This window comes from Anoplopoma fimbria, chromosome 19, assembly GCF_027596085.1.
Source record: "Anoplopoma fimbria isolate UVic2021 breed Golden Eagle Sablefish chromosome 19, Afim_UVic_2022, whole genome shotgun sequence".
In the NCBI taxonomy this organism is placed as follows: domain Eukaryota; kingdom Metazoa; phylum Chordata; class Actinopteri; order Perciformes; family Anoplopomatidae; genus Anoplopoma; species Anoplopoma fimbria.
In genome coordinates, this window is record NC_072467.1 from 1,084,553 (window position 1) to 1,219,760 (window position 135,208).

Here is a 135,208-nt window from a genome sequence, read left to right on the forward strand (position 1 = left end):
GCATGGAATGCAAGCTTGACAATATATGATACCTGAAATGTGGTGCAAATTAGGAAAAAAAAAAATGGTAGAAAATTCATGAGGGGGGAAACTCCTCCAGGATGGACAGACTTGAATATGTGCCATTTGTACAAACATTACGACCTGTTTCCCGGTAACAACTGCATCAATATTGCTCAATAATAGATTCTTTGCAAAACGTTTTCTCCAGAAGTGTAAAAACATACTGTGTCAAGAAAAAAGAAAAACAATTGCTATATATTAAGAGTGGATGTTTCAAAGCAACTTCCAGATAACACAGGAGCTGATAGGACTTTAAGCTCACAACTTATGTTTGCCGCGGTGACCTGGAGAGAAGACAAATTCCCAAACTCAAAAGATACCATTCAGACAAGAGCAGGAAAGAAAGAGATGTTAAGATCTTGCATTTAATCACAGATAACACAATGAAAATAAACTGAACAGTGTCAACAGCAAGTCTTGACATACAGGATGACACAAATGATCACTACTTTGCAAACAATATAACCAAATCAAACTATTTAAATACAACTCTCAAGTTAGCAGGAGAAAGTCCCCAGAAATCCTTTTATAATGATGAAATAGGTAAAAAGAATGTTCAACTGCTGTTCACATGGAACCCTTCTCCACTTAGGCCTACTACCACCAAGCTCTGATCAGCAACAGTACATTGCCTGTGATCACACTTTTATGAAACAGTCAAAGGGTGTCTAGCTCCCCATAGAGACTAAAAGTGTGACATCATCATATGATTCATTATTTTAAAAATGTTGCTGTACTTTTACTATTTGGCTCTGGTTTTACTATTCATTCAGATAACCATAAGCTAACACAAAAAACAAGGCAATGTATAACAGTATGAAACAATAACTTTTACAAATGTAAAACATTTCAAATTAGAAACAATGTAATCATGTCAATGTTAATTTACATTAACATTTTTGTGTTTGTTTTGAATGTTCTGTTTTCTCTATGCCAAAGAGTAATTGCTTTTAGGACAAACCAAATAGGCTGTTCAGTTCTTTTGTCAACAGTAACAAGGATTTTCTCTCACTGATGTTTGTTTTGCCGGTTGAATTGAGCTGACATGATTTTGATAGGGACTTAGAGAACTAATTTTCTCGTTGTGTGGATTACAGTAGTAGATGGTAGCAGATGGCATGGCAATCCCTGGTTGCCATAGTGCTGACAGCTCAATCCTTCCACTTCATCTGATTTGGGGTGACCACAGGAATTGCTGAAGTGAACCTTCAAAGCTTAACCATGCAATCGTGTCCAGTCTCTGCAGCTCCTTGAAATCAGGTAGACATGCTGAGTGCAGGGTAACAGGAGCTTATGATGTTATAACAGAGCATGCATGAGATTATCCTGCCAGTTCATACTGCCTTCATTAATTAAACATGAGTAATTTAGTAACTTATAAAGTTGATTTTGTCCTTTGATGCCAAAAGCTGTCTATTGTTTTATCATAGTCCTAAAAGTAGATTAATTTAATTTAATAATTAGGTAACAAAATAAAAAAAACACACAAAAAAACCCTTCTCAATTATCACATACATATACTTTTGCAACTTGAGGCACCTGTTCTATGTGCATAAAGAGGAAGCCCACAACTTTAAAAGTTAATCTCACTCTTTGACAATAGCTGTCATTCATGGAGATTATATAAAAAAAGCTGCTTAGACTGATACAAAGATTTGTGAACAGCGTGCAAGGGCATCGTCTGAAGGACACAACAATCATGTCTTACATGTCTGTGCCTGCTGCAGTGCATGTGCCTTTCAATATTTGATGCACTGCAACTAACGACAGCGAATAGTACTTTAACTTGTAATATGAATAAAGATAATGACACTGTTAAGCTAATAAACATCTGATCAGTCTGATCTGCCAAGCAACTAAGCTAGGGTTTTTCTAGTGACGTGTGTTCAATCAGCTGTAGGGCTCTGTCATCAGAAATGTTCCCACTAAATACATAATCATCCGGGGGCTCATGTCAGTTGGCTGGTAAAGATTGACTGCATCTGCGCAACAATCACAGGGCTGAGGAGTGAAGAAACATGACAGTTATCCCTGCCGAGCAAAACCTCAAAGCAGCACTGTGCTGATGGCAGCATTATCTTACCTGTGCAGTCAACTGGGGAATTAAGAAAAGACAGAAAGGACAATTATTATGCGTTTCACTATGACGTAAATCTTTAAAGTTACACTTTGCTTATGTGTAAGTAATTTAGGTGACATACACTTTACCAGGTTAAAGGTATTACCAGTAATCAAAAAGAAATTTCACAAAGTTTCAAATTTGGAAGGGGCCTGAACATCCACATTTTACTCAAAAATTACTTTTTAGCATGCTATATGTAAATTTCCTGTCTAGTGGTATGAAGATAATCAGCTCACCCCGGACATGTGATCAACTACTGTGTTACATAATCTGATATGGGACTGCAGATAACAATGCTCAGTACTGCTTAGGTAAGTATAAATATGTATTTTAGGCATATTTACAATGTCAGAGTAGGTTTAGATGGTGTTTTGTATATACTACAACCAAGTGTAGTTTGAATGCAAATGCAATGTGGACCGCAGTAAAAAACTGTCATGTGTGCATTAACTTCACAAACCCTGTTTATCATGTCAGAGTGGCGAAGTGAAATCATATCACAAGTACTTATAAAAGGGGCTTTTGAGGCATTTTGATGCCACATTTGAACTATTTTAACTCTATTTAACAGTTTTAACTACTTTTACATCCAGTGGATACAAGGTACTGTAAGCCAAGCTGCCAGGCCTGTTGGCCAAGAGTGTGTTTATCTGTATAAACTGTGGCAGGTTAATTTGCTTTGTGCATGTGTGTTATAGTCAAATTGTTGTGAGGCAAGTTTGTGTAGCACCTTTAAAACTCAAACACTGCTTTACATAATAATAAATGTAAAGCAATTTAAAGTGCATTACATAAAGCAAAGACATGCACTCTGAACTAAATGTACAATCCATGGACCTGCAGTCCATTATAACCAGCCGCAATAGCACCGTTGGAAATATTTTTACCTCGTCGGTCTGTGTGCCATTGTGGCAAAATGCCCTGGAACCGTGAAAGATGCAGTCTCAAAACTTTATAGGTGTGTAGACAAGATCAAAACGAGAGCAAAATTCAAAGATGGTTATGGGCCAAGTAAAGGTTTTGGAAATAGGTGGCCATTAGTCCCCGCAACTTTACAACTCTTGCCAGATTTGGCCTCGCAGCTGGTGTGATCCTATCACAAGATGGTCTCTAGTTCCACTTGTGAGGGCATACTGTATTACTGAGGTGCATAATGCAAAACCAATTAACTGCATACTATTAACATACAAATATACATACAACATATCTGTACCAACACCATTGATTCAAACAACAGGGATTGAGTTCAGACGTCTCTGTGTCCATAGCCCTCGCAGAATGTCCCTAGTTTGTAATCTAATCCCTTTATACGCCAGTTTAGGCCAACAGAAGGAGCTCTGTTTTCCATACTACATTGTTTTCCTAAAATCAAAAGTGGCTTAAAAGGATTACACAAGTCATTCTGTGTACACGGCAGGCAGTCACATTAGTACATTTCGTGTCTTTGCTACATTTGATCTGATTAACGAGCCGAACTCGATGTCATTAGCTATATGCAATAATGACTTCATCAGTGTAGCTTGATAGACCTGAACAAAAAATAACAAACACAGGTGTTGATGTTTCTTGTATTTCTTTGTGGCCATCCACTGTGTAATATCTTAAAGTGTAGAGAAATGAGAACATTTGAAGTTGTGCTCATGCATTAACAGTTAATTGCACTTGGGTTAGTAATTAGACAGACGGAGGCTCTTGAGAGTGGCCAACATATGGCCGAAGAATGGAATTAAGGGTCAACTTGTTGCTGCTCTTTCAATCTCTGCACTAATTGTTTTCCTTCTCATCACCCTTTTCGTTATCCCCCTGCAAGGAGACAACATTTCATGGAAGGTTAAGCTACTTTGCTGATTTGGGATGGCTGTATTCTCCTGAATCCATTAGTGTCATTGACAGGGCCAATATGGCACAGAAGGAATGTCTTAAGTGAGATGTAAGACTACACTGTTAACCCCACTACCCTGTTAACCGGATGGTGAGAAACACACATACATGTGTACTGTGAGTGGAACATATATTTCTATGTTTTGTGTCTTGTTGATTTGTGCTAGTTTATTAGTTCACTTGTAGTAATTCACTTCTAAAACCTCAAGGTAATACTGTGGGCATAGACTACTCATGGTGATTTTGGCCAGCAGACTTGCAATAGGCTAGACAATAATTCATCTTTGCTTATAGACTTTCTTTAGCTTTTTCTTATAATAACTCTGTGCGATGAATGATATAGCTGATTTGTAAAAGGCATTATAAGTAAAGACTTAACAGGGTAGAATTTGAACAGAATGTTCTCTGGAGACGCTGACCTTTATCATGCAGCAGCTCAATTTATGAAGCCATTAAAAAGAAGTGTGGGTGAGAAGTAAAATATATTGTTCTCTTTTTCTTTCTCAGTGGTCTACTTTGTTGAATTCAGTTGTTCCTGTGAGTGGAGTGACTGACTGATTTACCATTATAGACAGTAAAGATTAAGAGGATGACAAATCAGCATTTGCTTACACAGCGGCTGGTGCTAATCTCCTTGTCTTCCTTCAGAAAGCCCCCAGAGAGCTCGCACTCATTCTGGCAGAGAGAAAGAAAGAAGAAGACAAGAAGTAACTCTGTTGACCCCCCAGTACATCAGAAACAACCAGAGAAAGGACAACAGCACTGGATCAATATCATCAAGCATTCCTGGAGTAACCCTCTGAAGTCGTCTGAAGAAATTAGGCGTTTAATTACAAACTTTAGTGCAGAGAACTAAAGAATGTTTTCGTTTTAGGGGCATTGCCATGTGTCAACACTTCACATGAAAAATGCTTTGATCCAGCCAATCAACTATTCAAAAAATAATTTATACAGAAGAGGAAATACTTCTGGGAGTGATCTTCTATTTGTCTAAACACTGTTTATTAAGCAAAGTTGAGACCATAGAAGAAATCTCAAAATGGAGGACCATGTGACCAAAATGAACATGTTTTCTTCTGACACGTCTAATGACTTCACAGATGGATTTCAAGCAGGTGAGCCAATGCTGGTTGTGATATGGAAATATTTTAATATAAAATATCTGAAACAGGGTGCTAAACAATGACAACAAAATTAGAAAAACAAAACTTGCAAAATAAATTCTGTACAGTGGATAAAAGAGATTATGATATCAATAATAGTTGTGTGTATTGTGTGTACAATTAAAAGAGTTACACTAAAAAGAGAGAACAAATAAATAAGTTATTTCTGAAAAAGTTATCTATACAAATCAGATGTCTGTTGAGCCTTACAAAGGATGAGAACAATGTTGAGTATGTATTTCTGCTCTCTGTCCTCCACAGAAATAAGTTCAGTCCCAGGTAAAGCTCAAGACCAAGGTCTGCTATGTAAAGTGTGTTCTGACTCAAGCAGTGGTAAACACTATGGGATCTACGCCTGCAACGGCTGCAGTGGCTTCTTCAAGCGCAGTGTGAGACGAAGACTCATCTACAGGTGAGCAACATGTTTACTTAAAAGGGCTGTCACAATTACCATCTGTTTAATGGAGAAATACCACTAGGATAACCCAAAAAATAAGTGCTTAAGTTTTAAGAATTGTATTTTTTTTTAATCAATATCACAGGTGTCAGGCTGGAAATGGAAGGTGCCCCGTTGACAAGGCACATCGGAACCAATGCCAAGCTTGTCGACTTAAAAAGTGTCTCCAAGCTGGCATGAACAAAGATGGTGAGGAAAAACATGAATACGTTTTACAGTGTAGAGTGTATTATCTGTGCACATATAATATCAGTCATTGTACAAAACATTTAAAAAACCTTGTCTGTTTTCACACAATATATTATTCACTTGTCTTTTTGGCAGCTGTGCAGAATGAGCGACAGCCTCGAAGCACAGCACATGTCAGTCTAGACTCTGTAAATGTGGACACTAAAACGGAGCACCTGGCCACCACACGGGAGCTTATCTCCTCCACCCCCTACTCATCAGTCATCTGCAAACCTCTGGTCACTTCCTCCGTCACCAGCTCTGCCGCTGTACAGCCCTGCAGCAACACCAATAACTACCACCGCTTTATGGTCAGCCTGCTGACTGCAGAAACCTGTGCAAAACTGGAGCCTGAGGATGGTGAGATCATATGACGGAAATGAACTTACAACATGTACCCACTTTGAGATAAAAATACACTTTATGATTTGGTTTTGCTATTTATGTCAGTAATAAGTGGGGTTCACCTTTAGGATTATATATACAATCACAGAAATGTAGAATTTTCTTTTCTGAACTGTAATGATGCATTTGAACTTAACAATATAAGATAAGATAGATATATAAGATAATCCGTTAAAAGTCACCTAGCGGGGAAATTTGCAGGCTTAAAGCAGCAAAGTGGATAGTGCAACAAAGACATTCGTAGAAAACAGATTAAAAAAACTTAAACAAAACAGGGACAATAAATAACAATAAAGGTATAATAAATAAGTAAACTGTACAAAAAAAGTAAATCTAAAAATACAATATAATATAATAGTGTACTCCCATTAGCCTTAACAGTTGTGTGACTCTCTTTTTGTCATGCACAGTGGATGAGAATATTGATGTGACAACGAATGATTCAGAGAGAGATCGGACTCCCTCTGACTGTCGTCTGTCCCCGTACACCTCCAGCTGTCCAGAGAGTATATATGAGACATCGGCACGACTCCTTTTCGTGTCTGTCAAGTGGGCAAAAAACTTGCCTGTTTTTGCACACTTGCCATTTCGAGACCAGGTGAGACTGACTGACAAGTTTTTGTATATTCACCGAACACATACTTGAATTGTGTGTGAGACCGATAACATGCATTTCTGTGACATCCTCAGGTGATTCTTCTTGAGGAAGCTTGGAGTGAGATGTTCCTCTTGTGTGCCATCCAGTGGTCCCTGCACATGGACAGCTGTCCTCTTCTGTCTCTGCCAGATCTCTCTCCCACACAGCAGGCCAAGATCAGCCTCCCCATAGCTGACCTGCGCATCCTGGAAGAGGTCTTTAATCGCTTTAAGGCCCTCGCTGTTGACCCTACTGAGTTTGCCTGCCTCAAAGCCATTGTTCTGTTCAAGCCAGGTGAGGAGTTAATCCTTCAGCAATATGCATTTTTTTACTGAATGGACATTGTAACTTATGTCATGCTGTTTGACTTGCAGAGACACGCAGCCTCAAAGACCCAGAGCAGGTGGAGAATCTGCAGGACCAGTCACAGGTGTTGTTAGGTCAGCACATTCATTCACTATACCCCAGCCAAAGTTCCAGGTAAGCCTCTCTCTCTGACTGACTACAAAGATCTTCAAACATAAAAAAACATCACACAAGTTTGTCGTATAAAAGCCAAAACAGAAACATGAAGTTCACTCTCCTTTGTTCTTGTCCATCAAGGTTTGGAAGACTGTTACTTCTGCTGCCATCCCTCCACTTTGTGAGCTCTGAGAAAATAGAGCAGCTGTTCTTTCACAGAACCATTGGCAGTACGCCCATCGAGAAGCTGCTGTGTGACATGTTCAAAAGCTAAAATACTAAAAACTAAAACAAGAACACAGAGAAGCCAAAATGACACCCGTTGGGAAAACGCCATGAACCAACCCTCAAGCAACATGTTTTCTGGTTTTGTTTCACATATTCTGGTTATGATTTCTTTCAATGTCAACAAATAGCCCTTTTTCACAGGAATTGTTTTCCCACTATAAGTCAATAAGTCAATTGAAAAAAATACCCATTACAGTTTATGACATTCTTACTAAAGGAGGAGAAACGAGGCAAAGCTCTGCTCCTGGACTGAGGAGGAGATGCTGCAGCAAGGCGCTGAGCTCTCCTTCTCCTGCCAAAGCTTCCAACTGCAGGTAGATTTCATCAGCAAAGCCTGATCTGGATCTGTCCGAGTCGGCTGGTTGCAACTGGAGGCCCTGCTGGAGACTAAGCTGAAGGAGTTTCTAGTGACCCTGCATGATTTCAACAGAATCCGATCCAATGGCTCAGATGACAAGCTTTAAGAATAACTATATACAAATAGCCAATGGTCTTGTTTACTTATGAAGATCATGTAGAGGCATCAGTATTACATCGAGACTGTTTCATTACCAGTTAAGCATAGGCTACAAGTTTGATCTGTGATTATTACATTATTATTCTTGTAAATATTACAATTTAGTTTGACAGAAACAACATACATAACAAATTATTTTGTGTAGGTAGGGTACTGAGTTGGAAGCAAAATCATTTTTATTGTGGTTTATTAAAATGTAGTTATGTATTTTGAATGTAATAAATAAGGAAATTTTGTATTTGACAAGTTTGCTCATTTTTGGTCAGAATATATTATAATTGTATTAATATTATTTAGAGCCTGACCATTACATCATAATGGCTAGTATTGGCCAATTTTAGCTGTTTGAGGTCACTGTTAACGGCCTTACTCTGTACATATCTTGGTAACAATTTTGTGTTCCTTACTAAATGTTTGTTATGTGTTTGTCAGAAAAAGAGTAGGCACTAGGTATGTACATTTTTTAAACTCTCAAACATTAATATTGGCCTCAAAAACCCAATACTGGTCGGGATGTATTATGATTTGTTTACTGGACAATATTTATTAAGCCCACAGATTGTACTTAATGACAGGATCACTAGTTTTCTTCCATCCTTGGGGACCTTTCCATGGAGTCAGACAAAAATATCTGAAACAGGAGACCATGAAAGATACAGATTGATCAATGTGGGACTAAAGTATGTCCTTGAATTTAAACTACAGTTGGTCTACAGCGACGCTAGGTGGCGGTAATGAGCACATGTACTGAAGAGTAAACACAGAATAAACACAGAGAAGAAGAGCAGGAGCAAAACACGGAAGCTAGCCAGCATACTGAGCTCGCATTCTATTAACGGTATCTTTGTTTACTTCAGCATGTAATTTCTTTTCAATAATACATATCAGTTGTTTTACATAATGTTTAATAAGTCGTACCAGCTGCTCCCTCACAAGGACACCGGCTGTCAGAGGACTCCTGGCTTGTTTGTGGACACTGACCACCAAGGCTTCTCTTTTGACAACATCCCCAATGTGTCTGAACACGACTTCACTGGTAGGTGGATCATATTAACTATCATATGCTATGTCTGACAGGTGGAGAGTGTGGGGTCCAGAGTGCTACTGCATTTAAATATATGACTTTAAAGGGGGACAACTGGCTAAAATTAACACTAATAAATAAACACTCTAATAAGAGCAATAAGAGCATTGCCCTTTAACTATTTCACTGTCTAAATATAAGATTCACTGTAAATATTTATACGATTAGTAGCTTTTATCTGTGTTGTCCACATGGGAAATCTGTCTTGCAGGTAAAATACAATAAACACTCACAGACTTTGATCAAAAATTAAATAAATTAAATATATAATACATGTATATACAACATATATCACACTACATGGCATTGCAAATTTAAAATATTATAGGTTGGTGGACTTACATGAGACAAATGAAAAGAACAAACATGTCCCATATCCTGTAATTTTAGTTTCTAGGATGCTCAAGCTCCTAAACACTAGATCCTACACTCCCCATAATGCACTATCATGTTTCCAAAAGTCATTTCTGCCTGGTAAAATCCAATCATTAAAACTCCACACACCCAGTTTATAGTGCAGGCTTTCTGGTCAAATTTTGTTGCCTCCAATCCCACGTTGAAAGCTTGCTAAAATCCAAAAATGAGATGACATCATAAACTGTATTACAGGCTGGCTGGTTTGCTGTAAATACCTTAAAGACGAAGACGTTTTTGTGTCTTTTCTTTAAGATGCCTCCCAAGGATGGCTGTCCTGGATCTGCAACCTCATCGTCATCTTCCTTGTTTACATCTTCACATTCATAACATTTCCTATATCAGGATGGTTTGTACTCAAAGTGAGGTGACATTTTTCATCAGTTATTCCTACAGCATATTTACTAACTTGTCATAAAAATAAAAACAACCAACCATGACTCATCTTGTTCGTAGACTGTGCCTAACTACCAGAGGATAGTCGTGTTTCGTCTGGGTCGAGTTGGTCCTCCCAAGGGTCCTGGTATTGTCCTTGTGCTGCCCCTCATTGACCAGTGGCAGAGAGTAGACCTGCGCACCCGGGCTTTCAACATCCCTCCCTGCCAGGTAAACCACTACACTGAGTTCATCATAAGTTACTGAAGCAGTTGAGATGGACAACGTTCTCAAGTCCTTACATTCTAGAACGCTGAAAAATGCATAACAAATGTGATCAGGAGTGGTTCTCTCACATTGTCCTACAGTTTTTTGGGGTTTTTTTTACATGAAGTTTTAATTTAACAAACCTTTAAAATTAAATGAAAGTATAGGTTTACAGTTTTTCATGTGCTTCTTAAAACAATAGTCAGTCATGTTAGCTTCCGATAAACTTCTTAGTGCATTTTTGCACGGAAGGAGGGCTGTGGAGTTCGTTCCCCATTATACGTCCATTGAAAGTGTATTAGACGTTAATCTCTTAATTTACTGTATGAACAGGTGGAAAAATTACAGCAAGAAAAATCATTTTTGGTTTATTTTGTCCTACAGGTGGCACTGTTGGTGAACTGTGTGGTGGAAGTTTTTTCCTAAACTTCAATACAATTTACTATACTAATACCCAATGTACTAGTACTATCTATGTCCCGAGATGAGTCCCAATGAGCGTTGAAATAATGATCAAATGACAAATGAAATGTCCTTGCGGTATTTTATTTCTTTGCATGAAAGAGCCAGAAGTTTACAGGGTCACCGGGAGCCTGCAAAGTACTGAACTCCCGAGTCAGGCCGCTCACCCCTGTATATATGGGAGCCGGGGTGGCCAGACTCAGTTCTGAGTTAGCATCTCCTGACAATGAATGGGTGAAGGAGGGGAGGTATGAAGAACAAAAGGGGTGCATGAATATCAAAGAAGAGGTAGAAAGACAAAGGAGAGGAAGAAGACCAAAAGGTGGGTATGAGTCTCAGGTCTGGAGGAAGGACCAAGGTGTGAGAGGGCCAAAAGGTGGGGGCATGAATGACAAGACATAAGGAGCGTCTCCACACAGTGTAACTTAACATACAGAGAGACGAGGTTCTCGACCTTTAGAATACACATCATAGTACATTTCATTCAAAACCTTTAGAGTAAAATCTTCACATCATAGTACATTTCATTCAAAACCTTTACACTATATACTTCCAACATACACTAATATAATTTTCCATTACAACTGTTTGTATGCTGAATGTTTTGTATATAGTCTCAAAACTTTGCCCTCATGAACTTCAGAATGAAATGCAGATGGCAATGTTTTGTTTTTTTAAGCATTTATCACAGTTAGGAGCTGTTTTTTTCTTTAAATTAACCCTTCCTTATGCATTTTTGGGAAAGTTACCACAGACCAATTGCTGAAGTTCCTAACTGCATTTCAATACAGTTAATGTGTTAAGCTGATGTCACTTTTGTCTTAATTGTGCAAAAACTCTCCTTCTGTGGCCAGTATTTGTCAACTGTAGTCACCCTTACACATTAAATACTGCTTAGTCAATACCAGCTTTATGAATGAAGAGCTGATGTCTCTATACGTGTGTCAAATGACCAATAGTGGGTGTCCAGCCCATATAAAACGTTATTCTGCTACTGAAGGTGAACACTCTGGATGGCGGCATTCTGTCAGTGGGAGCAGACATCCAGTTCAGGATCTGGAGCCCCGTCATGTCAGTGCTATCAGTCCAGGACCTGAATGCCTCAACCAGGATGACCGCACAGAAGGCTATGACCTACAGTCTGGCTAAGAAGACTGTCAGAGAGATCCAGACTGAGAGGGTTAAACTTGGAGAATATCTCGGGGTGAGACTACACTGAACCTATTCTCTGCTGGCTTTTTACTGTATCACGTCAAACTTACATCCTTTATTGCTCTGTGCAGATGGACATAAATGAGATGACTCGACCCTGGGGGCTGGAGGTGGACAGGGTAGAGCTTACCCTGGGCTCTCTACTAAAAGCACCTGACGGAGGCCACTCTGGAACCCTCATCATGCCACCTTCTGTGCCTGGACTTGAAGGCCTCACTGGCTCCATTCAGCAGTTGGCCATGCACTTTCTGGGCCAGAGTGGCATTTTGCAGCCTCAAAAAGGTATAACCCCACACCGACATAACAGTTCCTGTACAACACGAACCCATTCTGTTAATGTTGTATAATACATCTGTTGCTTTTCTCTTTAGACGACAGCATAACTTTTGCAGATGAGCTCAGCATTGCCCCTCAGGACGTTGTCGTCACACCAGGTTCTGTTGAAGAGCTGCTTGGCCGGGTCAAGCTCGTGCTCTCGGAAACTTTGGTCCACCAGGTTGGGGCCTGCTTTCAGTTTAACATATGCTTGGAAGATGGACAACACCACAGTTACTATGTGGATCTGAGCCAAGGTGATGGTTAATTTAATACTATAAATATGCAACAATTATAAGAGCATTGTTATTGTGATAAATAAAGCAGCTGAATGCAAGTTGTGCTAAATCTGTCCAATAAAGCTCAACTGTTTAAGTTAAATAGAAAACAAAAGTACAGTGACATAAATATTAAGTATCCATCGCTCTGTGTTTGTTCTGTAGGAAGCGGTGCAGCTGGAACAGGGTCCTTGTGCAGAGAGCCAGATGTGACACTGAGCTTAAGTGACAGCGACCTTCTGGCCATGTTCCAGGGCGAGCTACAACCATTTGCAGCTTACACCAGTGGCAGACTCAAAATCCAAGGAGACATTAAGACTGCCATGAAGCTGGAAGAACTCATAAAGTTACTTAAAACTAGGGTTGAAAATCCTGAGAAATTAGAAAGAGTACTCTAGATTAAAAAAAGTATCCAGCAAAAAAAAAACAGGCCATTGTTGCAAACTCTTTTACCATGAAGGTAGCTAGCAGCACTTGCTCCAAAAGTCAATAAATCTAGAAAGTCAGCAACACTGACAGCCTTTCCCTTTATAGTCACTACCCCAAAATTATCATAATGAACATAAACAACCAACATGCCTATGAGTCGTTCATTTGGCCCGTAAAAAAATATTGGATATGCTTATTATAGTGCTGGCAGGATGTGAAGAGAATTTCAACAAATATAACAATAGATGTTTTTTGTGCATTATCAGATTATTCATAATCAAACAAAAGGGAAGTTAACATGGTCATCAGAGGAATTTCCTTTACAATTACCAACCATAGCCTTAAGAAATTAAGTTTATTGCATTTGTATGTGTATTTATTCAATCTTTAATAAATAATTTACAGTACTGTATATGTTGATTGTATTTGTTATAAACTGAGTTTCTGTCATGGCCTTGTCTTTCTTCACAAATCAAACCAAATGCTTGTTTACAAAGACAACACTCTTTCTGAAGGTCTTTAGGCCTAATGTTGGCATAGTCTCACCTTCTACATACAGATGATTGCAGGGTGCTATGATTAAATATTCAGTAAGTAATGCTGAATCCACTGTGTAAACACTAATGTGCTGTGTAGTTCAACCGGAGAGCCTTGGATCAGCAAAGGGGGCGGCAGGCAGACTATTTAGTCCGGCCTCCTGCTGTGCACCAGATGTCCCTGGGAGAGCCAGTGGCTGTTGAAGGTGGAGCAGAGTGAGACTGTCTGCTGTCGGGATGGCCAGGTGGAGTGTGTGGCGCATCCCAGTGACGGTGCCCCCGTCATGGATTGGAGAGCTGACAACAGGTGTGCGCTGCAGCAGCAGTATGCCGGTGATCCGACAAGTGTACCCAGACAGCAGCAGCATTGTCAGGCCTTTTAGTGAGATTCCTGGACTGTGGAAAAATGGAGTTGCCAACTTGTATAATTTTTGGAAACTGGATGGCTTCAAAAACCTTCACCGCATCATGTTACAGAACTTCAACACCTTTGGACCCATTTACAGGTACGGAAGGCAAAGCAGTTTGCATAATGTTTTTTATAAAATGATAAAATAATTCTACATGACATTAATCCTCAAGATCTATCTTAAGTAAACAGTTACATAAGTAGACAAAACAAATTACTTTAAATGATGTCACCTATTTGAAATTTAGGTTCTGGTCCAAATATAAAAAAATGTTGTTCATGAAAAGTATTAATGACAGAAAATCCACAAGGTCGTGATTTCTGAAAACAAACATCTGATATGGCTATTTCAACCCCTTTTTTCTCTTTCTGCATTACAGAGAAAAAGTAGGTTACTATGATAGTGTGAATATCATCAACCCTGAAGATGCTGCTATCCTGTTCAAAGCGGAGGGCCATTATCCTCAGAGGCTGAAAATTGAAGCCTGGACTTCATACAGAGACTACAGGAATCGCAAATATGGAGTTCTATTAAAGTATGTGCTCAAATGATCCCGTTCTACCTGTATAAACTCTGTTTTACCAATATTTTGACACTCTAGTGAAACCAAGGGTTTATCAAGCATCACTGTGCCTATTAGTTTCCTTGCTAGTTAAAGTTAACATACAATCTTCTCACAGGAATGGAGAAGACTGGAGATCAAACCGTGTGGTTCTCAACAAGGAGGTGATTTCCCCAAAGGTGCTAGGAAACTTTGTGCCTTTGCTGGACGAAGTGGGGCAGGATTTTGTGGCCAGAGTTCACAAAAAGATAAAACGAAGTGGCCAGAACAAATGGACCACTGACCTTTCTCAAGAGCTCTTTAAATATGCACTGGAGTGTAAGTCTGTCTTTAACCTCTTTTATATCCATGTAAAATGTATTTCACTCACTGAGTAGGTCAGTCCCCTTTTTTTCCTCACATATTACAGCTCATCTTTGTCTCATGTTTGCTCTGTTCTTCACAGCGGTGAGCTCAGTGCTGTATGGGGAGCGTCTAGGTTTGATGCTGGACTACATCGATCCTGAAGCTCAACACTTCATTGACTGCATCACCCTCATGTTCAAGACTACCTCACCCATGCTGTTCATACCTCCTGCTCTGTTGAGGAGGATTGGAGCGAAGGTGTGGCGGGACCACGTGCAGGCTTGGGATGGGATCTTCAACCATGGTAGGACTCAAAAAACAAACAGGATGAACATTTTAAGCACTGCTTTGACTGGCACCAGCTGCTTCTCACTTCTGTTACTTGAAAAACATTTTTTTTTTTATTTCCTAAGTTTGCACTTTATTTGGAGCAGTTTCTTGCTTTGTTGATTATCGTTTGGTTCATCAGCGGACCGCTGCATTCACAACACCTACCGGCAGTTACGAGAGGAAGATGGCACTACAAAGAAATACCCAGGAGTCCTGGCTAGCCTGCTCATGCTGGACAAGCTGTCCATTGAAGACATTAAGGCCAGTATCACTGAGCTAATGGCTGGAGGAGTGGATACTGTAAGAAGAAAAAAGACAAACAAATTATTTTCCAAAAGTTACTCCTTTAAGCTTTCTACATAATTCTGTTTGTGTTTTTCTAAGACTTCCATAACGATGCTGTGGACGTTGTATGAACTAGCTCGGAACCCCAACCTCCAGGAGGAGCTGAGAGCGGAGGTGGCTGCAGCCCGGGCTGAAAGCCAGGGAGACATGCTGGAGATGCTAAAGAGGATTCCATTGGTCAAAGGAGCTCTGAAGGAAACACTGAGGTGTTAAAAAATGGCAGAGCCAGATGTGTTATGTTACCCTAAAAATGCTAGATGTCAGTTGTTAAATTAATAGTTTCCACTCACACATAGTTGCTCTTAAAATTATCTTTTGTCGTTTACCAATTTCTGCCATCTACTTGCAAGTGTCCTTTGATATAGATTTTCCACTTTGTTCCCACAGGTTACACCCGGTTGCAGTGAGCGTGCAAAGATACATAACCCAAGATATCATTATTCAAAACTACCACATCCCAGCTGGGGTGAGAGGAGCTTAATAATTTAAAATGTTTTTGTATTAAAGCATTGTTATGAAAACTAACCAAGTGTTAAGCATAGTGTTGGGGCCCTGTTCACCTTTTTTTGTGTGTTTGTATGTGTTTGTGTTTAGACTCTGGTCCAGTTAGGACTGTATGCAATGGGCAGGGATCCCAAAGTGTTTCTTCGTCCGGAGCAGTATCAGCCCTCCCGCTGGCTGAGGACAGAGACGCACTACTTCAGGAGCCTGAGCTTCGGCTTTGGCCCCCGTCAGTGTTTAGGACGCAGAATAGCTGAAGCAGAGATGCAACTCTTCCTTATCCATGTGAGATATATAGAGAATAAAGTACTCACTGTATTCTGCGGCTCATTTACACTGCATATTAACTGTGTGCATTATCTTCTGTCTTTGCAGATGCTGGAAAACTTCCGTGTGGAAAAACAGCGCCATGTGGAAGTTCGGAGTACCTTTGAGCTCATTCTCTTACCCGAGAAACCAATAATATTGACTTTGAAGCCTCTACAGACTAGTCGGTAACGCCAAATTTGAGAGACAAACTGTGGTGCATGATAAGCCAGGCTCATTTCTAGAAAAGGCTTCACAAAGCAACACAATATAAAGACTAATTAAAAGATGTTGATAAAGAAACTTTGGGAAAGAAGATGCCCAAAACATGCATTAACAGATTACCTCAGTAAATCAATAACCAGTGAATAGTAAATATATGTACTGTTTCTTATTTGGAGAGTCATTTGAACAATGATGTAAATGCATAGCGTGTATGTACAATATAGTAAAAAACCTGAAATGTACAGATGCTTTATTACATGTGTTTAATGGCAAAATATTTTAAACTATATAACAGTGATGAATAAAATAATACAACTGATTCAAAATGTCTCCTATAATATATCATTTTATTACATATTTTAATATCAACATATATAAATTAGATGAAACATTTTTTTTGGAACATTAAATCAAAGAAGACTGTTTGTGTGTGTGTATGTGTGATAATCTGGGTCAGTAGTTTAGTTGTTAATTTATAAGTCATTTTAGAGGCTTCTGCTTCTTCAGTCTGCTTTGCTGATGCAATGATTCTGATACAAACCTCTGTAAGAAGCAGATCAAATAAAATATTAGCACTAAGCAAAGTATGTGTTTGGTAAAAAGAAAGCTAAATGCACTCAACTGACCGAAGGAACATTATGTTGGATTGTGGTGGATGTCCGGACGAAGCCATGCTTCTGCTCACTCAGTTTGGTCAACATGTCTTGTTTTTCTCTTCCCCATATTTGAGAGTTCTCCTTGAGCTGTAATACATGCAAAGCCATAACTTCCACTTAACCACGAATGAAAAACTGATCAATAATTCAATAACTCTTAGCAAATACATTATCTATTTTCTTTGTATTTTCACCTGAGCCTCCAGAGTTTGGGCTCTTGCCTCGGCCATCTCCAGTTTATTTAGTAAACTCAGTCTCTCCTTGACTGGCAGTGCTTCTTTTGTCTGAGGGGAACAAGACACAAGTCAATTTGAGATTTAAGTAACTGCAAGACAATATTTCGGTGGTACTATAATATTTTAAAATATATTCCTCAAGACATATTTGAGTTGTAGTCGATCATCTTTATCTGATGAGACTTTCACACCATTTTCACATCACACTGTGTGAATACTGGCTTGAATGTGTAGGAGTACCTGTGCTGTCTGCTGTATGACTGAAACAGGCTGCCGCCGAATCCTCTCCAGCTCTCCTCTGAGACGAGTGTTTTCTGCTGCCAGGGCCGACTCCATCTCTTCCTTTATGTGGCCTGGTGTCTCCCCTACACAGCATGAGGAGATGTTCTGGCTTCTTCAAATGCTTTTTTTGAAAAAATACTGTATTGTTCCTTCAACACTGAATCCACTTACCTCTTTGCTTTTTCACTACCAGCTTTTTAGCAACATGCTGTTTATTCTTCTCTCTGAGGTTGTTTTCTAATACTTTCTCCATCTTCTCAATGGCCTGAATAAAAATGGGACGGCACAAGTATACAGGATATAATCTAAATTTACATCTCAAGCTGTTATTCATAGAAAGAAGCATTGTTGTTATTGTGATAGATATGGGTATACCAATAAGTGTAGAGTGGACATTGTGGTTAACTGTTCACCTTTTCCTGCTGTTTTACTGTGACCTTCAAAGTTGCCATCTCTGCCAAGTGACTCTGGTGGTGATGCAGATTCTCATCATGCTGCTGGTGAACTCTCTGAAGTTTCAGTAGCTCCTTCTCACTGTCATTCTTCTGCACAACACACTCAACATGTTAATACATTAGAAAACTTTATAAATACTCAGGACACACTGACATGAATTAATTAAATTGCATTTGTGTGATGTGTGCATGTGTATCTTCTAACCTTGATCAAGTCATTCTGCAGCTGCTGGATCCTGTCCCTTTGAGAGGCAGCTTTACTTGTTGCACTGGCCAGTTTGAATTTAAGAGAGGCTTAAAAGAAAACGGGAATACAAACCATACACAGGAACATAAATCGGGGAAAGGATACATGTGCTTGTTATTTGTGCAGATCTTTATAGGTGTAGGAATGTGCTGGTTTTCTGGCTACATCCATATGTTGAAATCAGAAAGGGACATTTAAGTATAATTAAGCTGAGACTTAGCATTTGATCTGTAAAGTTTGAAATTTAACTGTCAATTGTTTCTTCAAATTAAGAATGATTATAATGTCAGTTATGAGGCTTAGTCATTTGAACAATAATGATCAAAATCAATAAAGCTTTTCAAATGGAATGGATTTTCTGTTGGATGGGACTAAAATCTGGTCCCTTTGCTTTGATGCCAGCAGCGAGACCTTCAGGAACATCCTTTCCCTGAGGGTCACAGACTGTCCTTCAGGAGATAAGGGATGTACTACCCACAGAGCTTATCAGGGTCCGTGGCCTAAATGAGCTGTCTTATCACAAAACGGCACAGTGTGCTTGGGAATAGACACTCGCAAGGATTAGCAAACACACAGTGAGCCGCCTCCCACCATCACTACTTCATCTGCCAAAGAAATGCCCTTAAATCCATAACAACAATGACTGCTGGCTGGACAGTTAACTTTCTGATGTTAATGAGTCTGCAGGATTTTTGGTGAAAGAATATATAATATTACTTTCCACTTTGTATTTTGGTTCAGGCACATTTTAGATGCAGATAAATGGATAATATTTAGTTTAGTAGTTAAACCATAGTGGTATGCTGTAGCTTACCTATACGGTCAGCAATCTCAGCCTTGGTCATGACGTCAATGTCGGTGTCATCCAGCAGATCTCGGCCTAGGTCCTGCTGCAGAGACAGATCGGTGCGTAGCTGACTGTTCTCTGCCTCCAACGTCACCACCTGTGTCCTCAGTGCTATGATTTCTTCAGCCATCCTACTCATGGCTGAACGATAGTTTTCCATCTCCTAATGGAGAGAACGACAGTTGCTTGAAGTTGGGTATTTGATAATGCAATTCATAATAATAAAATACTTATTGAAACCCTTTAATAACTCTTTAAAGCTAATCCCCTGAAGAGCTCATAGTTATAGTGTGAAGGGAGAAGATGACAAAAAAAACCACTCAATTGAATACTGCAAGGTCATTTATAATCAAATATCCAGAAACACCATAACTAGAGGATGAACTTCCTGCACCAGCTCAGGAAGTTCAACCCACCACAGGAGCTGCTGATCAATTTCCACACTGCAATTATCCAGTCTGTCCTCTGCACGTCCGTAACCAAACACGACAGGGACAGACGAAGGACCATCATGACTGCACACATTTTTTTTGTGCCAGCCTGCCCTCCATTCTGGACATACACAGCTCCAGATTCAGGCAACAGGCAGGAAACATCACTGCAGACCCTCAACATCATGGACACAACAAGTTTACATTTTTCTCCCCTCTGGTAGGTGCTAGAGGGCACTTTACGCCAAAACAACCAGACAAAAGAGCAGTTTCTTACCGCAGAATGTCACTCTGATGGACAGCTAAGATCAGTTAAATAAATCTGTATCTTGCATTTTATTGTTCAAATATATACAGTTTTTTATAACATGTACATATCACTACCAAATATAATTCTAAGTTGCTATATTCACTGAATATACTGTAAACTGACACGATGCATATACAGTACATATCCAACTACGTCATGTATATAAGCAACCTGTTACATTAGTAATTCAAAATCAATTCCATTATATTGACACTCTGCACTACTTTCCTAATATGTTATATTATATCTATATTATATCTGATGGCATAAATTCATATGCCGAGTGGTTCTATGTGATCGCCACCACTAGATGTCTCTTCAGCCCCATCTTTTTAAAATGCTCCTCCAGGATGAAGTCAACAACATTCCTGTACACCAAGATCATTTGAAAACATCCTGGCAGCAAATACATATTGCATAAACAGTTTATCACAAAGTGTCAGTGTCTGAGTGGTAAATTGATTTGTCTTGGTTTCGGATAAGCACATTACATGAGGAATGGGACAACTGGATGCCAAAAGAGAACATTGCGCTATAAAGTGTGATGTTTTTGTAACGGATTGTCTAAGGTTTGGTTACAATGAATCCTTGACTCCGGCTCCTCAAATCCAAAGGGACAACAACACCCAATCCTGTGAAGCTCCTTTGTCATGGGAGCTTTAAGCAGGGTTTTGGGATGAATCCTAGTTGTGCATTGACGGAGCGTCCTCCTGTCACAGCCCATCTGCTGAAATGTAAAGGCCGAACTCATGCCATATTCATGGAAGTATTTCAGCAAGACAGACAAAAAAAACCAATTGAATTATACTAATATATTTATTTTACATTTTCTCCTTTCTGTTTACATTCGTATTGCCCTTCTTCACTGACTTTAGCTTCAGAGTCATATTGCTGCAAAGTTATCAAGACATGTCTCTGTGTAACTCATGTGCATGTTATCTAGCAGCTTCTACATGTTCATTGTCCTCTGCTCTGTCACAAACGCCTCTACCACATTGAATAGACATAATTGAATGGAGACTGAGAGCAGGGTCCAGCTGCATGTATGAGGAGGGGGCGACGATTAGGGGATTCCAATCTCGGATGGTGTGGTGTGACTCCCGTGGGACACAAGGGTGAAATTGAGCATCTAATTGAAAGGGCAGGAACGAGGTGACGATCATGACTGTAGATGAGATGGTGTCTCTGCTGGGGGGCCCACAGGCACGATGAGACGGCCGGCTCCCTGTGATGAGTCCGGAAAGTCCCATCATGTGTCAAAAATAAAAGCAAAGCTTCTGTCTCTGCCTGTGAATACTGGGTGTTTCCTCCCCTCGCTGTGATTTGAAGACATTAGAGTGGCCTTGCTGTCATACATAGGCTACTGTCACTTTAAGACATTACAGACCATATGCAGCTGGATTTAATTGTGAGGATGTGATATTTAATTAGGTTTTTCCATACCAGTATCATTATCATTGTGTAGGTACAATTTTAGTACTATTACACAATAAACTGACTGAATACCCAGATTTTGGCTTTTCTCTCATAAAATCTACCAAAATCTACATAAATCAACCTAAAATCTACATGAATGAACATGGAAAGTTTCAGCCAATCCAAAATCCAAGCAGCAAATTCAAATAAAAAAATTACATTATAAAGAAAAACTCACATCCACTAGAGAAAAATGTCAAGATTTGCATAAATATAACCTCACACAAGTGTGAGGTTATATTTCGTTGTAAATTCTTTAAAAGAATCAGTCTGAGAAATGTTAATTAATTTGACTCTATGCCATTCTGTCTCCCAACTTGTCTGTTTTCCCATAATATTCCATCTAACCGGCCTTCCCATGTCAGTGCTTACCAACTAAACGTGACAATGGGGGTTGCTTTACTCATTGATTTAAGAGTTTATTGCTTGTATTGATTATGTCTAATCACCTTAGTTTGTAGGTCGGTGATCTCTGCCATGTTGGGATCATCCTCAAAGTCATGAAGAGGGGGTCTAAAATATGAACAAATTTAATAAAAGTAACCAATTAGTGAAATTAAACCAAGAAAATCTTTGTTTTACACATTGCTAAAATATTATTCATACAATGGTCATTACGAAAAATCCATGCTTCTTGCATGTAGTTGACTTTCTTACCGTCTATGTGGATGATGTACTTGATAGGTGTTGTTTTTGTTGGGTTTGTTGGCCTGTGTTGCAACGGGCCTCTCCTGCTCTCCGGCTCTGTGCAGCTCAGTCTTCGCTCCCTTGAGAAGGTCGACACCACAGCGGCCATTTGGTAAGATCTTTGCCAGGGCATCATGGGATGGGAGGTCGTATCCAACCTTCAGAAGATGAGTAAATATTGTCTTCATTGATTGACACTAGGCTAGAAATTGTCTCATAGCGTCACCCTGATGTTCAGTTTGACCCTCTTTAATCTCTAAAACACATACTTAACATTGCTTTATCAGATTGATACTTTTCCAGCTCATAAACATGATATTCAACTGACATATTTCAGAAGTGTGCTACAGAAAATGAAACATTGATTTTGTTCTGCTCCCGGAAACCCAAGCTGTAAAACATTTCCACTTGCTCTATATCTGTGATCATGTTGACAGAACATTTTACACAGTTATATCCCTCCAACATTTGTCTGTCAAGACAATTTGTTAAGGAGTATTTTAAGAAGGTAACACCACCTTTTTCAAATCTGCCACTCCAGTTTGTAGCCAAGGGTGGGCTTATCAACATCTTAAGCATTACATTTTCCATATTGTGATTCAACTTGATTGATCTGTTGGACTCCAGACCTTAAGGAAGAAAAGCCAATTTCGAAAAGCATGCGAGAATCAAATACGCAACAGAAACCACAAACAAATGTTGGCTGTTAGTTGTCAAAGCAAAATGCTAAACAGTCCTTCATAACAATGTGGGAGGACTACCGTACATCTGTAATGGCAACATTAAATCCACCAGTTTTGTTTCCGCAGTAAAGCTTTTATCCAACAAACATTGTAGCTACTGTATGACCTCTCAATACTCACTGTGCTTATGTGTGGCCTGTTCTACCTCTTCATCTCTTGAATATAAAGGCTGTTACATCACTATGCAAACAGTACCCACTCTATAACAAGAGAGCTCTCAGTCAGTAGCCCTAAAGTCCTTCAGGTATGAGCCTTGCATACACAATGTAGACTTAATGATCGTGGTTGCTAGGTAGCACAGATTGAAAGAATTGTCATGAAATAGAGTCATTATCTATTATTTTCATACAGGCATTCCTCCGCACTATCAGAGACTACCTTTGTAGCTGAAGGGTTGCCAGGGGATGTTGTCTTTTTCGAGGCCTTCATCCAACAGAAATCCAACAGAGTCCTTATCAGAAGAGCGAACAAGCAACTGAGGGTGGATGTAAAAGTTGAAGCTCTGTAATTAAGTCAGAACAATTAACCTGTAACTACAACACAAGCCTTAGCAACTCTCAAGCCAAGAAGAGGGATTGCTGTTCCACTGTAGTACCATGTTTAATATTCAACAGAGCTCAAAGCAAAACAATGGTACACAATCTATTTACATTTGGCATTTCTAAATACCTCTTTTACAGTGGTGGAAAGTAACTCACTACTGTACTTTTACTCAATTAGTGTACTAGTGTACAATCTGCATAATGAATACTTTTCCTTTTGGTACTTACTTATATTTAGATAATCAAACTTTTTACTTAAATCAAATTCTGAATAAAGGACTTCTACTTGTAACAGAGTATTTCTGCACTATTGTATTGTTACTTTCACTTAAGTAAAACATCTGAAATCTGCCACCATAGCTTTTATATTTCTTGATTTGAAAACTAAATCAAATTTTATCTTTATACCTGTAGGCATTGTGTAACAATCAACAGAATCAAAGGGGGTTTCTGCTCAGTAAATACCAGCCCCCCCATGAATTCTGTCTTTGCCTGGAAAAGCAGATTGATGAGGACTGAATAATGATTTCTAAGGGACTTGCTGTGCAGCACCTGTAGCTGCCTCTAAGCATTTATTCCCAGCTTCACTAAACTCAGTGAGAGTCTGATGTCAAATCACCAATACTGAGCAAAATAAATATTTCAACTGCAAAAATGATTAAAAACATTCAATGATATTAGGGTGGATGTTTGGAAAAACAAAACAAAATATAAATTAACAAACTGTGTAAAATGTTGAACTTTCCAGAAAAAAAGTGAAGGAAGTGTGTATGTAAACTTGCTTATATGCAAATGTGGAACGTTCAATAGCATGGATCAATAACTCTCCTGCTTGGGAGCTCATTAGGCTGAGCTAGACATTGATGGCACCAGATCTGATTGAGACTAAATGATAAAAGAGGCGGCAGGAAGGAAGATTCATCAATTATATAAAAGACTGTGCCTGGCACTCACTTTACAATCTCCTTGTATACTTGGAAACAATGTAAAAAATGTTCTGCTGAATACATAAGAATACGGTGAACTTACCCCCATCACACAAACATTTTTAAGGACTAGCGACTTGGGAAAAACAGTGGCCGTGTGTATCAGCCAAACCCAAAATAAGCAGGTAATTCCATTCAGTTGAATTAAATACTTACAACAATGTGCATGAATATCTCAGTTACAGCTTCGTATATAGAGAACCCGATATGTTCAGCTTTTAGATAAATATTTTCATAACTGACTGCTTTAATTCATAATAAATAATTCAGTGGATGCTCGCAGCTATGTGCTCTGCTAGAAGACATAATCTCCTCTAATCCAACAGGGGAAAACCTGTACTGTACAAGTGAAAACACTTCCCGCAGAGTCTAATATCACATTAACATGTATGAGATTGCCCGACAATTTTATAAAATAATTCATATCAATGTGTTCAGAATGCCTCTGACCTTGTTACATATCATCTGTTGGGAGCTTGGGGGGTGTGCTGTGTGTCCCCATGCAGGGTGGGGAGGTGGGGGTCTCAGTGAGACAGTGTCGGTCTGTGGTCTGGGTCTGGGTCTTTGGTAACATCATCAGAATTCAGCACACGGCCTGAAAAATGCAGCAAATGGGCTCTTCATTGGAGTGACAGCTCAGAGTTGGCTGCCACACAGGGCTTCAATTAGTCTGCCAGAGCAAAGCGGCTCCCAGGAGCTTTCTCTACCTCAACATATTCCACCTTTTCTGTCCATCACCTTTCATTTTTTTTCCTTTCAATCCTTCGTCTGACCCAAACTTCACCCTTTTCCAGCATTTGACCTCAGCATCCTCTCTGTCCTTCCTTCCTATAAAAGCACCATCCCTTTCAACCATCCCATGATGCCATCCACACATGACAAATGGAGTGGAAACACTTATAGTGTGCTAAAACACACTGAGGTAAAAGTGGTGTTGGAGAACTGAAGCAGAAAGGAGGAAAAAAACAGAAAGGAAGCTGTAGCTGTTTACACAGCTGGTCTCTCGTCTCCACAGGAGTTCAGCACAGCAATGAGGCAGTTCCTCTTTTAAGTGTGTGCTGCAGCAGTTGAGATCTTAATCAAGGAATATAGGGATTAAAAGAGACAAGCAAGAGTTGTATAGTTTAACTTATGTTTAACGAGAAGTAATTTCTCTCTTCTCACAATTATTCTAGTTTTGATCGATCATAATGATACACTCTGTGTGTTGTTGGAGAGGATGTAGCTACGAATGGACACAGGATGTGCTGGGGAAATGTCTAAAAGCATCATTAATATTGATATCCAGTAGAGACATTGGTAATATAACATAATATAATAACCATAACTTGAACATATTTCATAAAAATATGCAAATATGAAAAAATAGCACAATTATGTTATACAATTTAGACACCGCCCTGCGACAGACTGGCGACCTGTCCAGGGTGAACCCTGCCTTCGCCCATTGACAGCTGAGATCGGCTCCAGCACCCTGCGACCCTTAACTGGATAAGCAGGTTACGGAAAATGGATGGATGGATGGAATTTAGACACCAAACAATAAAAGTCCTCGTTCATTTTAGCAACGAATTATATCAGAGATATATTCCCATTAAAACTCAAATTGGTAATAATTGATCAGCATTAAGGCTCTACATGCAATAATATTTAATTATGCTAAATTGAATTTCAACCAGCAGTGACACAAATGTGTCACCAAAAATTCTATTACTGGACTCCCCTGAGAAAAAGACATTTTGCTATGCATGTAATCATATCTGTGCCCTGTCGGCAAAATAAAATTACATCGGCAGTGAGACATTATGTGGGTATAAAGGTTTGTAAAATATTGCACTGGAGAGAGAGCGACAGAGTAAAAGGAGGGATGGAGAGAGGGGGGGTGTATGTCAAGGGCAACACGCCGCTTTGACTCAAGGACGTGTGAGGATGGCAGCCAAGCCATCTCCTTATGAGGTCCACAGTGAGACCAAAGCCAAGGATTATCAGTAAATCAACATCTGTCAATTACGGTTATGCTGTCGTGAAGCCACAGTGCTCCATAAACAAACAGGGCAGGCACGTTAAAGCAGGGTCGGCCCTGAGCGTAATGAATAGTGTGGGTGAATGAGTGCAAACAGCTCAGTAATATCAGTAAGGTGATGAAAATAAAGATTAAAATATCACCTCCAGATTTTAACAAACCACACTTTGATAATGCAAATTGTTGGATCTAGGATTACTGAATTGTTTAAACTTCTTTACTAGATCACACCAACTGCTATTATCTGCTGATACACTGAATTTTGACATTGTTATTAGTCAGATATTTAGATCCTTTACTTTACTAAAAATACCAATACTAAAATGTAAAAGTAATACATTATAAGTTAAAGTCTTGCATTTTAAATCCTACTTAAGTTGAAGTACAGAAGTATTATCATCTAAATTCACTCCAAATAAACGTACTAGTATACAATAAATTGCATTGTTAATTTTGATGTATCAATGTGTAAGTGACCTTTTATTGCCATGATAGAGCTATTTCATATACAGTTAGGTAGTTGAAGTCTCCTTCAAAAGGACAGAAAAAAATATAAAATATTTTACCTCTTATAGACATTTAAAACATGACTAGGGACCTTCACATTGCTTGTTTTGTAAGGGTAAAAAGTTTGGGAACAACTTTTTTAATCTTAAATCATTTGTTGATGTAAAATTTTAATCTTGAAAGTAGCTGCAGATTAGGAGGCCATTTAATTTATAATAGGTACTGTAGTGTTAATTCTGTGCGTTTCCTGTAAATTCCCTGATCCTAATCAAACATGTATAAGCAGTATGACTTAGCCTCTGGGGACAATGAACCAATCTCAACCAGCCCAAAAGCCTTGCCAACAGCAGGCTGGCGTCCGTGTCACAGTCAGCCACAGCACAGCAAGCATCAGGGACTGCTTTTCCCTGCTGGCTCAACATGACCTTTTCAAAATGCTATACAACCGAAGCTTAATGACTAACACACCAGTTGACATTTACCGAAGCCAGCTTGCTGTTGAAAAGTTCAGAGAAACATCAAAATGCTAATGTTGCTTGTATCCAAAAGGGACCCCCCAAGAGGGAAAGATACAGATGTATGAATGAAACTTATCATAAAAGCAGTAAACACAAACTATAACAACAAACATTTCAGTAGTTCTTTTGTAAAAATTATTCAACGGCAAAGTAGGGCTCCTAGTTTAAAGTCTTGCTATAGCTATTGCAACGACTGTCCGGTAAAAACAAACGACTCCAAATAAATGAAATACCTAAGATTAAAATTAAAAGCACGGCAGATCTTGTCTGAGGCTGTGAAAAGGGCATGAAGATTGATGAGAGAGCTGAAGGCGTGCCTGTTGTTTAATACATCATTGCTATTTTGGCAGGACTGTCAGTTGGATTGAATTTACATCAGAGGGCGGACAAGTGATGCAATGGTGTCAACACCCAGCCACACACTGCTTCCCTAAAAAAAAGGGGTCTGAGGTCAGACAACTCGACTGATGTGATTACGAAGCTTAGAGAGAAACACCAACTTCCATCCAAGATCCTGTCAGGAGATGGAGATTGTGAAAACACTTTGAGTCTGACAGCAAATGGCCTGCATCTCGATTATCCCAGTATGGGAGAACAGGTCAGGAGAGCAACTGCCATTAAAAAAAATGGCCAATGGACCCAAATGATGACCACATAAATTGCTGCCATTCCATTGTGTACATTACTGTGGAGAAGATGGCTATTTAGAGTGCTAGTTGGTTTGCATTCATCAGTCATAGCTTCTATACTACCTTGGAAAAAAGACCATTTGTCATGTGCTGAGATGAATTAATGGCATTAGCCAGGGGTCCATGAGAGGGTTAAAGACTTACATTAGCTTCACATCGACCGAGACGAGCAAAGGCACGTGCGGCTGATGGGACATTGTGCACTCTATGTACATCATTTACATTTCTAAAATAAGATAAGAACGCGCGATAGAGAAGTTAACCCTCAAACCCCTGTTTTGTGCAGGACAATGCTCTGATCTTTAATGACCAGGCTGGGTTATTCAGCAGGGTTTCATAATCTCCGGTCCTGTTTAGATGAACAGATGATAGGCCATTAGCGGGAGCTGAGCTGATACAAGACGAGCCAGACAATAGCTGACACTGCTGGAACAGCTTCATTGGGAAGCAACCGCAGCAGCACATCTGTATTCAGATCAGAGGCGATTGCGAGGTTACACATTCTAGCTGAGGAGGGAATAGCAGAATAGCTTTAAATCTGTTGCGGTCTGCTCCAGCTGGCGGGTACTGATACCGGTCCCTGCATGGCACTTCAAACAGAGCAGCCCAGACAAACCTGCACACCAGACAGGAGCCAAGGAGCTCCATGCACCCCAGCTCAGCCCTTATCAGAGAACAACAGGAGAAATAGGTAAACAACTGAGGAATTAGCAGTAAATAACCCCGGTAAGAGCTGTTTTAATGACTCTCCTGTCTGTTAAATGTAGAATCATGGAGGGCTTTATGCAGAAATTGGTTCCCAGGAAAAAAGCCTGTGAGGAATTCAAAGTGGAAATTTACATAAATGTCTCTTTCTGGTATTTTGGTGCCAAGTTATACATTAGCGACACTGCTTAAAATGTCGGTAATAATAAGCACGTGCTTGGCTTTCTTTCATATAACAGCCACCAGATCCTTGGCTTTTGATGACCCTCAGTTTTCAAGGTCTCTAAAGCTCTCAGCTCTTGTATTTAGACTCAGACTGAAACGCCACATTAATGATCCCCCCTCCCACACATGCCGGGTTTACGCAATTGCCTTTCCTCTTGCTTTTGTCCATCAAGGCCAGCTTGTGTAACTTAGTTTTTCTTACATTTCAGTTGAAGACTTGCGTATACTAAACATCTTCAAATGCCTGTGGCCTTGTTTCACAACACACGGAGAGGAAATTGCAACAGCATGGCAGAAAGGCATTTACGAGAAAAGGAGAAGCCACATAGTCATGGTTGGAGTCATAATCAGAAGAAAGCTTTTTAGGAGTTGAGTTAAAGCAGCTTAAAAAGCCAGCTTCCACCCAAATTATATTACTTATTGATGTTCCGATACAGTTTTCTAAAACTTAGGTAGATTCTCACTGGACAATGTATTTGTAATGGCCAAAGCAGTGGAAAAAAACCCCCAGCTGATCAAACCACACCTCACAGTGCCCAAACAAAGCCACCAGATGTCACTGTGGCCCCATTTCATCTCCCGTCAGCTGATCGACCGACACTAACCTCTGTGTGTGAGAAGTGCTGAGAAAAGCTGCTCACTCTGCTGTGTCTAAACTGCACAGCTGCAATGTGTGGAAGGTGTCTGTAAAGCTATTACTATTCAGGGCACAGTTCTACACTTCCCGTCCCTCTGTCTGCAATACTCTCAAACCACAACAGTACCCGGCGGCAGGAGGCTCGGAAATGACTGTACACTGCAGCTCCACTGGAGTAGGACTGCATACATAATGCTGCATCTGAACCCGGGGTCCTGCCTGTAGGGAGTACCAGAGCCCTGCCAATAAAAAATACATAACAGGATTTCACACTTGACTACTGTTATTATTGAAATTATTTCAGTGGAGATAATGCTTGGAGACCAGTTTGACAATCAAATGCCTGGCAATTCTGAATGATATCATGTGCAGGGTTGTTTTTTAATGTCAGCCAGCAGTAGATGGGGCAAAAGATGATTAAAACAGAGATACTCCAAGATTGACAAAAAAAACCCCCACATATAACAAATATTTTAAAAATGCCTCTCATCCTGTTCCTTCTCTTTCCTTCCTTTCTTTATATTCATACACAACTTCATCTACACCTTTCAGTCACACGTCACAAAGAGGCAAAGAGGAAGAATAAATGCACAGATGATCTACCTGACTGCTGCTACCACGCTTCTGTTTGTTCTGACGGGAGAAAAAGTAATCAGATTCTTTTCAGGGCAGCCACTGCACAAAATCAATACTATATAAGGAGGCCTGATGAATCTGAAATTTGTACTCAGAGTGGATATTGATCAGTCTCAGTCAGAAGACTTTTTAAAGCTCATGTAGATTGACAATCAATATGTAGTACAAAAAACATAACTCTACAATTATAAAGCTAACATACATATAATGCATGTGAGTTAAATCAGCAAAACCATCCATCTATTTGTTTTAATATAACTTAACCTGATCATACTGTTATGTTGCATGCAATAAGCAGAGGTGCTGTAGCTTTCTTGTTCATCAGATACAGTTGAGACAACATATAGTATTGATACTCTAGCAGGACTAACAGAGAGCTGGACTGGGCGTGGCACTCTTGCCTGGGAGGGACAATATGAGTGAAAGACCCCTCCTCTTGATGTGCCTCAAGCAGGGAAGATGAATTCATTTGTGAGAATGCATGGAGCAATAGAAATGATGGATGTTTAATACCCCCACGTAATCAATTCTGGGGTCAGAGTTATCAATGCTGATATCAAAGAAATTCAAATGTGATTAGGAATTAAAAATATGAGTTGCAATGGTTCTGTAACCTTGGTACGCCTGAAATGAAAGACACCTGCATTAAAAAGGCTAGCAGACAGAGACCGTATCATGTGCGACTTAAACTATCTTGTTCCTGTGGCTCATCAAAATGAGAGCGTGTGCTGGAAGGTATTCTCCAGACTCCTATCTAATATCATTAAGAGCGGATACACATTGAGTGGACTAATCCAGCTGTTCCCCACAATCACATTTTAGCCTCTTAGACATATCTGACCCAAGTTCATTGCAATAGTGCTTTCCGGATACGACTCTATGATTGAGTTACAGGCTGGAGAGGGAGTCTTGTGAAAATACTTAGGAGCCTTACTCATAGCCAATTCAGCTTTACAAATTGGCTTATTTTGACTAAAGAAAGACCTTAGTTTTGAAGGATGGTCCAAATTTAGGATAACAGCCCGTGTCTGGCAGAATAATACAAAGGGAATTACAGTTACAGCTTCATCATTTTCCCTGTGTTTAGCTCGTACAACACTTGTTCCTAGAGTGGCCTCAGCATGACACAAAAATTCAAACCAACATAGAAAATCCAATTATCATGCATTGTATTAGAAACATTTTAAATGGTGCCAGATCAAGGTTTGTAAACTTGATCACAAAAGACATGTTTCTGGGAAAAAAACATACAACATGACATTTAGAAAAATCAGCTCGGGCCAGCAGGATGAGGCTGCATACGTTTCAGAGACAGACTCTCGCCAGACTCTCTGTTCTGCATCTTGCAATTTGAATGTTGGCTCACAAATAGATCCTTCATTAACCTGGCATCTGGAGGCCATCTAATAAGCAGACTTTTCCTTGAAGCACAACTCCAATCCGCCTCTCTGAAATGAGGGTGCTGAACTGAGATGAGCACCAAGGACATGTAGTCTGCGTCTGGGTGTTTTTTTTAGGGAAAAAGAGAGACGGTCACTGAGGAAATACAAGGCACTAAGCTATGCGTAGTCACAGTCTTTGTCTTTGTCTTCTTTACTTTTGTTTGCTCTGCTCCGCTGGGCCAACTGAGACATGAATTATATTGCTGAGGCTATTATTCTGTGTTCTATCAAATACAATTTAACGGGTTATTAAACCTTTCGATCTTTCCCACTACCCAATGCTTGACTAGTACTTTATGGTGTTGCAGAGTCTAACACACCAATCATGTGCCTCAGCAGAGGAGTGTAGTGACAACATCTGCAGAGATAGCAACTGTCAAAGTGCAGCAGTGATAATGTGCCTCTCCATCCAGCAGCGGGCAACTAGTTGCAGGAAGCCCCATGGCGCTGTCCATGAGGCTGAGGAGAACAAAAGCATCAAAGCCAGAGCTCTCCTCCTCGCTCCTCTCGTAGGAGGAGGGGCCGAGCCGTGAAGGGGGAGGCACTATGTGTACTTGATTCAATTAGGCAGTCTGTGAGGCCTCCCCTGGGAGCAAGGCTGCAAAGAAAGAGGCTGCAGGCCTGTCTAACAAAGACATTGAACCCACCCCTTTGCCCCTTCTGAATCCACCTCATTAGTCAGCCGTGTTGATCGTCTCAAAAAAGTGTCTTCACCACACAACAGAATGAGGAGGAACAGATCTTCTTCTGATTCTCTGTCAGGCTGATGTGAGTCAACATGAAAAACTTTTTTTTTTTTTTTTCATAGCACTGGTGAGTATTTTCACTGCAGAGACCAGCTAAAAAAAGGACAACATTTTGTGTGTATTGTACAGTACATTTTGTGTGTATTTGTTTATCGTGTGTGTAAATATTATGCCTGCTAGTTATTATAACATTTCTAACAAAAGTTGTTGTATGCTTCTGTCTCTCCATAGTAGTTGAGCCACTGCAGCTCAAAAAGAAATTGGCACAGGGATTCAAAATGTAAAAATTAAACCAGCAGAGAAAATGTCTCAGTCCAAGCTGTGTGTGAGCATCAAGAGAAATCGTATCTCTTGGCAAACATCTGTCACGTCCACTATCTGACTCACACCACTGAAAGTCCGGTATGTTTCAAAGATTCCTCTGTATCTCAGAGAATAAGCAGAGTGTTTAGCTCTTTTGAATGTCTGGCAGATAAATACAGTCCGGCGACATTAGTATTCATTTTCCGGTCTGCTGGTCCTTTGAAACGCAGCAGATGTCTGTGTTTCTGCATTTGCACGTTGTCAGAGTTGCTCAATAGCAATGGTGCAAAAGGGGGGGGGGAAGGAAACATCTGCTTGGTCTGCTTTAATCAGTGCCACGCCATATCTGTCAACACCAATCTGTTTCTTATATTTTCAACATCATTATACAGAGTTGTGAAACACGTAAATCTGTAAAAAAAAACTGTTAATGCTTTCCTTGATGGTAGAGGAGTAGGTTACACAGGCAAGATCTGAAGCTGGAAGTGTTCAGATAGTGTTTGATCCCCTGGAAGACTTTTGGTTTTAAAGGCTATATTAGCATGTAATAAATCATATCAAGCTATTTTTACAAGTTTGCTATAGTGCTATTGTCAATACAGATTAACTTAAAACAAATCTAGGCACCGGTCTAATCAGTCACAACCAACCCAACTGCTCATGTGCTCTCACGTCCGCCAACAGGCTCACCAAACCTGCAGCCTGACAGTCACACCTGCTCTGCTCAGGGACCACTTGGCTGTTTTAGCAATCATTGCCATCATAGGAACCAGAGATAATTACACAGCTTCCACCCACCAGGCTGGCTAGCTTCGCTAAAACCGTATTGCTCCAGTGCAGCAATAACACTTGTCTAAATGAATGCACGGCACTTTACAGCACGACTGACAGCGCCCATTTATTCTGCCATCCAACTGGAAAGAAAAAACAAATTAATTTGGCACTTAAGGCCCCCACCTCTGTGAATAATGTATCACCCTTCCCTCAAACCGCAACCCCCACCCCCAAATCACCACTATTATTCAACCCTCTTTTTATGATTCCCAGTTTAAGGTAACACAAATATTAAAAGGAGTCTTTCATCAAAGCGTTTTACATTCAAGCAGAAAGAATCGCTGGTGTTTGATTTCGATCTGCTCTCATCGGCATTGCCATCAATCTTGAATAATGATTGCATTTGTCTTAAAAGAAGCGTTTATTTAAAAAAAGAGCTAATTGCACTGGTCCCCAGGGCACAAACTAATTGATCTACATTTTTTTCCAAATCTAGCCGAGTAGGAGCTTAATCTTTCCATTGCCATCGGTTTCAGGGGTTATGGTGTATTTGTTTGCTAGCCAGTCTCTTTGTTCACTTCACACCGTCTAGTTTATGGTCTGGGCGTCAGAATAACAGATCTCTAACAATTATCACTTGTGCACCCAGATTCTAGTAACACCTCTCCTCCTCCCCTAGGGGAGGACAGACGTTGGGTTTTACACTCTCTTGTGCCCCATTATATTTATGCAAATTAGACTAAAATCAGGGGAAATCTGGGGGCATCCTTTCCTGTTAGTGCTAATTAGCAATGAATGCTATATTGCATACATTATGCATGAAGTCCCCCTCTATGCAGCTATACATTGTGACCTTGAACACAAGGCCAAGTTTGGGTTGCAACATCAAGAACTCTTGATTTTCTACAGTCTAAGAGAGTATAAAGGAACTCAGCCTAAAAGTAAAGATCTGCAGTCAGTTGCAATATAAAATTAAAGTGTCTGGGGAATGCCTTTCATGAGAATCATTGTCCAAAGCATTATACTTACAAACATAACACCCAAGAGCCATCCCGCTGAAAAGAGATCTATTAATATCATATGGCCACATTCTGCCAATGAATCAGGCCTCATAAAGGAGCCAAACAGCAGGAGAGAGACAGACCGGGACACGTAGGTGGCAAAACACATCACATCTGAGATTGTCACTCTGCTCCTGAGAGCTAGTAAATGGTATTTTCTTAGATCCCATAAAAGGGGCTGCATTAAGATAATAATGTTGAAAAGCAATTATTAAAGACCAATAAAGTATGTTTAGTACCCTCTCCAGGCAAGTGGCGCACATATTCTTTTTAGTAGCTGAGCTGAGAATTGAGACCTGTGGCCCCACGGCAACCTGGAGGGCTCTATTTGAAAAAATTTAAAGGAAAAGTCATTTTTGACAAAGTAGACTTGAATATGAGCTGAATCTGTCTGTTTATTTTGAAAAGACTGCATGCATTTAAAGAGGAGAAAATTACAATTGTTATTGTTAATGGTGCAGAAAATGAGGAATAACTTTTCATTTGAATTGTTGTATGAGGATTCGTTGGGTTTCTAACATAAAAGCATCAACTGAAAACAAGGATAAAATGAGCCTCTAAGACGTAGACTGTAAAATCAAAAGTATCATTACAGAAAAATAGTAGGGATTATAGCCAATGTGGCTCAGTAACTCATCTTTTTAAGATGATATAAATCTTTATCATAGGAGTAAGAAGTATGTGACAAACTAATATTTATCAAAATGATTAACCTTGTGTAATGCAGGGAAAATTGCTGACTGTTTTTTGCCACAAAGAGAAAGTGTTGAGTTATTATTATTCACTTTAATATGGATATTTCTGACAGAACAGAAATGTTATCATGGTAAAAAGATACCAGTGTTTTGACCGGTTGTGTGACATGCCGACTGTTGAACACACTTCTACTGTATATACTGTATATCAACTGCAACAATTAAAAAACAGCCAAAGAGAACTTACTCCTAACCAGGAATGGTTGTTGTCATGACAATACTGAGCAACACATTTTTTACCACTTGGCTAATGAAATAAAGCTGTACAGAAGTAAGTATTACAAAGTGAAGCAGAAGCAATTAAGCCCTTCACTCACCTTAGGGGGGAGCTTCTCCCCCTTCATCCCTTCTGCCGTGTTTTTGACATCAGCTTCCTGTATAGCTCCTGGTGGAGGAGTCATCAATGAGTAATCTACATTCATCAGAAACACACAGTAAACACTGTAAAAACAGTGACACTGCTGAAAGGAGTTAGGGCACATTCAAATCTGTGTAAATACCCCTGATTTAGCAACAGTTTAGTTTCTCAATTTTTTCCATGTACGGTTTTGACTTTAGTCCCCATGTTACCAGTGGTTATGGAGTATTACTCCAACATCAGAGCAGCAGCTCCAGTAAACATGGTAGCACTGCGTCATTCCACAAAGTAAAAGCTGTGGTTCAACACAAGCTGCATCTCGAGGGAAACAACCCGGGAGACCTGCAGCAAACACAGGGGAGGAGCAAAGCAACACAAAACAAAGGCTCAATGTGGCTTCAGGAAATTATCTGCAGTCATCAAAAATTCAAACATACTTTGAATCCATCTTTAGGCTGCTGTAACACAGCGTGTCATTGGGTTAATAATGAGTCTCTGGGCGTGAATGAGAGGACAGGAAGATCAACAGTTGGCTCAGGGAGGCTGATCGCAGCAGGCAGAGCTGTTGTGGCATAGCTGGTGAGAGCGTGCCCAGCACCTGGCTGGTGCCCCAAGGGGAGCTGGCAGATGGTATTGACGCTGGGGTGTGCATCCTCGTATACTGAGCACGACTTAGCCTTACTTCCTGGGAGAGAACCCAAAGAAGGAGGGCGCCTGCAGGTGAGGAAAGGAAGCGGTGCCAAACAGAGGACTCCAATGGACTTGGCTTGAGAGGGGCTACAACGGTCACAATAAGCCCCGGGCACACAGATGTTTCTGCTCATTAGGGCTTAAAAAGCAGATATGCATGCTTTACCAAACAACTTAATTATTTATGTCTGCATCTTTCTGTAAACTGTCTCCAACCCGTTTGCATTTTTATCTGGCTACATGCTACTATGTACAGACACTGCTAATGCTAAACATACACTGCAGACTGCTTGGATGCATCTATATGTTCTGCCAGGCTGAGTACTGTTTAGAAACACAGGGATTGCCAAGAGTGTCATTTACACAAAGCCTGATGAGTGCTTACCCATGGGGACCTTTGAGCTTAAAATGTCATCGGTTTGGGCTCCTCGGAGCGCACACAAAGGTCACCAGTGTCTCGAGGTCCTTATTGATTCCCAATCTACCACCATTATTCCTGACAATTACAGGAGGAACTGAAATTCTAATCATGGAAATGCATTCAGTGCAATGATGTATCTGGAATCATAATGTAGTGCAAATACATGTATAATTCAATCTAAGGTCATGATATTCCCCTGTGTGTTGCTGGACATTTATCCACTGGTGTATCAACATGTGCTGGGATTTAATGATAATAATTATATTTTTAATATTAATATTAAACCTTTACTGTCAATTAAATACATTTTTTAAATGTGAAAAAATGATGATACATAAATATCACCTCAGAAAATGTGACAGGCTGACAGATAAAGTGTTCATCCGACCATCTGTGTAACTGTGCTATTGATATTAAAGTGATCAGCATGAAGCCTTAATCATAAGGGCTACACTTTATTTTGTTTCTGTTATAGAAGAACAAAACTCCCCCACACTGTGTTCCTCACTTGCATTCAAAGATATTTAGGTATCAAATAAGTAACCTGGTGAAGGTCTATGTACTGAAACATTGTCACTAAATATCTCTGAATGTACGTGAAGATGAATGTATGGTAGTTTTTTGTTCTATATTGTCGACCATAGGTATTTTCCAAATTACCTGTCGAACTACTGGTATGCAAAAGTTTGCTTATTTTTTTTGTCTGTTCCAAATGTTTTTTTTATGTGAATGGCCACCTTCTAGCAGTCACCTGATGAAAAAAGGTTGAGCACACAGTAGCTGTCATCAGTTTTAGTATACATTTCAATTTTTTTAATAGCACAATGTCATTAAATGCATTTTGGCATAGGACTAGCACATATTTGTTATTTAGAGTTGAAGACATCTTCATATTTTAAAGAAACAAAGAATAAACAAACAAAAACAGAGCTATGTGGCTGTATGGAGAGGGTGAGAATGTATTAAGTGGCCTGTTGCCTATCTGAGCACAGATGGCGGCAGAGCAGGATGTACCGACCTGTACTTTTGCCCACAGGCGCGTGCACACATACTCACTCCTGCACACACATACATACAGGATGATCACATATGCATGGATGCATATGTAAATACTGCCCTCGTACATACACACCCACACATAGGTGCTGATCAGCCAAGTTAAGAGCTCATTGTATGGCACAGGAAGTGACTGCAGATAGACATATTGGTCATTAAAGAAGGTGTCACACGTGTTTTTACAAAGATCAGGAGTCAAAACCTCAACATACTCTTAATTCTGTCATCTAAACAGCTTCTTTCCTTTTTTTTTACAGGAACGCAAGACATCCAGACATGTCGATCAAAGACCGACTGCGGTTCACAGAAATATCCAAGGCCAAACAGGATAATTAGTGCTCTGGAACGATCAATACTCCTCGCGTGGGGGTTGAATGCAGAGGGGGAAAAGCAATCTAAGGAACATTTTGAGGAGAACTGCTAGGGAAAGCAAAATCCAAACAGGCGGCATACATTACAGAGTGAGAGATTTGCATCAGTGGGAGGGCTTCCACTCACTGCATGTAGTGAGTACCTATGTGGTGCAGGATGTCCTGCTTTTTAGAGCCATATTAAAACCACTAATATTCATTATTTATATGCTAAGCAGAGAGGGACAAAACATATTGATTACCAACAAACGCTATTGAGAGATCCTCAGTGAGCATACAGGCAAGTGGTAAAGACGGAAGACAAATGCCATGGCGTAAAGACAGGAAGACGGATAGATAGGTAGATGAATGAAGGCGATGGTTCAGTTGATCGATCGATGGAGGAAGAGTAGAGCTCCCTCGAGGGGGGGGGCTTTTTAGCACTGTGTGAGAAGAGAAGGATGACATGTTTCCCTTTGAGGTGCTGAGTATGTAAGGGATCGTTATGCCATCATGGCCAGGAAGGAAAGAATGCATGTTTAGGGAAGAGTGTGTGGCCACGGCGCTCTGTGGCGTGACAGACGGTGATAGCAAGTGACAAACAGAGCTCTCTGAGAGAAGAGAGGAAGACATACTGGTTCTCCAGGCTCCAGCTCCCTGCCATGACTCTGGGATGTCAGCCATGCCCTGCCCATGCTCGCTCAGTAACAGCCGTCAAGAGAAACACAGAGCTTTTGATTTGATCTGGAGGCTTTTTGATACATCGTCCCGTCGTCTTTCTGGAAGCACTTCCAGGGGGAAACCCAATTTAAATGGGCCAAAAAGAGCACGACAAGCATACCTGAAGTCAGCCCTGTGCAGTGAGGTGTGGAAGGTGGGAGCAGGAGGCTGGAAAATATTTCGTTGTCAAAGCCAATCGTGTCGCTTGTGGGAGCGGAAAGTATCCTGACATCCTTTAAATCCTAAATGACACCTTAAAAACTGTTAAATTACAATATTATTATTAATAACACTAATTAATTATTTAGAACTCTACTATCAAGAAATATTTTTAATTCAACAAAATTTTAAAAAGTACAACATTCAGCAGTTACTACAGGTTTATGTATAAATACATATGCCATCTACATTAAATTTAGTGATGGAAACATGGCTTCCGTGTACATAAAATACTGCTCTCAGATTTCCAGAATAATAAGAATTTGTATTGGCTACCCCCACTCACAAAAGGCATAAATGAAAACATGATGTGGGCGTCGACCGCCATCCCTGCTGCTGATTAAGGTGCAGACAGTCAGCTGTGAAATCCATTTGAGTGAACAAAATAAATAAAACATTGAGTTTCACCATTTGCACCTTGGCAACAGCTTTACTATTATTAGAAGACCGGTAGGTGCAGGAGAGACAGAGACAGAAAAGCTCCAACTGTGTCCAGACCGGCGAGACTCACATGCATAACCCAGTCTGAAATGATATTGTGACGCCAGAGGCTCCATACAGAACGCTACACTCACACTTCATCCACTATTATTATCAGAGATCAGAAAAAATGAGATAAATGTGAAATGTTATGTGGAATAATAATAAACACCTAGTACAATATATTGTAAAATAAATCAACTGAAATGAATCTTCTTTTCCTTTTGAGATGATAATGGTTGACAGACCCCCTAAAGAAATAGTAAGACATACAAGAAAATGCTTATTTTTAATTTTCTAAGCAAGAATTCGACGTGAAGAAATATTCTTCTGTCATATCTGTACACTTATGAAGCTGCTGGTTAGTTTATCTTAACATAAGCGCTGGAAACATCTAGCCTTGCTCTGTCCAAATGTAACAAAATCTAACTGCAAGTACCTCTGAAGCTTGCTTATAAATACGCGATAACTCCCTTGTTTATTCCATGCAATAAAACTGTAAAAAAGAGTAAAAATGACATGTTGAGGTTTTTACACAGTGTTATGGGCCAGACTATTTCTTGGCCGGGAGCAGGGACTTCCTGGAGTCTTGTCGTTACCGTGAGGTTACCAGGAAACCTCCAGTAAGTCACAGCACACTTCCAAGAAAAAAAGTGACCCACATACCGTTTCCAGTGTTTATGCTACGCTAAACAGTTGCTAGCTGTAGCTCCTTATTTAGTGTAAACACACGAGTGTATAATTCCTCTCATCCACCTCCAAATATTGATGTCAAATAACTCCTTGAAAAGGATGATGAAAAAATTACCCAGAACTAAAAAGGGACCTCAGTGACAATATGTCACTTCAACAGACGTCAAAATCGGAATTGGCTGTTCCTTTCACAACGCCCACATTTCCTTCACACGTTCAAGCCTTTTAGCCTGCGTTGCACAGGACAGTTGTCCATTGTCTCTCTTAATTGATGTCAGAGCCCTGAGGTGCATTAGTGCGTTACGGGAGGTGCGGATGCTGGTGTGCATTTGCCCTCTCTGTAAGAAGCACCCGGCCTCGCCCACCAGCTGCTCAACACAGCCAGAGCATATTGATTATACTGCTCACAGAGGCAGAATAAAAGCTGGGAGGATATTTTTCTGACTGACCTGTTTGAGTGATAGTAAGGGACAATATTGGCCACAGTGGAGAAAAGACCTACTGTAGAGCACTCTTCATATGGCTAAAAGCCATATGTGCCTAAAAGCAAGACTGATTTATTGAGCAGGAGCGAAACAGGACATAAACCACAAATCCCTAACGGTGTCTGATCTGCAAACATGGCACATCTCTACTGGTCAGTTTAAGTTATGCAGCATCACATGCAGGCATTTTGACCCACGATATTCAATACCACCTGGTGAGCAGAAGATCAATGGAAAGATTCAGTTAATATCAAATTCTCAATTTACTTGATAAAGTTAGCATCTTTTTCATCCCGCTGGCACAGTGCTGCAGAAAAAAAAAATTGAGATTGGATATCTTATCAGATATTCTAAGATCTAATTAAAGCAAAATGATTTGCCTACATTATAATTGCTCGAATTCAGAGCTCGTCTCACTGGATATTCATCATTGCCAGAGGATTTTATCCATTTATCAGCCAAATAGAGGGAAATGTGGGGATGATGATAGTGAATATACAAACTACCTTGAGTTGGACGGGGTTGAAGTGAGCTCACCTCAAACCTAGTGAAGGTTATAAATGTGAGTAGTAAAGGAAAGACATGGCACTTGAGCACAGCAATGTTACTGCCACAGTGGGGCAGTAGTCCATTAAGCTATGATCCAGAACTATAGTATGAAATCTCCTCAGCAGCAGCATTCACTGCATAATTCACCTGGCAAGAAATAGCGCTGAAGGTTAGTAAGGATAGCATCCATCGTTGGGGAATTTAAATAAAAACACTAACACCACAGGACTTCACAAACAGTGATTACGGCTCAGAGCTCTCAAGAGGGTCCTCCATTAAAAATGCTGCACAAATCAATGTTTATGACCATCATAAAAAAACTGCAAACTAGAAAGCCCCCAAAGCCCGAATCATCCATAAAATCTGTTCTTTACACACCGTATTTAACCAGCTCCAAGCTGATTTAACCTGAAACCAGTCCACTGGCCCTTCATCTCCCGGCTGCATCTGACCCTTCAATTTAGTCCCAACAAACACAAATTAAGAACAATGAGGCGCTGGTATTATTGCTCACAGTTATACTGATCTTGTTTCCATAATTCTGTATAAAATCAGCATCATAAATATATATTCAAGCAAATTTGTATCAAGCGAATTTGCAGGACATGGAATTACCGTTAATAAATTAAATGTTTTGTGCTACTATGAAATGCCATATTTGGAGAGTTTGATTAGTTAAAATGAATTATAACAAATAAAATACAAGTACCAGTAAATTGAGTCCTGCCCACATAAAACAGTCATGAAGATGATCTCATAATACAGATTTAAGGAACTACACCCAGGTTCACCTGGACTTTCTATTTAATAGTAGCAAAGTAAGAATAATATTTGAAATCCTATTGAAATATATTTGCCATGAGTCAAGAAAAGAAATGACTGATGTAAAATAAGCCAAAACATGCGTGGCAAGGAAAATCTCAAAATAAATAAGAAATGTTTTTAATAATACCATATCCCAGAAGCTTTTTTAAGATAATCTCAACGAGATCTTGATCACAGTTATCCTAAATTAAGGATAACTAACATATCAGACAATAAACACAACATATCAGCTTCTCTCAATTATATAAAGACATTATAAAATCATTACTGAGCAATATAAATAATTTCACACAAACACAGCGGTCGGATATTTGAAGGAGAGGCAACAGAGAATGTAATGGGATACGCATAGTTACACAGGAAAGGGTAAAGAAAGCATGGATTATTCATGTCTATTCCCACAGTGCAAACGGCTCCTTCTTGATGGATTGTGCTCGGGGCGCTCCTCCCTGCTCAATACCAACAGTCCCAGGCAGCCCAGCCTCACGCTGCTCTGTGCAGCCGTGATGATGAGCTCCCCGAAAATCACAGACAGGGCCAGCGGCTCTCATCTCCCCTCTATACGCAGAGATAATGATGGTGTGTGGTCTGAGGTGAACCTAAATTTAAACTAGAGTATCAGGAGGAGGGTGGTAGAGCAGAGTTGTAGCAGGAGACAAGTGCTGACGGCGTTTGACCGAGCTTATTTTAGTTTAACTGAAGGTGAGGAAGTAACAGAAATGGGGCATAAGGGCCTGTCATTCCAATCTAATGACAGGTGGAGGTGCAAGGAGGTAGTGAAAGCAACACAGAAACATTGTCACCTTCAGTGTAGTGCAGTAACATGTGCGGAACATATTCTCTGCACTAGTTTGTTATCCAGAAAGAGACTTTGGCGTGCGTGTCTTTGTGTGGATGGGTGAGCTCACATGGACTGGCGCCAAATGGAAGCTGTGGAAAGGCTGCAGGGGTGTTAACGCAAGAAGGAGGTGATGCTCCGACTGACAGCCAGTAGTACCATCACGGCAGATAGAAAGACGGCTATATTCCAAATTCTATTTAGGAGTTATTCTGATTTGTGGCATATTTTGTGTTACCTGTTTTATGTGGTTTGTCTGTAACACTTAACTGCAAGTCTATATTGGAAGGACAAGTTAAATGAGACTTTCTTGGTGAAATAAAGTTGAATAAAAAAAGGAAATAGAGATTATGGCTACAACACAAATTAATCTGCATTAGAACCTCAATTACATTAGACATTATTCCTTTAATTGAATGGCCATACAAATAAGGGAACAAATGTAAGAAGAAACCATCCCGTTAATTCACAGAAATACAGAAACTCAAGAGATTAAACTAAATAATGAAACATAAGTGAATAGATGGAGAGATAGCTGGGTTTAAAAGAAGCTCCTCTGACTCCTGCCTTCAATGATGTGCTCAGTCTGCAGCGCTGAAATAGCTTTACCTCTACATGAGCTCTGAACTGAGGGTGAACCTGAGCTCTTTTCTGTACTTCTTCTTTAAAAGAGACCTATCTGCAGACAGCAGGAGTCGTTGCCAAATTTCTCTTGGCAGAGGATTTGAAAGACGCTCAATATAAAGAAATCCAACACGATGCGGGTCAAATCTCAATAGCAAATATTGCCTGAAGCCATCAATACGCCAGACAGCAAGTGATAGTGCAGACTGTCTGGCCTGCTGATGAGAAACTGAGTAATCCTGAGATTTCACACTTTCAACACATTCCATGCAATCTCCTAGCATTCAGCAGGTGAAGATGGAAAGCAAATTAACTCCTCTAACGGTCAACTAACCATTCAAAATACCTTAGCAACAGTTATAATCCTTCACTCTGCGGACCTGAACGCCAACCCGTGACTTGTCCTCCAATGAGCTTGCTTCACCGCAATGGGGAGGAGGCAGCTGTGGGCAAATAAAGCAGAGAATCGAACAAAGGGAGGCGGCTTCAGAAACACTGTTGGACCATTAGCATTCCCTCCACATCCACTGCTATCACTCCCCACACTAATTTGAGAGCCCTATTTAGCGTTGTGTGTAATTATTCTGTCACTTAACAGGCAGACACACCGCTCCATGAATGAGCAGACCCGTGCTCGACAATTATCATCAGCACTGAAGTCTTTTCCTGGGCTGGTGAGCACATCAAGGTAAAGCAATTCTTACACAGATCTGTACAATTTACTGCCAGAATTCCCTACAAACCACAGAGGGAATATGTTGCTCTAACATTCAGAAAGATGCCAGTCAAGTGCAACAGTTTCTCTGAAGCATAAGCTTTAATTTTTTCATCTCCACATTAATGTTCTTCCTCGGTAGAAGAGAGACTTCAGAGACACATGAATATCAATATGTTTTTTCTTCTCTTGATGTTGGGAGTTCAGACAGCACTTGAAAGGTTAGCTGTACTGGTGAATGTAGCAATGAACTTTAAGAAGTCACCCACATTTTCCAAATAGAGGTGCATCATTGAACCTTAACTAATACATCCAAAGCACTAGAAGCATTAAATCCATACCCGAGCATGGGCTAGCATAATGTGCATTAGCTGGCCAAGGCTCTACAAACAGCTTCATCATTTTACTATTTGATGCCCGCACACCAGTCATGATCTCAATCAACTATGATATCTAATATCAGTTAATAAGTCTGTCTCTTTTTTAACGCATCGATGCACAATAAACTCTTACGGGGTAATATACCTAAGGACCATTTACATACTGTGGCCTCTTTACCTGCACTGTTCAATTCCCTTTTTTAATTTCACTTTTCACTTTTTGTCTATTTTCAATTTATCAATTTTTTAACTGGTGCTTTGTTTCTTTAGCCATTTATTATTTCTTGTACTCGTTTTGTGCACTGCCGGGTTCACTGTACGTACTTGCATGTATACGTAGCTACTCTCTTGAATCTTGTTAAGTCTGTTCTGAGTACAGCATTAACTACATGCAGGGATGCAAACAATGCTACACTCCAGAGCTCTTAGAACAGTTTCATGCATCTTTGATCATAAATACTATAAGACCACCCCGACCAACATTCAATTACAGGATTAATAAAATAACTCATATTAGAGCAACAAATCGAGTAGGATTGCTTGAAACCATTCATGGCTTTTAGCAAGTCACATACAATTCAAATTCAGAAGGGATTTGCCAAAAAATCATTGCAATGAAATGAGCCACAGCAAGTTGGCTAACCTTGACCCAGACGGATCAGGTTACATGTTCTGAGCTCTTTGTACTATAATGTTCAATCTGAAGCAGAGCCCAGACAACATTAACCGATAACTCTGTCCTATTTGCTGGTGTTGTTCTCTTTGGCTACTCACCCTCCCCGTAGGCCTGCAGCTCCTGGAGCTCAATGGAGAGTCTCTCCTCCCGGGTGGGGCTGTGTGTGGGCTGATGGGTGCAACGGGTCACCTCCTGACTCATCCTCCCACAGGACTCATCAACTCCACTCTGCCTGTGAATACACAGATGCAAACATATGTAATATTCTTAGGAGATAACACTCGTAGGATTTCTTTTGTTCTAATAAAGCTAGTTAGTTTATTCTTTTCCTTAACTGTATGATACACTGCTGAGATTCATGTTGTCATGGTGTTTTCTGAAATGTTGTTTGTCAGTACAAGTTAGCACACATTATAACATTAGTCTTGGTTGATCTATTAAACATCTCCTCAGTAAAGTAATACCAATTCATTTTTCTCATGTGTGCACACATGCAGCTGAGTCTTACTTGAGCTGCTCTGATCTGAGCTTTTCTTCAAATTCCAGAGGAGGCAGCGAGGCAAGAGGTCCTTTGCACTGAAATACCACTGTTGTCTTTCGCAAGATGTTATAAAACACACTTCCACATAAATCAGTCCAGCTCAAAATGCCTGGCTAATCACATGAACAGCCCACCATCCTCCCAAACCTTTGAACGGGCTAATCAAATATGCTTGCTCTCCCTCCAGAGGCCTAATCCCTCTTAGCGAGGAGGTAAGAAACGTGCCACCTGCTTCCAGTCATTCAGCTCGAGGCCTGACTGCCCTTGTGACACCACGCTGCCCTTAATCTCTTGAACAAATGCATAGCTTCATCCCGATGCTGCAGCTGGATCTGGACTCTCCACAGCATACATATATGCATATTTCCAGCATCGCTCGCCAAACTCACAATCCTTTGAACTGGCTTGCAGGCTGGGATTACTAGACTTTGACCCAGAATATCCATTAGAAATTTAATTAACGCATTAGCATTCTTCTCATTTATAGACAAAGTTTGTGAGGGGAAGTAACCTTTATCGGGCAATCCTGTCCTATGAGACAAGCAATTCTGCTACTAAATAGGCTCACAATTTTTCAAGTCCATCGTAAAACAGTAGTCAGGTGCTCATACTTACATTGAAACTGTTTTATCATGCTGTATTCATTCCTCATGTTCATGCTGGCAATTATGAGGTCCCTTCATTCCAAAATGTATATGAAGCTAATGCGCTGCTCCAGCAGACTGACTTACACAAATCAAGTAGATATCTTCCAAATTTACTGTCTTGTTAGTACAGAATTCAGTCTTTGCCTGCCATCGATCAGTCTACCACAGCTCATGGTAACATTGTCTATATAGAAACAAAAAAAGGGAATGAACAGAAGGAATCAACAGCAAGCAAAAACAGTTTTGATGTATAGATGTTCATGTTTGGTATTGTTTTAAGACACACAAAAACTAATGAACTTCTCCTTTAATCACATAAAATATATTGGATGAAGACAAACTGCCTTGAGTCACTTGTCAGCAGTGAGGAAGATGTAATTGTGGAAAATGTAAAAGCATTCATTATCTCCAGAGAGATGTGGCGAGACTGACGATGGACTTCCAAAGTGAGGATGAAGCTTTTTCCAAACACAGCATCTGTCCTAGATACCCAAACTGGCCACAAAACATAGGGTTTCTAGCTACTAGTAATCAAGGGGCCTCTGTTAGGCAACATTTAAATTAACTACATAATACGTTTGATGTTTATTCTCTTACAAAATAAAAGAATATACATCAACTGAAGTTAAGTTTATGAACCTTTTAGAAGAATGAATGTGGAGATGTGCTGACGATGACGAATATGTTAAATTTCGTATGAAGCATCAAACAATACATAATTGTACTTGACGTGTTCAGTTCTCTAAACGCTGCATACATCAAAACACAACACAACAGAGAATGAGTAACATTTTGTATTTTGTGTACAAAGGAGCACAGTGCTATCATCTTCAACAAACTGCCTTCACAATATTTTCAGGATCAAATCAGACCATGTTGAGATCTGAGTGTACTGGAAAAGTAGAGCAGAAGGGTTCAGATGGATCTATGTATCAAAGATGCATTTAATTTGCTGATGCAGTAGCCCATTCTGGATAACATGCGTTGTTTAAACAAGGCTGGAGATGTCAGGCTGCATTAGCATCTAGCCAGACTCCGCACCCAGAGGAGTCAGCAGTGCCGGGAAGATCAGTCATTAAATTTGCAGGCGCTCTGCAGAGCTCCACTGTCTGCTTATGGGATGAGGGACAGCACTTTATGGCCAGGATGCATTTACCACAGCACAGGTTCATATTTCTGATTGCCCCACAGATAAAGAGTCACCTGTAATATGACACAGCGGCCTAAGATGGTTTTGGTAAAGTTAAGTTGTACAAAAATGGGCAATATATTTTTATGACTGAATTTTGAAAGAGCTAGTGTGCCATCTTTGAACAGCAGGCTCTTGAAAGGGCCCATTCAATATTTACAGAATACTAATAAGACTGTGCTTAAAATACACATTTGCCTGTACTTCATGCTTAGAATATGAGGGGTTCACATTATTATACTCTAGTCTTTAACAACTGTTTACATGAATATAAATGTTCTGTCATTTTTGACAAAATTATTCATTGAAAATCTGTTAAATGCTGTGTGAAGGTTAGCGGCCACTTTGTTAGGTACACCTGTACAATCTTATTCAAACCAATACTGTTCTGCCATAAAGTCCATTTTCCTATAATGTTCAGTTTTTGTACACTGTCATAGATTTGTTAATGTAATTATATGGGGCTGTACTTGTATGCATTATATCATTTGTATCTTTTCTGCATTCAAAGGTGTTTTTCTAATATTCAGCACCCCTTGTGTGTGTTAATAGGGAAGACAGAAATTAGAAACACTTCTCAATATAGGATGTAGTACCTTTAACTATAACATCTTTAATACATATATAATTTCATTTACACATCTCCAACAATGTCACCAGAAATGTAACATTGTAAACTACACAAAAGGTAGAATTTATGGCAGTGCTGTTGATTTGCATTAGTTTGTACACTTTTACTCAGAAAAGAGGGAAGGGAGTGTATATGACTACTAATGTTTAAGATTTTAAAAACATTTGAAATATTAGCTCACAAAATAATGTACAATATATGCCATCATAGAAAGAGCTGTTGGGGTTTAGTCAATAAAAAAAGAGGACTGCAAAAGAATGTGCAATTTAAGAATCTATTCAAGTTTGCTGTTGTGGCAGCCATTATTTGGAGGGTCATACACAATTCACAATTGTAGCTCTGCCATTATCTTTTGATTGCCGGCGTGATATTTGCCGCTCTGCTGGTTGCTGCAGCGAAACATTGACTTTGTTTACAGCGCTTTGTTCATCTATTGTAAACAAAGGATTTTTGTTGTTTCACATTTCAAGTGCCCTTCCCCCGTCTACCTTTTGTCTCTGGAAGCCCTGGCTTGTTGTTAGAAGCCTTCAATTGGAGCCTGCCCCCTCTCTTGCCTCAAAGCCAGTCGCAGATGAAAAATGTATGACTGTATGCCTTGAAAACCTCCATTTGAAGTGCTGCTGTTCCTCTGATGCTGCCCCCACTGATGGCGACTGCCTCTGCTGCCTCCACTCGACCCGTGCCTTTCCTCACAGTGGGAGTGCTAATCAGGGAGAGAGGATGGGACAGCGTCCATGGATTTATACTCCTTCTGTGGTGTTCACTAATCAGGGACAGATTTTTTGCCTGTGTGCAATAAGACATTGATTAGCTGCTTTTAAAAGCCACAAACTATAAACTCGCCCCCACACAGTTCTCTCGCTGTACAGCAATGTGTCTGCATATTTTGTAGGTGTTTGTCGGATTTCTAGATGATATTGTACAAGTAAGAAAATATTTTTTTTTCGTTTTTTTTTAATCCTAGTTATACCTGTCATATTGCACCCGATACCCTTAATCAAAAAGGATCACTTGCTGGATGCCGTGTTATTTCAGCTGGAGATGAATGATTGAGGATCATCCTCCTTTACAACATTAAAGGCATTAAAGCATTATGCTGAAGTCTTACACAGAGTCGATACACAATATGCAAGATTTCATGGATGCAAGTCAATGCAATCAACTATGCTAAACTTGCTTTTCACACACACATCACCAAGGCTAATGTTGTTAACAATAAGGCCAATCATACAACCCCAAACTAGCTATTCAACTACACAACCACGCAACAACTAAGCCCTAACCAAAATCCACACAGCACACTTGCCTCTTTCTAACTACTCCAACTCTGTACAACTTTCAACCATGATGTCGGAGCAAAAAAAAAAAAATCTGCTGCTTCAGAATGCATTGCGGCCCAACTGCAACAGTTGCAACCATGAAAGAACAACCGGGTATTCAATACCAAAACACAGTAAGAGAAAAAAAATAAACAACAATGTTTTTCTGTAGCTATATTTGTGAATAAATGTTTTGCAGTTTGAATACTGAATACTGCTGGACAAAATATGCTTTTAAAAAGATATTTCAGTGACAATTGTAAATTCATTTTTTGAAGTATGGATCACTCAAACAATCAATGAATCAACTAATTAATCAATCCCTGTATTTCACACACTGGTTAAAGATCCTCAAGATCCTACTTTGGCATTTTACTTGAGTCTATTTTATAGGCAACAGTACATTATTTCAAAATGTCAATCACTGCACAATGGCTATTTTGATATGAACAACATAGATTTTTCCCAAATTGATATTGAAGCCTGATCGTTGATAATTCAGTTTTTTGGTTCAAGTCCTGTTTGTTTCTTTTCCAAATGATCAAGTCACTTTTGGAAAAAGGAGCAATTTAGCACGCTTTCCCAAAGAAATGTTATAATACAAACAGAAGAAAAACTTAAAAGTGGATCAAACTAAAGATTGCAAGCCCCATTAATAATGTTAACAAAAATATTCTCACATTTTCAAAATTTAAGATACTTCAGCTAAAGACTCGCAAACTGGTAAAAAAAAAAAGCAAAAGTGCACTCATGTTCACAGGAAGAGTTATTTATTAATGCGATTGTGTAATCTTCAAATATTGTGTAACACTTGAGATATGAGACTTACACCATTTCAAATAGCTGTGAAATATGTCTTTAAATCAGTCATCAGTGAAGGAGTTAACCTGTAACCTGAAAAATAATGTTTTCACACATCCCTTATGATGGTTGTGAAATGTGCAAACAGAGGAAACAATAAAATAATATGCTTAGTAGTGATTAAGTAATAAAATATGCTGATTATGCCATTATCATTCACAAATTAGCACAATAAGACATTAAAAAAATAAACAAAATCTTTCCCAAATAATAAAAGATAAGGAGATCCTCAGCAATATGAAAAGATAAAATGGTTAGATTGCTTTCACACTTGAGCCACATATTAACATACAGTCTGCAGTACATACTAAATATCAAACATTTAGCTTTGACTAACACTAGTTGAAGAAGTCTTGTGCTCAAAGGCCTTGACAAAGCCTTCTCTCATGCAGCAAGTCACCCTGGTTCCTAAGCAACAGGTAATTTCACAACACATACTGCCGTACGTGCAGCAGCAGCTTTTCATAGCAGGGTTTCAAGCCAATTTAAAGTCACATCTGATGGCAACCTTGAGCCATTCAATACCTTTCACAAACCTCTGTTCAAAGCTGGAGGGGGGTGATGTCACACTTGTCACTGGAATAATTAGTTGAGGACAATGAAGCACAATAAAGCAGCATTCATCTTCTGCAGCAAGGTCTTCTGCAGCGCCACATGAAGCAACATTCCCCAGAACAACCTAAGGTTTCCAGGCGCAGGTTGCCGGGTTTAACGGTTATGATGAAAACCAACCCATCACAAGGTGTCTTCCAAGAAGATCCTTAACAGCTTTTAGAGTTATACAATTTTAAGGCAAAACCTCATGCTATATCAATTATCCACATTGTTGCTGTTCCTTCTTCAATATAAACTTGGGCACTGTCCTTTACTTTGAGTTGACCACACAAATACAGTCTTGCTGACATTCCTGCTGCTCACTTACTAAAAAGAGTAGTCCCCAACAAATGCACCATTTACTCCTGTTTCAGTACCATTTGCTGAAAAACTAGAGAGTCCAGTTGTTTTCTTAAATATCCAAGCCTTTAAGAAACTAAATAATATATTTGTGACCAATTTGTATTTATCTTCAGGAGGGTCAAATGGACTAAGGTGAAAAGCCTTCTCTAGAGTCAGTGTTTTGTTTGTCCGTTCTGGGCTACTGTAGGTACTGTAGGTACATGCTGGTACAACATGGCGGACTCTGTGAAGGGGACCTCCTCCCTAAGGTAATGAGAACACAAAAATGTTTTAGTTTCAGGAGATTATACACTAATGAAAACATAGTTATGATTATATTCAATTTCTGCCAATAAATTCCCTTAAATGCTGAACGCTGCCCTTTAAGTTTTTTCTATCTGAATTTGAATATGTGTCATGTTAGGCAGACATTGTGTCACATTTTCTCAGTATTTTATCTTGACTGATAACCCTGAAAAGCTATTTCTTGCAAGTGCAAATTCTGACACACTAACAAGTCAATCAATACAAACCAAGAATACAACTTTTTTCATGACAAACATGTTGTTGTACCTCATAGCTACATAAACAAGTGTATTTAATTTCATCAATGAGGGCTCAATGCTATACCAAAGCAGCGACACGGTCACACCTAAACAGAATGCAGCCATAGCTAATGTTATTGTGACTGGGTCTACTGATTACGCGGATTGAGTAAAGGGAAAATCTTTACGATAAAGTAACATGCATATTTATTTATTTTTTTCTCTCATCTGAAGCAGTCCAATTTATAAACTAAAAATGTATTTATTCATACACCATTTATTGCCCATCATTACAGTGTAGCTGTTATTAGATGCTGTGAAACCATCTCCCTATCGTTACCTCACAATATGAACACCATTTTGGTTTTGGGATACAGAAAACAAAGAAAACTCTGTGATGCTGCTGATGGACAACAACACGCCACTAACTCAGTCTCACGGGACTCTAGACTAGTCAATATTTCATAGCACGGCAAGACATTTTTATGGAAGCAGAAAGATAGTGGACAGTAAAAAAAAAGAAAGAAGCAAAAATAAAAGGGAAGACGAGCAAAGAGTAGATATAGGGGGAAATGAAGGCTGACTCCTGTTTGCCTGCTTCTGACCCAGAGCAATAACATGTCTGCAGAGGATTTCAGGGATTCAAGCTGTCAATCAACAAGATACTCAGTACAGGGGAACGGTCAAAATGGAGTAGAGGAAAATAAACATTTTACTTCCATTTTCTCTGGCTTTTGCTTTATCGTAGAAATGCATGTCATATGAGACAATATGTGTAGGAATCAGTGTGCTACAGTTATACAAGAGACAGATAATAGGCAATTAGTCAGTGTCTGCAGCACAAATGCAAATCACTGCAGAGAATATTTGCATGAGTCGTAGTAAGCAGTTTGATAACAATATGAGCGATGATGTGAGATATTAAACTGGCCAGCAGCATGTGAACAACTGACAACCAGCCTGAAAAATGATAATGATCTACAAAAATAAATTCAACACAAGGGATCAGAACAGATGATTGCTTCAATGAAGGCAAAAAACCTTAGGGATCGGAAATATTGTACAATCCTAGTTCTTATTAAGAAAAAATATATGTATTCTGATAAGGATAAAAACATGTTTTTTCTAATTATTACAGGAACATTTATTGAACACAGGACGTGAAAACAAAGAACCTGGTCAATAAATGACTCTCCTGTTGCTGTTGTTGATATGTAGCTTGTTTTTTTTGTTTGAATTCAAAGCTTACATGTAATGCGTAAATACCCATGGGGGTAGATTATGTGGATCCAGCTTTTTAGTGGAAACACAAACATGGTACAAGCATTTCATGACACATGGCAATAACTGCACAAAAGCACAGCCTGATACCAGAAAAAAGATGTTAGATCAATGCTAGAACAAAGGCTTTTTTTAAGTTAAAGCACACAGCCGAAGGCATGTAACGTCTTAATGTTGCTGCCTACTAAATAAAAGTAGGAGTCTCACTGTGCTGAAAAGCTCCTGTTCTCCGGAGGCAGAAATTCCCAGCAGGTAAAAGGCTGATCTTTTGTCATGATCAAGGTACACTTTGAAAAATAAAGACGCTCTGTAGAGTTTTAATATCTGTTCTCACTTTGTGTAATGTACTATATAGAAAGAAAATCTGACGAAATACATTAAGCTTTTGGGGTTTATTCCACACAAATTATCCTTTTACTGCACATGTACACCACAAAATTTGTTGAAGAAATAAATGTATCCACGATTTTAATTAGCTACAATAACAATCTTTCTGAATTGACTGCACCTTTGGGGTCTGTTAAGCAAACTGGCCTTGAAGTGCCGCCATCCTTCCCCCATATGCACGCCACCTCCCATCTACTCACTGGGGCACGAACATGCAAATGACAATCTGTTGCCATACTAATTAAGGTCTAGGTCACGTGAAAGGAGGTTGTGTGACTCCTTGAGCTCAAAGAGGCGTTTTTATATACCAATCACACTGTGCGCAGCATATTGAGGAAGGTAAGGACTGTGATGTTATGGAAAGTGTGTAATAACTCATCTTTGAAGCAGCATTTAAGAGCCCTGCAATAAAAAAAAAGAAGAAGCGACAGGATGTATTCTGCCCTGCCCATAGCATGCCCACAGGGGGTTTTCCTTACTGGCTTATCGTCAAACCTCTCCGGGAAACGTGACTCAGTTCTCCACGGCAGTCATCCGGGGAATCAATACCATGATGTCACTGTGACAGCAGGTGGATATCAAAACCAATACTGGTAATGCATTAGAGAAACCACAGTAACATAATACTTGACACATGTTCCCAAAAGTGCATAAAAACACTACTGCTAAATGATTTCAATATTTATTTCTTCTATGTGGAGAATTTTTTTTGCGGCCTAGGCTGAGCTGCAGAAATAACATCACAAATTATCCACATGACAAATCAAAGAGCAGGTTCGAAGAAACAAACACAGAAGCAGGAGGTGACTGCTTTGACAATCAACTCCTGTCTTTAAGAATCAGCCACTCTCTTTTATCATCTGATCCTGATCCTGAACACATCAGTTCAGATTATCTGAAAGTCATTTAATTACAGATCTGTTTCAAGTAACACTTCAAACAAGCCCTACAGAAAAAAACTCCAGTTTAAGCATTACACAACATGTTATTTTGTAAATTACGCCACCTTTTTCTTGTGTCAGATTGTGTTTACCAAAACCTTATTTATGGCTGCTAGAATTCCTCCTTTAATGTTGGATGAATACATGTGTCTTTGTGCAAGTGTTGACATGTGGTTAGCAGCCTTTTGCTAATGGAGTCTGGCGTGAGTGATCTTTGCAGGAGACCTACGCGGTGTGACGGCACTACGGTCTCTTTGGGATTTACTGTCGGCTTCAGAGAACACCCAGATTCCCCGTCGTCTGGCCATTTGTGCTGAACTGACTTTTACAAATCATCACACTGACCACTTCCCTGACTTCAAAGAAATCACTGCAATCTATTTACGGTGACGTGAGTGATGGAATTCGTTTTTCAAAAAAAATCCAAACTAAACTCTTCACTGAACAAATCAATGTATAATCTTAATTGTGTGTTATATTGCTATTTACTTCTTATGTGAGGAGGCTATGAACATACTGCATGTAGAAGAATATGATCTGCTGTTATATCAAACTGTAATAAAGGTCCTTAAATAAAAAAGTGTAACATTCCCTAATCTCTTTTCTGTCATAATGTGTCAGATTTGTTCAGAAGTAAACAGGCATTTGTCTCTGTTCTCAGAAAACAACCTCTATAGTAACACAGCTCAAGACTAGAATGTTTTAATGACTGCGGGTCAAAATCCCTCCGCTGACAGGAGACCAGGTAGGAACCAATATCTATGCTTATAAGAGACCATCATCCCTATGCTACAAGCATTTTTGTTATGAAAGGAAAACAGATCGGATTTCTTTTGTGCCCAATGGAAACAATGTTATCCTTTGTATTGATCCAGTTCAGCTACAAACCAGAAGTCTCAGACTCCATAGTCATTTCTGTTGCAGGTATAAGACTCTCCCATGATGAGCAGGCACATATAGTATTAACATCTCACATCAAAATTGGCAATGGAATACAGTTGCACTAATGATATTTATGTTATCAAAATTGTTGAAACCAATATATATCCAGTATATACTGTCTGTAGAGGAAAACAATACATGAACACTTTATATTGTAATCTAGCATAGTCCAACACAAAATATGGCCTACAAATTGCTATAGAGTTAATTCAACATTTCTGTGACGCAGTTACTGGTGTTTTATTGCTTAATGTTATTAAAAACTATTGTCAATCCTCTGCTATCCATTACAATTAAAAAATATATATAATTTCAGAATAGACACAAAAATATGTAAATCTAGCTACCAGCCAGAGTTCCACCCGTGTGGCCAATAAGTGGGTGTTACAGTCACCATTAAAAAGCCTCCTGATGTAGCTTTAGAAATATCCTAACATCACTTACTATTTCTCTCTCTGTCTTTTGTACGTAGCAGGATATTCCCCACAGCTGTGCATATCTGAGACAAGCTCTCGATTCAGCCTCATTCCAGCAGAGACCTGTGAAAGTCAAGCATCTCTGAACACACAGAGAGACGCGTCTGCAGCTTCAGACTATGAATACATTATTCATCAGAGAAATCTAACTCTGGCAGACTGGGAGGCATGCTCTCTTATGAAAACTGGTGAAATTCAGGCCCTGTGGCACAAATGATGCTCTGCTAAAAGGCATGCAAAATAACCAGACATTGGATTTACAAACCACATGGAAGAGTCACTTAAGGATGGTTTGATTCTAGCTATGGAAAATACTCAAAACGTGCATTATTTAGCATGTTTTCATCCAATGTTTTGTTAAATGTTTCTACTTTTGAACACAGTGGTGATCAGAGAAATCAGGATACTTAAATAAAGGTAAGATGGTTTCCAATTGATACAGCACACATGAAGTCAGACACAGACAGAAGCTCCACTGCATTTATATGCTAAGAATTTAATAAAAACTTTCTATACGTATCTAAAGTAAAACAATACACACCCTCACACATAAAAGGCTGAATCCTATGTGCTCAGATATTCAAACCTAGAAAACAAATGAGTATTTCTCTGCCCTCAATTAGCTCTTTTGGGACAATTTGGCAAATCTCTCACTTTGATAGCAATAATGTTAGGCATTCTGGGATGAAATAGAATTTCATAATTAGAAAAACTCTCATATGTGAGAAATGCAACTCCCCCATCAGACTGACATAGGACAAGTTGCTTTGACAGGGAAATCCATATTTATAGCATCTTTTCTGGGATAGATTTACAAATCTTCCTGATGAAAATTAAACAATGCGCTACAGTAATGCACTGCTGTCTTTGTTTGGTCTTGACATATTTGTCTTGCGTAGCAAATGGGCTACAACTGCATTTCGTTGTGCATGATGACGATAAATTATCCTTTAATCCTCCAACAGTGCCTGTCTTTTTTTTTATTTTTCCTATATAAGACATTTGTTGTTTTACCTGATTTAAAAGCTAAGTGTAGTCTAATGGCCTAGCCCTAACACCTAAATACTGATATACCATTCTTAAAGAGCAAAGTACAAAATAAATACAAACAAAGCATATTGTGCTCCTGAAAAAAATAAAGGTCATGAAAACATATCAATGTGATTGAACTTTCAACACTCCAGTTTATAGGTGATAAGATAAGTCTGCATCATCCGAAATTCAACAGCAAACCAATAATCCACATGACCCACAACCCCAAAGCCTTTAAATTTATGCTCACACAGACCACCCAAATAACAACACACACACATACACACACACACACACACACACACACACACACACACACAGAATGAAAAAATAGAGGCCACGGCAAGGACATCATCTATCACGCTGACACACAACATCCCAACTAAAACAGACATCACACACACACAAACATACCGTCTAAAAGAGCAATAAATACTTACTATCAATAATATCCTTTGTCTGATTTACAAACTGTTTCATCCTCTTTATCTCACTTCAACACATAATACAGCACTATAAACAAAGCTAACAGTTTATTAGATACACCTATACAATCTAATGCAGTGTAATACAACAGCACTGCTACAAATTCATCCTTTTTTAACTCAACATGTTCAGTTTTTGTCACAGTGTGTTAGGAAAGTATTGATTCATTTGTAATTCCCTTGCATTATTTTATAAGGTAATATTAAGTCAATTTACAACAGGAACATTATAGGTGTACCTAATAAACTGGTAAGTCTGCGTAAGTGCATACATACACAACTATGATGTCTAGAAAGTATTTTGTCAGTAAAAATGATTGTATGTAAACTGTCATTTTTGATAAACAGATCATAAAATTCAAATCAAATTCTTGAGTGTGTGCAGTGTGTTAGCCAAGGTGTTCTCCAAACGGTTATATGAAGAGGATTATTACACAGCATCTCAGAGACGACCCTGCCTCCCCGCTATAAATTCAAGACGCTTGTCAGGCAGTCGCAGCAGGAACGTGACAGACTGAACGCTGCACACCCGCGCGTCTGCAGCAAAGTGATCATGACCACTTTAATAACTATCAGGAAGATTTGTACTTGTCACTGGCTCCTTGTATATAACGTCCCATTCTCAGCGCTCATAAGCTGGGAAATAAATCTATCACTTCCCGGCCTACCACAATAACAGCCATATATCAAAACAGAAACGACCTGCAAGACTGAAATTGATTTTTTTTTTCCTTCTAGTGGCCGTTTAGGTTCAATCAACCTTACATGTCAAAAATGCAATACGAAAGCTCATCTACCACAGATTATTACCATTATGGGGCCAGAAAAGGATCTGGATAAGTGTTCAAGATTTAAATCACACTGATCGCTTTTGTCAAACTGAAATACAAAAAGAAATTCAGCTCATAAATCTGTATATACTGCATATAGTTCGTGTTTATTTTGACTTGTGTACTCATTAATTGTACATGACAAGAATTGTAATTACAAAAAATAAGAAATTTAAGTATGACTTAAATTTCTTATTTTTTGCAATTACAATTCTTTATTTTCTTGGGTTTACAACTGACAATGTCAGTAATGATTATTTGTTCAATATCTAAGCAGGCACTAAAAACAGTCTGTAATATCCCCTCCAGCGGCCACACAGGCAGTTAAGCCATCGAGCTAGTAAGCCTAGCTCGATGGCTTAACTAATATCCTGAGTTGAACTAAAAACTAAAAAATTCACGGCACACAGAGACTTTACAAATGTTGACCATTACATTACATTACAGTCATTTAGCAGACACTTTTCTCCAAAGCGACTTACAGTCAGTAGTATGTTACATATCATTCACCCATTCACACACTGATGACAGGCTACCATCAAGGTGCCACCATCAGACTCTAACTAACATTCATGCAACATCCAGTCCACACCGATGGCCTTCAGGAGCAACTTGGGGTTAAGTGTCTTGCCCAAGGACACATCGACTGCCGAAGCCGGGTATCGAACCACCGATCCTCTGAATGGAGAACAACCTTGCTCTCCACTACGCCACAGCCGCCCCATTGTAAAGGGTTAGATGTTTTTAATTCTCCTGATGGTACATAACTAACGCTATGTGAGCTTTTTGAAAAAGGGGGTCTTATATCAATGTACGTGGGCTTTGTAGCTATGACAACGTGTCTCCCAGCAACACAGGACCTCAGATGTCAAGTTAACTTCTGTTAGGGTAACACCCTCCGAAGGGCTTGAATTTACTTGACAAGAGTTTTATCCTCGTTTGAGAAAGTAAGCAAAATAGATGCAGCATCCATGTAGTTCCTTTTTTTGTGTGTATTTACCACCAACTGTAAATCTCATACCGTTACACCTCAACCCCACTGTATACAACGATGTGTACAGTACACATGGACTCATGTATTTTGGCCCTGTGCCCAACTGTAAATTATTAATTAAACATTATAATGTAAATCCAAGCTGTTTTTAACTAAGCCTAATGTGAGGCATCTGGGTGTAGAGTGGGACTGACTGAATTTTTATGAAATGTACAATTGGCCAACCCAATTCAACTTCATTACAGCTGTCAACAGAGATAAGCAGTTCTCTCATGTTCACTCATATGTACATGTTTTTCAGCCTCAAACACACACAAATCCAATTATGTTCTAATTGAGTGTTACAAGGCTCATTGATTGTGACAGAGGCAGTGCAGCCGACTGAGCCGAAGAAAAATATCCCCAGTAATTAGCCCCCTGCACCCAGGAGGCTTTCAGGAGGCATGATTTAATATTGAGGCAATATTTCTCAATATTACTCAATTTGAATCGACTTTGCCAACAGTGAAATGCTGGAATTTCAAGGCAGATACAATTCGATTTGTTTTATTCATCTGAGGAATCTTAAATCAAAACTAGACTGGGTTGAAATTTCAAAAATATGATTCAAATAATGTTTATCACAGTATTTAATTAATTCTCTTTATTAGGAAAGCTGGGATGGCAGATTCCTAACTCATTGCGCAGTCAGCTAGTTAATAATTATGATAGTGTGCTTTTCTCGTGGTGACTTTGCTTCCTCAAGAGTTATTTTGAGTCTGTGGACCAAATCACTGGGAAACTACAGTCAGGGGAGGATGTACTTGCTTTCACAGGAAGGTCATCTTTGGCTGGTGTGTGGTGGAACAATTCAGGACTCTTTAGGATGCAAAAAAAGCTTGCACTTGAGATTTCCACTTCATTGTGAATGGCAGGAAGCTAAACAAGAGAAGAATAACAAACAGCTGTTGAATTAAAATGAATGGACACGCATTTACAAGCTGTGTGAGCCCTGAAGGTAAAATCCTAAAATACAAATCATGTTGTTCATATAAACATGAACATAATCTAATTTCTGAGGTGAATAAAGACAATCTTTTTCATTTCACTGTTGTCACTAATGAGGCAGTGAAAAGACAGTGTTTTTGAAGGGCACAAAATCCTGATATAATGATGCCAAAACTACAAGAAGTGTTTATTAGTATTGGTATTTTGTAATGTAACTGCTCCAATTACATATGGGGCTGGGTTCTGGGCTTGCAGTAACCCCGGAACTAGTCTATCATCCCAGATAGAGCCAAACCCATCTCCCTTTGGAGTCACTGAGACCTATCCTCCACAAAGAAATGGATAAGTGATGTTAATGACAAAGAGTCTAACTTCAAGAAGAAACACAATAAACACCAGCTGCTCTCAGTGCATCAACAGAAAGTTGCAATGAGGCCACAATTTGACTGTTGGTAGAAATCGATGAATTTGGCAAATAATCTCTCACCAGCATGGTTCTGATTAAATCAATCTTGACGTCATGGTTCTGATATTAACTTTTAATTATCCTGATGTCAGGAATGTTTTCATCTTTGGCCTGAAATGTCAAGAGAACAAAAAAAACAAAAAACACTAGGCTGTCACAAAGTTCATTAAGTACACATAACATGAAGACATAGCTAAAACGCTAATGCAAACTTATACTTTTTATAAGGTTTATAAAGCTTAAAATATGTATTTCATCCAAAAAGGGACACCAAAATGACAAAGCCTTTAGCATTGTTCATTACATAAATTACAAGATGTCAGCATTCTCACTCTTGTCAAGAACTTGACCTTATTAGTCACCTCTATAGTTTCACAACAACTTTTCCTCAAGTTTGCATGCAGCAGCTCGTTTATGATGTTCTCACCACAACAAGATAAAGACCCGGTCAAAGTCCCATCCACACACTGCATGTGAGGTGTCCAGAGAAAAGAAAGGTTGCTGTCCAGATTGTAGTTTTGTTTGTGTAATTTTTGAACTTCTCCATTGTGGGTGTATGGTGGACAGTAATGAAAACAAGTCATTTGAAGTCCTCCAAGCCAAGAGAGCACAAGGTTAACACAAGGTAAGATCCTGATTTCAAAATGTAAAGCATTCTGTTTGCTTTAAGCTGCAGTGTGGACATTTATGAGTGTTTACTATGGTCAGGTAATGCATAAAACGCAGCCTTTATTTAAATATATACTTCTTTGGCACTTGATAAATGTTCCTGTTGGTGCCAGCAGTCCTGCCTGACATTAATCCACCTCCACGCCCACCTGGTGCTGCAGCACCTGCAGGCGGGTGTTAAGTAACGTTGGCCTGTGTTAAAGTGATGAGCATGTTTAGCTCATTAAAGAAAAACACTGACAATGAAACACCCAGTCAATACTACGCAGGTCGAATGATACATGCATTAAAAAACACATGTAATTCCCAAAGTTAGTCGCATATAAAGTCGTCCAGTACAGGTGAAACAGAAGCGCAGGTGATTGAGTTACCTGTCGTGGCTCTCTGGATGAAGCTCTCTTTGTTGTCGGAAGATCAGGCTCAGCTTCAAAGGTATGAAATTTGTCCATCATGTCTGTGTGAAACAAAACCCAGAGGACCCTGCTGCAGCTGCTTTTCACAGAAGACAGAGACACGCATGCTCAGCTGTGGGAAGTAGGTCTGCTTCATTGCTTTCATGTTGTGTAGGAAATAAAATGAAGAGAAATTTAATAAATGCATATAAATGCTTCCAAGTTTAACGCAGAAAATGTTTATTCTTTGGAAAAGTTTGGGTTTATAAAAGGATCCCAAATGATGATAATGTGGGTATTAAAGTCAGTGAGAAGTTATGGAGACGACTTACTAAGTGGACAAGGCTTTAGTAGTAGTAGTGGTGGTCATGGAGGGGTAAGCAAATCACTTTTAAAGGTACAGTAAACATTTATTGCTATATTCCTGCATTATTTTATTTTTTTTGTATAGTTTTGAAAACAAATTAAGCACTGGGATTATTTGTTAATAGAGTCTCTTTCACGTTTAATTGGTTTGTGGATGCCTGACTTGTCAAAGCTGATGATGTTGCAGTTTTGATTGTTAAAAATGATTGTTAAATCTGTAATTAAATTATGATTTATTTTTTCAAGGCTCATGCTTAATATATTTCCAACAAAAGGGCTTTCGAGCCAACTTCCCTAAACCTGATACAAGTGAACTGTCCTGCTCAATCAAACTGTGCCGCTCTGTGATGTAATTATAACTGTTCAAAGCATTCTTTGTTCAGTGACCCCTTTATTTGCTGGGCTGCTTATTCTTCGGGAGCACATTTGATTTAGTGGTTTACTATGCTTGAGAAACTGTGTTTTCTCAGGAGTGTTAGGAGAGACGTTTTGTTGCTTTTTAAAGTTGTGTGACTGTAATCCCGGCATAATGAGTGTATGCTGACATGGAGGCGGTGTTGCAAAACTGACTTAGTCTCAGCCGGCTGCAGCTGAATGCTGGATTGATCTCTGCAGACTTATTGCAAAAGATAAATGCAACCTTTTTTTGTATTTAACAAGCTCTAGAAATGTGAGTGAGTGAGTGAAACTTGTTGCAGAAAGAAAATCATTTGAGCTAGGGTGTTGCCATGACCCTTGACCTTGGCCTGTCTCTGTAGCACTCACATGCTTGTGATTTACTTACGTTGGAGGCTCTTTGTGATCCTTTTGCCTCTCTTTATACTGTTGCTGCTGTCATTCATTCTTTTGATTTTATAGGAAACACCTGCTGCCAAAATCAGCTTTTCTTCCACCTAAGAAATAAGTCATATTCCTGTTTTGAGACGTTCTCAGAAGAACAGGAGAGACAGCATACACAAAGAAGAAGAAAAAAATTGAAAGCCCAAACCCAAGAAAAAGTAAAGTATTTTGTTTGTGATGCTAGAGTCTAATAGGATTTAATATTTCAACAAGATTTGATATTTTGAAATTGAAAATCTACTAAAACAACTTGGAAAGAAGAATAAGCTGCAAATCCTCACATTTGAGAAGTTTGATTCATGGAACAATGCTTATGAGGCTTATGAGCTGACAGAAGACACCGTTGGTATGATTTCAAAAAAAATAAGCTTCCAAGAAATTCCTTTCCTTGGGGCGTTGTGACTGTACCTATTGTTTAATCCATTTCAATCACATATCATGTACTCGTATCATGTTGGAAACATAGATGTATCTCTTGTTCTGATCTTTATCAGTTGTTTACAGGATGACTTTCGTTACTCTTGGAAATCACCTGTTGTCACATTTCGGATAAACCATGTTTTTCTTTTAAACAACATAATAACTTGATACCAGTGGGGAAAATTAAAGTTGTAGGTATCTGGTTTAGAAAACTGTTTCCACATGATTATGTACTCTGACATCTTTATCTTATTTTATCTGCAGACAAAGTACTGGGTTGAATGAACCCTTCCTCGATCCTTATCAAGCTTAAGGTGAAGAGTAATGTAGTGAGGTGTAGTCTGACTGGCCGTCCTGAAAATATGCAGTTTGTCCATCCTGCTTTATTTGGTTCCACTAGGTAACATTTCACAAATGTGCAAAACTGCTCCATGACTGAGGGGAACAACGTGTGAATTTCCCTGTTATCATTGTGGAACTCTGCTCTGATAGGAAAGACTCATCCCTCCCAGCCACTGCCCACACAGTCATATAGTAGCTGGAGTTTTTATAACTCTGCATATCTGACCTCTTCAACTATCTGCCACAGGTCCAATAACACAACCCCGAAAAGTAGATGTAATCCCTGTAAACCGCAGGTGGCCTTCCAGATTGGCTGCCCAGATCTCCACAGTTATCCCTCCTTTCACACGCTGCCCCCCTCTCACTCTCTCCCCAGGATCCCAGTGTGGTGGTAACCCTCAGCTGAAATAGGGCCTTTGCTGGGTGGAGGCAGCACGCTGCAGCCAGGACCTGTCACATTACTCTCAGCTCCACAGTGGGACGAGGGCACCTGAACACAGGCTGCAAGGGAAAGTAACTGAGTTTGAGTTAGGGTTAGACCAAACACAAGGAAGCAAGGACGCCTCTGCAGCAGCAACTAGGTCCAACGTGGGAGACAGTTTTATCTCTTGAGTCAAGGGGATCGCAGCGGTGTGTCAGAAAAAGATTGTGTCTAAAAGTGCTCCAGCCTCCTGTAAAACTTGGACCTGTTTTAAAAAAGAGACAGCACAATGGATAAAGACGCTGTACTTGACTATGAGTACCCAGACCTGGATCCTTTGCCAACCAAAATGGAAGCAGAGTAAGTACATTCTAATTGTCTTATTGAAGATTTACGATTAAGTATTTGAGGCTTAAATGTTTAGTTTTGTATGTTATTTGTTTGTTTAAAACTCAAATTTACAGCTTGTCCATTATTTAACTTGTATTAAAAGTTATTCAAACTCTTTGAAGTCAATTTTGCAGTGAGATACAGCTCTCATTGAGATATTAGGTGACACTTGGCACATTTCAAAGGTGCCAGCGTCAGTGTGTGGTCTAGTTTCTGTTCAGTTTTTTAGTAGAAGCTGTCTCATTTTCATGCCTCATTCCTACAACGCAGGTTGTAGGTTTTGCCCCGTTTAAAAAGTACGAAAGTTTTAACAGAAGTGCATTCAACCCACAATAAATCTGTTGATACTGTAAATATGCTTAACCATACAAATTAAGATGTATGATTCAAAGATGATTCTTACAGTCATATCGCATAATATTTTGCTCCTGGCCCATCCCACAATGCAACAGAGCACATGCCATATTTCCAGTTCTTTTGGGATATTTTATTTCTATTTGCACATTGGTGATTAATAGTGATTAATAGAAAGAATATTGATATTTAATAATGGCCTCAGATGAACAGTAGGACAGTAATACGATAGAAAAAGTGTCATTTATCACCATGTTAAGCTAATAAACTGTCTGTCTGTCGTGTAAACTGTGTTGTTGTGTGAAAAGGTTTTGTGTTGCCACTACTGTAACTCACTATATTTTAGCTAGCTGCTTTGTAAACACAATCAAATGTCCTGCTGTGCCGCCTCCTCAGCCAGTTCTGAATGAGAATTTTTGACATTTCCTTAAATTTACAAATTGATAAAAATTCAGACAATGTTTAAAAGGTAAGAGACTTTTTAAAAAAATGTCAAAACATCCATTCTGGAAGCTGCCATCGCAATGCTCACATACCATGCAGTGAGTGTATAGGATTCCTTAATATGTTTCCCATCATTTAATAGTTGATGTATGAGGCCTCCTCTGAATATCAGGGTTGTAATAACTACCCCATGACCAGGCATTCCTGCTCTTCTAGTGTACAGGAACGTGAACATAGGCATTTGTTGTTTCCCTGTGTCACGCTGATGCCAATCCGTTTAAATGCAAATCTCTCTGGGATTTCAGCTACAAAGTTTCCAGCCACAAATGGTCCTGACAGTGACGTGTGAAAGGTTTATACTGTAGGTGTGGGTCTGCTCAGTGAGTCTTAAGTTTGATTGTTTTTCTCATGTGTGGTTGTTTTTGTTCCTTTTTTTAGAATAATCCCTCCATGTGACCCTACTGCTGATGACAGGCTCTACCACATATGCATCACTGCAATATCTGTAAGTTCTGTTGGATTAATGTGACGCAACATTACGCTGTCCTGACGTTCAAATTCACTGGGTGCCTGATATCACACCTTGTATTCAGACATTATCGTGTTTTATGATGTGCCAACGAGATATGAATTTATTATGAGTACGTAAGTAATTTACCAAATTTGTCACTCAACCAATATGAGATCCAGTATTGTTCATTACCATAAGCTTTAGAGACGATAGTTGGTCCAGACTATCCCAATTTAGAACAAGGCAGTTACCCTTGTGTTTCCTAAATGTGTCACCGGTCATCACAGATCATTGAACTCTCTCTGGTCAGTGATCCTGACTGATGACAATTCATTCAGACCACATCCATGGGGAGCACTAATGAGACGCCAGGGTTTGGCAGGTTTGAAGCAGGGTCAGGCCTGAACCCCGGGGAATCCACAGCTGCATGCTACTGTGTAGACGAGGCTAACTGAAGTTTCTTCTTCATCCTAGCTCGTTGTCATGCTGATCCTAGCAATTTTAGCCAGACGCACGAAGGTGGGCGACAGACAGAAAGGACTCCCAGGTTTACTCAGGTGAGGCTGTATTTTCTCTTCTTTCTCTTCTTTCTTACCTGACATTAAACACCATGGTTAAATGTGAAAACCAATAGATACTTGCTTTTATAGGAACATACCTTTAGCTTTGCTTGGTCTAGCACAGTGAATTGTATATCATTTACATTACTATTGATCTTTGTCTTAAGTAAAAAGCATAGATTGATTTCCTATTTAACTGGCACTCATTGGCTTCCAATTCTGTATGTTTATGTTCCATAAACACTAACAGTATGTTAAGTGAACATTCGGCATTAAAGATGAATACTGCAGGAAGGGCTGGGCGATAATTCAATGAGATAATCTGTCTTTTCATGGGATAATATCCTGAAGAAATCATATATCGAGATATAATGATACACGATACGTCGTCTAGGTTAACAATAACCAGAAATTACTAATTCAAATTTCTCAGAAAATTATTTTCCACTAAAGTTCTTGATTACATGAGTAAATACTCAAGTATTCAAGAGTATACAAAACCATCTGGTTATTTATATAAACAATGTATTTACTGAATTACCAGGAAACATACTATGTTTTGATATATATTGTTATCGAGATTTGAAATGATTGTTGGGAGCCATTGCATTTACATGTTGTTAGAACAAAAACAATATTGAAACATGGATGTTGAGAAGAGAACCGTTAGTTTGTCATTGTATAAAGGCAACATTAAGTTCATTCTCAAGTAAAGGATGTCTAGTGTTTCCCAAAAGCACTAAAACACATTTTAAAGCAGTGTGCACTTATAATATATTAACAACAAATGTTCTCCGCACTATTTCAATCTTTTGACTTGCTGACGTCCCTTGAGCAATTAGCCCCCAAATCTGCTCCGTTGGAGTTGCACAGTGGCCAACATATAAAGCTGTGGTCATACAGGGAAACTTCCAGGTGTGTAATTGTGGGGTTTTGGTGCTGATGAGAGCTTTCATGCTCAGTAAACCTTCCCTGGATTAATTGAGGTGGAAAACTGTGAAGGATTCTTAAATCTCTACCAAGATCTAAGCCTCATAGTTGATTTTACTACGGTGACATTCAAATGTGAGGCTAGTAACACGTGGGCTCTAAATACCTGCTGCTTGATTTCACAGTCCGGTCAACTTCCTGGATCATACGCAGCACAAGGGCCTTGCAGTGGCTGTGTTTGGAGTGCTCCTATGCAAACTGTGGGGCCTGATCATATCGCCAAACCCCCTCCCCTTCACAACAGACACGGAGAATAAACGTGAGAAAGTCATCTTGGTTTTTACTGCACTAGCATCAACCTGTTTGCATTCACTTTTTACACAGATTGTAATTCTCTTCCACTTTTTATTGTTTATTTTGGTAGTTAAGATGTGTCATTGCCCCTCTTTTGAACAAGTGGAATCTAAGAAGCTAAGAAGCTTCAAATGGACAGATATATAACAATATCTGTGTTATGTAATTGAATTATTATGTTTCCCTGTGTCTTTTGTTATTTTCAACTAAGCTTTACAAGAAGCTTTTTTTCCTGAAATGAAATTACATAAGAATTGACTGTAAGGAGTCGGTTCCCTGCTACTTTACACAATCCCTAAAAGTACAAGGTTCAGCAGAGTAGAAATCAAAGTGGCTATGCAGCAGAATTAGATATAACATCACTCATAGTTTCCACACATTTTGAGAAAAGATGTTTTAAGTGTAGAACTGAAAAATAATTTGTTGATATTCAAATTTTTCAGCTTTCCAGTAAATCACAAATCTTCTTTGTATTGTTTTTGATGCCGTGCTTTTTCTTCACACAATTTTGGTTGTATTTGCAGAGAACTGGGTGATTCTGGGAGTCTTCTACTACCCCGCACTATACTACCCTCTCCTGGCATGTGGTACTTTACATAATAAAGTTGGCTATGTACTCGGTAGCCTCTTGTCTTGGACGCACTTTGGTGTTCTGGTCTGGCAGAAAATTGACTGTCCCAAAACACCTCTGGTAAGCAAAGATGGCATCCATAGCTGCTTTTATGAGACAAAAAATAGATTCATGAGGATTAGAGTAATTTATTGTCTAGATTGTCACTGGATTAACTCTGTTTAAAGTATCATCTGTCTGAGTTTTAAGGATTAATTCAGAGAATAAGGTGGTTTGTTCTGGTCTGGAAACCCATTTGTGCCAAACAAAGATGGTCTGTAGTAGAAGTAAGAGATGTGATTTGAAAAGATGTAGATCAGGCTTTTCAGATGGACACATGGAGTTGTCAACTTTACTTAATCCCAGATTCTGTCCAAATTGTTTGGGGTTTTTTCTGAGATGAATGTTTAAGACTCAAAATAATTAGTTCCACTGTCTGTTGGTCTTAATCAAGAGGCTTTGTCACAGTTAATCAGTTTAGTGTGTGTCAGTAAAGAGAGACACCCAGGCTTTGGATGATTTGTCTTTTTCTTTTCTTTTTTTTAATAGTGGCAATGATCCCACCATCAGCTGGCACACACCAGCCGTTGCAGGGAACATTTGAGCTTATCTGCATGACTAAGCTTAACATTTAGACAACAGAATACATTTACTAAATATTATGTTTAGTTTAGTATAGTATAGCAAAAAGAAAAATCACAACCTGTTAATTCACAGTATTTGGTGTGAAATTTAAAGATAACATTTTAAATATGAGGGCAATTTCTATGGCTCTATATCATAAACATGTGGAGATGAAGGTCTTCGATGTTTGTGTTTTGATAGGAATCCCATTTGGCCAACATGCAGCCTCCCACCACATCACACAGAGCCATTTGTGTCCCTTTTTTGTGTCAACAAAATGTAGTTTTAACATGTATTTCTAGTATGTCACTCTGAAACTTTAAAAGCAAGTTGTTATGTGATTGAAGTTGTCTTTTATTCTTTTGCAGATACACAAGCACTACTCCCTTTTCTCCAGCCTGCCCCAGATAGCTTGCTTGGCATTCCTCAGTTTCCAGTATCCCCTTTTTCTATTCAAGGGCTTAAAGGGCACCGAAAAGAACAATGCATCAGAGGTAAGTCCTGATCTGAGTGCAGCTCCTTTGCCATTTCTGCTTCAGATTGGTTGTGCAGCCCTTATAGCACAAATATTTTGGCCTGCTTACATAACAAACGGTATACAAGATTGGTTTTCTACGTCCACTTAAGCATGAACTCTCTAAGACGCACATTTCTTCTGAATCTGAGCACGTGAGGAACCTTTATAAGCCACCTGCTTATCAAGGGGCTTACCGAGCTCATACAGTCTAGGCTGAGGGAAAATGTGAAGTCCAACGCAGCATGCCAGTCTAATCATTTTAAGTAGATTTGACGTTATTGGTTTACGTTATGTTCTTGAGCAGATTATGAAAAGGTTGCCTTGTTTTTTCACTGAGGAGACACAATGCTGTGTTTATTTAATGCTAATCTCAGTATGGGTGTGACAAAGCCAAGACTGAGGCGATTGCCTGGGGTGTCAGTCGCTCCCCTCCCCTCCACTCCACCCCACGGGAACGTACCTGACACCGTAAATCTGCACAGATACGGAAATTTATCGGAGGCTTATCTTGTGACAAATTATTTTACCACATGGTAATAATTACAGAATAAAAAAATCTAATTTAAACAGTACCTGGTGCCAAGTACCTTCAAAGGAGATCAGGAATATGAAGGCCAAACTGAAGCTTGACCCCAAAAAATCTATTAAATCATATATTTCAACTTTGCAGCACTATCTTAACCTATTTACTTTGTATAGTATATTTTGGTTCTTTTAATGATTGTTGTCCTTTTTGTTTAGGATCTCAGCAGCAGCTATTATAAAGATTATGTTAAGAAAATACTCAAGAAGAAGAAGCCCACCAAAATCAGGTGAGAATTGTATCTTATTATCCGTAACAACTGATTTGCTGCATTGTTAGATGTTATGTTTGTAGCTAGATATCTCTTGATCTAAAAATGAATGCAAGATGTTGCAAATGACAAAGAGCCTTGTTTTATTTTGAGATTAATTCAGACTTTAAACTCAGCTGGAGTGGGAGCTCTTTTTCCAAAATAAGAGACTTGGATTCACCTAACTTACTTTGCTGGATGTTACTGTTTTAAGGGATCTGGTAGCATGACGGATTGATTTTGTGGGGATTCTGGTAGAAGTTGTCTATTTCCAAGTGAATTCCACCAAACATCTACTGTGACTACATTCTTGTTACATTTCTAACATTTATCATTTTGGCTTAAGCCAATTTTTAAACAGTTTCAGGGTTGTAAAATAATATGATTTTATAATGGATGAATTTACTACTCCCACATAGTCGATCCTTCTTTTATCTTTATTTTTTTCCAAATGAAAATGGAACTTTTTATCTGAGGGAAATGACTTGCAAAATATAACTATTACATTAGAAATATCAATAATAGTGTGGAATGGAGTCTATCTAGAGGAAATGGATTGCTGCCATGTTGCATTTTATTTTTGTAAAGAATTTAATCATACCTGCGGGTTGAAAAATTGTAAATATTTCCACATTCAGTTAATGTAAATGACCAAAGTGTCATGCAGAGGTTGTTTTGTGAATGAGAAAACAGGAATTAATGCATTTTCTCTTCTATTTGTATATATTGTTTGACTCTGCCTTCAAAGAAACACATTTTATTTTATTTGATGTAGTCAAGGATGAAAGCAAAAATGGCTCATGGATTCCTTGAAGTGTGGTGTAAATGTGTGCTTCTGTTTACCTTTCACCTCAGCACATCGAGCTCAGAGACGCCAAAGCTTCCTCAAAGAATAATTGATGCTGTGAAGTCATACATTTACACACCAGAGGAAGGTAAACATGTTGTCTTGTGTTATGTTTGGCCCTGCCTTCAAGTGTTGTCTTGTCATTTAAATTTGTATAACCGCTACTTCTTTTTTTTTTTTTTTTTTTTAAAACAGCTTTCCGTTTTCCATTGAAGTTGGCCATATCTTGTGTGGTGTCATTTATTACCCTGTATCAGGTAAGTACCATAACTATTCGACTTTATAATCCATTTATAATCCAATAAGTAGACTCTGCTACTCACTGTATTCACCTGATGGTAAGTTTGTTGACTTTGTTGGTTGATGTTTTCATTTCCAGTAATTCTTTTTTATATGTTGTTGTATTTTAGGTGGGTCTTCTACTGATCTCGGCAGTGGTGCCGCATCTCCAGATTGCCCGTTTGGGAGTTGATGAAGACATCGCCAACGTTTTAGCTGGCTTCAAGGTTATTCTGTCTCCAGACAAACATGAAGTGGTCAGAATAGTGGTTCATTACATGTGGTGTGTAGAAGGTGAGTGAGAGCAGAAGCCGCCATTAAGTGATATTAGAGATGCAGAATAAACATGTATTTATTAGAGTCATAGAACATTAACATGGCCCTCCTCATTAGCTTTTTGCACATATATATGTCACGCTAATGTCAATGAATGACACCCTCCCACAGTGAACAACCTGAATTGTGGTGTGCTCCTTTCCCTGCAGTTTGCTATATCTCAGCAATGACCCTGTCTGGTTTGGTCAACCTGGCCATGCTCATGCGGTCCATGGTTCTGCATCGGTAGGTGTGAAAAAGAACAATGCAATAGTTGTATTTTTCCTTGTTTTTTTCTATTCTCTTCCCAAAGTCTCCAAGAATCATGAGCGTGCTTCTCATTCTGGTTCCCTCATTATGATGTGATCGTTCACAGAGGAGTTATTATAACATAATAGAGTACTAATCATCCAGACACACAGAATAGGATTCACTCTGCATTAACTGCAGCTAGAATTGAAAAATGGCTATTAAGATAAGAAATGAAATACTGTGCCATTACCATAAATTACGTCATATTAAAATAAGTGGGTTTCCATGTTGAGTATTGATTTGCATTCCGGTCTTATCCCATGCTAAATTACCTCTTCAATTAAGTATGTAATTGGTACATTTATGGATGATTCAGTTTGTGTTTTGCACAGTGCTGCATTGTCTTGATTGTGTTTTTGCATGTGTAGGTCAAACCTGAAGGGGCTGTATAGAGGAGATATCTATAATGTTTACAACTGCCAGAGAAATATCAGGGCTTCACGACCAGCACTGGTCTGCTGGATGGGATACACCAGCTTCAGTGCAGCTCACATCTGCCTCGGTACGGTAACATATCAAATACTAAAGGTCAAGAATATAGATTATCCAGTTTTTTGTTAACCATATGTCCAGTATGTTTACATTTTTTTTTTTTTATTATTGCTTCAGAAATTCTGCTCAACCTTAGATATTGTGTATCATATAGTAACTGTTAATACTGTACTACTAAAATAGGGGATATGTTTGTACATCAGATTGTGGTAAAACAATAATGGCGGATTTAAAAGATATCCGCATTTAGGCCAAATAGCCTCAGCCAGGCATTACATTCTAACATATCAATCCATATTAATAGCATTCTGCCTGTTCATAACTCCCTTTATGTTTGTTTTTGAACACATCTCAAATTCTGTTCTTGAAGTTTCACATAATAAATCACTGCTCACCCCTTGCTTCACTGTGATATATGAGTGTGGAGGGGCTGTGCAGTGTAGATTCGAAGGATGTTGTGCAGGGTGTAATCTGTGAGGCCCTGAAGCTCTGATCTCTCCTCGGCAGGCATGATCATCCAGACCATGGTATTCTTCCTCTGCCTTCTGGTCACTGTCTTCCTCATCATCATGCCTGTACTGCGCAGAGAGAATCTGATCCTCTTTCAGATCTTGTGGAGCATGTGGTGAGCATCACATCTCACATGTTTTGGATAACTGAAATGCATTTTGTTCAATGTAGTATTTCTTTCTTACTCTCTGAAAACTTGACACATGGAACGTTTTTCAATCAACAGCAACATCATGCTCCATGTACTGTGTGTTGCACAGTAATGGCTTTATGTCATATATTGTTCTGTCAGTTACAAAGTGTTTTTGTTGTTGTTGTGCCTTCTGTCTTTCTTCTATCACTGCAGGAGATGTTTGAATGTTGATTTTGTCCTTTCAGGCCCTTCTGGCTGATGATTCTCTTGGCTGTGTTGATTCAACATATCACCGGCAGGTTTTGCTTCATCAAAAAAACAGCAGGCACACGAGACCTAGACAACAGGTGAGTCAGTATATCCGTTGCTGTGTATCATCTCATGTTCATTTATTCTATGTTTTTTACTGTCCAATAATTGCAGCATTGTCCTGGATGTTAAATGCATCATATGCTGTCTTACAGGGGCAATCTGTTCCTGCTGACCTACCTGCTGTTTCCAGTCAATGTTCTGATCGGGGTGCTGCTGGCAGTGTGGCGCATGATGATCACAGCCCTGTTCAACATTGTCCACATGGGACGCATGGACATCAGTCTCCTTAACCGCAATGTGGAGGCATTTGACCCAGGTGAGATGGATATTCTGCTCTGAGTGCAGATGGTGATCAGCACAGCCATAATGCCCCTGTCTGGTATACTGACCCGGCCAAAGCAATAGGTCAAGTTCAAAGTCACCTGCATTAAAGATACATCTTAATATAAAGGATAGCTTGTACCTTGGACTATGTGGGTGCATTTTATATGGGCTCAAATAAATAAAAAAACAGGGCATTGCTTGGGAAGTCGATGTCAAAGACAGACACACAATGTTAACATATTCATTGCTATTAACATCATGCCATTGCCTTTGTAAATGCCGCTGTGCTTTTTTCCACTCTCATTGTGGAGGCTTAAAAAGAAGCAATTTCCTCTGAGCAAATGCACTTTCACTGATCCCACTGAGAGGCCAGAAATGCGTATCCTTTCCACTTTAGCCTGCTAGCAGCTCACTGCAGCTCGTATAATATCTGTATTCTGTGCAGTGGACTGTAATTGCACACCAATCTCTAAAACGGTTGCAGGTTGAAGACATCTGTTGTCCGGAAAAAGCAGGTGGCTAAAAAAAAAAAAGAGGTGTGATTGTAAGGCCCATTATGTGTGATTGCCTCAAAGCCAACATGGGGAGCAGTCCTATGTGTTTATTGCTTTTGCCCCCCCCTCCCTGTGTCTGTCTGCAGCCTACCGCTGCTATGCTCATTATCTAAAGATTGAGGTGAGCCAGTCGCACCCTGTGATGAAGGCCTTCTGCGGGATGCTGCTGCAGTCCGTGGGCCAGGAGAGCAATGCTGCACAGAGGTCACGGGATGCTGAAGAGGGTCTGTAGTACAAAACTCACATCTTAGTCTACACACTCATTAAGTGATAATGATTCAGCTCACACTGTGGGTTCAGTGTATTCATTTCCTAATACTTTCTGACTTCCCTACCCTGTTCCCTACCCAACCACTATCATTCCTACTGAAAAGAAAACTGGGCACAAATATGTAGTTTATTTTTTTTAAAAGGTCAATCATTTCCTTAAACAGCTTGGCACTGTAGTTTTAAGCAAACATTACTCAAACAGATATAAATCATGCAATTGTTAGGGACTATTTCATAAGGCATTAATACATATTTTGTGCTCTTCTGAGTATTTACAAATACTTTTTAAAAACACTACAGTGTCCATGTTCATGGTAATAAAGAGTGCAACAATGAGGCTCATTGCTGTTGTTTGTAATAGTTTTTGGACTACAGTGGGGTCTAAGGCCAAGATGAACAACGTTTATTAGGTTTTGGCTGCACAGGCAATAATTGTTTGGAGGATCAACTCACTGTTGGTTTTGGTCTTTTCGTGACAATACGAAAAATAAAAAATCAGCCAGTCTCGTCCTCTAAAGATAAAACGTTGATGTCTACATTAAAGTCAGTGCAGCGTCTTTAATTTCTCCAGAGAGATTGAAAATTCAGTGGCAGGTCACTGTTTCACATAATCAGATCATAACACTGCCTTGCACGCGCAGAAGAAATGAAAGCTTAGCCGTTCTGATTTAATATGTCAGGAGGAAATTGAGTCACACTGTGGAATAATTTAAAGTCCTGCTGCTGGTCTCAATCAAATCTGTCGTAAACCAATCAGCTGTCCTTTATGGCGTGCCCACACTCGTCTGAGCCCTCAGCCTCTGTCACCAAACGCCATTGTAGTCCTATGTGTCGCCATTATACATATTATTCAACTAATGTATCATTTATGTAATTTACACAAAATATGACCAGCTACTTCGAGGCTGGTTGCTGATCTGCAGTGATGGTTTTGTCTCAACAGCAGGTGACAGTCGCCTGCACGTATGTTGACAAGAGGACATACGTTATAGTGACAAATCAGCAGTAAAATGCATCATTCAACTTTGCCTGGTTTTATTGTCACGTCTGAGTCCAGGGGAGATGTTGCTTGTTTGCATCCACAATTCAATGCTTTATCAGAAATAATCTATTGTATTACAAAGATTAGTTCCCCAGTAGCTGATTACGCAGATGAGCTACGCTAATTGCCTGTTTCGTATTCATGTTGCCCAAGGGGCTTAAGCTTTCAGTGTGTTAATGGCATGCCCAATATGCTGGCTCCATGCTTAGAGGATTAAAATATGATTGCTTTCTATTATTACTCTTTCTGAAGTTGGTCCCCAGTGGCCTTAAAGTATTTTCCCATTTCAGTTGAGATAAAAAAAAAAAGGTTATTCTTGTGACAATAGGACTTATGTGTGACATACCATTGGTGCTATCATGATGTCTGAATGTCCTCAGGGATCCAGCTGGTCAATCAGGAGAAGAAACAGCACAAAGTGTCCACTGCAAAGAGGGCCCGCTGGCACTGGCAGCTCCTCTACACCCTGGTCAACAACCCCTCCCTGGTGGGCACCAGGAAGCACTTCCAGCGCCAGGCCGCAGAGAGCTTTCTGAATGGAAGCCTCAACCGCAGCGCCAAGGAGGGGAGCAAAACAGAGGCAGCATCCAAGGAGGCAGAGACCGCTGACAGCAAGTGAACATGAATGTGACCCCAATTAGGGATTGGCACAAAGTCTCTTCTGGTTTTGGGCAAATTCTATAATCATATTATTTGTCCACGATAAGTGCACTTATAGTCCAGCGCCACATGTAGAGATATTCACCGAGCCTTTCCTGTCTGGAGATTGTGTCTCCTCTTTGTGCTCTTCGTGTTAAACTGGTTGTTTATATGAGGGCCACCGTCTCCAGTCTGATGGGAGAGCTTGTGTTGCACTGATCTCCCATCTGAACACACTCATTATGTGTCATTTTCAATGCATTCATGTGCTTATTTTGGGATGCCACTAATTTACTTTATGTTTCAACCTGTGTTGAATGTTTTTTTCCAATATGTTGTTATCATATAGTGCAGATAATGCAAATTTGTTGTTGCCTAAACTAAACACATAGACATGCATCCCACTGAAACATCCTTATGACGAGGGTAAATAATATGTTTATTATGATTAATATGATTATTTCACTATTTATTAATTTAAATAATGAGGTGTTTTCATAGACAGGGTAATAAATTTCTTTTTTTTTTCAATTGTGAACATTTTGTGTAATTTACAATAACCTGTGGAATAGAAACTACCAGACAAATTAAACCATATATTTTCTGTTTTATGTGTAGATCTTTAAGTCTCAAACCACTTGCTGCTACCAGCCTTTTCTTATATTTGTCTTTTCTGGTACTCACCAATATTACCGAATTTTCCTTCTGATTGCTGTGTAAATAAAACCTATAAAACAGTTTTCTCTATTTTTTCATATAAATTATTGGAATATTGAATTCTAGAGTGGGCTATTCGTTTAAATGAATGAAGACAAAGGGTGTCTTTGTGTTGATCATCTTTTTCAAACGCAGCAGTTTTTTAACACATTCTCCAAAATCTACTTTTTCGTATTTTGTTAGAAAATATACTAGAAAATATGACAAAGATATCGAACCAAACCCACATAGTAAAAATGCATTTAAAGAAGAAAAAAAATCATACATAATTAACTGCGCGGAAATCTAAAACGATTTCAATCTTAAACCGAGGGTTTCAAATTGGCTATAATTTGATTTAAGATATTTATTATTATTTCAGATAAATTTAGAAACAATGTTCATTTTTTTTTTCCTGAAACATCTCAATACGAAAGACACATCCAGAAGGTATTCTGTATAGTTTCATGTTTTATTAATTTCACGTACATAAAATGATATAAAAAAATCTTAAAAGGTCACTGGTTTTGTTTTTCGTTTGGTTTTACAACAGTTCACAAAAAACTCACTATATGCATCCAATTACAAGACAAACACCCAGTGCCTCCTTCAGTCGAGGCTTCATAGAAATTGACCATCGTAAAAAAAAAAAAGAAGAATTTCAATTGACATGGCTTTACATCACAGGTTACATCTACAGTCCTCTAGACTACACTAATAAGAACCACACAAGGGAACGTGTGACATGCCATGGACACAGCAAGCACCTGTTAATTAAGAGCTCGTTTTTAAAGCCTTACATTACGTCAAAAACAACATTTTGTGGGTAAATTACCTGGGATTGCCCGTCAAGCACAACACAGTAGAAAGTGGAATTTCCCTTTTTTTTTGTTCTCACAGGACAGCACCGAACCAAATATCTGTGTTTAATATTATAATCAAATATCAAGTGAAGTGGAGCTGCATCAACACCTGAGGAGGTAATAGGCCGTAAAGAGAGTTTATTCTCATCCACAGACGGCTAAGAAAGAGCAATTGGTCCCTGATGTGTTTAAATGGCTATAAAAAACATGGCACTTGCTATTTTTTTTTTTTTTTTTTTATGGTCTCTAAAAATTACATTTTAACGTTTTGGGTTTTTTTTTTTTTTTTTTTTTTGCATAATGTGTGCCCATGCCATCCGTGTCTGTCCTGCAGAAAGGGAACATTTAGCTGCTTTCTTGTCAGTTTTGAGGTCTTACAAACTGTAGAAATCTGTGCTTGTACTGTAAACTCATGTTGCTTAATTTAACCTTACAGTAGACTACAAATGTCACACGAATTAATTCACAATCTGAAGTGATGACGGACTACTTTTTCAGGTAAAACAAATTAAAAGATCCACCTTTCTCTTTTTTTTCTTCTTCCTATGAGAAGCCATCGTTGTTGTGATGCTGGGTGAGTGACCGGGTTGAATGTAGGCTACTTAAAAGTAAAATATTTGTACAGTATACCCACAGACGTCGGTGGAGCTCAGCGGCTCGGCTGCTTGTAGTTGCCATTGATCTCCTCCGAGATGTTGACTGCCTCGGCTCCCAGAGGTAATCTGTCACTGTACTCCGAGCCCATCTCAAACTCCTCCTGGTTGGTTTTGGACGAGGATCCCGGGATGGACTCTGTCACCAGGCTCCCCTCGGCCTCCCCCTCTCCTTCCCCTCCCTCGGCCTCGGCCTCCCCCTCGCCGAACTCGCTGGGGTCGAAGGTTTTCTCTGACTCCACAAAGGATGCCCTGGGATCAAAATCTCCTGTCATTTGTTTCTCCATCTGATCCGGATTCTGGGCCTTCATGATCAGCTTGTAGGTCTTCCCTTGGTACTTGTATAACAAATGGCAGCAGGTGGCCCCCAGTAAGGGAACGGTGGCCAGACCCAGTAGGAAAATGCTAACAACCACGATGATAAGCAGGGAGGGGATCTTCTTCCTGGTTGTGAAGACCACTTGGACTTGGCAGTCCTGCCCCCCATATGTGAGACAAAGTGTGTAATTGGTGCCGGGCTGTAAACCATGGAAGCGGTAGGCGTTAACCCCCTCCTTTATATTGGACCACTGAACCATGGAGTGTCCATTGCCTGTATTTACACAGAGGTAGAGCATGTCCAGGGTGGCTATACTGGACGAGGACTGGTACAGACCCACGGCCTCTTTATTCACTGTTTCCTGGTTTTCGGTGTGACTCACATGAAGGTTAGATTTACTGCTGGGAAGCTGCAGCGGGTTCAGCTGCACTTTGGCCTCCGTCTCTGACACCTCTAACGCAATAACACCAAAATCAAACGTGTACTGCTTCAGGTCATCCAAGCTGAGGTTGAAGGCGTGGTTGGAGATGTATTCACTGCTTTCTCTCACTCCGCACTTACTGGCAAAGGTGGGGTCCTTTGAAACGCCGCCCACCTGCCCCGTGCCGACAGTTTTGTCACCGTCAGGGCTGCCTTTTGTCTTTTCGCCAGGCTTGGTCCAGTTGATCACATTGTTCTTGGAGGTCTTGGGCTCTGCAGTCTTTCTATCAGATGGACGGATCTTGTCCAGCGTAGAATCGGGCTTTGAGTCGCCGCCATTTTTTTGGTTGACTGCCATAGCCACTCTAACACTACTCTCCACCTTACCTAAATCATTCACCGCAGAGCAGCTGTAATTTCCGTCTTCCTTTTTACTCATCCGAGGGACGATGAGAGTGCCGTTTCTAAAGACGAGGAATTGTTTGTTGGTTGTTTTATCATTAATTGGCACGTCATTAATCTCTCCAATGGAGGGCAAGGGGAACAGAAAATTCTGATTTCCTGCAGTCACCTCCCAGCTGACCTGTGGTGCGGGGCTCCCTGTTGTCTCACAATTTAAGATGACCATGAATCCCTCGTAGAGCTCTTCGTCCTCAACGTTGGGCTGGGAGGTTATTTTGACAGTAGGGGCCGTACAGTCCAGTTTGGGAATCGATGTCACCAGTGAACCCTTCAGGTGTTCCGGGGCCTCACATACAATTGATTTTGGCTCGGGGACTGAAATCTTAGTTGTCGTGATCCAATCCCTCAGCCACTCCAGGCTGCAGGAGCATGTGAAGGGGTTGTTAAAAATCTGCAGGTGAGACATGGAGGTGAGAGGACTGAAGGTACCCTGAACAATGGTGGTAAACTTGTTGTTGTTGATGCGCAGCGACCTTAGGTCTTTGAGAGTGGAAAAGCCGTCCTTTGGAAGGCTCACCATCTCGTTGTTGTTCATTTTCAGAAGCTGCAGGGCTGTGAGGTTCTGCAGATCCCCCCAGGGAAAGTTCACAATTTTGTTGAAGCTGATGTCCAGGTTGCGGAGCTGGACCAGGGGGGCCAAGGTGTCCGTTTCTATGGTAACTATCTCATTGTGGGCCAGCCAGAGAGAGGTGACCTGTGTGATATTGATGAAGCTTTTACTTTTCAGTAATTTGATCTTGTTGGCAGAGAGGCTCACAGTGGTAACATTAGAGGGGAGACCCACGGGTACCCCCAGCAGGTCTTTGTAAGCACAGTCGGCAAACTGGTGGGAGAATTTATCCTGGCAGCTGCAGAGCTCTGGACAGCACTGCACATTGCCAACCAGAGTAGTCCACAAGGCAAGGAGCTGCAGGAGACGTCCCGCCATTTTCTGCACCTGCAAGCATCAATTATCAGACATTAGCCGAAGGTCAAATCTTTACCACACATTCACATAACATCCATTACACCAGCGGAAATGCACAGTGGAAGCTTCTACATCCCAAAGCCACTTCAAAATACGTTTTATTGTGAAGGTAATGTTTTCTTAAAGGGGCATCAAAGCTCTTTAATGCATCTCGAATATTCATTTCAAACTCATAAAATGAAAGAAACAGTCAACAAAAACAACCCTGGTTGAATACTGCTGCAGCTGCTGACATGCAATCTGATCACATGCATCACATGCAAAGTTTCCTGTTTTTTTATCGCAAAGTTTCCTGTTTTTTTATCAAACAGCACTTTGACCAATGCTCTGCACTAAAAAGACATTAAGCACGTTAATAAAAAGCATATATGCACATATGCTGAGTGTCCTATTTGCAGTCTCTTCTGCTCTGAGTCTCCATAATGCTGTGGTGATAAAACCTTTGATTTTTTACAGTCAATCAAAAGCTTTCAAATTTTAAAAAGGAGTTGTTGTTTTTTATCATCCTTTACATACAGTAACAGCCCCAATAACTACTGAATCGTCTTACCTTTCCAATTTTAACTTCAATTCCTGTGTTCTTATCAGTTGCTTCCTGGAGTTTACAATCCTCTGAAACAAGTTGAATGGTCCTCATATGTTGCAGGTCCTCTCACATGACTTTTGCAGACATCGACAGTGTTGATGGAGGGTGCTGGAGGTAACATTTTCCTCGGTTGAGTCGCTGTTGCTGTCCAGTGTGGGATTCACTGCGCGTTCCCGACGCCTCGTATCGCGAAAAGGAGCCGTGAACGCGCAGCCTCTCCCATCTCTCTCCTCACTATTAAAGATACAGATGCTCATGGTCCTCCACCCTCAAAGGAAATTCATAATTTAGGATTTATGTTTATTTTATGACCCCGACCCAAGCCTAATCTTTGACCTCATTCAGTTTGGCTGCAGCCCTTTGTCTTTATTTAGAGCAAAGATGAGAGTTTACAAACGCACTGACAGGTTTTAAATGAAGTTGTACTGAGAAAACTAGGCTACAGACACAATTTCCATAACTGCTGCATTAAATGAATTGGTCTTTAATATTAAACGACGACAACAACAAACAAATAAACAGACAAACAAAAAGACAAGAGTTTCATTTAGAGGAGGCCAGTGAGAAAAGACACAAAATCAGATGCAGATCATTTGATGGCATTTCATCATGTTATGTGAGGTCAAAATTAATTTGTAAACTTAAGTGATTGTGTTACAACCGGAAGTGGCATAGGAAGCTAATAGATTAGAAAGCTCTTTAAGGTAAATCACAAATGTGTATTTTTTAATTGGTTTAATCAGAAATGTAGGTCAATTTTTTTAAAAGAATCTACTGGTTTGTTTAAAATGTATGTTGTCGCCTTTGACTTTAAGCTTATTATTTTTAAATGAACATTATAATTCATAAATGGTCCTTAATGTTTGAGTCATATGGATTAGTGTTACTGTCTGAGCAGATTTATTTCCTGCTCAAACACTGCCATCTTCTGGTGAGCTGCAGTATTAACAGCTAAAACAACAAACCACTTGGCCACAACAATGCTAAATGTGTAATATACACTATCAAATTAGTGATGGATCTAAAGTCTTAGCTTCTGCTTTCTTACATGTTTTTGCCCTTAATATTCGTTTTATTTAATTTCAATTCATATTTTTGAGTGTCATATGACTTTTAGTCTAACTAATTGACTCTGCGTTTTGTGTTACAGTATATTGTTAATAATTGTTATACTTCTGTTATTTTCTGATAGTCTTGATACCACATTTGCCAGGTGTCTTGTCGTGACTCTGTAAGATACTCCCTTGAATTGCTGAACTGAAATATCACATAACTTAATGGAAGCTGAAGCTACAACAGTCTCAGTGTATACATGGAAAAGTTAGTATTTGAAGACAGATTTTGAAAATAAATATGTCTTTAAACTTTAAGAGTTGGTTTTAGGGTTAAGGTTAGTCTTAGGTTTAGGTTCAGGTTCAGTTTAGTGTAAGTGGGGGTTTATAGTTAGTCAGACCTGTTAAACAACAGTGAACTCTCCTGTCAAAAGGCTGCTACTACACGTGGAATCTGAATATTTCCTGCGAACATGCCAATCCCGTTTGAAAACATTGACCTCTAATGTCAAAAAGTATGTAATTACAGACATAAGCTGTGCAATAATTGCACAAAAAAAACCCTGAAAGTAAATTATACAGTTTATTCTTTGACTAGTAAACATATTTGGGATTTTCTGTGTTATGTTCAGCAAGTACAGTTTGTTTTTAAAACAGCGTCCAGGTTCCAGCCATGAACCTTGACTTGGGTGCTTAGAACAAATGTTTATGTTTTGTTTGTTTTGTTCCATGATTTCCTTATCTTAGACAGTTGATCAGCTGACTTGCCTTTTCCGAAAGTCACGACAGGAAAACATCAGGATGTAAATTGTGGTCCAAGTCCCCTAAGGCTCAAGGTCTATGGGCTCATATCAGCGCAGCAGAGACTCACGGTCACAGTATCTCACAGTTGGGACTGCAGTGTGGCGCCATCCAGACTCAGAGCTGCTGACAGTTTAGAGTTGTTGATATTCTAAGCGCTTGTTAAAGTAATCTTATACCTAAAAATATATTAATGATACTACAGTGTGAAGCCAAGGTTGCCTCCAGCTTGAGCAGAGATGGTCTGGATTTAATTAAACAATGACTCATGTAGACACCACAGACGAACCATGTAGACCACAGATGCATGAAAACATCTTCTAAATCTCCACTTGAACTATGAGTCAACTCCTCAGCAGCCTACAGGTTGGATAGACACTTAACCACAGGCGGCACTGAGCTGTCGGGTCAGGTGTTGGGTCAACTCCGGCTTAAGACAGATACTCCCTGATCCTCGTCAAAGTGATCTGACAGAAAGACGCATTTACTGTAGGCAGGTCATTTATAGTCATGTTGTATGCAACATCACTAACAACAGAACAACAGTCTCTTTCGCATCTGTGAAAAGTCTGTGAAGTAACTTCAGATGAAAACAACCGACACAATTTTGTGGTGTTGGTGGAGCCTTATCCCACATTTTATTCCACTTCATATGTTCCATGTGTCATTGTATTGTTGAAAGAAAATATTTTTCTTGACAGCAGGGTTTGGTCGCAATCAAGTAAATGAACCCACCTAAATGATGGTACTCCCCCTTCCTGTTCTTGCCTCATTAACTGAAAAGATAACAGCACTTTATTTTGGTATTCAATGTCTCAAAATAGAAAACAGACATGAATGTGCCATGCAGATGTGTCATCTGGATTAATTTTAGATCTGAGATGACAGAAAAAGCAGGAGGAATTCGACCGAAGCTATTAATCCAGGAATAAAACAGTTTAAACTGAAGATCCTGGGTTGTTGTTGCTGATCAGGCTGCATGTGGTTTATTTCAGGATGTCACATCTGATAAAGGCATTTCACCTACTAGGTAAAAATAAACTACTCTCTTCAAAGCACTTACGAGTGGATCTAAGCGAGGTATGGCTCCAACTCCTTCAGCTCCATTCTTTTTTTATTTCAATTAGCAGGAAATAAATAATATTCCCTTACATTCTTTTCAAGCTGACATTATGCAAAAATATACTTTTTACACATATTATTCACATATTGCTTGCATGTATAAAAATCTCCAGTAAAACACAAAAGATTGTACCACAATACATCATAATCATAAATAATTTAACTTAGTAGTTTTTAAACATTTTAAAGAATAAACATCCATAAGCAATGACACACACCACTTCTTCCCTCTGTATTGCTGCTACTGTCTCACTTGGTCCGATATGAGCTGTTGGTAGCTTTTGGTTACTAATGTTAGAAAACTTTAGCAAAATATTGCTCTACAGTATAATATACATATATAAATAACTTTCCTCTTCTTTTGCTGCTGTTGATGCTTAAGCCAGTATTTAGCTTTTTATTACATAGTCTCTCTTTCATATAAATAACTGAATAGAGAAGTAGCTTATCTAAAACTTATCTAAAAGTGTGCAAAGATATGTGCACACTGTGTAGATGCAAAACTATCAACTTCAACCATGATTTCAAATCTGTTCTACATCAAGAGGACTGTGGGACTAATGTCCATCGCTCACACTGCAGCTAATGTTGATGTGGTTTTTGTACGTCAACACAAAATTCAAAAAAAGTTTTGCCAAAATCAATTGGCATATTTTACAAGGTGCTCGGATATTGTCTGCTCTGGCAAAACAGTTTTCATGCACATTTTCCAAATGCCTCTGTCTGAACTATAAGGGGAATCCGGGAGGTTCCCTGGTGGCCTCCACCCTTCCATAAACACTCTGATCTGAACATTCTGTTAGCAGAGGGGATTTTTGATTTCTAATAGACCAAACAGCTTGCATCAATGTGCACACACTACTACACCACACCTACTTACTGTGTACTGGGCTGTTTGTGGCTCTCTCACCAGAAGCTGATCCAAACAAACACTATGCGCTATGTCTGCTGCTGACCTGTGTGCTGCTTTCTCCCTCCATCAACCTCTTCCTGTTCTGGCCTCTTTGGAAAATAAACATGGCTAGAGTATGTTCTTGTAGACTTGAAAGCCTAACTTTTCTGCCAAACACAGCTAAATGTCCACTTGCACAAATATGATTTTAGGTTCACTGGGGAGCGTTCCTGCTTGAATTGGCGAGTTGCAAGCTTTGTTGGTGGATTTCCTTTAATGCTGCCTACGTCCCACAGTTTCATACATGAAAAAGATTGGAAAGGAAGCAAGTGCAGAGTTCATCTTTGCAAATCCTATCTGAAAATCGCCAACACAACAAGTCCAAGGGTTATCCATGCCTTCTGCGGCATGACAGCTGATGCATCATTCATTTGAAAATAGGTAACTATCCTGTTATTTGTATCTGGAATCTTTTGCTCTGTAAGCTGATACATTTTCACCACTTTGGTGTAGTCGTTCTCTTTGGAAACACACTTGTAGCCGCCATAGTTCTCGTGTGCCATGGCAGGGATGAGGTGCAGGCAGTTAGACTGCATCTGGAGACAAGGGCTCCTCTGGCTTCCATGCTCCCAGGTGTAGACAGCATGGTAGGAGTCTATAGGACAGGACAGATAGAAGGGGACACTCAGGGGGACCGAGTGAGCTGTCCTAGAATCCACTGGTGATGGTGAAGCTGTCTCCCGTTTGGTCCGATTTACACGTTTTTCCTCTACAAGAATAAAAAGAAGATAAAATAGAGATGTGACCAAAAGTTTTTGAGTCCTTAGCAGTTGTGTGTATGAATAACAGTCTCCTCGGTAGTTACCTTCTACTGATGCAGGACATAGACTTATGTTCCCATTGATGATATTTTGAATGCCCCCGCTGAAAACAAAAGCAAAACACGTGTTTTAATAGGTGCATTTTGTTGTGAGAGCAGTAATTTCTGTATTGTTGACTTCTTATTTGTTGGTATGAAATCTGCCCACACTTACGGGACAGTCGGGGTGCATCCGAACTTCGTCCAGGCACAGTACGGGTCCCGGGCCAGAACACAATCTGCACAGGACTTGTTGTAGTCCTGACACCTCTGGAGGTCCATGATAGACATTTTCTCTGAAAAACCCACCACTAACTTTTTCTGTGCGCAGGGAGACACAAAAATGATTTCACTATTATCTTTTGATAGACCAAGCATTGATAGATTTTTGGGCCCTTTGGGTTGATGAGAGCTGGAAGACTGAACTATAACAGTGAAGAAGGAGACTGGCAAAGCAAAACAGGGACCTTAAATATATTAAAATGCTCCTTAGAGCTGAGGGAATCTGTAAAGTTGAACAATATTTCTTCTTTGGTAATACAAGTGATCCCTTACATATTACACATAATCATTAAATCAAGTTAATATATAATATTGATTAGTGCAGTATAAAAATATAAAATTGTGAGAAATATAAAATAAAATATAAAAATAAACACCTTGCTGCACACTACATGGCATTTAAAATACCTTTTTGGAGACAAGCTTCATTGATTTTATGGTTGAACAGCTGGAGAGCTGTGTTTCAGAGATGATGAAAGGTTCTGACCCGGACTCCAAGACTTTATGGATTGTCCCAGAATCTGTTGGAACAGCACACAACTGCGTTTTGATTTTTATCCCATTGTTCCTCGCAGAGGCTACAGACAGTCCATGATTACCATACAGATCAACAGGGAAAGACAGGAAATAAATAGCTAAACAAAGTACGGTAGACCAGGAACATAGTATTTCTTTACAACCTGAACATACCAGTAGCCAGAAGCAGAACGTTATACATGTTCTGGTCTGCTGCCTTGACTCGGTCCACTGCTATCTTGGTATAGTTGTTGCTGCTTATATAAAATGGAGCTGTATAATGCACGGCGTGGACCCAGTCAGTCATTTCTGGGTGATCCTTCACCATATTAACAGTGGCCAGTGGCAGGGTCCTGCTGTTTTTTACACACTGAAAAATACACAGATACAAAGTTGTTGTTTTTTCATTTAAAAGTAGTTTGGATACTGCAGGAGACCGGAACATAAACTGAATGTTTGTAGGACGCTCAGGCTAACTCTAACATCTTCAGGTATACAAAACAGGAAGCATCCAAAGTTGTATAAAAACAAATGAGACAAACATTTCCTCAAGCGGTAAGCTGTATAGATGGAAGGCACAGTGTCAAGACATGGCAAAAAAAAAAACTACAATCTGAATCTACAGATGGAAGTACTGCACCACATTTCATGAAAAAACATTTTCCACGTTTCCACCCATTTATGGAACATGTTTCTGTTTTTCAAACTCTGGAACATATGATAGGCCTCTACGCCCAAAATGCACAAGAGGGTTGGACACACAAGTATAACCCTTAGAAGAAGTATGCAGTCTCTGCACAGCAACATTGAAACAAAACAAATGGTTACCGTTCCTGGCCTTGGTTTTGGGACGTCTTTGCTGTAGCCCTTGAAAGTCGAGTTCTCAAATATTTCCTCAATCATTCCTATTGAATAGATGCACACTGCTGTGGAGTTCCTAGAAGAGCAATAAGATAACTGAAGTTAGGATAAAAACATAGAGTTGTTATCTGTATATTAGTGGTGGTTAGGGTTATGATTTTGTCCGATTGCCTGATACCGTTTGTCTGTAAGCAGAAGATAAGTCATTCAAATTAATTCAGACATTAATTCAAGCCTCCATCAATTTATTTTGACCTTCCTTTAAGACGTTAAACTCTTTATTAAGTCACACAACTTTTCAGAAGTGCAATACTAAATTGCTTCTAATGTGAGACTAAACTGAGCACTCATTATGTGACTAATCACTATGAATGGACCCTCAAATAAGAGGGTAGAAATAGTAAATAAGGTTACCTTTGGAGCAGATTTGGATTTTGTCTTTTACATTTCATTTTTATAAATAAATAGACAGAGAGACAGACAGACAGATAGGCCAGGGTTAGTTCTGTTTTGTAGTGAGAGCTATTTCTAGTTGCCCTGTCAGCACATTGCTCGAGTTGTCTCTTAGTTGCTGATAATAAAGGAAGGGAAAGTGTCTAACCAGCTACTTGTGAACAGCGTGAAAAGTGCATAGACTCGGGTGTCCTTCCAGTCCTCCGCATGCATCACATAAATGTCTTGGAGACGGTTGAAATAGAGAGACTCTTCTGGAAACCCACAGACAAGCCGGGCCTTGAGGAAAGATGTCCACATGTTCTGGAAGAATCGTTTGGATCCACCTTCATCTACCTGCAAAATGACACCAATAAATGACACCAGGAAGACGCTCTTTCACTTTTTCGACTAAAATGCATCAACTAACTGTTATTTAATAGGACGTCACTTGGTCGTCACTAGGACCATGATACCTGGAATGAAACATCCAACTGCCGTCAGGGCAAGTCTTGTTTTGCACAGATGTCAAATAACAAGGGTGTTAAAGAGATTGTATTTCACCACAATAATAGCATGACACATTAGGTAATTTAAATAGGAGAAGTCTGATTCGTTTGCGCCGGTAATGGAAATGAGACCACTGTTGTGGAGATAGTGCACCTATGCATTAATCATGTGTATGCCTTTGTCAATAACTGGTGTTGTTTTCACGCATCGCAGGATATCACTCTGCTATATCCCATTGTTTTTTTAGCTAAGTTCAAGGAAATACTTTCCTTCCAGGTTATCAAGTGATAACATGAGGTTTTAATTTGAGCCTTTTATTAGGTCATATCCTCCTCATAAAATGACTGTGAATAAAGGTTGACCTTATTCATTGTTCAACATCAAATTCCAGAGGGGTTACTGTGGGAGACACAGCCAACACTAGAACTCTGACATTAAACTCTGCTTATTCAAAGAGAAACTAGAAGAAGAAAGTGATTATGCTTGTGGGAATACCTTGCTAAATGTATTGATTTATGCACTACGTCACAACAAACCATGGGAATGATCCTTTTCCATTCATGTGTAAAGTCAAAGTTTATCCTTGACTTGGGAACAAGGATTGACAAAGTTATCTTACGTCAAGGTCCATTAAGTAGGTATTTTGGTGCTTTGGATCATATTACACAGCCTCATCTATATTTCATATCCTTAGCATGAAAGCCCTGCTAGCACTCCGTTAAGGCCATGCTTGTCCCTTCATCCTACCAGACCAAAACAGGTTGAACTAGGGGTGGGTGGACTGATACGTAATATTGATGCAATCAATACTACGTCTTGTTTTGAATATAAATACGAGCAAAATTAGCCTGAAGAGGCCTTGAGCAATTTGCTTCAGCAGTCTAGTGAGAGATAAGAGTTTCACTGACGTAAGCTTCGTCCACTTCAGTGTCCAGCGTACCTTACAAACTCTGGCAACCCTCGATATCCAGGGGTCAGCCTCCGGATTCTGATCGGAGTTCTTTTCACGGAAAAAGATGTAGATTTTCTCGTTGTCAGGGTCTTCCCTCCGCTTCACCCAGGAAGCAGTGATGAACGTGGGCTCTGTGAGAGGAGGACATGTTTACCTAGGTGCTTCACTGTTGACAATAGGCCTAAATTGCTGTGCCAACATATAATATGTGATGACAAAGCTTGGCATGCGAGAACAAAACAAGAGATGATGAAAGGGCACTGAAGAGTGGAAAGAACTGAACAGTTTCAGGACAAACTGATACCATCCAGGTGCATTATGAAGTAATATTAATTCTTGCTGATTTTCCCCGAGTGTGATATCTTTTTATATTCATCGTACATTATAAATAAACTTCAGTCATTTACCCACCTGAGACCCAGTTGTCATACATCCAGACATTAGTTCTGCTGCCAGCTTTCCTTCTGAATTGTAATGAACTTCCTTCAGTATCCAAAGGCGCCGCTGAATAAAGATCCCCCTCTAAAGATAGCAGAGACATATCACGTGAAAAGACCCAAGATGTTGAATTATGGAGCATGTTTATGTGAATGTGCACTGGTTTGCCAAGTCTGCTCTCACACATGACACATGGTTACATAAGTCTGCAACCAACCCAGAAACATTGTTTAACCTTATAAAGCACATGCTACCATACGGCTGTGCAAGTTTCTGTTTACATCATACCTGCAGTGAGGGATACAGAGTTATGTGTGTAAACAAATGGAGAGATGCCTGTCCCCTCATATGGCTCCACATTTACATGAGTCTGGTTGTTCACTGAAGAAAACTGTAGAACCACAGAAAGTCAAAAGAATATTGTCATAGTTAGTCGTGATGGTGTAATATATATTGAAACACCAACCACCCAACACCCTACTGAAATGCCAGACAGGATGCTAATAAAAGTTTAATGAGAACCATAGCCGCTCCACAAAAAAGCTCAATGCTTTAAATCAGCTTGGCTCTGCTGTTGCCAGTAAAGTTTACCAGACACAATAAATGCAGTATTCCAGACAAGATAGACATATTCACCAATTCATGCAAACACTCACATGCTTCATACACTGCGGTTTATGTCCATTTGTTCCACAGACAAACAGGCTGTCCGGAAACTTCTCAATCACAGTGACGACATATTCACAGTGACCCTACAGAAACAGAGGGTATTACTTCCAAGTCATCCCACATAACTTATGATGCTTTTCATATCAAAAATGAATAATTTAGCAAATTTGTTGAGCAGTCATTTCTGATCACATAAATCTCTAGTTACTGACCTCTTTGCACTGTTGTTGCCCCAGGGATTTCAAAGTAAAGTTCTGCAGGTGGGACATATAAATGGATAAATTCACAAAGTTTTCACGTGAAAATAGTTTTAAATTAGACATTATAAATAGAAAATTAACATTTCAAACATCACCTTATCACTTACTAATTATTAAAGCATGACATTTGCTCTTAAAGCTCTGCCCCAAAAACAGGTGTTTTGGGTGATGACATGTTTGAAAAAGCTGCATGATGGATAAAAAAGAAAAATCTGAAACCCATGTTATGTTTTCTTTCTTATGTATGCTTTCTCAGGGAATAATCAAACTAATGTATACTTCCTTAGAAGCTTAAGAGCTGTTTGTGTCAAAGATCCATTACTATAAAAGGAAGTCATGTCTGTCTTATGGTCAGAAACCTATTTTCTTGAGAAAACATTCAACAACCATCAGCCCATTGCTAATTTATTGTTGCAGACTGATTAACAAACTTTTTATCTGTCTGCGATATAAATGTTAATATTTCATTGGGGTCTGTTTGTGTCAACAATCAGCAGCTCCTTCTTAAACAGGCTCCGTTATGCTATTATCCGGGTGCATATTTTTATCTCAAGTTACAGCTACAACATGTTTACATGTGTTAATGCTCATAATTCGCCTTGTTTTTCTCATCCTGGCTGTCCTGCAGCACCTCTTCTCACCCTCTCTCTGAAATGCTCCGTTGTAGCGTTTGCTCCTCCCTCCAGAAAGCAAAGTCGGCCCTGATCGCTCTGTTGTGATTGTGAATGTTTCACATTTCAAAAAACTCAGAGAATGACAAATGAACAATAGGCCACACTAGGATATGTACCCAGGTCCCCTGGGTGAGAGACTGCTGTCATAACCACTACACCATATTGGATGTAAACTCCAGCTCTATCTTTCTATTTTGTTGTTTGAGGGATTTACGTGACTTCCATTACATTGTGACCTCATAAAGTGACGGAGGTGAAGGAGATAATTCAATTGAGCCGTTACAGGCAGCTCAGGAGCAGTGTTTCTGAGGGGGAGGGTAACTCCTTTAAGGCGTGGACTTCAGGTTTTACACTCTATGGACCTTTTACATGTACAAAAATATATATAACACACTTAAGGAGAGGGAAAAAGTATAATAGGGCCACTTTAATTAAAGCTGCATGTTATAGCTGGCTTTTAAAGGCCATATCTGTCACAGTGCGCTGCCAGACAGACTCCTGTAACAATGGGTCTGTGACAACCATCTGCTAAAGCATCTAATTATATCCGCAGATGCATCACAAACTCCAACCGGCATAAACCACACACCCAGAGTTCCAGCTGAAAGCCCACCAATAAGATATTAGATGAAGAGTATACAGGAAATAAATAAACAAAAGAAACAGATCAATTCAAGATATACAAGTTCAAAAACACCCACCTCTATAACATGATAGTCATCCATATCAAGTTTCAGCACAAAATCGGTCCCACCAACATATATCTGCTCAGATTCCTCGTCATAAAAGAGGACAGTGTGATTCTGATAGACTTCGTATTCAAACCCACCACTGTTTATATCTGAGGGGGTAAAACATCACATTATCATATTGTACATATAGCCAACACATGGAGGGATGTGAACCATATGAAAATAACTGCTTTGTAATGCACTGACATCAAAAGTTGGACCTGCTCTCCTCTGATGCAGTCATTCCCTTTGGAGAGTAAAATTGGTTTAAGAAGGATTTGAGGATTAACTCTGTACCTGTCTCTTCTAACCCTCGACACTCATTTGAGACATTGTTTATCCTGAATAACATTTACCACCAATAAATAAAAGTCAACCTTACCTTTGCTCAGAAGTCTCGGAATATTTTTAGATCCAAGAGTCGGTAAATTACTGACGAGTTGAAGAACCCCAGCAAGCCAAATATAAATAAAATGAAATCGCATAATGTTGTGCCTGAGATGAACATTCTTCATTTCTGTATTAGCCTTATTTAATCCCTCTGATGGAAGAAAATAGCAGACAGGTGCAGTTTTAATGCCCGAGAAATAAATGGGTGGATTCGAGATGAACTGCGACAAGCCTGGAGAGGAGGAGAGCAGCAGCAGGGGGCGGTGGAGAAAACCTGCCATGTGATTATTATGATTTAGGATATAAGATTGGGCATATTTTAGTTGTTGGATGTCATATTTATAAATAAATATACCTGAAGGTAGTGTCATTTCTAAATCATACAACTGTAATTTTTAGAAATTGAAAAACTGACCCAATAGTCCAAACATCACAGTTACATAAATAGTTTACACACTGAGGAAAAGCAACAGCACAAGTTTCCATCAGTGACAATTGTGCTCTCCTTTTAAAAGGTTTTCTGATGTTAATCTATGTACTTCACACATTCCAGTTCTCTGACATCAAGTTGGAATTAGGCTTTATCAATAAATATCTTTATTTACAGATACTAAATAAATATTATTATTATTATTATTATTATTATTATTATTATTATTATTATTATTATTATTATTATCATCATTATTATCATCAGCCACATCATTGCACAACGTGAGACCACTAGCCAACAATCATACAGTCATATTTTTCAGAAATGATAACAAATGCCATGCAGGCCACCAATAGTTGTTAAACTTTGTTTTAAATAGCCTACTGAGCAAGTCATTTGAGAAACATCTGTGATGTAGGCTATATTGATTAAATGAAAAACAAACGACAGTCAAAGAAGACCACATCCAGAGTTATTGTACAAATGGGAGCTCCCTGCCTTGGAAACCAGACTCTGTTTATTAAATTTATTATCTCATCTGATCTGAAACGTTCCACGCTGACTCATATAGCGTTAGGCTATTTCCTTTTGCTCTGAGAATAACATTCCTTCCTCATTTCCCCCCTTCCTCATTTCCCCCCTCTATTTACAAATGTCCCCGCTGCAGGACTAATAAAGGATTATCTTATTTTATCTTATGGATATATTTAATCAGCAAAGAGTTGCAGGGGTTATACATTCTCTTTCTTTATCAACTTTTTAACAAAGTTTTTGAAAAGCAAATTGTTTTTGTTCCAGTCGATATAAACTCATGCATGGGTGTCCTTGCATGGTGGAAAGGATCTTCTCACATAACCTGTCCAGGATTGGAAATCTAACTTACTTTCGCCCAAGTTTGTCTCACAACAAACTCCTAAAAACTTGGATTAGCCAACTTTCTTATTTGAAACTGGATCTGGGAGCTGAACCAGGCACGATCAACTATTTATATGGTATAATGAAATCTCTATCACCACAAGCTGGAGTACACTTACGGGCTGGTACATGGACCCTTTTTAGCATGTTACCTCCATGTCGATCTTTCATCTATCAATATTCCAAGATAGTTAGTTAGTGACATTGTCAAATTTTGCAGATTTATGGGGGACCATTTCTTTCATGGCCTTCTGAAACATACAGTACCAGTCAAAAGTTTGGACACACCTTCTCATTCAATGGTTTTTCTTTATTTTTATTTTTTTCTACATTGTAGATTAATATTGAAGACATCCAAACTATGAAGGAACACATATGGAATTATGTGGTAAACAAACAAATGCTCAACAAACCAGAATATGTTTTATATTTTAGATTCTTCAAAGTAGTTGAATGAGAAGGTGTGTCCAAACTTTTGACTGGTACTGTATAGCATCAGTTCAAAAATGATAAATAAGAAATTCTCAAAAAAATATGAAGGGAGTAATATGAACAGAAATATGTACATGAAGTTGCCAAGAATACCATTTAACTTCAGAACCATCGACTGTGGCTTAAGACACGCCCACTTCCGTCCTATTGTCCAATCAGATGCGAGGAAGCATCAAGCACTTCCGGGTCAGTACTTCCGCGTAATGCAGCTCAGCTGACTGACGAGTGACAGCCATGGTAAACACGCTCAGTAATCACATTTATTAGCACTAGTTTGCTTGTTCAGAAGCCAGTTTTTATAAGACATTTTATTTATGAATTATTTAAGTTACGTTAATTGTTAATTTCAACATCATCGATGTTTAGACCCGGCTTTTAGGTCGCTAACGTTAGCAGGCTAAGCTAGTTAGTAGCTTTCAATGATGGATATCTAACCTCAGTGTACCTGCTTTATTCACGGTGTTCAATGACTAAACGTTGTTCCTGTGTTGTAGAGGTTTCGTTTCTGTGGAGACTTGGACTGCCCAGACTGGGTACTGGCAGAAATAAGCACATTAGCCAAGATTGTGAGTACTTATAAAGCTCAATATTTCGATTTTCAGGGTCAGATTATGGTCTTTTTTTCATACGAATACTTGTGTCTTCTGCCCTACTAACACAACAGTCAAGTGTCAAAATGAAACTACTATGTGCGCAAGTGCTGAAGGACTTGCTCGGGGATGGCATTGATGTAAGACTTTTAACATACTTCCATATAATCAGTCACCTCACGTTATATACAGAAGTCATTCACTGATAAGAGCTATCTATCCTCTTTTTTTAGTATGATAAGGTTACAAAGCTTACTGCAGATGCAAAGTTTGGTAAGTATCTCTCATACTGCAGATCTTTTACAAATTGAAGGTTAAAGTAGCAGCACTACAATATAGAAATACAAATATGTCTTAATTAAAAGTACAGAAGTATTTCTAGAGAATGTGCTTGAATTAAACTGACTTTAAATACTGCTTAGGTTGTTAAATCTACACCAATGCATTATGTTTTATAAGCCCATCATGTGTTTTGTGTGTAAAACCTTAATTTGCAGAGTAATAAGTAGAACGTAGAAGTACAATTATGTCAAAGTATAAGAAAGCTTTAAAAACTCTTAACAACTTATTTGAGTTAATGTACTTAATTATATTCCCCTACTGCTGGAACTGCATTTAAATATAACTCATATACTTAACACATGTCACACTTGCATTGCAGTTTTTGCTATTAAATATTCACTCATGACATAAATCCATTTTGCAGAGAGCGGAGATATCAAAGCTAGTGTGGCAGTGCTCAGCTTCATATTCTCCAGTGCTGCGAAGCATGATGTTGACAGTGAGTCTCTGTCCAGTGAGCTGCAGCAGCTCGGTCTGCCTAAAGGTATGTCCACTGTTGTTACCCATGTTTGGTATAAAACAATGATGATTATGTTGTATAATCTGTTCTCACACATCGACAGACCGTTTTACATACTTTAATTTGTGAGAGTAAGGATGGACTGTTTTTTTAAGCAGAACAAAGGTGGAAAAACATCATCTAACCTATTTATTTAACTACTTTTAATATGTTTAATAAGTAGAGCCCTTTGGGCAGATACCCAGGGCTCCTAGACAACCAAGGGCATCTGAATACAGAGTCAAATATTCGTAAATTGTGCAGATTTGCCCTTCTAGAAACATACAGGTCCACGATCACAGCCTATCATGTAATTATTGGGGCATACTGCATTGCCTTATTGGGTATTATGTTACTAAACGATAAAACACTGCAGTCAGCTGGCTCTCCAAGGTGACACCGTTCATGCACAATGCACAGTATGACCAATGCTAGGTGTTGGGGTGGGTGGTGTTGTGCAATATGACTTTGGCACACTGACAGTATAAAACAATCACAATTGACTCTCCAGCACTTTGGGATGGTATTTTTCAAATGTTGTAATCCACTTTATTTGATAGATATTAAGTACTTTTCAAGTACTTTGTGGCTCCTACTTTTCTCTTTAATGGATTGGTTACTTCTGTATAAATGTGTTGGCACAGTGCTTCTGCTAATAATGTGTGAAAAGGCTTTAATGTGATTATGCACTTAAAATAAATCTTGACTTTACTATTAAATTCACACAAACTCATTATTTTAGAACACACGACGGGGCTCTGCAAATCATACGAAGACAAGCACTCCGCGCTGCAATGCAAACTAAGAGAGACGAGTCTGAGATGTAAGTAATTCTGTCTGTCTTCTCCTTTTTAAAAGAGGAAGACAAAAATACTGATGATGAGAGCAGTCCTCCGTTAGTTTGCTGACTGACAGATGCCATCGATTTGTGATGAATTTCAGTGGGCCGTCTGGAGGCAGTATCTTGGCGCGTCGACTACACTCTGAGCTCCAGTGAGCTGAGGGAGGTGAACGAACCAATGATTCAGTTTAAACTGCAGGCACAAGGTGCGGAGTCAGGCTCTACAGAGACGACTGTTGTCTCTGTTTCTGCAGACAAGTTCAGAGTCTTGCTTGCAGGTTAGTTCTGCATCATGTCAAATTGCAGTTTTTTCCATTTTCAAACTGTTTTATTTGCCAGAATTATTTTGTGATTAATATTTTCCTCTGTGTTTCTACAGAGCTTAAACAAGCCCAGACTAGGATGAATGCACTACAATGAAGAGTGGACAGTGAAGTCAGACCTCGATGTCTGATCGACAGACGGACACAAATGATGCTGTTAAAAAGTGCCATACTTAGATCTTTACATCTTTTATATGAATTTAGTCATCTAAAAGGTCAAGTGAATGGCTCGTTTCTTATTTGTATTGACTGATATTTAGTTGTATTTTTCTATCACATTATTAATAATAATTGGTGTAAACGTGTCAAGACCGAACAACAATACTGAATGAACCATTTTTGTAAAATCTTGTATATTTGTTCACACATTTTGATTTGAATTATGTTCATAATTTGTGTTTTACCTTCTTATGCTCATAAATAAAAAGTAAATAAAAGTATAATAATTGTATCCTTACCGGTTTCCACAAAGCTTACATATCCCACCATGCATCGGGGCTGTAATGTTAGCTCATGCTGTGTTTTCTACATTGCGTTTGCTAGAAAATGTATTGAATGAATTGAAAACGAGGAAAATAAACATTCACTTAGATCAGGGGTGGGCAATTATTTTTCCCAGGGGGCCAAATGAGCAACTGAAAATATTTTGGAGGGCCGGGCCAAAATGCCGAACTCAATTATGCATAATATACATTTTATTTCTATATAAAAAGCAGTAAATGGCATTGTTTTGACCGCTGGTAAGAGTGTATGTTATTATTTGGCAATTAAAAGGTGAGGTTAGCTTTCAAAAATATCATTTATTCAAATAGAATTTCCAAAATGATAAACAAAATGTGAAACATTTGACTCATTTTCAGTCACATTAATAACAAAGGGCATTTTGAGTTTCATATACTATTGAAACAAGGATTTTCTTAGCTTTCTAAAGACATCACATCATCTTTGTAGCCAAAATAAACAAGACATGTCACTGAACTGTGTAACTGTAAAGAAAAGTGTCCCAGTTTTGTAGCCTTTTTGACTTTACATGCCTATATTAAACATTTAATGTTTTCAGGACTGTGCAAAAGTTCTGCTTTCGGCACCACTTTCCTCTTTCTGGCCCACACGTGTTGTTTATCATCTAAGTCTTAGATGATAAACAACACGTGTGATGATTATAAATAACGTGAAAGCATGGAGATCTCGCGATATTTCGGACAGTCTATGGGCCCATAGTGGTTTATAAACGTTGCACAACATGTTTGGTAACTTGGGAAAAGGTGATAGTTAACTCCATCTTAGTAGGTGGCGGTAATGCACACATACGCCATTAAACCGAAGAAGAAGAAGAAGAAGAAGAAGAAGAAGAATGTTTGGTAACAGCTTGTTGTGTAAGCGCTTGTATAAGAGCCATGGTTTACACTGTGCAGCCTGCAGAGTAGAGAAACCAGACAAGCGTCCTCGGTGATGGGACTGTAGTTAAAGACTAGCTTGTGCTCTATTTCCTGTTTTGGGTAAGTTGTTTTGCTCCTTGGATGTTATTCATAACTTAATGAAAACGCCCAGATTGTATTTAGTTTATTTCTCGTTTTCCTCTTGAGGACCATGATGATGTGTTCAGTATGACAAAATACACTCATTGTGCATTGTGCATTGTGAGGTCTGTGGGTTTGGTTGTAGTGTGCATAGAGGCGAACACTTTAAATGGAGGTCACAAGTCCACCCAACACTCACCCCTCCACTCATGAAACAAGGTCTGGAAACACTTTGATTTTTCATTTTCTGTTCAGTTATGCCTGTTCATTTTATTTCCCTAAGAACAAGGCCTATGAATTCTGTTTCAAAGCTGTCTCCTCACTCGTAAGTATAATGCTGGGGGAGAAGTTGAAGCCTGCAATTATATTATTTTGTTGGCCTACTAAAGTAAACAAGTTTTGAAAAACTGGAATAAAAGTAGGAAACGTTTTTAATTGTTTAATGTAAAGTTTTCCGAGGTTGCTCAAAACACACAAACACGCGTCGTCAACGTCCATTACAGGTAGCTAGATAAGATAAGATAAGATAAGATAAGATCCTTTATTAGTCCCACACATCTGTGTGTTGTGTTTTTCTCAAGCCACTTTATTCTTTGCAGACCGGGCTTCATTTTTTTCCGAACGAAATGCCTGAGGGACCAGAGCTCCACCTGGCCAGCCTTTATGTGAACAAAATGTGCAAAGGAGTGGTGTTCACTGGAACCGTCAGAAAATCTGATGTCAGCAAGAGTGCTGATGTGCCCTTCACCTGTGAGGCTTTTCGCATCACTGCCACATCCAGAGGGAAGGAAGTGAAGCTCACACTGACGCCAATGAAGAGTGATGATGCAAAAAAGAGCGTGAAGGCAGGACACGCAGACCAGCCCATGGAGATAGTCTTTCGCTTTGGGATGTCAGGCTTTTTCCGCTTCACCGCAGAGGATGCGCTTCCCAAACATGCCCATCTGCGTTTTTATTCCAAAGAGACGCCCTGCAGAGTGCTGAGCTTTGTGGATGCACGCAGGTTTGGCAGCTGGCATCCCAATGGGACGTGGCAGCCTGACAGAGGGCCTTGCATCATGTTTGAGTACGAAGGCTTCAGGTTAGTAATGCTGAGACGGTCACTTGAGTCACCTGCTCAATCAAATTGTCACTGTCACACTGACCAGTTAATATCTTTGCAGGGAGAAGATAGTGTCCCACCTGTCCGACCGTGCCTTTGACAGGCCCATCTGTGAAGTTCTGCTCAATCAGAAGTACTTCAACGGTATCGGCAACTACCTGAGGGCTGAAATCCTTTTCAGGTGATAAACTCGAACAACTCTCAGAACTACTCAAATGACACATTATACAGTTACGTGTTAGGAATGCACCGATCCTGACCTCATTAAGTGGGTCGGGTATCAGCCATGACATGACAATCCATTTTAAACATAGGCCTGTAACTAACAATTATTTTTATTCTTCAATAATTTGCAATCATTTCCCATGAAAATGTCATCCTCAAATACAATTTTTTGTCCAACAAACATTTCAAAAGCTCAAACCAGTATTTTACATTTTTGTTTGAAAGAAGACTTAAACTATAACTTATCCAAATTGGTTGAAGATATTTTTTTATGGTGATTAGCTAAGTGTTTCAGCCTTAATTAAATACAACTTCTTTATCAATGTCATTATGTCCAGTGTTTCCCCTAGCAGCTACATTTGTTCAGACACATACAGACATATGCAGATGTCAAATTTGTGAAAAAAGCAAGCAGTTATAATCGGAGTAGTAAGCATTGGGAGAGAACATTTTGGATCAGTGCATCCCGAAGCATAATAACAGTATTTACTAATTTACAGGGAGACATCAAATATCACTGTAGATTTTCTCACATGGCTAGTTTGCATCTGCAGGAACTTGCTAGCCGTACCTGGTGGCTACAAAGAATAAAAACTGAGAGGAGGCAGGAACATAGAAAGCCTGGTACAGAGACACCTTGACCAACAGTTGGCCTATACACATTTTAAAAAGAAACTTATCAACACGATTAGAAAGAAGGCAACAGGGAGTAGCTTTGCTTTAGTAATCAAGGTCAGGTTCTGTTTTAAAGTAAAAGGCAGATGAAAGAAAAAGGCTGTTGTGTATTGTTCACCAAAACACAGAACCAGCTCTCATGAGACTCAAGGTCTGTCAGCAACAGATATGAAAAGAATGACTTTCTTTCACTACTTCTTTTACTTCCAGCATACTGATTCAGATGCACTTTGAAAACAAAGGAGCCTTTCTGTTTAAAAAAAGAATGGGTCTAAAGTGGTTCATCTTTTTTAGGTTGAACATCCCACCCTTTGTGCCCGCAAGGACTGTTTTGGAAGGCCTGAAGTCAGAAGATGTACTTGAAAACAAAAAAATGGTGAAAATTGAGATCACAGACACAAAGGTGAAAGAGTCTAGGCAGAGAATCACATTTTTTGAGATCATTTGAAACTCAATAATCACCGCTTCAAATTTTCTAACAGTGCATCTTTTTTTCTTCTGTGCACAAGACCTCAGACGGAGTAAAACAGAAACCAGTGAAAGGGGAGACGGGTGACCTGCTCAGACTGTGTCACACAGTACCTCTAGAGGTGGTCAACCTAGGTTGGTCATTTTGAGTGAAATACTAATTCATAATGATTTAATTCAGAGATAACACATTGATTTTCCTGTGGAATGACTGTTTTTGACACATTTTGTTGTCTTAGGTGGGAAGGGCTATGATCCCGAGAAGGCAGACTACTCTGACTTTAAGGCATGGCTGCAGTGTTACTACGTAGATGGAATGAAATCAATACGGGACCACAACGGCAGAACTATGTGGTTCAAAGTAAATTAATAGAAAAATCCTGTATTTTAAACTCTCTGGCACTGAGTTTCACATGTCACTGACACTAATCCGTCATGTTCTAATTTTAGGGAGATCCAGGCCCCATGGCACCTAAAGGTACTTTGAAACTGAGAACTTCAGCTAAGATGTATCTGGGTATAGTGGATGGATTAACTGATCTATATTTTTTACCGCAATAGATTCAAAGTCACCCAAGGCCAAAAAGAGAGCCAAGAAAGAAGATGACCACGATTACACAGAAAAGAAAAAGGTCCCAAGTCACTTTTTTTTGCTTTAAGTCCGGTAACTCCAAAGATGAAACTCTAAACACAAGTTTGTATTCATTAGGTGGCCAGGAAGAGCTCTGCAAGCACACCAAAGAAGAATGTGGTGAAAAAGGAAACTGTGACCAAAACACCAAAGAAAGAAACGGATGCACATTCAAAGGAAGCCGTATCCAAGAGAAGAAAGGCCCGGGAAGTAAACACACCTCGCCATGAACAGAGATCAGCACCACGTGGGAAGAAAAGCAGCAGCAATGCAGAGCCACCTGCAGGTGAGCTCATGATTTTCTTTCAAAATAATAATAAAAAAGATCTACTGGTGTAGAATTTGTTTATCTCATAGTCGTCCTTGTTGCAGGTCCACAGAGGCGGAGCGAGAGAGTGACCAGGCAGAACAGCAAATAAAAGGAAAAAGGAGGCACCACTGTTTGGGATGTATGTTTTTATACTGCTGAATATAGATTTTTTAATAAAACACAGGTTTTTACATAAGTTCTGAAACTTTTTATTGATTTGATGCAAAGTTATTACATTATTTTTGTCAGCTCAAAATGATGCACTCTATTTGAAGTCTCCTAATAAACTGCAACACCAGATGCATTTTACAGATCATTCTATAGCATTTTACTAGTTTCTACACTGACTACCCTGAGGTTTGGTTACCAGCTCTATCTTTTACTTTTACAAGATGAGGAGAAGTGACACAATTTGGAAAGGGCGGAAGTTCAGAGTGATTCCCTCTGAAGTAATGCGTGCTGGCTGGGTGGGGTCTCGTCTTTCCAGGAAATCACAACTGAGAGGCAAAAAAAAGGTATTGTTCCTAGTAAACGATACAACATTAAAGATGCCAGACAGCCGTGAATGCTGTAAAAATATAAATACTCACTGCCAGGCTTCCCTGACTGGAAGGGTGGTGCTGAGAGTTGCAGTCACGCTGCTCCCATGTGACTCGTAGAGTCGGACTACAAGTGCCTCTTTCCTGTCCTCAGCCTGTCAATGCAAACACAGTAAACAGTCGTTAGTGGACTGAGTGGATTAAGTCAAGCCAGGCCAAGTTTAATATTTGATGGGATACCTGTTTAATGGTTTCGAGGATGACTGCTGCGCGGCTGACGGAAAAGGCACTCCAGGGTTCAGTGTCAGTGCACGGGATTGACTTCAACGGGAAGTTGAGGTTGTATGCACTCTGGATGACAGAGGCATCTTGGAAAGATCCTATATTTACACACAGAAAAAAATATATCACAAGGTCCAAGGGGAGAGATTTAAGGTACTGAGAACAATTCAATCCTACCTGTGTGTGGCATGACTGCATAGGTGAAATGATGAGTCCCCATGTCCGCATTCACATCTGGTGCCTTAGGTGCTCTCAGTCTAAGACAAAAGACATATACTGTAAGATGAAGGGATTAATTACATTTGGTGTAACTGAATTGTATATGAACAGTTGGAAACCTCACAGGGACAGCGTCATAGTGTTCTTGTGGACTGAATAGCCATATTTGCAGTCGTTCAGCAGTGCAACCCCAAAGTTGTGCTCCGACAAATCGGCCCATTTGTGACCCCAAACCTGAGAAGGAAGCCATGATGAAAAACAGCAAAGACAACACAAAGCATCTCAACAGCATTATTTTTATTATTGTTATGAGTTGAACCTCATCCTACTCATACTGCTGATTCCAGTGTTGTACCTCAAATCTTGCCCAGTCCCATGAAGTGTTCCTGTGTGTGGGTCTCTGCAGATGGCCAAACTGGATCTCATATGTGGCATTGGGGCTGTGCACTCTCACTGGGAACTCCACCTTAAGAAACTTGTGTGACTCTGCCCACTTCACCTGAAATTGGAGGATGCAACATTTGGTATTTCTTGGGTTTTGAAGAATGTGTCGACTGTTGGATCAGTGATTCTCCAGACATCATGAATGTTACACCTCTGTGTTGAATTTGATGTAAGGACACATGGCGTCCATGACAATCTCCTGTGTGATGGTGCTCTTATCACTGATCCTGAGTGTGAAGCTGACACTGCCTCTGAGCCCACCTGAGGACACCACCTGAGGAGGCTGCACCACCTCCAGAACCGGCTTCCTATAGGGTCAATCCTGCCGTTAGGGTTCTTGTTATTCATACACCTACAAATACTGTGATATGTATCAAGATAGCAAGAGATGTATCCCACAGAAATGACTGACACCTTGTCTGCAGATGGTAGTCCATTACATCCCAAGCATCCCAGTACAGAGGGACATCATCAAACATGATAAACTGGTTCCCATGACAGCCGTCAGAGATGGCTTCTCTGAAAGCAACCAAGCAGTGAGACATATGTTAATTCCGTAAAAGAAAAAGTATTCAGCGTACAATCAGCAGTAGAACATGTGGCAACGTGGTCTTACAGTACCTGTTAGCATTGATCAAATACAGCGACGCCAAAGTGCCATCTTTGTTTACCACTGTCTGTAAAATCCCATTCTCCATGAGGAAAGTGCCGTCGGCCTGTACATTACAAACCTCAGTCAGCCAAATTAAATTACAGCATAAATGAATGAATTAAAAGCACTCTATATAGTAAATACTTGAGGAGTGACGGAGACTGGAGCCACAGGCTGTGTGTCTTTGACAGGGGACAAACCGATGCTGGGAACTTTCACCAGAGCTGCAGTAAAACAGATACCACAGAGCATCAAATATGCAGTTGTACTTCGGAAGGCAACAACATAAATATTCCAAATATCTAACATACCCAGACCAGGTTTACCAGCGCCATCTTGAATCTGGATGACTTCATGGCGCTCCCATGGCAGAGAGTTGAACACTCCAGTGGAGGTGCCCTTTGACCCCAGGGCTCCAAAGGCATCGCGCAGCAGTCCAGCGCCATCACGGCGGATATCTGAAACACAGCGAGATATTATTTTTGTTCACGCAAACAACATATGAATATGGCTGTGGTACTAATGGCAATAAAACTGTACCTTCATAATACCCGAGTGCATCCTCAACAACCATCTCTATACAGCTGCCGGGAATCACATCATGGAATTGATTCAGAAGAAGCAGCCTGAAAGGGAAAACATTTTTTATATTGCAACAACTTAGGACATTCATTTATTAATCATCAAACTTTAATCGGTGTGTGTCTGGACCTCCAGAGCTCCCGCAGTTTTTCCACAGGATACTTAAAAGTCCTGTTCCGACACAGCGCCAAGCTGCTGGCTATCTCAATGTCATGAAGCAGCGCCTCACACTGCCGGTTCCCTCGTTTAATCTGGAAGTAAAAATAACTTTATCAAACAGTACAAACATTTTCTAATATAATAATATGTATTGTTATTACACATTTATATTTCCTGGACAAGTACAACCTTTTTCCTTCCACTTGTGCTTATTTTGTAGCATTGTGTGGGTCACTATTATTTTGTAAGGTGGGACAGGTAATTATGCCTTCCACTCCATATATGCTTTTGTATCTGCCTTTACTAAGATATATATATATATATATATATATTATATTCATTAATTCATATAAATTCATATTTATATTAAGCAATCATGACTATTAGTATGATTGACTAGATTTAAATATCCAAGTTAATCCTACATGTAAATAAGCTATACTATATCCCGCACCACCCAGTGAATATTTACGTGATCTTTGGTTTTATTATGCATACATATTTTTTTCTTTTCGAGCTTATTTGTGCTTGGATATTTTTTCCTTTAGTTTAGTTTCGCAGTGTCTCTTTGTACCTGAGCCTGTGTGGTGTAGCTGCCGTTGTGCAGCTCAAGGAAGAGCTCCCCGGTCCAAGTACAAAGCAGAGCGGAGTCAGACCGAAGCTGAGAGAAAAGCTTGTCCGGACTAGAAGTCTGGACCCTGAGAAACACACACAAGAATTGGACATGGAAGTGGCCAATCACGTCACTGGTTACACCTTTGTCATTCATTCTGACTAAAACATGACGGTAATGACTAGCACTATAGGACCGCATCATAATGACATCAGTAAACATCACTCGTATCCTTTTACATTCAACAAGCTTGGAGTAGTCTACTGCCTACGTGCCGGCAAACCCTATTGCAGAAATCCCTCCGTGCAGGAATAGACAGGACATAAACTCATGACTAATTTACTCCTCGGATGTAATTGTGCCTCATGTTGGGCTTGTTTTTTGTTACTGGCGAGTGTGGAACAGGAACTGACTTGGGAAGTCCATCTGTGTCCTGGACCCGGTGCAGTCTGTCTAGCATCAGCTGTGTGGGACCACCGCCTCCATCGCCAAAACCAAACAGCACTGCGCTGTGATTAGCTCTTCCTTTATCTTTGTTGTTCTTCACTGTTCTCACCAGCTGTGAGCAGAAATGTAAGCTTTGTGAGGATTGTAAATATTATATATCACACAATCAACATTCACCATGTTTTGTGTACCGAAAACTCACGTCTTCAACCTTGCCCGTCATTCCATAGGAATTTCCTGGTGGGAAGTGGGTCAAAACCTTGGAGCCATCCAGACCTTCCCAGAAAAATGTGTTGTGCTTTAGGGAAGAGAAGTCAAAACTGAAAGTAAAAGCTTAACACTTCCCAACTTTTTTGTGTTTTTAAAACCAGTGGCCATTATCGACTTACAGGAAAGGTGTTGACCAGGTTCCAACTAAGCTTCTGTGTCAAGAAATTGGAAATGCCAGAGCTCTGCATTATCTGAGGAAGCTGGGCAGAGTAGCCAAACGTGTCCGGAAGCCAGAACTAAAGAGAACAAGAAAAGATAATTATAGTAGGTATATGTGATCCAAAAGTGGTCACGAGTGTAGCAGGGTTAAGGTTAAGGTTTTTTTTTTATGAATCCCTACCTCTTTGCAATGGATCCCAAACTCGTGGTTAAAGAAGCGCTGGCCTTCCAGGAACTGCCGGACCATGGACTCACCTGAGGGAAGATTGCCATCCTGACAGGCAAACAAGTAATTAGTAGTATCTTAGGATATGATGTTCATAAAAAGACCAAAGTGGCAGCAGCCCCTTTAAAATGGTTAAATTCATAAGATACATGAAATGTGATTAATTTGCAAGATCAAGATCAGTTTTACCATTTCCACCCACGTTCCTCCAACTGGAATGAATCTGCCTTTCTTAACGTAATGCTGAATCTGGGAGTAGAGTCCCGGGTACCAGCTCTTTACCCACTGGAACTGCTGGGCCTGAACAAAAAGCAAAAAACACCTCATATTTTTAAAACTTTTATGGCTCAGACAAAACTGTGTTAGTGGGTAAATACCTGAGAGCAAGTAAAAACAAAGTCGGGGTTCTTCTCCATCAAACGGATCACTGTCACCCAGCTTCGGCCACATTTGCGAATAGTCTCTTCGTATGGCCACAGCCAAGCTGCAGATAAAGAAATTCAGAAATTAGTTTCTACTTCAAAAATAGGGTAGAGTAACCTGTTTTACTATGTTTTTTAGTAATGTTTTCCCACCACAGATACAGAATAAAAATACAAGACTTTGTTTCCCTTTCAACAAAATAAATTAAAGCAGCCTGAGAAAAAAATAAATAGAAAGACACTGGCAAAATTATGATTTAAATCTAATCTAATCTAATCATTATTAGTAAATTCAACTACAAATCTGACCAGGCATACGATGCCAGCTTTTCTCCACTGTTTTCCAATCTCAAAAGGACAAATTTTAGACTGAGACCTGAGTCTATGTGACAGTGACCCATCGCATGAGCAGTGTGCTGACTTTCCCCGTTCCGCTGGCTGAAGAAGGTTTGAGCCAGACTGTGAGCTTTGGAGAAAGACCCGGGATCAGAGGGGTCGCAGAGGTTCACCATCTCATTGACAGTGAAGAGTGCCTGGTAGCTTCGTTGCTCTCCCTCTCCGAGTTCCTGTGAAGGAAGCAAAAAGTTAACTTTTATTAAAATTCAAGTAAAGTAAATAAACGTGTATTGTTTTGTGTGACCTTACCTTTACGATGTCAATCAGCATCTCAAAATCAGTCAGCAGCTCCCGTACATCGTGGTTAAATACCACAAGCTCAGCCTTCTGCACAGAAAACTTCCTGTTTGGATCTGGGGCCGCAATCATGGACCCTTGACCAGCACCGAAAAGACCATTACAGGCCACCTCCACATAAAGGGTGATACTAAAGAACAAAAGAAAATATAGTTAGATATAAAGTTGGTTACAGCAGCAGCGATTAACTCATCTTTTAGTAACTGACCCGTGTGGCTCCTCATCTCTCAGACAGTCTGAGAGGATGTAACTCGTCTTCTCACCCTCTTTGGTCAGGCCCTACACACGTCACAATGAAATCTAGTCATGTGTTTGCATTGAATTTTGGCACTTTAATCCAGCCTGACTGCTACATTACCTGAACTGGCTGTTCGTCTCTCCAAACCATTGCTTCTCCATCGCTTTCCCACAGAAGATGAACCTCTTTCCCCCTCCAGGACTCTGGGATTTTCAGGGTCACTTTAAACCAGCAAGTCCACCACCTTTAGCAAGCATCAAGCTTGGTTTATTGCCCAGATCAGGGGGAATAAAACGATCAGAGGGTGAATAAAATCTGTCAGTTGCACTTACGTGGGTCCAAAGGTATCACCGATTGTATAAGGTGCAAAGGTCTGCTGAAAGGCCTCGGTGAACGTGATCCGTTTTGAGGACAAGAAGGAGCTGAGGGACTCCAGCTGGCAGGAGTCTCCATAGAGTCTACAGAGAATAATTATTCAAGAAGTCAAAGTTATTTAGAGAGCCCAAAATCACAACGTGCAATTATTCAAGAAGTCAAAGTTATTTAGAGAGCCCAAAATCACAACGTGCATTAAGTATGATGTAGTCAGTATTAACTTAATTTTGGGTACTATAATGTCAACTTAACTTCTTGTATGATTACAATGATTAGCAGTATGTTGCAGACCTGTGAAACTAATGCTGATATTCAAACAAACACTGAGCAGCAAAATGTGCATTCACAAGTAGGATATGAATGAGTCTGACTGACTCAGTGAACTACCACAGAGAACAATAGAAACATGTTTGGCCAGCTGCACTTGAGTAGTCATTCCATTGTAGTGGACCTGGATGCAGATGAATGGAATGATGCCTCACCTTCCTCTCAGGTTGCAGTCAGTGAAGTAAACATCAGAGATGAATTTCTCTGCTCTCTCGAGGAGAGTGCGCCTGTTCTTTAGCACAGGCTGGTGATACATCATGAAACCAACATGCAGAACACACTTACAGTCAACAGTGAGAGCTCAAATCTAGAAGACCCGGAAGTAAAAGGTACTGTTGTTGTTGTACTTAATGCACCACTAGATGGCAGTCCTGCTCAACTGAGTGGTCTCCCTCATGGTTCAGGAAAAGGATTTGTGCAAAGTGTCACAACATCTATTTGTTTTTAAGGGGTCAAATTGCTGGAATCAGGTAAAACAGGCCTATTTATTTTTTAATTTGTGTTTTGTGAACATGTATCCTATAAGTCGCTGTAGGTCACTGAAGCCTGCTAAACTTGGGACTTTCTAATGGGAATAATAAAATGCAATGAAAATGACATTTTACTCAATCATTATTAGTTTGATTTTTTATTCTGAGACAGCATTTATTTACACTTATTCACAACGTAATAACTGGAAAACATCATGGCACAAATAAACTGTACAAAACAATTACAGTTTAACACAGGATTGGCACATTGTTTTAAGATATGTCACTGTCTTGACATGAAACAGTCACTCAGTGCTTCTCTTTCCCATGCAATGCACTCATTTGATTATTCAAATGATATATGCCTTATATGCCATAAGCATGCAAATCGGCCTACTGCACACTGAACATCTAAAATAACCCGCTAGAAAAGTATGAATATAATAAAGGCAGAAGAGATGATAAAATGGCCAAGGGAAACTCTGTGAGGATGACATGATGATGTAATAACTCCCCAGCGCTCCCGTGGTTTACTCTACAGCCTGACTAAGAGGCTCTCAGGCGCGCTGGGAGTTAGTCTTGTGATCAGACAGGCGGACAGAGGTTAAGGGTCAGCCCACGTGCAGCCTGAAAACACAAAAGCCTTTTTTTCTCAGCATTATTCACAGGGAAGGAGCTGTCTGTTTCTGTGTTTGTATGGACCCTTTTATTATAAAATCCATAGAGCAGCTCTAAGTACAGGGTTGGTGGAAAAATTTGGCATAGCCCATCCCTCTCAGGGCACCCTACCATCAGGGATGTCTGTCAAGTCCTATCCTCCTATTGTTTGGACTATGGTTGGGCTTTCCACCATGTCGAGACAGCCCAAGTGACCGTGTCTCACCAGTTCAGCTTGGCTTTACTGTGTTTGCCTGGAAGCATCTGCGTGGCGTTCACATTAAAAAAAAACAACTGCCAACATCATGTCAGATAAATAAAAGGCAGCGGTTAGAGAGGAAAGCTGTTCCTCTTACTTTAAGGAAGCAGTCATGCCGCATAAAACATCCAGCATGAAGACCAACTATGTTCTGCTCGCCACAACACAGCAGAGGAAGTCCAGAATGTGGCTTGAGAAAAAAAGAAAAAAAGAAGTGCTTCCCAAAACCCCAGAGCTGCATGCAAAATGTATCATGCATCTACTTAAACGCTGACCCATGGGCTACATATACAGAGAGGACAATAGTCTCATGGTCTCCTTTGAAGAGATGTCCAGAATAACGGGCTATACTCTCGAGCCGTACTCGTCTCTCTCTCCAATGTTGTATTCAACACCTTTGCCTTTGTCCTGTTCAGCATCACAAGCTCTAGGGAATAAAATAACCATAATGCTTCATCAGACTTTGATGATATGTCACATTATATCTCTAAATACACACAATTTGCAGTCTTAAATTACATGTTCTCCCTTAAGCCATAGATTTATTTAATCATGTATCTCGTACTGAGGTTTGTTTTGCTGTCAAAATAATGTTTGTTATTTAGTTCCATGATATCTAAGCAAGAGGTTAGCCATGTTTAAACAGAGAGTTGCTACTGAATGATTTAGGTGGTGTATGGGATTATACAGTAATTACGATGGAAGCTGGAAGAAAGAACATTCTTAGATTGGAGGAACATTTGACAGTTTAATGCAGACAGCCTGCCACCAACCCATCTGTGATAAGGCTGTTACTCAACCTTACACCTCCAAAAGCAGATTTTGCAACATTAGCATAATGAAATGAAAGCGGAGAAGAGACATCCAGTGACGAGGTGACAGCTTCCAAGCACGTTTTACCTCCCAAGTGCCTCTCATTTACATATTTCATCTCAAACACATTTTCCCTTTCCCCAGATATATTTGTGAAAGCATTCAAAGACTTGTTTAAATGTATGATGCCATCATTCACTAAACATTTTAATTCAATGTTATCTGTATAAGATTGACCATTTCAATATTACAAACCCAACAAATAGAAATCTGTCAGTTAGGATTTCATTATAAAGACTGAATGTAAAAGTTAGTTTAGTGTTTATTATATGGCACTAACACCGATATTTTCTCCCAGGATTAATTTCCCTGCATACTAAAACCTGAAAAGATGAACAGGTGTATCATCTTGTTTTTTTGTTTTTTAACAGTCCTGTAAAAAGCAAAATTTTGATTTGTCTTATGTTTGCTGCTATGAATAGCTACAGTTACTGGTACCAGTATTCTTTCTTCCAAAGTTTTCTCCAATATAAAAGTTAATTATCAAATACATTTTCAACTATGTATCACAAAAACATCTTTTGAAGTCACACAGTAATGTAAACCCCGCCCCAAAACACGCTCCAGGGCACTACTAGTCTTTCATACAAAACCACATTTATACAAAATGTGCTCATAATGTATGCAGTGAGGTCATCTATGCGCAGTAAGGGTGCGGTTACATTCCTAAAAATCTCAACTAATGAGGACACCACCCCTATAAAGTCTTTGATTCTTATTTTAAAAACCCTAGATGTTTGGGTCAAATAAGGTAAACTATCCTCTTGAAATACCCTTCGCAATTGTCAAGTTTGTATATATATATATAAATTGACCAGCTGTCTAGTTCAACAAACAGCACTTTTAATATATTATGATGTAGAGGGCGTGATTTCAACCACAGTAAAGATTTTTTGTTGTTTTTGCCCTTTGCTTACCTTTTTTGCCTTATTAGACACCATATTAAAGAGACAATGAGAACAATTCCCAGTGCAGAGCCCACCAGTATGGGAACCAGTAAACCTGCAGAGCATGGAGCAACACAAGCAGAAAAGATTATGTGATAATTAGGGTTGGCACTCCATGTTTTCATTTGGTTATCTGCATGTGTGCATGTGTGTTTGATTAAATTTAAAGTGTAAATAAATTATTGTAAATTCAAACAAAAGGTAAAAATCTAAACAAAACATTTAAATACTTCACCTGTTAAAGCAATTGTTTTAGTGGTGTAAGAAATATTTGTAATTTTGTTATTTTCTCCACTAATGTATCAGTTGATGGTTTAGTTTGGTAATCTATTAGCTTTAAATTAGCGCCAAAGCCTTTTCCATTAACTAATGTTGTGTTTTTGTTAGTGGCCTACAAAGGGAGCATCCCTCGATGTCGCGTTTGAAATTGAAGACATACAAGAAGGAGAGAAGCACAAAATATACAAAAGTAACATACCAGTGTTTATCCAAGAAAGGTCAGCTGAGTAACAGAGAAAAAGAGAGAAAAGAAGGTGAAAATGAAATTCAAAGACACCTTAGACACCTCAGATATGGTACCATCTGAGGAAAAAGAGTTTAAGTGTTAAAGATAAAACAAAGAATTTATCATTTTAATGTAATTTATTCCAGACTGTGCCATATGGAGTCTTCCATTCTGATTCACAAATGCTTGCTTTACACCTCAGATTACAGTTGAGTAATTTCTTCTAAACTGCACCAGGGTCCTGGACGTAGACAGCTTCTTTAAAAGAAACAACAATGTACATTTGCCTCGTTTCTTCCACACAGGCTACAAAGGACAGAATGTAAACTGTGCATCAGTCGTTACCAGCAGGAACATAGACGCTGGTACTGGTTTCACCTTATTAGTCCCTGTGTGTGTTTTTGTGAACGAAATAGCGTCCCAACTGTGGCAGGTGCAGTCACGAGACGTCACAGATGTGAAGTTGAGATCAAAATGAAGGTCACAATAACAACGATGTCGGTGATAAAACCAGTATACATCCACCCCAAGATACTTAACAGATGTGTAGTGAAAATGAAGGTTGTCCGATCAAGTGGGGAAGCCACCATTGGCCCCCACACTTTACGCCCCTGGCCAGATTTGACGTTGTGGCTAATGTGATCCCATCGAATATGGTCTCTAGTTTAAAACTTGGTTAAAGCAAATACAATCCCTTCTCGGATTTCTGCCTCTCAGAATCTTATTGTATTTACATATATGACTGAACATGTATAAAGACTTTGATACTGTTTTAATTTCCAGGCACAGTTTTGCACAGTGTATGCTGAAATAGACTCCAGCCTAGACTATAATCTAAATGCAAGTTCACAGTGAAAAGCGCAAATACATCAGGGAAGAAATTTGCCATGTAACGCTTCATGTTAAATGTTTTTATTGAAATAGTTCCCTATGTACAGTAGCTGTTTCATTCCTGGTTGCAAGTGGCATTTTGAACAAAAATACAAATGGTAACAGAAGACAGGGATGTTATGTAAAGCACTTATGCTCTTGCAAATTCTTTAACTGGAGCTGAATCTCTATATTGTGCAAGACAGTAATTACTAGTCTAGCTCCACAATTACCATACTATAGAAATGTCCTTGTCATACAGTATAACACTATCAAAGTTATGTACTATATGTAGCTTGATGCATATAGATTTTAAAGCATGGAATGTGTACGTGCGTTTTAGCAGTTTATTTTAAAGCACTTCATGGCATGGCAAAATTATATGGACAGACCTATAGCTGAATGTGAGAATGTTTATGCTTCTCATTTTTGCAGATTTTCATGACAAAAATCTACAATTTGAGATTGGCTTAACGTTTGAGAATCTGTTTACAGCACCGATCACAGTCACTGGTGATGACTGGTTATGAATAGGCGTATGTTTGCAAAACAATAAGTAAATTAACTCATACTACTATTTCTGTTTGAAATCATATAATCATTATGTGCTCATACTTAAAAAATACATTAAATAAGAAATGCAGAGTGTGGCTTGCAAATGAGTCTCTCATTTAGGAAGACACAACTGATGACTGCTACAGAAAGTGACATAATGTGAGTCGCAACTATGTCAGGAATCTCTCTAGTCTTCCCACTCCATCGGCAAAAGCCAAGGATGTGGATAACCCTGGCTGTGTGGTTTCCTGGGAACAGTAGCAGTGGAGAAACCGCCATACTTTGTCACTGGCACACTTTGCTTGATTGCTGGGGAAGTCTTTCTTTTATTGAAGGCTATTTTCAGGGAGTGTTCTAACTCATAGGCTTCGTCTGTCGGCCGTCTGTGGAGAATGTGTCTGATAGTGGGGAGGGCTAAGTCCGACTTACAGTCCAGGTAGCTCCTGAGGTTGAGCTCAGGGAAAGCTGCATCTCTGACCGCCTGAACCAGCTGGTCTCCAGCATGAGCCTGTATTTGCTGATTGCTAACTCTCTGCTCTAGCGAGACAAAGCACAGTGCGTCTTCAGCCAGCCCTAACTTTCCCACGGAGCGGTCGGTCTGGCTCTTCTTCCAAAGGGATGAATTCAGTGTTTGTTGTTTGGACTTGGCCGGAGCCTCACTCTCCTGGTTCTTGAGGTCTTTCTTCTTGCCATGGAGCTTCTCTGAGCCACTTGGTAGGAGCTGATAGAGTCCTTCATCAGCCAGGTCTGCTAGGTCACCAACCAGCAGCTGCTGAACAATTCCCTTCCTCACAAGTGGAGATGTGACTGTAAGAGTACCTTGCAGTCCTCTGCCTGCATCGACACACAGCCAATCAAAGCTTGTTAAACATCCCAGCCTGTGGGATATTTCTTGGAAGGAGTTTGGATCTTCACAGCCAGCATGCAACAGCACTGCCTGTAGTGCTAAGCTAAAAGCACAACAATCGCCTGCTGAATGCCGCTCATCAAAGCTAAAAGAAGAGGATTCCACACTGCCATTTCAAAACACATATGCCATTAGAAAAGCATAGAGCCGAGCAGGAAGCTTTGAAAATGAGGAAAACATGCACGATCATACCACACTATATGGAGTTAAATACCATACATTGTGGTAAACCAGTCAACCACATAAAAGTAAGACTTTAAAGAATAATTTAAGGGCTGCAGACTTTTTCAGTAGGTGACAGGAGACAGTTGATTTGTTGTGTCTTAAAAGATGGCCTACTTTTGAACAAGCTCATCAAAGTCAATCAACTTTAAAGAAGGTTAGGTAAGACATCAGCATGAAAGCCCAACCACAAGCAGGTGAAAGCAAACAAGTGTGACAGACCTGGAAAAAATGCACATACATCGTTCAAACCTGTCCTTTTGGAAATCTTAAAGCAGTGCAGTGGCTATGTCATTTATGTGACCTTTGCATTACTGCTCAAACAATAAAGCAAGCATTTCGAAGACCATACTTACCCTCCTTAAAAGACACCAGCACAACTCGGCTGTCAGCTGGTTGCAATCTCCTGTAGTTGCCATTCAGAGACACGGGAGCTAAGTCTTGGGCATCAGTAGAGTAGAGGGATGATGCCATGGCCAGAAACTAAGCAGATACAACAAAACACAAACATGTTATACACCAATTAAGGTTAAAACAATAAACCTGTATGAAAATGTCTGAAAAAACTATTTAGGAGCACCTGTTTGCGAGATATTGTGACATGATTCCTGAACACTGTCCACAGGACACTGGGATAGCAGGGAGGAGTCGTCAGTGAGCCGTCGTAGCGGTAATACTCATCCAGACGTGCAGGCAGCAGTTCTCTGATGTTGAATCCGGGCACCTGCACTTTCTGATCTGCCAGAAGAGAAGTCATTTGTAACCATTCAACAACTTTTTACGTCAGAGTAAAATCCAGAATGGCCACATGAATGAACTGATGAAGACTTTGAAGATTCTGATCGTAAAACCGGGAAAAAAAATGACTGTGCATCACCAAGGGAGCTGATATTGTTCACTAATCAACTCAAAACTACGAAAGAAAGTCATCACTTTAGACTTACCCTTGTATTTGATACCGTTGATGAACCTCAGAAACTTTTCAAAAGCCGGATTAAACTCTCCAATCTGTATGACAAACATAGTTAGATGGTTTTGCTCCACAAGAGATTCACGCATCCCCATCCCTCTCCCTTAACGTCTCACCTCAATCAGGACACCCAGCACAGCCAGGCCGTCAGATTTGTCTACAGCCACGGATATAGAGGGATACTTGTCTGAATTGAAGTGTACAACATGCATCTGTGACAGAAAAGAGAAATGAGTCAAGACCCTGTGGAAGCAGTAACAAATAATGCAATCTACAAATGTTGCATGTAGTTGCGAGTAGGCAAAACCTCAGTGTGATTATTCTGCGTTTTCATTTGTGACTTTAGAAAAGTGAATAAGAAATAAAAGTGAATAAGAAAAGCAAAATCGCAAAACAGATCAACTTTTACAAGAGACTAGAAGTATAATGTTGCCATGGATACAGTGAGTTAGACTGAGCGTGAGCTCCGTTATATATTGGTTTACATATAAAAGGATATTTGGTTAAAATACTATTGATAGCAAGTTTAAAGTATATGGGGGGTAAACGTGCCCTTGACACAGATAAGATAATCCTTTATTAGTCCCGCAGCAGGGAATTTGCAGGCTTACAGCAGCATAGAGTTAAAGTGCACACAAGAGACATAGTAGAAGAAAGACAAGATAAAAATAAAAGAAAATGAAAAAAATAAAAAGTATTATAAATAAGACCCATGGCACTTGCACATTAAGATTTAAGTGGGTAAGAATAATAATGATGACCTATCTTACAGCAGTTTTTATTCTTTAAACTAATTTGCACACAGAGGAGATCACACATTACATCTTCATGCCATCGCACCTTCTTAGAATCCTTTTAGATTTTATTTTTATGAAAACAAATTTGCAGCCAACAGTGTTCACTAATTATCAGACGTGTTCCATGTACGGTAGATGTTTCGGATTGGATTGTAATTAGCAGGTGACGTTCAGGGGATGTAATAGTGGTGGAACATCTATGACAAAAGCACACAGGAGCAGGTGGTCTATCAGCACATAAATAAATACAAGACTGTCAGTTGTTTTGGTGACAGGATTGTAATGTGAATCAAGTGCAACACAAAGGCAAGTTTTTGTCATTATGGTCAAATATGACAAAATTGTATTCACAGACTTTTTTCTGTCTTGGGGAAAAATGGTGGACATGGCACTTTTTCTGGGAAATGTAAAATTTTCCATCATTCCATCCCTACAAACAACACGTCATCAAGTAACTGTGGTTCTTGAGTCTGGAGAGACTTGAAAAGATGCATGTTCTCAACATGTCCAACTTCAGGTCAAACCACAGCACCTTACATGTGGCTGTGATGCCTGCCGCTGGGGCATGGTCACATAAAAGCACACAGGTTGTAACCATTTCTGCTTCTACCCACTGTAATTCAAATGACTCAAAATCATCTAAAGTCTTTTATTTTGGTTAATCATGAAAGAGACTCGTTTAACTCGTTTTTACGTTTAAACTTTATTGTCTGCTTTACTGAGTTCCAAAGTCAATAGAGCAAACTGGAGTGTGAAAACTGCTTACAGGGCTTGACACATTAAATAGCACAGACAGCCACTCATTCCCAGAAGTGGTTGAAAACCAAAGCATATAATAGTCTGGTACTCTAATCTCTTTAAACCCTGCAGAAATAAGACACGCTGTCATACTGAGGCTGACTGGAATTATGTCTTTGCCTTCTAGCATGCGCAACTAAGTGATGAAATATGGTAATTTTATAGGTATGATTTATTTTCTTTTTTAAACAACTATGACCTTAACTGTCCCCTCCTTATAATCTTAGAAGTCTGGATTTTAAAGACATACAACTTGTATAATTTTTTAAACTTCAGAGTCACTGCAATTAAAATGTGTTTTATACAAGCATTCAATTGTACTTGACAGTCAATCACATAAGATTCACAATAAGCAATTTCAGACTGTCAAGTGGTGTCAACCCAAGGTCTGCCACAGTGTCAAGTAACTGGAACAGTAATATATGTAATCTGCAGAGTCAGAGCTTTTGCGTCCGTAAGCCTTGAAGAGAGTCAGTGTCTTCCATTCCTCTGACAATCAAATGTCACACTTTTAAATCATAAGGTATTAGTCTGGTGCCAGAGATGCTGCCATCTGACGCTGCAGATAAGTAAAAAAATCTGTTCAATTGCTGATAACAAAACATATATATTGACCTTTAACCAAAATGTTGAGAACTTTTACTTAAATAAATGTCGGAACAATACAGTGTAAAGTACGCCATTATAAGTAAAAGTACAGTAGGTCAACTATTATTAGCAATATTGTACTTCAAGCACCAAAAGTAAAAGTACTCACGCAAAATGGTACCATTCAATGTATCATACCATATAATAATTAATAATAATAATTAAGCCTTTATTAGTCCCACAATGGGGAAATTATTTCTCTGCATTTAACCCATCCCGGAGGAGCAGTGGGCTGCAATGAAGCGCCTCTGTTATGACATATTATTACTTATATTATTAGATGGTATAATCTATAATAATGCATCATATTGTATAAACCGTTTACATGTAAAATATGCAACGTAACATTAACTATTAATGTCTGATAAATGTAGTGGAGTCAAAAGTTCAGTATTCGCCTCTCAAATATAGTGGAGTAGTATAAGTATACTCAAGGAATCCACAAGCACCTCAAAATTGTACTAGAGTAGATGTACTTGTAAGAAGTGTTGTTTGCTTCGTTTACCTCGGCTGCATACTGCTTACTGTTCACCGTGTGTTCCGAGCCTGCAAGTCTACCGGAGGAGCCCCAGTGCAAATGAAGTTGAGCTGCAGTGTAACGATGAGGCAGGCTGGAGATGTGCATCTTAGAAGGCAGTGATATTTGCACTGTGGATCAAGAGACATGACACCCCACCACACATGACAGAGCGGGGGGAGGGGGGGATCTTCAGTTAACATCAGGGGATCAAGACACATCAACTTGATCTAAAGTCAGGGAGTCATCGTGGCTCGCTCCATGCTGTCCTTTTACAAAAGCTGTGTAGCTACGTTTATTCTATGGTTCAGTGACACAGGGCGCTTTACACATGCTCGTCAGTGTGTGACGAATGTTTACAAGTGAAAAACCTCTGTCAGCTTATTTCAGACACACGTCACTCTTATGATGCCTTTCAGCCTGTGGCGTTGAGGCCTGTAGGGCATGCACACATTAGCATTTGTCTGGTGGTCTTTGCACGCTACAGTTTACTTACACCAGCATCACAGCAACTAAGTGGTCACAAACAGATGGGCAGACATTACATGCGTGTTTGGCTTTACAGAACTTACCACAGACATTTCACATATGCAGCTACATAAAAGTAGCATGTAAGAAACAAACAACACCAGTTCTGCAGCATACTGTTTAGTGCCACAGGTCAAACAACTGAAACTGTTCCTTTTCTTCAAACAAAACAGACTCTTTAATCAAACTATAAGTTGGTTGAATAATTTCATTCATCTGCCAAAGTCATCCATATATTTACTCTGTGGCACATTGGCATAGGTGTCTATGTTCTGATTGCTATAAGTTATGTATAGATATTGTACATTAAACCAGAGCTGGTTTCTGTGGTTAAGATATATCAGACCCAGTGGAGGCAGAACGGACGACTAATCTCTGTTCATATGTTCCCAGACAAAACATGAAGCTCTTTCTTTGCTTGGAAGGGCAGCTTAGATAATAAGAGAGTGGTTATGGAAAATTACTGTGGCAGATGTAGAAAGAAAATCCTCCTATCATTTTCTTTAGGTTGACCCAGAAATTAGGCCTTGACAGCGAGAACAGACTCCTCCACGTTTATGTAGGAACATTTCAAATGAATAAATTGACCAGAGCATCACTTTCATATGAAGAATTTCTAGATCCAAAGACAAACAAAACATAGTGTGCACTTAAACTTAAATATTTGTATTGTCAATACATAGTTTTGTTACATGTGATGATTAGTTTCTAATATTTATTTTGACGTACTGCACCTTATTATGTATTTGGTTGATAACACTGATGATTTATACTCACCAGAATGTCCATTATTTCCAAGTGTTAGCTGCTCATTGGGTGACAGGTTGTAGTTTTGAATCTCAATTGGGCGTAAAGTTGGGTCAAACCTTAGCAGCCCTGACTTGAGGTCTATTGGAGACTGGAAAGCTCCACCACAGTATGGATATTTCTTTGGCCAGTAGTGTTGTCCATCTGGCCCTGCAACAGCATCAATTTTAAATTATTACAAATAAAACACTATGTGAGATATATGCACCTTAATGTAACCAAAATGTGATTTCCCTATTCTAAAATGTTGTACAGTGATATTCTAATCCTTCATCCAAAAAGTGTATTTCATCTCAGAACACTAGTAGGGATACATTGCATGTCTTTTCAAATTTAAAACTGTTCTATTGTAAAGAGCAAATGTGCAAAGCATGCCCCAGTGTGAAGTTGAATAGGGAGTGGCTCTTAAGTTGGCCAGGGCTTGTCCTTGTCCTACTAAATAATTGTATTGAAGTGAAGTATTATTATGTATGCACCAGGCGGCATGGGAAAAGCCTGTGGCTTCGCTCTTGGCCCTTTCTACAAAAGTGAGAGTGAGAAGCAGGCTGTTGTTTTTGGAGAGAGACGGTGAGAACATTGTCTCTCTCCAAATGAAAGGCTTCCATAAAGCACAGGACACTGAAAAGTGCCACATTTGCAGATAGAGTCATGCAGTTTCCAAAGTGACCTCAGCTGCATGAGGTCTGTCTTTCAATGGCATGTCTGCAGAGACAATTATACACACTGGTCATGAATATAATGCAAGACAGAAAAGGATGTTGATGAGAAATGATGCGAAAAACTTAAGTTCTTTTTTCTGATATTTTCATTCAGTGTATTGACTGAAGTTTGCTAAGCTTTCAAAAATTGTGTCAGTTTATAGTGAGGCTAATAGTTTGCAATGAATAGACCCTTTCAAATCTGAAATAACATAACTGAAGCTGACTAGAAGATGGCACGAAACACACTTAATGTACCAGAGCTCACATCACTTCTGCATATTTTCCACTGATTCATTATCTATCCAAAATTCATCAAAAATGCACCATTCACCATATGCCAGCTGACCGTGGTTAAATATGAATGATGCAGCATGAGGGCTGCCCCCAACCCGACTGTCAGTTCCGAGACAAATGTGGATTGATTGTACAAGACGTGCCAAAAGGCATCAAGTTAAGCTGTGAACTCACTGAATACTTGTTTGAAGCAAAGTTCAATTTAGGCAGACCCATCCGATTATAATGAAGAAAGTAACTCTTATGGCTATAATTACTTAGAGTCCACTTCATTTGCTGCTCTAATTAGATTCAGTCTGCCTTTTTAATAATGGCCTTCAGTGTCCTTTGGTGGCCCCTTGGCGGTCCTTGGTAGAACATACGTGACTATGGGTATTTTTTTAAATGTTGGATCTTTTTATATAGAAGGAATGTTAGATCAACATCATTTATTTTACACCCATGTTACGGTTCCCTGTTTGGTCTTCTGAGTGTTGAGGTGGAGATAAATTGTATGATTCAGCTGTGCCCCCGTCAACAGAAAGTGCAACTAGTCCTGAAGACTTCTGACTACTATGACTAGGCGTCTTGAGGTTTTGACTGTAACCGAGGCTGAAATCCACCATGCTGCTCTTCAAAAGAAGGCCAGAGTTTTTTTATATATACATCTTTCCTCATCCGTCATCACCAACCTTTCCACTTTGACTTCTAGTTTATATGTTTTCATTCAAATTGCAGATGTTTCTAAATGTTGATGATTTTCTATTTTACTAAGAATAATGCACTGTATTCATTTTTGAAAAGGATCCAAGTGTTTAACGTGTAAATTACTTTTGCCTAGTACAGCACAGGGTGAATCATCATTTATTTTGTCACATTATAAGATAAGATAAGATAAGATAATCCTTTATTAGTCCCGCAGTGGGGAAATGTATTTATTGTTAAGGTATTCCCCCTGTACTGACACATACATTTGAAATTTACTATTCAAATTTTCTATTGCTTGTTTAGGTGGGTTTTCTGTTATTTTTCCAAATTTTCACAAAAAGGAGACGAAAAACTCTGTCCGTAGAATCAATAAAGGGCCATTTGCTCCCACTAATGCCAAGCCAACGCTGTGATTAAAAACAGAGGGGATCAGCATCTCTCATATGTCTGAATTAAACAAGTATACTTTCCTCTAACTATAATAATTTGAGCATAAATTACTGTGCAAAGAAGTAGCTGTTTTCTTTTCCATCCCTTCTGCAACTGTAAAAGAGTTTGCAGACTATAATGTTATCTTAAAATAAGGACAGTAGATTTGACAAAGGATTTAAGTCAAAATGTGTTTAATCTCTGTCCAAATAATTAGTTAAGATGAAAGCACTGAATTTCTTCACCTGCTAACTTACTGGTTTTCACATTTATTCCTGGAGAGCAACAGACTTTGGGGAGGCAGTGACACAATGACAAGAGGTCATGCTCTGATGGATTTATTGAAACGATAGTCATGGTTGCCCATGGACATTAAGGCATGAGACAAAGACAGTTAGCCACTTATGAAATGTTGCAGAGTCTGTACTTAACCTTACAGTAACATGAGGTGACAGAAAGGATGTCACTTCAGGTCGTCTTTGGAGGTCAAAGATGGGTCACTGAGGTTTTCTTCCTCTTGATCAGAAAGCATTTGATAGATCTCTTTTGTTTTACTATGTGGCATTGTCAGCTCAAAGCACTGCTGTGGGGAAAGTAACATCTTCTCTGACTCTGAGGTATTTACTGTCAGAGAGTTGCATCAAATTTAATTATATCACTCAATTCTTAATGTTGGTTTAAGGATAGCATACTACCGTGTCATTACTTCTATGTCTTGAGCTTGGATTTCTTGTATGATACAAGTGCACATGGACTGGGATGCAAATGCAACAATGCACAGACGACTTTCCAAGGATTTCCTTAATATATAGTGAGGAAATTGTGAGGAAAATATTATAAGACTTACCACCATATGTCCATTTGGCAGCTGAAACAGAAAGAAAAAATATATTTTTTCTCCTACTGTAAATTAAAATATATATACACACATTTTAAAGGGTGCAGTATAATATATGTTTTATAAATAAAACAAAAACGAATAGAATCACAATCATTTTGGGAAGACTTTAAAGTTTTAAAGTGTCAGAAAGAGCATGTGCAGGTGGATGGAGTGCTCATGGCCAAACTATTTTCTTCTTTCTACTTAACACATCTCTAAAAGTGCATCCAAAGTATTTACATCTTCACAGGTTACTGTTTCCATGCATCAGAGATCTTACCATGCAGCACAGCCAGGAAAGTCATCAGCAGTGAAACGATGGGTGTGAAGCTCAGAAAGTGCATCTTGATCCAGGCAGCTTGATGTCAAGCCGGTGCAGAGCTGGAGCTTTGAGCACCAGAGAGCCAGCCTTCAAACCGGCTTTTATAGCGTCATAGCATCAACAACAGAGAGCCAGCCTCCAGAGTCATCGGCTCAGCGGAGAGTGACGACTCAACGGCGGAGACCGCATCCAAGCGAAGTCACTCATTGAGGGCTGGAGCTGCCGACGGCGGAGGAGAGATGCGGGGAACGCAGAAGCACCCTGTACCCTGCTGGAGGTCAACACAGGTCAGGTGTGAGCAGGGGCGCCGAAAAGGGGGGTTTTGGGCCCCATGAGACGGAATTCTAGGGGCCCCCATGACAGGGGGCCCAGAGATATGCATTTTAATGATGATGAAATTATAATACAGAAAAAAGAATGACACTACAGTTATTAACTAACATATAATCACACATGGAATTATTTTCTGCAGTTCTTCCCCATAAAAAATAGCTTATAATCATGTCAACTGTCATCAGAATACAAAATGGCCATTCTCATCATTTCACAAATATGGTAATGATAGTCAAAATACCATTAAAATGCATAATCACTGTATGTCAAAAAAGCATCAAAAAAATAAAGGAATTTTACCAGGACATGTAAAACATGTTGATTATATGTTAGGCCCTGTAAAGATTCTTTTCATGGGGCCCCTCCATCATGGGCCCCTATCCCTACGGCGCCCCCTGGGTGTGAGGGCTCTACCAGACGCACCTGCACAACAGGTCTAAAGGCAACCTAGTGGTGCTGCCACTGTGGAAATGTGTAACCCTGTTGAAATACTAGGGGTTCTTTTTGGGTAAAAAAAAAAAAAAAAAAAAAACTTGGCTGTCAAAATACAATATGACATTCGTAAAGTTCACCCAATTCAATTCAGTTTATTTTGTAGAGCCCAGAATCACAAATTACAAATGTGCCTCAGAGGGCTTTAAATCTGTACACATGAGACATCCTCTGTCCTTAGACCCTCACATCCTCTGTCCTTACACCCTCTGTCTCTGTCCTTACACCCTCACATCCTCTGTCCTTACACCCTCACATCCTCTGTCCTTAGACCCTCACATCCTCTGTCCTTACACCCTCACATCCTCTGTCCTTACACCCTCACATCCTCTGTCCTTAGACCCTCACATCCTCTGTCCTTACACCCTCACCTCCTCTGTCCTTACACCCTCACATCCTCTGTCCTTACACCTCACATCCTCTGTCCTTAGACCCTCACATCCTCTGTCCTTACACCTCACCTCCTCTGTCCTTACACCCTCACATCCTCTGTCCTTACACCCCTCCCATCCTCTGTCCTTGAGCCCTCACATCCTCTGTCCTTACACCTCACCTCCTCTGTCCTTACCTCACATCCTCTGTCCTTACACCCTCACATCCTCTGTCCTTACACCCTCACCTCCTCTGTCCTTACACCCTCACCTCCTCTGTCCTTAGACCCTCACATCCTCTGTCCTTACACCCTCACATCCTCTGTCCTTACACCCTCACATCCTCTGTCCTTACACCCTCACCTCCTCTGTCCTTACACCCTCACCTCCTCTGTCCTTACACCCTCACCTCCTCTGTCCTTACACCCTCACATCCTCTGTCCTTACACCCTCACCTCCTCTGTCCTTACACCCTCACATCCTCTGTCCTTACACCCTCACATCCTCTGTCCTTACACCCTCACCTCCTCTGTCCTTACACCCTCACATCCTCTGTCCTTACACCCTCACATCCTCTGTCCTTACACCCTCACATCCTCTGTCCTTACACCCTCACCTCCTCTGTCCTTACACCCTCACATCCTCTGTCCTTACACCCTCACATCCTCTGTCCTTACACCCTCACATCCTCTGTCCTTACACCCTCACATCCTCTGTCCTTACACCCTCACCTCCTCTGTCCTTACACCCTCACATCCTCTGTCCTTACACCCTCACATCCTCTGTCCTTAGACCCTCACATCCTCTGTCCTTACACCCTCACATCCTCTGTCCTTACACCCTCACATCCTCTGTCCTTAGACCCTCACCTCCTCTGTCCTTAGACCCTCACATCCTCTGTCCTTACACCCTCACATCCTCTGTCCTTAGACCCTCACATCCTCTGTCCTTACACCCTCACCTCCTCTGTCCTTAGACCCTCACATCCTCTGTCCTTACACCCTCACATCCTCTGTCCTTACACCCTCACCTCCTCTGTCCTTACACCCTCACATCCTCTGTCCTTACACCCTCACATCCTCTGTCCTTACACCCTCACATCCTCTGTCCTTACACCCTCACATCCTCTGTCCTTACACCCTCACATCCTCTGTCCTTACACCCTCACATCCTCTGTCCTTAGACCCTCACATCCTCTGTCCTTAGACCCTCACATCCTCTGTCCTTACACCCTCACATCCTCTGTCCTTACACCCTCACATCCTCTGTCCTTAGACCCTCACATCCTCTGTCCTTACACCCTCACATCCTCTGTCCTTACACCCTCACATCCTCTGTCCTTACACCCTCACATCCTCTGTCCTTACACCCTCACATCCTCTGTCCTTAGACCCTCACATCCTCTGTCCTTACACCCTCACATCCTCTGTCCTTAGACCCTCACATCCTCTGTCCTTACACCCTCACCTCCTCTGTCCTTACACCCTCACATCCTCTGTCCTTAGACCCTCACATCCTCTGTCCTTAGACCCTCACATCCTCTGTCCTTAGACCCTCACATCCTCTGTCCTTACACCCTCACCTCCTCTGTCCTTAGACCCTCACATCCTCTGTCCTTACACCCTCACCTCCTCTGTCCTTAGACCCTCACATCCTCTGTCCTTACACCCTCACATCCTCTGTCCTTAGACCCTCACATCCTCTGTCCTTAGACCCTCACATCCTCTGTCCTTACACCCTCACATCCTCTGTCCTTACACCCTCACATCCTCTGTCCTTACACCCTCACCTCCTCTGTCCTTACACCCTCACCTCCTCTGTCCTTACACCCTCACATCCTCTGTCCTTAGACCCTCACATCCTCTGTCCTTACACCCTCACATCCTCTGTCCTTACACCCTCACATCCTCTGTCCTTAGACCCTCACATCCTCTGTCCTTACACCCTCACCTCCTCTGTCCTTACACCCTCACATCCTCTGTCCTTACACCCTCACATCCTCTGTCCTTACACCCTCACATCCTCTGTCCTTACACCCTCACATCCTCTGTCCTTACACCCTCACATCCTCTGTCCTTACACCCTCACATCCTCTGTCCTTACACCCTCACCTCCTCTGTCCTTAGACCCTCACCTCCTCTGTCCTTACACCCTCACATCCTCTGTCCTTACACCCTCACCTCCTCTGTCCTTACACCCTCACATCCTCTGTCCTTACACCCTCACCTCCTCTGTCCTTAGACCCTCACATCCTCTGTCCTTACACCCTCACATCCTCTGTCCTTACACCCTCACATCCTCTGTCCTTAGACCCTCACCTCCTCTGTCCTTAGACCCTCACCTCCTCTGTCCTTACACCCTCACATCCTCTGTCCTTACACCCTCACCTCCTCTGTCCTTACACCCTCACATCCTCTGTCCTTACACCCTCACCTCCTCTGTCCTTAGACCCTCACATCCTCTGTCCTTACACCCTCACCTCCTCTGTCCTTACACCCTCACATCCTCTGTCCTTAGACCCTCACCTCCTCTGTCCTTACACCCTCACATCCTCTGTCCTTACACCCTCACATCCTCTGTCCTTACACCCTCACATCCTCTGTCCTTACACCCTCACCTCCTCTGTCCTTACACCCTCACATCCTCTGTCCTTACCCTCACATCCTCTGTCCTTACACCCTCACCTCCTCTGTCCTTAGACCCTCACCTCCTCTGTCCTTACACCCTCACATCCTCTGTCCTTAGACCCTCACCTCCTCTGTCCTTACACCCTCACATCCTCTGTCCTTACACCCTCACATCCTCTGTCCTTACACCCTCACATCCTCTGTCCTTACACCCTCACATCCTCTGTCCTTACACCCTCACCTCCTCTGTCCTTAGACCCTCACATCCTCTGTCCTTACACCCTCACCTCCTCTGTCCTTAGACCCTCACATCCTCTGTCCTTAGACCCTCACATCCTCTGTCCTTACACCCTCACATCCTCTGTCCTTAGACCCTCACATCCTCTGTCCTTACACCCTCACATCCTCTGTCCTTAGACCCTCACATCCTCTGTCCTTACACCCTCACCTCCTCTGTCCTTAGACCCTCACATCCTCTGTCCTTACACCCTCACATCCTCTGTCCTTACACCCTCACATCCTCTGTCCTTAGACCCTCACATCCTCTGTCCTTACACCCTCACATCCTCTGTCCTTACACCCTCACATCCTCTGTCCTTAGACCCTCACATCCTCTGTCCTTACACCCTCACCTCCTCTGTCCTTACACCCTCACATCCTCTGTCCTTACACCCTCACATCCTCTGTCCTTACACCCTCACATCCTCTGTCCTTACACCCTCACATCCTCTGTCCTTACACCCTCACATCCTCTGTCCTTAGACCCTCACATCCTCTGTCCTTACACCCTCACATCCTCTGTCCTTACACCCTCACATCCTCTGTCCTTAGACCCTCACATCCTCTGTCCTTACACCCTCACATCCTCTGTCCTTACACCCTCACCTCCTCTGTCCTTACACCCTCACCTCCTCTGTCCTTACACCCTCACATCCTCTGTCCTTAGACCCTCACATCCTCTGTCCTTAGACCCTCACATCCTCTGTCCTTACACCCTCACATCCTCTGTCCTTACACCCTCACATCCTCTGTCCTTACACCCTCACCTCCTCTGTCCTTACACCCTCACATCCTCTGTCCTTAGACCCTCACATCCTCTGTCCTTAGACCCTCACATCCTCTGTCCTTAGACCCTCACATCCTCTGTCCTTACACCCTCACATCCTCTGTCCTTAGACCCTCACCTCCTCTGTCCTTAGACCCTCACATCCTCTGTCCTTAGACCCTCACATCCTCTGTCCTTAGACCCTCACATCCTCTGTCCTTACACCCTCACATCCTCTGTCCTTACACCCTCACATCCTCTGTCCTTAGACCCTCACATCCTCTGTCCTTAGACCCTCACATCCTCTGTCCTTAGACCCTCACATCCTCTGTCCTTAGACCCTCACCTCCTCTGTCCTTAGACCCTCACATCCTCTGTCCTTACACCCTCACATCCTCTGTCCTTACACCCTCACATCCTCTGTCCTTAGACCCTCACATCCTCTGTCCTTAGACCCTCACATCCTCTGTCCTTACACCCTCACATCCTCTGTCCTTACACCCTCACATCCTCTGTCCTTAGACCCTCACATCCTCTGTCCTTACACCCTCACATCCTCTGTCCTTACACCCTCACATCCTCTGTCCTTACACCCTCACATCCTCTGTCCTTACACCCTCACATCCTCTGTCCTTAGACCCTCACATCCTCTGTCCTTAGACCCTCACATCCTCTGTCCTTAGACCCTCACATCCTCTGTCCTTACACCCTCACATCCTCTGTCCTTACACCCTCACATCCTCTGTCCTTACACCCTCACATCCTCTGTCCTTACACCCTCACATCCTCTGTCCTTACACCCTCACATCCTCTGTCCTTACACCCTCACATCCTCTGTCCTTACACCCTCACATCCTCTGTCCTTAGACCCTCACATCCTCTGTCCTTAGACCCTCACATCCTCTGTCCTTAGACCCTCACATCCTCTGTCCTTAGACCCTCACCTCCTCTGTCCTTACACCCTCACATCCTCTGTCCTTACACCCTCACATCCTCTGTCCTTAGACCCTCACATCCTCTGTCCTTAGACCCTCACATCCTCTGTCCTTAGACCCTCACATCCTCTGTCCTTACACCCTCACCTCCTCTGTCCTTAGACCCTCACATCCTCTGTCCTTACACCCTCACATCCTCTGTCCTTACACCCTCACATCCTCTGTCCTTAGACCCTCACCTCCTCTGTCCTTAGACCCTCACATCCTCTGTCCTTACACCCTCACATCCTCTGTCCTTACACCCTCACATCCTCTGTCCTTAGACCCTCACATCCTCTGTCCTTACACCCTCACATCCTCTGTCCTTACACCCTCACCTCCTCTGTCCTTACACCCTCACATCCTCTGTCCTTACACCCTCACATCCTCTGTCCTTAGACCCTCACCTCCTCTGTCCTTACACCCTCACATCCTCTGTCCTTAGACCCTCACATCCTCTGTCCTTACACCCTCACCTCCTCTGTCCTTACACCCTCACCTCCTCTGTCCTTACACCCTCACATCCTCTGTCCTTAGACCCTCACCTCCTCTGTCCTTAGACCCTCACATCCTCTGTCCTTAGACCCTCACATCCTCTGTCCTTACACCCTCACATCCTCTGTCCTTACACCCTCACATCCTCTGTCCTTACACCCTCACATCCTCTGTCCTTACACCCTCACATCCTCTGTCCTTAGACCCTCACATCCTCTGTCCTTACACCCTCACATCCTCTGTCCTTAGACCCTCACATCCTCTGTCCTTACACCCTCACATCCTCTGTCCTTACACCCTCACATCCTCTGTCCTTACACCCTCACATCCTCTGTCCTTAGACCCTCACATCCTCTGTCCTTACACCCTCACATCCTCTGTCCTTACACCCTCACATCCTCTGTCCTTACACCCTCACATCCTCTGTCCTTAGACCCTCACATCCTCTGTCCTTACACCCTCACATCCTCTGTCCTTACACCCTCACATCCTCTGTCCTTAGACCCTCACATCCTCTGTCCTTACACCCTCACATCCTCTGTCCTTACACCCTCACATCCTCTGTCCTTACACCCTCACCTCCTCTGTCCTTACACCCTCACATCCTCTGTCCTTACACCCTCACCTCCTCTGTCCTTACACCCTCACATCCTCTGTCCTTAGACCCTCACATCCTCTGTCCTTACACCCTCACATCCTCTGTCCTTAGACCCTCACATCCTCTGTCCTTACACCCTCACCTCCTCTGTCCTTACACCCTCACATCCTCTGTCCTTAGACCCTCACATCCTCTGTCCTTACACCCTCACATCCTCTGTCCTTACACCCTCACATCCTCTGTCCTTACACCCTCACATCCTCTGTCCTTACACCCTCACATCCTCTGTCCTTACACCCTCACATCCTCTGTCCTTACACCCTCACATCCTCTGTCCTTACACCCTCACATCCTCTGTCCTTACACCCTCACATCCTCTGTCCTTACACCCTCACATCCTCTGTCCTTACACCCTCACCTCCTCTGTCCTTAGACCCTCACATCCTCTGTCCTTACACCCTCACATCCTCTGTCCTTACACCCTCACATCCTCTGTCCTTACACCCTCACATCCTCTGTCCTTACACCCTCACATCCTCTGTCCTTACACCCTCACATCCTCTGTCCTTACACCCTCACATCCTCTGTCCTTACACCCTCACATCCTCTGTCCTTACACCCTCACATCCTCTGTCCTTAGACCCTCACATCCTCTGTCCTTACACCCTCACATCCTCTGTCCTTACACCCTCACCTCCTCTGTCCTTACACCCTCACATCCTCTGTCCTTACACCCTCACATCCTCTGTCCTTACACCCTCACATCCTCTGTCCTTACACCCTCACATCCTCTGTCCTTACACCCTCACATCCTCTGTCCTTAGACCCTCACATCCTCTGTCCTTACACCCTCACATCCTCTGTCCTTACACCCTCACATCCTCTGTCCTTACACCCTCACATCCTCTGTCCTTACACCCTCACATCCTCTGTCCTTACACCCTCACATCCTCTGTCCTTACACCCTCACATCCTCTGTCCTTACACCCTCACATCCTCTGTCCTTACACCCTCACATCCTCTGTCCTTACACCCTCACATCCTCTGTCCTTACACCCTCACCTCCTCTGTCCTTAGACCCTCACATCCTCTGTCCTTACACCCTCACATCCTCTGTCCTTAGACCCTCACATCCTCTGTCCTTACACCCTCACATCCTCTGTCCTTAGACCCTCACATCCTCTGTCCTTAGACCCTCACATCCTCTGTCCTTACACCCTCACATCCTCTGTCCTTACACCCTCACATCCTCTGTCCTTAGACCCTCACATCCTCTGTCCTTACACCCTCACATCCTCTGTCCTTACACCCTCACATCCTCTGTCCTTACACCCTCACATCCTCTGTCCTTACACCCTCACATCCTCTGTCCTTACACCCTCACATCCTCTGTCCTTACACCCTCACATCCTCTGTCCTTAGACCCTCACATCCTCTGTCCTTACACCCTCACATCCTCTGTCCTTACACCCTCACATCCTCTGTCCTTACACCCTCACATCCTCTGTCCTTACACCCTCACATCCTCTGTCCTTAGACCCTCACATCCTCTGTCCTTACACCCTCACATCCTCTGTCCTTACACCCTCACCTCCTCTGTCCTTAGACCCTCACATCCTCTGTCCTTACACCCTCACATCCTCTGTCCTTACACCCTCACATCCTCTGTCCTTACACCCTCACCTCCTCTGTCCTTACACCCTCACATCCTCTGTCCTTACACCCTCACATCCTCTGTCCTTAGACCCTCACATCCTCTGTCCTTACACCCTCACCTCCTCTGTCCTTAGACCCTCACATCCTCTGTCCTTACACCCTCACATCCTCTGTCCTTAGACCCTCACCTCCTCTGTCCTTACACCCTCACATCCTCTGTCCTTACACCCTCACATCCTCTGTCCTTACACCCTCACATCCTCTGTCCTTACACCCTCACATCCTCTGTCCTTACACCCTCACCTCCTCTGTCCTTAGACCCTCACATCCTCTGTCCTTACACCCTCACCTCCTCTGTCCTTACACCCTCACATCCTCTGTCCTTAGACCCTCACATCCTCTGTCCTTACACCCTCACATCCTCTGTCCTTAGACCCTCACATCCTCTGTCCTTACACCCTCACATCCTCTGTCCTTAGACCCTCACATCCTCTGTCCTTACACCCTCACATCCTCTGTCCTTAGACCCTCACATCCTCTGTCCTTAGACCCTCACATCCTCTGTCCTTACACCCTCACATCCTCTGTCCTTAGACCCTCACATCCTCTGTCCTTACACCCTCACATCCTCTGTCCTTACACCCTCACATCCTCTGTCCTTAGACCCTCACATCCTCTGTCCTTACACCCTCACATCCTCTGTCCTTACACCCTCACATCCTCTGTCCTTACACCCTCACCTCCTCTGTCCTTACACCCTCACATCCTCTGTCCTTACACCCTCACATCCTCTGTCCTTACACCCTCACATCCTCTGTCCTTAGACCCTCACATCCTCTGTCCTTACACCCTCACATCCTCTGTCCTTACACCCTCACATCCTCTGTCCTTAGACCCTCACATCCTCTGTCCTTACACCCTCACATCCTCTGTCCTTACACCCTCACATCCTCTGTCCTTACACCCTCACATCCTCTGTCCTTACACCCTCACATCCTCTGTCCTTAGACCCTCACATCCTCTGTCCTTAGACCCTCACATCCTCTGTCCTTACACCCTCACATCCTCTGTCCTTAGACCCTCACATCCTCTGTCCTTACACCCTCACATCCTCTGTCCTTAGACCCTCACATCCTCTGTCCTTAGACCCTCACATCCTCTGTCCTTACACCCTCACATCCTCTGTCCTTACACCCTCACATCCTCTGTCCTTAGACCCTCACCTCCTCTGTCCTTACACCCTCACATCCTCTGTCCTTACACCCTCACATCCTCTGTCCTTAGACCCTCACATCCTCTGTCCTTACACCCTCACATCCTCTGTCCTTACACCCTCACATCCTCTGTCCTTAGACCCTCACATCCTCTGTCCTTACACCCTCACATCCTCTGTCCTTACACCCTCACATCCTCTGTCCTTAGACCCTCACCTCCTCTGTCCTTAGACCCTCACATCCTCTGTCCTTACACCCTCACATCCTCTGTCCTTACACCCTCACATCCTCTGTCCTTAGACCCTCACATCCTCTGTCCTTAGACCCTCACATCCTCTGTCCTTACACCCTCACATCCTCTGTCCTTACACCCTCACATCCTCTGTCCTTAGACCCTCACATCCTCTGTCCTTACACCCTCACATCCTCTGTCCTTACACCCTCACATCCTCTGTCCTTACACCCTCACATCCTCTGTCCTTACACCCTCACCTCCTCTGTCCTTAGACCCTCACATCCTCTGTCCTTAGACCCTCACATCCTCTGTCCTTAGACCCTCACATCCTCTGTCCTTACACCCTCACCTCCTCTGTCCTTAGACCCTCACATCCTCTGTCCTTACACCCTCACCTCCTCTGTCCTTACACCCTCACATCCTCTGTCCTTAGACCCTCACATCCTCTGTCCTTACACCCTCACATCCTCTGTCCTTACACCCTCACATCCTCTGTCCTTACACCCTCACATCCTCTGTCCTTAGACCCTCACATCCTCTGTCCTTACACCCTCACATCCTCTGTCCTTAGACCCTCACATCCTCTGTCCTTACACCCTCACATCCTCTGTCCTTAGACCCTCACATCCTCTGTCCTTAGACCCTCACATCCTCTGTCCTTAGACCCTCACCTCCTCTGTCCTTAGACCCTCACATCCTCTGTCCTTAGACCCTCACATCCTCTGTCCTTAGACCCTCACATCCTCTGTCCTTACACCCTCACATCCTCTGTCCTTACACCCTCACATCCTCTGTCCTTAGACCCTCACATCCTCTGTCCTTAGACCCTCACATCCTCTGTCCTTACACCCTCACATCCTCTGTCCTTACACCCTCACATCCTCTGTCCTTAGACCCTCACATCCTCTGTCCTTACACCCTCACATCCTCTGTCCTTACACCCTCACATCCTCTGTCCTTAGACCCTCACCTCCTCTGTCCTTACACCCTCACATCCTCTGTCCTTAGACCCTCACATCCTCTGTCCTTAGACCCTCACATCCTCTGTCCTTAGACCCTCACATCCTCTGTCCTTAGACCCTCACATCCTCTGTCCTTACACCCTCACCTCCTCTGTCCTTACACCCTCACATCCTCTGTCCTTAGACCCTCACATCCTCTGTCCTTAGACCCTCACATCCTCTGTCCTTAGACCCTCACATCCTCTGTCCTTACACCCTCACATCCTCTGTCCTTACACCCTCACATCCTCTGTCCTTACACCCTCACATCCTCTGTCCTTACACCCTCACCTCCTCTGTCCTTAGACCCTCACATCCTCTGTCCTTACACCCTCACCTCCTCTGTCCTTAGACCCTCACATCCTCTGTCCTTACACCCTCACATCCTCTG

At 40.5% G+C, this 135,208-nt stretch overlaps 11 protein-coding genes across 16 annotated transcripts; 6 read left to right on the forward strand and 5 right to left on the reverse strand.

Annotated features, from left to right (window-relative positions):
• The first annotated feature begins 5,099 nt into the window (after positions 1-5,099).
• Positions 5,100-7,692, forward strand: nr2e3 (nuclear receptor subfamily 2, group E, member 3). The gene is made up of 8 exons (XM_054620747.1): positions 5,100-5,181; positions 5,491-5,641; positions 5,772-5,875; positions 6,011-6,274; positions 6,730-6,917; positions 7,010-7,250; positions 7,331-7,436; positions 7,560-7,692. Exons 1-8 carry the CDS (start codon positions 5,106-5,108, stop codon positions 7,690-7,692), a joined length of 1,263 nt encoding a protein of 420 aa, XP_054476722.1. The 5' UTR covers positions 5,100-5,105.
• Positions 7,693-9,013: 1,321 nt separating this feature from the next.
• Positions 9,014-13,460, forward strand: stoml1 (stomatin (EPB72)-like 1). Its single transcript, XM_054620109.1, has 7 exons — positions 9,014-9,259; positions 9,977-10,083; positions 10,178-10,327; positions 11,826-12,029; positions 12,109-12,319; positions 12,409-12,609; positions 12,796-13,460. The coding sequence occupies exons 1-7, from the start codon at positions 9,124-9,126 to the stop codon at positions 13,026-13,028; spliced, it is 1,242 nt and encodes a 413-aa protein (XP_054476084.1). The 5' UTR covers positions 9,014-9,123; the 3' UTR covers positions 13,029-13,460.
• Positions 13,461-13,832: 372 nt separating this feature from the next.
• LOC129107862 (cholesterol side-chain cleavage enzyme, mitochondrial) lies at positions 13,833-16,926 on the forward strand. The gene is made up of 9 exons (XM_054619453.1): positions 13,833-14,101; positions 14,385-14,540; positions 14,686-14,885; positions 15,013-15,216; positions 15,382-15,542; positions 15,627-15,793; positions 15,975-16,053; positions 16,182-16,373; positions 16,464-16,926. The coding sequence occupies exons 1-9, from the start codon at positions 13,833-13,835 to the stop codon at positions 16,584-16,586; spliced, it is 1,551 nt and encodes a 516-aa protein (XP_054475428.1). The 3' UTR covers positions 16,587-16,926.
• A 173-nt stretch (positions 16,927-17,099) lies between these two features.
• On the reverse strand, positions 17,100-45,818 carry ccdc33 (coiled-coil domain containing 33). The gene is made up of 12 exons (XM_054619473.1): positions 45,716-45,818; positions 35,856-35,950; positions 22,217-22,404; positions 22,009-22,072; positions 19,310-19,505; positions 18,454-18,542; positions 18,207-18,338; positions 17,965-18,058; positions 17,752-17,876; positions 17,470-17,559; positions 17,246-17,362; positions 17,100-17,162 (listed from the first exon to the last, which is right to left on the reverse strand). Exons 1-12 carry the CDS (start codon positions 45,816-45,818, stop codon positions 17,100-17,102), a joined length of 1,356 nt encoding a protein of 451 aa, XP_054475448.1.
• Positions 45,819-61,669: 15,851 nt separating this feature from the next.
• Positions 61,670-77,359, forward strand: stra6 (signaling receptor and transporter of retinol STRA6). 5 transcript variants are annotated; one of them, XM_054620084.1, is made up of 19 exons: positions 61,947-62,208; positions 63,393-63,532; positions 64,513-64,917; positions 66,184-66,250; positions 66,731-66,813; positions 67,932-68,065; positions 68,625-68,791; positions 69,703-69,828; positions 70,593-70,663; positions 71,540-71,619; positions 71,727-71,788; positions 71,942-72,104; positions 72,296-72,371; positions 72,806-72,939; positions 73,437-73,554; positions 73,818-73,919; positions 74,037-74,200; positions 74,849-74,986; positions 76,455-77,359. In XM_054620084.1, exons 3-19 carry the CDS (start codon positions 64,847-64,849, stop codon positions 76,691-76,693), a joined length of 1,995 nt encoding a protein of 664 aa, XP_054476059.1. In that variant the 5' UTR covers positions 61,947-62,208; positions 63,393-63,532; positions 64,513-64,846; the 3' UTR covers positions 76,694-77,359. The 5 variants fall into 5 exon arrangements, with proteins under 5 accessions (XP_054476062.1, XP_054476059.1, XP_054476058.1 ...); XM_054620086.1 differs by lacking the exon at positions 61,947-62,208 and adding an exon at positions 62,243-62,310; XM_054620087.1 differs by lacking the exons at positions 61,947-62,208; positions 63,393-63,532 and adding an exon at positions 61,670-61,732.
• Positions 77,360-77,872: 513 nt separating this feature from the next.
• On the reverse strand, positions 77,873-81,857 carry islr2 (immunoglobulin superfamily containing leucine-rich repeat 2). Its single transcript, XM_054620229.1, has 2 exons — positions 81,644-81,857; positions 77,873-81,063 (listed from the first exon to the last, which is right to left on the reverse strand). The coding sequence occupies exons 1-2, from the start codon at positions 81,728-81,730 to the stop codon at positions 78,922-78,924; spliced, it is 2,229 nt and encodes a 742-aa protein (XP_054476204.1). The 5' UTR covers positions 81,731-81,857; the 3' UTR covers positions 77,873-78,921.
• A 2,354-nt stretch (positions 81,858-84,211) lies between these two features.
• Positions 84,212-93,330, reverse strand: sema7a (semaphorin 7A). The gene is made up of 14 exons (XM_054620263.1): positions 93,113-93,330; positions 92,701-92,840; positions 91,278-91,319; positions 91,053-91,148; positions 90,685-90,787; positions 90,370-90,480; positions 89,947-90,089; positions 88,666-88,853; positions 88,032-88,140; positions 87,378-87,573; positions 87,096-87,208; positions 86,581-86,726; positions 86,412-86,470; positions 84,212-86,315 (listed from the first exon to the last, which is right to left on the reverse strand). The coding sequence occupies exons 1-14, from the start codon at positions 93,243-93,245 to the stop codon at positions 85,900-85,902; spliced, it is 1,995 nt and encodes a 664-aa protein (XP_054476238.1). The 5' UTR covers positions 93,246-93,330; the 3' UTR covers positions 84,212-85,899.
• A 1,816-nt stretch (positions 93,331-95,146) lies between these two features.
• On the forward strand, positions 95,147-98,143 carry commd4 (COMM domain containing 4). The gene is made up of 8 exons (XM_054620123.1): positions 95,147-95,197; positions 95,455-95,526; positions 95,625-95,690; positions 95,784-95,823; positions 96,257-96,376; positions 97,134-97,214; positions 97,334-97,510; positions 97,612-98,143. Exons 1-8 carry the CDS (start codon positions 95,195-95,197, stop codon positions 97,650-97,652), a joined length of 600 nt encoding a protein of 199 aa, XP_054476098.1. The 5' UTR covers positions 95,147-95,194; the 3' UTR covers positions 97,653-98,143.
• A 679-nt stretch (positions 98,144-98,822) lies between these two features.
• neil1 (nei-like DNA glycosylase 1) lies at positions 98,823-102,634 on the forward strand. Its single transcript, XM_054619437.1, has 10 exons — positions 98,823-99,054; positions 99,675-100,156; positions 100,239-100,358; positions 101,372-101,480; positions 101,587-101,680; positions 101,785-101,906; positions 101,996-102,023; positions 102,107-102,177; positions 102,255-102,462; positions 102,549-102,634. Exons 2-10 carry the CDS (start codon positions 99,702-99,704, stop codon positions 102,593-102,595), a joined length of 1,254 nt encoding a protein of 417 aa, XP_054475412.1. The 5' UTR covers positions 98,823-99,054; positions 99,675-99,701; the 3' UTR covers positions 102,596-102,634.
• A 226-nt stretch (positions 102,635-102,860) lies between these two features.
• On the reverse strand, positions 102,861-109,438 carry man2c1 (mannosidase, alpha, class 2C, member 1). Of its 2 annotated transcripts, XM_054619436.1 has the most exons (26): positions 109,289-109,438; positions 108,764-108,889; positions 108,552-108,675; positions 108,402-108,472; positions 108,146-108,323; positions 107,877-108,066; positions 107,456-107,562; positions 107,268-107,378; positions 107,034-107,126; positions 106,813-106,929; positions 106,626-106,721; positions 106,390-106,535; positions 105,938-106,061; positions 105,334-105,455; positions 105,163-105,248; positions 104,934-105,080; positions 104,767-104,846; positions 104,592-104,686; positions 104,385-104,489; positions 104,122-104,278; positions 103,882-104,025; positions 103,651-103,760; positions 103,485-103,564; positions 103,266-103,405; positions 103,077-103,180; positions 102,861-102,983 (listed from the first exon to the last, which is right to left on the reverse strand). In XM_054619436.1, exons 1-26 carry the CDS (start codon positions 109,390-109,392, stop codon positions 102,872-102,874), a joined length of 3,069 nt encoding a protein of 1,022 aa, XP_054475411.1. In that variant the 5' UTR covers positions 109,393-109,438; the 3' UTR covers positions 102,861-102,871. The 2 variants fall into 2 exon arrangements, with proteins under 2 accessions (XP_054475411.1, XP_054475409.1); XM_054619434.1 differs by having other exon boundaries at positions 104,767-105,080.
• Positions 109,439-114,407: 4,969 nt separating this feature from the next.
• ca12 (carbonic anhydrase XII) lies at positions 114,408-123,798 on the reverse strand. Its single transcript, XM_054619480.1, has 9 exons — positions 123,735-123,798; positions 123,422-123,448; positions 120,434-120,613; positions 119,117-119,259; positions 116,485-116,580; positions 116,343-116,406; positions 115,979-116,136; positions 115,751-115,881; positions 114,408-115,099 (listed from the first exon to the last, which is right to left on the reverse strand). Exons 1-9 carry the CDS (start codon positions 123,796-123,798, stop codon positions 114,457-114,459), a joined length of 1,506 nt encoding a protein of 501 aa, XP_054475455.1. The 3' UTR covers positions 114,408-114,456.
• Between the last annotated feature and the right edge of the window lie 11,410 nt (positions 123,799-135,208).

Excerpts from the sequence above, each read along its gene's own strand:
- neil1 (XM_054619437.1), top strand. The coding sequence starts at position 99,702 with ATGCCTGAGGGACCAGAGCTCCACCTGGCCAGCCTTTATGTGAACAAA. Across the intron at positions 100,157-100,238 it reads TTTGAGTACGAAGGCTTCAG|GGAGAAGATAGTGTCCCACC; the intron begins GTTAGTAATGCT and ends ATATCTTTGCAG. Across the intron at positions 100,359-101,371 it reads AGGGCTGAAATCCTTTTCAG|GTTGAACATCCCACCCTTTG; the intron begins GTGATAAACTCG and ends CATCTTTTTTAG.
- stoml1 (XM_054620109.1), top strand. The coding sequence starts at position 9,124 with ATGTTTAATAAGTCGTACCAGCTGCTCCCTCACAAGGACACCGGCTGT. Across the intron at positions 10,084-10,177 it reads CAGGATGGTTTGTACTCAAA|ACTGTGCCTAACTACCAGAG; the intron begins GTGAGGTGACAT and ends TCTTGTTCGTAG. Across the intron at positions 12,030-12,108 it reads AACTTGGAGAATATCTCGGG|ATGGACATAAATGAGATGAC; the intron begins GTGAGACTACAC and ends TGCTCTGTGCAG.
- ca12 (XM_054619480.1), bottom strand. The coding sequence starts at position 123,798 with ATGCACTTTCTGAGCTTCACACCCATCGTTTCACTGCTGATGACTTTC. Across the intron at positions 115,882-115,978 it reads TCACAATATCTCGCAAACAG|TTTCTGGCCATGGCATCATC; the intron begins GTGCTCCTAAAT and ends GTATCTGCTTAG. Across the intron at positions 115,100-115,750 it reads GTGTCTTTTAAGGAGGGTAA|AGGACTGCAAGGTACTCTTA; the intron begins GTATGGTCTTCG and ends CGATGCAGGCAG.
- man2c1 (XM_054619434.1), bottom strand. The coding sequence starts at position 109,392 with ATGATGTATCACCAGCCTGTGCTAAAGAACAGGCGCACTCTCCTCGAG. Across the intron at positions 108,890-109,288 it reads GACTGCAACCTGAGAGGAAG|ACTCTATGGAGACTCCTGCC; the intron begins GTGAGGCATCAT and ends TATTCTCTGTAG. Across the intron at positions 104,490-104,591 it reads TATTTGATCAATGCTAACAG|AGAAGCCATCTCTGACGGCT; the intron begins GTACTGTAAGAC and ends GGTTGCTTTCAG.
- commd4 (XM_054620123.1), top strand. Across the intron at positions 95,527-95,624 it reads TAAGCACATTAGCCAAGATT|TCAAGTGTCAAAATGAAACT; the intron begins GTGAGTACTTAT and ends CTAACACAACAG. Across the intron at positions 97,511-97,611 it reads GTTCAGAGTCTTGCTTGCAG|AGCTTAAACAAGCCCAGACT; the intron begins GTTAGTTCTGCA and ends GTGTTTCTACAG.
- LOC129107862 (XM_054619453.1), top strand. The coding sequence starts at position 13,833 with ATGGCCAGGTGGAGTGTGTGGCGCATCCCAGTGACGGTGCCCCCGTCA. Across the intron at positions 14,102-14,384 it reads ACCTTTGGACCCATTTACAG|AGAAAAAGTAGGTTACTATG; the intron begins GTACGGAAGGCA and ends TCTGCATTACAG. Across the intron at positions 15,217-15,381 it reads GGATGGGATCTTCAACCATG|CGGACCGCTGCATTCACAAC; the intron begins GTAGGACTCAAA and ends TTGGTTCATCAG.
- islr2 (XM_054620229.1), bottom strand. The coding sequence starts at position 81,730 with ATGAGGACCATTCAACTTGTTTCAGAGGATTGTAAACTCCAGGAAGCA. Across the intron at positions 81,064-81,643 it reads TTGAAGTTAAAATTGGAAAG|GTGCAGAAAATGGCGGGACG; the intron begins GTAAGACGATTC and ends TGATGCTTGCAG.
- ccdc33 (XM_054619473.1), bottom strand. The coding sequence starts at position 45,818 with ATGAGTCAGGAGGTGACCCGTTGCACCCATCAGCCCACACACAGCCCC. Across the intron at positions 18,543-19,309 it reads TGAGATTGCTGACCGTATAG|CCTCTCTTAAATTCAAACTG; the intron begins GTAAGCTACAGC and ends TTTTCTTTTAAG. Across the intron at positions 17,363-17,469 it reads CCCAAACTCTGGAGGCTCAG|CTCAAGGAGAACTCTCAAAT; the intron begins GTGAAAATACAA and ends CATGTATTACAG.
- stra6 (XM_054620087.1), top strand. The coding sequence starts at position 64,847 with ATGGATAAAGACGCTGTACTTGACTATGAGTACCCAGACCTGGATCCT. Across the intron at positions 66,814-67,931 it reads GGACTCCCAGGTTTACTCAG|TCCGGTCAACTTCCTGGATC; the intron begins GTGAGGCTGTAT and ends TTGATTTCACAG. Across the intron at positions 70,664-71,539 it reads AAGAAGCCCACCAAAATCAG|CACATCGAGCTCAGAGACGC; the intron begins GTGAGAATTGTA and ends CTTTCACCTCAG.
- sema7a (XM_054620263.1), bottom strand. The coding sequence starts at position 93,245 with ATGAAGAATGTTCATCTCAGGCACAACATTATGCGATTTCATTTTATT. Across the intron at positions 90,481-90,684 it reads CTCTGTATCCCTCACTGCAG|AGGGGGATCTTTATTCAGCG; the intron begins GTATGATGTAAA and ends TGCTATCTTTAG. Across the intron at positions 86,471-86,580 it reads GGATGCACCCCGACTGTCCC|CGGGGGCATTCAAAATATCA; the intron begins GTAAGTGTGGGC and ends TTTTGTTTTCAG.
- nr2e3 (XM_054620747.1), top strand. The coding sequence starts at position 5,106 with ATGGAGGACCATGTGACCAAAATGAACATGTTTTCTTCTGACACGTCT. Across the intron at positions 5,182-5,490 it reads CACAGATGGATTTCAAGCAG|AAATAAGTTCAGTCCCAGGT; the intron begins GTGAGCCAATGC and ends TGTCCTCCACAG. Across the intron at positions 7,251-7,330 it reads CATTGTTCTGTTCAAGCCAG|AGACACGCAGCCTCAAAGAC; the intron begins GTGAGGAGTTAA and ends TTTGACTTGCAG.